This window comes from Planococcus citri, chromosome 2, assembly GCF_950023065.1.
Source record: "Planococcus citri chromosome 2, ihPlaCitr1.1, whole genome shotgun sequence".
NCBI classification, from domain to species: Eukaryota; Metazoa; Arthropoda; class Insecta; order Hemiptera; family Pseudococcidae; genus Planococcus; species Planococcus citri.
The window spans coordinates 11,414,810-11,556,821 of NC_088678.1; the positions used below are offsets into that span (position 1 = coordinate 11,414,810).

Sequence of the window (142,012 nt, forward strand, 5' to 3'; positions counted from 1 at the left end):
CGGGTGCGTGTCCACGGCTCCCACCCCCCCCCCCCCGATTGACTTCAAACACACATGCCATTCGTTTGTGCTATTTAAGCCCCGAGGGACACTTCTACTAATTTTCAGATTTTTTGGACAATTTTTTGAAATTTTGTACTTAGCCAAACATAGACTGAAATTTCTTCAAAACTCATGACTCGATTTTTTTGAAAATTTGAAAAAACCTAAATTTGATCTACGCTGTCTAGAGGGCTGAAATTTTGCACAGCTGTTCTTAAGGGTTTGAGCAGACGACTCGATTTTTTTCGACCTCAAAAATCAAATTCTACCCCTCCATCGTTTCATGCATACTTAGCCCCGTTCAATTTCAACCCCTAGCGGACCCCCTGAGGGGGTCTCCAAATTTTTGGTACCCTCGATGGAGGGGTAGAATTTGATTTTTGAGGTCGAAAAAAATCGAGTCGTCTGCTCAAACCCTCAAGAACAGCTGTGCAAAATTTCAGCCCTCTAGACAGCGTAGATCAAATTTAGGTTTTTTCAAATTTTCAAAAAAATCGAGTCTTGAGTTGAAGAAATTTCAGTCTATGTTTGGCTAAGTACAAAATTTCGAAAAATTGTCGACAAAATCTGAAAATTGGTAGAAGTGTCCCTCGGGGTTTAAATAGAATATTTCTTCAATATGGACCTGAGGAGCATTAGTAAGGTATTTGTAGGGGGTCCGAAACAATGAGGGGCTAAATTTGAATTTTGGGGTCGAAAAAAATCGAGTCGTCTACTCAGACCCTCAAGAACAGCTGTGCGAAATTTCAGCGCTGTAGAGGGCGTAGATCAAATCTCGTTTTTTTTTTTTTTTTAAATCTTGATAAATGGTGAAAATCCCTATTTCAGTGGGGGACAGGGGGTGAGGTTATAGGGTTACGGGTGGCAGCCCAAACCAGCACAAACGAAGCACAATAGATACATCCATTTTTCTCTTTCCAAACTTTCGTCTAACCCCCTTTTTTAAAATTCATGTCTAAGGCCCCCCACAAATAACCCCTCGATACCACAGGAAGGGGGGAAGCACAAACGAAAATCTTTTCAGCACAAACCAGCACAAACGTAGCACAAACCATTGACACCATTTTGGAACTCCTAACTAAATGTGGTGGGGGCTCCCGTGTCTACGCCCCCAAAGTTTTTTCAAATACCTCGGCAAGGGGTGCAGCACAAACCTGCACAAACGTAGCACAAATGAATGGCATGTGTTTGAAATCAATCGGTGGGGGTGGGGGGCCGTGGACATGCACCTAAGTAACTCGAGTGACTTGCAAAATAACCTACGAGTACGTTAGTCCGGCATATGACAATAGGTGTAATTGCACCCACCCCCCCGCCGATCCTCCGGGACAACTTTTTTCTTAAAGGGGACATCCTAAGGAACATTTTAAAGCAAACTTGCCAAAAAAAAAGTTGGCCTTACTTACAAAATGGCGGCCATTTTTATTGACAGGTCAGCCAAAATCGCAGATTTCGCGTTTTAACATAGGACTTACACGAACTTTTTCAAACTTTACAAAGATAGATCAAAAGATCATGCAAAAATTTATCACCTGTCAAAATTTCAAGTGCTAAAGTGGGTTTTTCGATTTTTGGTGAATTTTTGAAAATGGAATTTAGGCCAAAAATGAGGGAAAAAAATCAAAATTTTACCAAATTGACCAAGAAAGCTGAAATTTGGGATAAACCCTATTTTCGACATGCCAAATCGATTGGAAACGGTTTCATCCCGTTTTGAGCAGTCCTGGAGCCTCCAGCACATTTTTGAATCTCGAAATTCCCACAAAATTCCATAAAATTGGAGTTCTAAAGCTAAAATTTATTCTAAAAGCTAATTTCAATACGCTACGAAGTACTGCAGGTAAATTTTAAGTCGTTTTGAAGCCTCCAGCAACTTTTTGAAAATTCCTGAAGCCTCCAGCAGATTTTTGAAACTTTAAATTTTCACAAAATTTCATCAAATGGAGATGGAAAGCTGAAATTTACTCTACACTCCAATTTTAACACACTCTGAAAACGACTTCTGGTAAATTTCAAGTCATTTTAGAGCCTCCAATGATTTTTTGAAAATTACTGGAGCCTCCAGTAGATTTTTGAAACTTGAAATTTCTCCAAAATTTCATCAAACTAAGATGGAGAGTCGAAACTCATTCTGCAAACTAATTTCAATACGCTACGAAGTTGACTGCTGGTGAATTTCAAAAATATCAGCTTGCCAACTCTAAAATCTACTGGAGGCTCCAGTAATTTTCAAAAAAGTCTCTGGAGGCCCTAAAATGACTTGCACCTACCTAAAGTCGTCTTCAGAGGGTGTTAAAATTGGAGTGTAGAGTAAATTTTCAGCTTTTCATCTCCATTTGATGAAATTTTGTGAAAATTTAAAGATTCAAAAATCTGCTGGACTGGAGCCTCCAGTTATTTTCAAAAAAAGTCGCTGGAGGCCCTAAAATGACTAGAACCCACCAGCAGTCAACTACGTAGCGTACTGAAATTATAGTTTGCAGAATGAATTTGACTCTCCATCTTAGTTTGATGAAATTTTGGGGAAATTTCAAGTTTCAAAAATCTACTGGAGGCTCCAGTAATTTTCAAAAAATCATTGGAGGCTCTAAAATGACTTGAAATTTACGAGAAGTCGTTTTCAGAGGGTGTTAAAATTGGAGTGTAGAGTAAATTTCAGCTTTCCATCTCCATTTGATGAAATTTTGTGAAAATTCAAAGTTTCAAAACTCTGCTGGAGCTTTCAGGAATTTTCAAAAAGTTGCTGGAGGCTTCAAAACGACTTAAAATTTACCTGCAGTACTTCGTAGCGTATTGAAATTAGCTTTTAGAATAAATTTTAGCTTTACAACTCCAATTTGATGGAATTTTGTGGGAATTTCGAGATTCAAAAATGTGCTGGAGGCTCCAAAACTGCTCAAAACGGGTTGAAACCGTTTCCAATCGATTTGGCATGTCGAAAATAGGGTTTATCTTAAATTTCAGCTTTCTTGGTCAATTTGGTAAAATTTTGATTTTTTCCCTCATTTTTGGCCTAAATTCGATTTTCAAAAATTCATCAAAAATCGAAAAACCCACTTTAGCATTTGAAATTTTCACAGGTGATGAATTTTTGCATGATCTTTTGATCTACCTTTGTAAAGTTTGAAAAAGATCGTGTAAGTCCTATGTTAAAACGCAAAATCTGCGATTTTAGCTGACCTGTCAATCAAAATGGCTGTTATTTTGTAAGTAAGGCCAACTTTTTTTTTTGGCAAGTTTGCTTTAAAATGTTCCTTAGGATGTCCCCTTTAAGAAAAAAGTTGTCCCGGAAGATCGTCGGGGGGGGGGTGCAATCACTCCTATTATCATATACCGGACTACGTGCCCTGCAAAGAATAAACTTTCCATTTTTTGTCATCAAAATTTTTGATGAGTGAAGGCGGGTTTGTTTTTAAAAGGGGAACATGGGAAGGGGAATTCCGACAGCGAAACATCAAAATAAAGACTACCCTAATTTTCACAGTCATATTCACCTCCGGGAACTTGTTCCGTAAAGATTTTTAAAAACCCATCTACAGAAACAGATTTTTGATTGTACGATATTTCCATGCTTGGATCATTCCATGCGACATCATTGACATCCGCCAAAATTTGCACGACAGATCGCTGATTTTTTTTCACATTTTGCACGCCAGTAGAGGTCATAAAATGATGACATGACGTTTCAATAAATTTTAAATTTTCGACGATTGGTATTTATTCGGATACTAGATGAAAAGGTAAGAAAATACCAATGAAATTTATTAGAGTCGGTCACCCAAAAGTGACTCCAGAACTAAGGACTTACACCAAATCCCGTCAGCTAAAAAAAAAAAGTAAATACTTGATACCTTTTTACAGGAGCTGATTTGAATCCATAAACATTTTAGGTTGGTAATGATTTCATATAATAAGAAGAGAAGACGTTACTTGTGGTTCAAGCAATCAAATATTCGAATATCATTTTGCCCACCTCATACCTGCATGAAATGTATCTCGAATCTAATCAGCACCCTGTACCTATAAAATCCCGAGTAACCTACGATAATTATCATCAATATGATCATTTATTTTCTCGGATGAGATTTCATTCTTAATTTTTAAAAATCGATGATTTCCCGCAGTTGTCAAATCGTGGACGATTAACAGGTAAAGACTAATAGGCAAAAAACCACTTTTTTCGATGATTGTGTTGCTTGATGAAGGAGGTGTCTAGGTATGCGGTTTTCCAGAATGGGTAGGAATGCCACCTATATAATTAAATAACTTCAGCAATAAATATTCGGATTAACTTACAAAATGACTAATTCATCGCACAGGCCTACGTAGGCTCTAAAAGAGATATTACACAATCAGGTTCTAAATTTACGTATATGTTTTAATGAATTAAAGTAAGATTATCTTTTCGACGGGTCGGAATGATTTATTTAAAAAAAAGCAACGTCATTTTAATTTAATTACGTAGGTACCTATAATTTTGGTTACAGTATACGACATACGTACGTATTAAAGCCAGAGATAGATCATGGGTGCATACGACGGAAATAATCATTCGTTTTCGTTTTTCCCTGAATAATTCATATTTGATAAAGTTATCGACTCATGAAACCACAGTCTGACGTTATTGTTCTAATTTAAAAAACTTGATAATTTTTTTTCCCAATAATTGCTATAATGAATGGGACGTAAGACGACCAGCGAGTTTTGATAATGGTTTAATAATTTCTGAAAAATTTTACTCGATTTAAGATAGATGTACACGTAATCTTATTAGGCACACTTCTACACAAATGCAAAAAAAAACAGGAAAATGAACCATTCGTATAATTTGTAGATTTTGAAGAGGTTCGAGCTAATAAAATTGACTCATTTTTTTCATCCGAGAAATTCGGCCAGCTTTACGCACATTGAAATCCCGAATTGGAATTTGTCTACGAATTATTTTACAAATTGCATACCTTATACATTATCAACCCACGTGTCTCGAAAAAGTTTTCCAAGTAAGATAGGTGTATTAACAATGGAAATTGGCATTATTCATTCTGTGTGATCAATATGTTACAAATGTTGCGAAATCGAGATTCACAAAATGTGTAGATGACCAATGATTAATGACTCACGTGAAGAATAAGTAGATATTATCTAATGTGATATAAATTTGTCTAAAATTTAAATCATATAAAATAACTAGGGGGCTACGCCCCCTGAGCCGCTTCGCGGCTCCAACCCCCGGCTCGCGCCCTCGCTTCGCTCGGGCTGCTCGCATGGCCCTCGCTTCGCTCAGGCTTTACCTCTTCCTTTCACTCAACAGCTCGCGCCCTCGCTTCGCTCGGGCTGCTCGCCTGATCTTCACGTTGCTCAAGCCTCTTACTCTTGTTTTCATACAGTCATAAAAAATGTAACTAAGAAGCTCGAAAACAAATGAAAGAACCCTCAAGAAATAAGTTTTTTGGATTTTTGACCGAGGTCCACCACTTCAAAAAATTTGAAAAAAAATACCTATGTACTTTGGTTTGCACCACTTTTAGGTTTAAAGTAATAGCAGATTAAAATTATTTTCTTTTCGGCTTTTTGCCTGGCATACAGTCCATGAAATTTGTAAAAAATCTACGAATTCACCTTCCCTATTTCTATACACCACAGAAGTTTAAAATTCTATTTTTTTTTTTTTTTTTTTTTGGTTCCCCAAAAGATACTCTGCGATTTATTAATTTGATAACATATTCTTGAACATATGAATATTTTCAAAATTTGGGCTTTAAAAAACCTATTCACTCAGTGATGGGACATCAAAATTGTATTTTCCCCCTTATCTTCGATTTTAGAAGCGGGAAATTCCCCACTTTTTCCGACAAAAATTCATGATATTATTTCCCTTGGTTTTCCCATTTTTTTGAAATTAAAATTACGAAAAAAGTACCTACTAATAAAAAAACAAAAAAAGAAAAAAGTGAGGAAAAAATAAAAATCACAACTGCTAATTTTAAAACTTTGGTATAAAAAATGGTCCGATATTATTATAATTTTTTTAAGAGTAAAGCCACTCAAATCTCAAAATCTCTTCACTTTCTCACTTTTTTGGTCGAAATATCAAAATTTCATGCATTTTTTTCTCATTTTGAGAATCAATTTCTCATGTTTTTTCCTATTTTACAATTTCCCACGATATCTCATCACCGAATTATTCACTTATCACAACAGGGGCACCCTTTAATGATTTTTTTCTTGAGTGATAAGTAAAAATCTATTTCAATATGAATAAGATTTCAAACATTGTTTTTTCAAGTTCTTAAAATGCAGACGAAATATTCTAAAATCTGATGTATCTAATATCTCTATCTATCCTTTCTGTGTTTCCCAACTCACCCCCTCCCTCCCTTCCTTCCTTCGAAATGCAAATTCAGAGTTACTGGTGCATAATGTATACATGTATGTATGTAATGTATGTAAGCCTATGTGATCTGGTTTTCGTGGAAATTGTGTACAATAAGGCTTGGCTGTTAATTATTGTCTTATTCATATCATTGATGCATGTGTCTGGTGTTGTAGAGTGTTTGGAAACGGCAAAAAAAATATACATTGTATCGTGAAATGCTTTAAATCAAATGTAGGGTGAAGAGGAAGAGGCGATTTTTTGTATTGTTGTGAGATACCACAGTCAGGTATTCGCGAAAGAGCCACAGAATACTCGCCAACCAAACCGGTTTTAGTGCATGATGACATGTTGAACATCCCTAAACGTTCCAAAACGTCGTTTTACTGGATTCGGCTGTATAAGTTCTCAACTTTCAACTCGCTCTAGAAGCTTTCCTAATTAACTTTTCAAAGTTTTTAGATTTTTCCTGACAACCTGTTATCCACACCTTTCCACACCCCAAGTTTGAGCTTTCTAGCTATCATAGTTTCTCTAATAATTTCTATCACCCAGTAAGTAAGTAAGTAAGTAACATTCGGCGATATATATATTGATATTTAAACGAAGATGAGAAAAAATTTGCCATCTCGATCTGCGTCATAAAAAGGTACCTATCAGTGCCTAAGTTTGTGCGATATTTCATCACATACCCAAACAATGAATCACAATTTTAAACTAGATATCATCAACCTGTTAAGGTATGTACGATTGCCATTGGCATTAAAATGCTCAAATTTCGCTAATTTCCAACTTCAAAAAAAAATTGAAAGAAAAAACTCTTATAGATAATGAGTACGTTATTTCCAAACCCAGAAAAAAAAATTGCAATTCCCCACATCAGAAAGTTTATTTTTCGCCTCCAGTGATCCCTGACCTAAGGCACTGAAACGCCTAATTTTGGGTAGGTACCAGTTTAATGACCCCCTTAGGTGACATGTGGTTTCCCCACGTGCTACGTTGCTTGTGCTAATCATCCAATGGGAAATAAGCGTGATATCAACATAGGTAGTATTTCCGATTCAATTATAGGTATCTATGTAAAATCAGGTCCACTAGATTTGTGATGAGCTTGGAATTGCGGTTTTAAAACACGTTCGTATACGTAGCTTCGGTTATTGGATGATCCGTCAGTCAAGAAGTTGCTGCGAACTCGAGGTTCGAGTTTACTTACGTACGTTCTTCGGTGGTGTTGAGATCATAGTGGAAAATAAATTTTACGATCGAAGTTATATTTAAAGTGACTTCATTCATATTTCATAGTGAAGAAATTTTTAAAGTGCTTCGAATGTTCCAGTTTGGATTTGGGCGTAGTTTCAAAGAAAAGTATAGCTCGGTGAGTATACTTTTAAAAAATGTATTCTTACCTTCTCCTCGAGGTTTCTCGGAAGGTATCAATAAAAGTCTTCCTTATTGGGTGATTAGTCTTGTGCGTATTCTTGCACGTGGTTTATTTTCTTTATAAATATTTTTAATTAGATCTCAATAATTTATTGGAAAACGTGAATTTATCTCGAACAGTAAAATAATTTCAAAACTCAGTATACCTTGTTTAAAAAAATAGGTAAATTATACTCCGAAAAATCTGCAAAAACCAGAGTACCTTAGTTTATTTTAGGTACTGCTTTTGGAAATCTGTTCAAAGGAGAAAATGAAGTAAACCCAAATCGTTGTTCTGAAATAAAAAGAGGCAGGGAGGGTAGATCAAAATGGAATTTCAGCCAAATAACCAAACAAATCCATAGTTCTGACGTCAAAGCTGTTGCAAATTGTTTCCTTCGATGCAGCACATTGATTCTGGGAAATTTGAAAACACATTCCAGCAAAGATGAAAAATACGTTGATATTTTTTTCAACCTAAAATACGAGTATGGCTCTTTTTCCAATCCATACAATTCTATCGTAATCGAAAAGTTGTTTTTCACCATACCTCGATGCATCTCGTCGAGAAAAAAAAACAACTCGTATAATTAGTATGTGAGTTAGCCACCTATTAAGTTTTGAAAACAGTCGTTTTTTTGTACAATCAATTTTTCATTCTGATTCTAGTTTTTACAGAATGATCCAAAACGAAGGTAGGTACTTAATACCTACTAAACTACGTGTGATTTTTAAAAACTGCTCGGTCGAAATTAGTTTAAGGCAAATTGAAGTAAAATTTTAAACGTAGGTACTTAATTCATTACCATAGAGGAAAAGACCTTGATGTTCAAAACTGGATTCGTCGTAATACAAGAGAATATAGAACTGAAATTCGGAAATTTCGGTTTTCTTATAAATGAAATTATGGTACTGTGCAGCTACCTTATCTATATACTTTGTTATAATGTTCTATTTTACAGATCGCAATCAGAAATGTGGTTTCATTATTATTTATTTACGATACCGTTGTTTTTTAGCGATGCATTCGGTTATCCTCAAAGCAATCAAAGAACGATCAGACAAACTGGTAAAATTTTATTCAACTGTAAGATGAAACAAGGAGACCTTAAGTGGATTCATATTTGAATTTGACCTGTTTTTTCAAAAACGAAAATTCCACAGAATGGTTCACAAGTCAACATTTCAAAATTTTTCTAAAATCGTTCAAAATTTTTAAAATAGGGAGTCGAGAGAGTGTAAAAACGGGCCTTAAAACTACAGAAGGTAACTGAAGAAGACTGTCTGCCTGTATCATTATAAAGCTATAGCTTTTTCAATTTTTTGATTTTTTAAAAAAATTTTTGAACATTTGAAAATTTGTAGGGACATGAATTTGTTAATGACGAAGGAACTTCTCGAAGTGTCCTTAGGCTCTGATTTGAACGGGACCACAATTTTTGGAACCCTCTTAATCAAAATTTCAGCTAATCGAATTGATTTTTCAATTTATAGAAAATTTTTTAAAATTCAAAATCGACCACTTTCAGTAAATTTATGCTTAAAAAAATAAAATGCATCTATTTATTTTGTAAAAATGTTGGAATTGGAAACTGATCCTAAAACTCAGATCAACTTTTCCAAACTGAAATTTGCCATTTCAGATAATTATGGAGCTTCCAGTACAAAATTTAAAATTCCTCCAGAAGACGTAGAAATTAATTTGGGCAGCTCAAAATCGAGTTTTGGCATATTTTCGATCCACTAGCACGGTTATTAAGATTTGAGAAACTTTTCAGGAGGATATACCTCGAGGGTGCTTTTCTTACCAAAATTCTCCAGATATCATTATAAAAATATGCTGTTCAAAAATTCTATTTCTGCGGATAAATTTTAAAATTCTGGAGAAATCCGAAATCGTGCTGAAGGCTTCAAAATATCTCGAAATTATAAAATTTGTAAAGGGGGGGGGGGTGTGCAGATTTCAAATATCTCTACGAACAACAGAACTTTTAATTGTTTTGATTTTTTTTCTTTTTGTAGTTAGTTTATAAATATTCTTGTCAAAAAAAAAGAAACAAAAACGCACCTGAGGTGTCGTATTGTCTGGAAATTGACTCAAATTAAAGATGAGCCCTTTAAACAGGTTGACAATAAGCTACAACTCGACTTTTAGCTGCTCACAAATAAATTTCCATGCTATTCGAAAAAATTTTCAAATTCTTGTGGAATCAAAAATCACGCTGAAAGCTCCAGATTCGTTCAAAATAGCGAAATCTGGACTCGGGAGGGGGGAGGAAGGGTGGGGGGGGTGATGTTTTCAAACGAGATACAGCCAATCGTGCAAATTTAAAAAAATTCCAAACAAACAGAACACTTATGATTTTTTTTTTTTTTTTAATTTGCAATCCTAAATACTTACATATTCTGGTTAACAGGCCTCACTCAGGGTATCATGCCTGGAAATCGACTCAAATGTGGATAAAGCCCAGGTATGGAAAGAGCTAGCCAAAAGCTAAACGCTGAAAGCCGAAAGTCGATGATTTTTGGGATTTTTAAAAGCCAAAAGCTTTCCAAAAGCTTTATTTTTCAGCTTTATTATTTTGAGCCTTTTTTTTGCATATTCATCTGGCTTCAAATTTTTAGTTTTTAACGTTTCCCTTTTTTTTCGTATTTTTCGTTTTTTTTTTTTTTTGGTGTGGTTGGTTGTAAGTTTCCTCTCAATTCTTCTCATTCAAAAAAAATTAAAAAGCCAAAAGTCGAAAGCTGAATGCCAATATCCAAAAGCCAAGGAATTTTGGAAACTATACTAAAAGCTTGCTGTTAGAAAGCTTTATGATTTTTAAAAGCCCAAAGCTGAAGCTAAAGTATTATACGTTTTTTAGAAGCTAAAAGCTGAAACCAAAGGTTTCATTTTTCGGTTTTCTATCGCCAGTTGAAACCCTTGAAAGGTTTCAAACAGGTCGAGCATAAACCATAACTCGAATTTCAGCTGCTCAAATCAACTTCTACGCCCTCTGCAGAAATGTTCAAATTCTGGGGAAATCAAAAATCGTACTTGAGACTCCACAATTTCTTCATTTGTACCTACTGTAGGTATAAAAATATATTGTAGCAGGTATTTTTTTTTCTTTAAAAAAAAAAACAAAAACAAATCGTAAAAAATGGTCAATATTTCAAATTTTAAAAAACATCAAAAAAATTGAAAATCAATTTGGACTCAGAAAATTTTGATCATGAAGGTTTCAGACGATACAATTTCCACAACCGTTCAAATTAAAGACGAATACCTTGAGACAAGGCTCCCTTCATCTCTCGTGTATTCAGATACTCGTATCTGCAATTCTCAGCAAAGATCCAGTTCTTAGAAAGGATCATTCTTTGGAGTTCTTCAATATTCAATTATATAAATCCACTTAAGGCTCCTTTACAAACCTCAACAATGGCAAAATCACTGTTTCTGTCAATGACACGTTTCAGAATTTATTTCATGCTCAACGCCAAATTACCAGCTGGGAAATTGCGTGGGTCTTCGAAACTGTCCAAATCTACTCGAGTTGTTGAATACTCGTTCAAATGTATCAGAAGTTAGAACATTTCTACGAAAATCCCAATGCGGAAAAGAAGCCAACGGGTCACCGAAAGTTTGTTGCAGTATTTCAAATTCTAAAACACCACCAGTTATTTCATCTACGACGCCGATACTATTACTATCTGCCCCAGTCCCAGTCACAGTCCCCTCAGCCACGTTTCCGTTGACAACGCCAAAAGACGATGATCACGACATTAAACGAAAGATGTCCAAAAATCAGTACTCGATGTGTGGAAAAACGAGCAGAACCACTCAGAATCTTTATAGAGAGAATAATGCAACATTAGGTGGGTCCTTTTTTCCATTTTAATCAAGCATGTTCTAATTCTCATGATGAATGGGTAAGATTATGACGAATTAGAATAGGTTCCTAATTACATATATTTGATGATTTAGGCGATTGGCCTTGGCTTGTGGCTATTGGATATCGTACCAGCTCTGATCGAGGACCAATGTTCAAATGTGGAGGCAGCCTGATTTCTGACAGATGGGTCATCACAGCTGCTCATTGTGTTCAAGGTATAGGAAATCTAATTGTGTAAGGTTTGTTTTAAAATTTCAATAGGTTACAAATTTGGTTTGGAATTTTTTTTTTTGATTTTAACTCTCTAAATGCAATTTTTAGGAAAATAATTCGAGTTGGAGATTTCAATTTGAATCATGAAAATTACGATGGAGCTTCGCCTAAGGATATTCCGATAGAAGATATTGTTCTTCATCCTGAGTATTCCACTAATCCTACGATTAATGATATTGCATTATTGCGTTTAAGGCAGCATGTTACTTTCAATGGTACCTATCAACTGATTTTTATACCTATTATGATATTTTTGATAATCGAAATAAATAATAGCTGATGATGTTTTATGTACCTATATTATTGCAGAACTAATTCGTCCTATTTGCATACCAAGTGAACCTCAACATAAAGGTGACGTGTTCTATTACAATAAATCCCCATTTATAGCCGGATGGGGACGCACTACAGAAGGTATTGTATAGCCTAAGAATTCATTCACGAGATTCTAAATTTGAGCTATCTTGGTTAAATCATCCAATTTCAGGAGGAACCCCTTCAGATCACCTCAAAGAAACTCAACTAGTTATAATAGATCGAGAAACTTGCGACATGAAGTACAAACATGCTAAGCAGAATTCAGTGGTTGATCATAGAGTGCTGTGTGCTGGTAGTATGGCTCAAGATACCTGCCTGGTATGAACTTCCATTTTTTTTTCATTGCCAACAGAATAGCAGATGAAGTGTGTATTAAGTAGGTACTTATTTGTTGCTGTATTTTTTTTCCAACAGAGTGACTCTGGTGGGCCTTTGATGATGCATACTGCAGCTCATTATTATCTAGTAGGAATTGCATCTTATGGAATCGAATGTGAAGGCAATGTTTTTCCTGGAGTTTATACCAGAGTTGCATATTACTCTGATTGGATCAAATGTATTACGAAGAATGGGATAAATTTTAATTTGTAATAACTCGTGTGTCGTGTCTTGTAAAATTGCTTAGTACTCGTATTAGAGAATTACTTAGGTAGGTAGTTGATTTTTTCAAATAAGCATATGCCATAATATTTATTTTTTTGTGTAAGTAGGTAGATAATTAGGTAGGTAAGGTACTTATTTCTTAGTTGAACATTTTTTTTGGTGTTTTTTGTCTATTAATTAGTAGATCATGTTTAAGTATAAATATTGATATTTTTTTTACCAAGTAGTAATAGGTTTAGGTACTTACTGATGATTATTCAATTTTTTTTATTAACATTCATAGATAAAATAAAAGTAAATGTTATTGTGATTTATTCAGCGAAAAATATACCTTGCATTAATTTCTATTCTGTATATTGCTAAATAATCCCTAGACTTGGATTTTGTTACCTTTTTTTCTTTGAAATTCTCCATTTCAATTATTTTAAGCATTCGTGGCACAGTAAGTAATTCATTTTTTTTTAATTTAGGGATTTTCATTTTTGAATCTTAGCTTCTACATTGAAAACTGATGAGTAACAAATAATGAAAAAAATACATGAAAAAAAAACTCTCAGGGTTACATTTAGATTTTTTATTCGTAGGTACTTGAAAAATGTGTCCAAAACTATCGAAGCCAAATTTTAAGTGACTGTAATTTATTTTTCGATATTTTACGGTGTATTTTTGAGTTTTTCGAATTTTAAACAATAAACTACCTACTATTTTCACTTTCTTGAAACATACTTTTCGCAGAAATGTTCAATCAAATAAGTATATTCAAATTCTAAAATTGTCTAGTCAAAAAAATGAACTCATCATAAAAAACATCGTTTTTCACTTTTCAAGATACGAATTTTGGAAATTTTTTACCCTCCCTTCGCTTATGCCTCAGTGTTCTTTTTTAATATTGAGGTACCTACCTATTCAAATTTTAAGATATGTTTAAACCAAAAAAACACACTTTTCACCCGAAAAAACATTGTTTTTATAGGTACTTTTCTAAACTGCTTTTGCTCTCACTGCGCGAGAGTCTTAGCCCAGTCAAAATGCAATTTGACCCAAACATAATTGTGATCAAAAGTTTTTTTGGTGAATATTGTCTAGGGTGGTATGCTGAACAACATACTAAAAGTCTCCGCCCCTACCCCAGGAGCTAACTCCCCCCCCCGGTGGATCAAAGCCCCTCAAAATCAGTTTTTCGTCAAGAACTCCTGAAATATTGAATTTTGAGTAAAATGAGCTCAGTGGTCATTTCATCTCCTCTCCAATACCTATCAAATGAGCTATCGACCAACTCCCTAGCTTCAAGGGGGGGTGGCGCTACGACCCCTCAAAGTGATGTGATTTTAATATTTTTATATTTTATGACTTGGGACTTGTAACCTGTTCTAATTGATAAAATGAAGTCAAACTTGGGGAATGGGATTCTTTTAGGAGCTAGAGTTGACCTCTGGAGTGGGGGGGGGGGTCAAAGTTGAAAATTACAGAAAGGTCATTTTTTTGGAGGGGCATAACATGACCCCAAATAGATGAAAAGGGTCCAAAATCATACCATCGGACAGTACCCCATCTGTGATCAACATATCCAAATTTCAGCTTCCTAGGTCATCCCCATCTCATTTAAAGCGGAATTAAGCTAAAAATCCCCTTATTTTGCCCCTATTTTTGGTTTTTTCAATCTTAAAAGGAGTGGAGATGACCAAGGAAGTTGAAATTTGAATATGTTGATCACAATGGAAATATTGTCTGATGGTTTGATTTTGAACGCTTTTCGTCCATTTGGGGTCATGTTATGCCCCTCCAAAAAAATGACCTTTCTTTAATTTTCAACTTTGACCCCCCCCCCACTCCAGAGGTCAACTCTAGCTCCTAAAAGAATCCCATTCCCCAAGTTTGACTTCATTTTATCAATTAGAACAGGTTACAAGTCCCAAGTCATAAAATATAAAAATATTAAAATCACATCACTTTGAGGGGTCGTAGCGCCACCCCCCCTTGAAGCTAGGGAGTTGGTCGATAGCTCATTTGATAGGTATTGGAGAGGAGATGAAATGACCACTGAGCTCATTTTACTCAAAATTCAATATTTCAGGAGTTCTTGACGAAAAACTGATTTTGAGGGGCTTTGATCCACCGGGGGGGGGGGGGAGTTAGCTCCTGGGGTAGGGGCGGAGACTTTTAGTATGTTGTTCAGCATACCACCCTAGACAATATTCACCAAAAAAAACTTTGAATTGCAATAATGTTTGGGTCCACCTATTTTTTTCTGCTATTTGACTGGGCAATCTGTTTCCTTTTTATTTTCAAAATTGAATTCTTTAAAAACCCATCATTCAAATTTTAAAATTTTGAGCAAGAAAAAGAACAAAATTTTTGAAAACATTTTTTTAAAAATCTCTCAAAATACGAATTTTAGAAAGTTTTTGCCTTCGCTTTGCCTTTGCTCGGGTTCATTTTCATCTTTTTTTTTAAACCAAAAAAAAATCGGCTGTTCTACTTTAAAAACTCATAATTTTATTCGGCAAACTTGGTGTTTTTTTCTCATGGCAAATTTTTAGTCTACCACCCTCACCCCCCTCCCCCCCAAAATTTGCATTCAAGTACCCAAATATGAAAAAAAAAACTGTACGAGAAAGATTCTTAAGGAGGAGGGGATAAAATTTTGAGGGCCTATTCAATGCATCCGCCAGGGGTCCTTGGCCGACTCAGTCCATGCCAGATTTCGCTTCAAGTTTGAAAAAGGCTTGAAAACTGCACAAGATTAGAATTTTGAAAAGAAATAATTGCAATTTTACCCCTTTTTGGAGTTGTTATAGGGATGAGTGAGGTAATAATCTAAAAATTATATCAGAGGTTTAAACCTTTAAAACCAACTTTCACTAGTTAATTCCAACATACTCTCTCAGGTTTAAATCACCATTTTTGACCACGAAGTATGCTTTTATCGACTCTGACTATAAATACCTTAATTTTAATGCGTTTTTACCATTTTATGTGAAAAATAAGCACTTGGGGAAAAATTTATGAGAAGCGAATTTAAAGAAAATAAAATTTTAAATCTTTAATGGCCCATAAAATTTTTTATATGATCGACGAGTGACGAGATATCAGCAAAAAATTCCTTTTTTCATGCAATTTTTATACTTTTTTTTTTTTGTAATTTTACTTGAAAAATGGGAATTTTAGGGGGGAAAATTATGAGAAGCAAAGATGTGAAAAAAACAATTTTTGATCTCCATTTTCTAAGAAAATTTTCGATACGATCAACGAAGTAGGTGTGAGATAATCGAGATATCACATCAAAACATGATTTAATACAGAATGTTTTAATTACAAACTTCCGAAAAATCAAAAAAATTTCGTTTTAAAAAAAATCAAACATTAGGTACCTATTAAAACAGCTAAGATTTTTTTTTCATCTCGCTTATGTGTACATATTACTTACGTTAGTCGCTTCAAAATCAGAGTGTAAGTCTTCAGAAAGTTTCACTAGTTGATGAAGAAAATAACATCTCATTCTCACTTTTTAAAAATCAAAAATTTGTAACAAGATATCAAACAGTCGCAGTCGGTTCAAAAATAATATTCTAACTTGGACTCAAATGAAAAATTTTTACCAGCTGAAGGTTTCAATCAACATTGAAAGATACCTACGAACTAGAATCAGAAAAAATGCAGGTACATACTTATGGCGATTTGTTCTTAATTTGATTAACACCTAGTATGAATTATTGGCCTAAAGAGTGGAATTTCCGTCCAAGGTGCTACTGGTGTTCGGTGTTTCCCCGCGCTTACCTAAGAATGACTGAACGAGACAGGAAATAAAAAAACGGAGCTGACTAATTACCGAATAGAAAAATATAGGTACCTAGATAATTTTTTATTCGCGATGAAAATCTACGAAATCCAGTTTCCTCGTTCAGCTACGAGTACTGAAGTTCGTAATAAGTTGATGCGCGCGCGAAAAGTTTACTAAATACCTATACCAAGGTATTACGTACCTATAGGACAAGGGTGATAGGTGGATACTGAATATTTAACAAATCTGGATTTCGTACGGATCATGAGTGTTAGGTGATCGGGATTCCATGAACGAAGTGCTTTAATAAAGTAGTCGTTGGTATAGTAGATAAATTAAGAAGTGGATTTGTTTGTTTTTTTTTTCAAGTTGTACACCTACTGTTCCGTTATTTTTTTATGTGCCAGTGGTTCGGTGAGTATTAATGAGAGATTTTTTACATAAATATTAAGTGCCTAATCATTTTGTAATTTCTATTAATTTTCGTGAATGGAATGGAAACTTCATTTTTCAAATACGAAATATTTTATTTTATTAGGAAGAAATAACTCTTGCTTCTCAGTTTTTACTATTTATTAGTGCAAAGCTTTTCAAACACCAAATTTAAGCCTGATGATGAACACTTGGTGTTTGAAAAGCTTTGCACTAATAAATAGTAAAAACTGAGAAGCAAGAGTTATTTCTTCCTAATCTAACAAACTTCTCGCTAAAAGGTTCTTTTTACCTTTGACGAAATATTTTTTTTTTACATTCAAGATTTTTAATTGAAATAAAACCTTGAAATTCTCGAGTTTACTTTTTGTGATTATTTTGGAGAAAATTTTCGAAATTGGCAGTTCACTGCAACAAAAAATGAATTTCTTACTTTTTTGGCCAAGGTGTAAATATTTATTTTTTAAAGTGAAATTCGTCAAAATTATGATAATCATGAAATTTTAACGAAGTAGGTGCATATTTCAAAAGAAAATCAAATTTTCAAACTATTTATAGGCACTGAAGAAATCATGTGAATTTAATTCATGAAAACATTGAATTTTTCAAGAGTCCTCAACTCGAAAACTTCGAATTTCAATCACAGAAATTTGAAAATTAAAATTGTACAAAACACTGCAAAAATTTCAATTTCAAAAAATCTGAAACATTTTCTGGAAATTCTAGTACAGCAACTCAAAATGGTTCGCAACCGTTTCCAATCTATGGAAAGGGGAAAAATAGGGAATATTTATGACATTTCAGATTTCTAGATAAATTTGGTAAAATCTTGATTGTTTCGCTATTTTTGGACCTTCGATTTCCAAATTTCCCAAAGAAATTTTCAAATGACCTGCTTCAAAATTAAGTACATGGTTTTTTGAAAACAATTAAGTACCTTTCCCCTTCCTCATCATATTTCTCCATGAGTGAAATTCCGACCTCCTGGAGACGAATTTTCAGGAAAATAATATTTTAAAAAATCGTTTCTTCATCAAAAACATTGAAAAGTCGATTTCACTGTTTCATCTGTATATATATCTAACTGAATTTTTTTTTGAAAAAAATCACCCTTTTTTCATTAGGTAGTACCTATTTCAAACCAAATTTTCAAAAAGCTCGCCACTCGATCCCCCTCCCCATCCCTCTCACAAACATCAACAAAGTCAAATTTTGCATTGAAAAATTTTCAAAAAGATTGAAATTGGAAGAAAATTTGTTTACAAAGTATTTTTTAATTTCAATTAAAATTATTTTTAAAAAAATACAACTGAATGCGTTACATACTTTTTAAAAGACAGGGTGTCTAACCAGTCTAACAAAATTTCAAAATAAGAAAGCAGGAGTTTAGCAGGACATTTTGTAAACACTCGAGACTTTTTCGCTTTTTCAACTACCTGCACTTTGTAAAAAAACATTTTTATTCAACAACATGTAAATAACCCTCTTAGGTTAGAAACAAGAACAAATTAATGGTATGAAAACAAATTTTAAATATGTATACACAAAAATTTGATGAAAAATTTAAACGACATTTGGGGAAAAAATATACCAATTTTTAAAAATAAAACGAAGAGTTTTAAAGTAAAATAAGTAAGAGATAAAATAACAATTTTGCCATTCGAAAGGTATACCTAATCTGTCTGATATTCAATAACCTATGAAAATGTTGATTTCTCCTTCAAGTCTGGAATTTTTTAATTACAGAAAGGAGAAACGAACTGGCACTGGTGAAGTGCGGGAAAAACCTCTTGAAAATCAGTATTTCGAGAGGTATAAAAAACGATGTTTCTGATACTTTGGTACCTACCTAACCCAATCAATATCAAACTGGAAAATATATTTTTTTTTAAATTGAAAAAAAATTGATTGGTCCATTTAGAAAACTTTATGTTTTTTCAAAATTTAAAAACGCATGCAAAATTTTCTCAAACCCAACGACTTGGAAACTCAACAGAACGATGGATTTTTCGTTTGAACGATTCAGAACCAAGTAAAGGTGAGATTTTCTGCTGAAAATAAACTTCTATTTAAATTAGAGTTTGAAAACCTGGGAAGATCAAAATCTCGTTGAAATCTTTTTCGAAGTACTGAACATTGTAAAATTTAAATTCAAGAGGCTGATCCAAGTATGATTTTATTTTCTGAGAAACCTGTCATGATTTTAAAAAATTAATTCAGGTAACTGAAAAATTTGTCACCTGCATTTTGAGTTTTCTCTTTTCGAAGAAATATTTTCAGACTGGCTCGAGAGTCAAGGCCAGCAATGGGTAGATGAGATTTTAATTTTCTATCAGTTCTGGTTATTTGATTCCATCATTTTCTTCTTTCTGTTTCAGATTTTCAGGACCAATGTCAATTGTAAATTCAATCGTAGTGATTCTATTCGTTATCAGCCATGTTCATGGAGTGATCGAAGATTATGATGTTTTGACGAGACAAGATACCGAAGATGATGATGCTTTGACGAGACGAGATACCGAAGATGATGATGCTTTGACGAGACGAAGTACGATTTTTATATTCATACTTTTTTTTTATTTTGTGGTTAATCTTTGAATATTTATAAAGTGCTTGGATTTCTGATCAGCTGTAAAATGTCACCTCGTTAATCATAAATTTGCATATCTAACGTAAGCAATTTAAAGACTCACCATTCGTGGCTTTATCAATGTCACTTTTTTCAGGATACGAGACAACTACTAATTCATGCCAGACACCCGATTCCCTTCCGGGAAACTGCATCGTTTTAAAAAACTGTCCTCATTTGCACGAACTGCTGAAAAAACGTGGACTAGAGCCCAGAATAGTACAATTTCTACGAAGATCGAAATGCGGAACAGAGAACAATTCGCCGAAAGTATGTTGCAGCTTGACCAACTCCGTGCAACCATCAGTGACGTCAGCATCTGTCGATTCAACGCCATCATCGATATCAAGTTACGTCCATCAAAATCCATCTTCTTTCTGGTACCCGAGTCATTCTTCAACCACAACCACAGTCAAACCTTCGCCAACCACTGAACAACTGCAGACATCGACTCAACAAATTACATCACCCAAAACGTTAATTACTGATGCTTATGATCACGATCAGTTTTGGAATACATCACCTACAGGAAGTCCAGTGACGTCTTCGCCTGGGTTGATCACCTCATCTACAGTGACTCATGCAGACAGGACTAAACTGCATGCTAAAAATAAATATGCTACGTGTGGAAAGTCTTCGAGAAAAGGGTTGAATATAAGTGGAGGGAAGAATGCGACTTTAGGTAATTTATCATACACGTCAAAATAGTGCATACATTTTTATTAAAAGAAACAAAAAATGTGTTACATTGATACTAATATTGTTATTATTTGAATGTTCAGGTGATTGGCCTTGGATGGTGACCTTGGTCTATAGAACTGTTCGCGATCCAACTCCAATGTACAGATGTGGGGGTACTCTGATTTCCGATAGATGGGTTCTTACTGCTGGTCATTGTGTTCAGTATATTGGAAGTTTGATTTTGTAAGTTTTTTTTTCTGGATTTTGTATTATTTTACTTGCATTTCAATTATGCAAAAGGTACAGTAGATTCAGGAGGATATTTAAAATGATGCAAAACAGAAAAACTCATCCAGAAATTTTCACTTTACCCCCTCTTTCTTTTTCTTTACATTCCATTATAAGAACAGGACTGCAAATAAAAAGGAAGCAATTTTAAAATTTATTCCTACGTTTTCGTAAAGTCATTTATTGGCTATAATTTTTCGAAAGGGTCAATTTAAAAAAAATCCTAAATAAAAAATAGTCGTGTTTTGGAAATTTCGAATTTTCACAAAGGGCCATAAAAACCAACCAAATGGGACGAAAAAATCTGATATTCAGTTTAGGCTTGTACCATACTTTCAAGTTGGCGAGTCTAATGAGGATGGTTTTCGAGCTGTTTTGAGACGTAGAAAATATTGAAAACCATTTCCAAATAAACAATAGGTACTTTTTTAATCTACAATCTAGAAGGCAAAAAAAGCTTCAAGAAATTGAATTTGGCTGAAATTCTCGAAGGAACGAGGGCCAAAAAATTGAGTCGCTCTCCCCCCTTCCCCCTCTCCCCCAATTTTTAATAAAAATGGACTGTTCCAGAATGTGATCTTACAATTTATCAAAATGGCTCCAAATTTTGCAAAAAAGTCAAACGTTTCAACAAAAATGTTTTTTGAACATTTTTGAGGAATTTTGAGCTCAAAGTTGGACCATGATTTTTGGTATTTAGGTATATTTGAAAAAAGTATTATATAAAAAATCAAACTAGTCAAAATTTTTCAAAAAATCCAAATATTATAACGAAAGTGTTTTTGATCATTTTTGAAGAATTTTGAGCTCAAAATTGGATCATGATTTTTGGTATTTATTTGAAAAAAGTCTCTGCAAAATATAAAAATGGGCAACATTTTCTTTAAAAATTTAAATATTACTTATAACAAAAATGTTGTTTGAGCATTTTTTTTTTTATTTTGAGCCCAAAATTGGATCATATTTTTGGAGTTTTCGAAAATGTTTATGAAACTTATCGAAATATTTACAGGTTAAAAATATGCAAAAAATTCATATACCTCGACAAAACTTTTTTTTGAGTATTTTTGAAGAATTCTGCCCTCGAAAAATCATTATTATACAACGTCAATCATAATGGCTTTTAAAATTTTGCAAAAAATTGAAATGTTTTAACAAAATTTAGCTTTTGGAATTTTTGAAAAAAAAAGTGTCATGCGACCTATCAAAATAGGTTAAAAATCAAAATTTTGTGAATAATATTCTCAAAATCATAACATCGGTTGATGATTTTCGTAATTTTTGAAAAAATCGCTGCTCAATCCATTTAAATGAATGAAAATTTTGACAAAAAATCAAGAATTCCAAACCTTTTTAGCATTTTTAATAAATTTCAGCCTTGAGAAAAACACTATTTCAAAACTTCCCGGAAAATTGATTCAATTTTTGGCCAATCTTGTATTAGATTTTGATAGGTCGAATGCCACCAATGCCACCATTCTCAAAAGTTCCAAAAAATCATCACCCCTGTTTTTAGACTCAAAAAAAAGTTTTGATACAGTTTTTTGATTTCCTGCCAAAATCTTAATGTGTTTGAATTGATCACATGACACCATTTTTGAAACTTCTGAAAAATTTACCAAACTTTTGGTCAATTTTATTTTGAACTCGTGAATTCGATTTTTCGAAAAAAAAAACGCCACAACAGTAGGTACTTATTCGTGCCATTTGACCAAATTGCAAACATTTCAGGATTTCTGCTCTGTTTTTAACATATCGAGTCGACCGAAGATGGTTTCAGACCATTTTGGAAACTTTAAATTTTTTTGAAAATTTCAATTTCCCCAAAAAGTCATAAAATTAGTCAAAATGAACTTTGGTATAGATAAATAGTAGGTTCACTGCAGTTCATGACCTTTGACCTACCTAACCAATTAGCACACCAATTTTAAAAACTGTATTTTTGGACAAAATGGTTTGTAATTGGTGAAAGTGGGTCACTAAATAAGCCCCAATCACCTTTATGCTCGCTAGAAGTCAATTTGGACGGTTTTAATGGAAATTTCTGAAAACTTGGAGTTTCCAAAATACGACTGGAGGCTCCAGAATGGCTCGAAACCACTTTAAATTGACTCAGAATGTTGAATTTGAATTTATACATTATACATACTTAGTAAATTTCAACTTTCCAACTTCATTGGGAAAAATTTTGAGAGAGCTTGAACTTTCAAAAATCTTCTGGAGCCTCCAGAACTGCTCAAAACTGTTCGAAACCGAATCCAATCGATCTCAGGAGTCAAAAATGGAGTACTTACCAAATTTCAGCTTTCTATGTAAATTTGGTAAAATTTTGGGTTTTTTGCATTTTGAGCACAAAATTGAATTTTTCAGAAATTGCTAAAAATTGAAAAATGCTTTTCAGCATCTGAAATTTTGGCTGGTGACGTATTTTTGCATGCTTCATCAATTTACTTCTTTCCGACTTGAAAATTTGTTCCAGTATGGGATCCATGCTATCAGTACGATGAGCATGGTGTATGAATCTTTTCCATTTTTCCTTTCAGTGTACCTCCAAATAACATTCAAACGATGTGATTAGAAAGTATTTATGATCTGGAACTGATTTTAATAAATTTCTTTAAAAATTATAGACAATCAGTACGAGTTGGAGATCTGAATTTGGACGATAAACTCGACGATGGAGCTTCCCCGATTAACATTCCGGTTGAAAAAGTGATTCCTCACCATGGCTTTACATCGACTCCCGGAGTGACCAATGACATTGCCCTGCTGCGATTAAAATATCCGGTAAATTTCACAGGTAAGTACATACTTAAGCATAAAAAACGTATTTTCTGATCTCTGCCCTTTCAGTATTGAAAGTTCAATTTGTTTTTTAATTTAGCTAACGTAAGACCTATTTGTATCTCTGGAAAAGAAGAACACCGAAGTGACGACTTCTATTTGAATAGATCTGCTTACATCGCCGGATGGGGTGATATTAAATATGGTAGGTATTTGACTTATTTCTTAATCAGTTATACAGTACATACGTAATTTATTCAGTAATTTGAGTAGGTACTTATTATTATTTTTTTTAAATACGTAATTTCTCATTTCTAGGAGAGCGTAAGACGACTGATATGCTTATGGAAGCAACGGTCGATATAGTTGATCTAAAAACTTGTGCTAAAAATTACGCAGGACGATATGTTACAATTGATCAACGAGTGTTGTGTGCCTCCAGGCTGGGGATAGATGCTTGCCAAGTAAGTTTTTTGTGATTATTGTGAGTCCATACGAGAAAGAAAATTGAATGAAACTTACTTACTATATGAAAACTGAGATAAATGAGCACTTATTTATTACATGTATTGTTTTCAAACAGGGTGATTCTGGTGGGCCATTGATGATGCCGATTAAGAATTCGTATTACTTGGTTGGAATCATATCATTTGGTATTGGATGTGCAGATATAGACTACCCTGGAGTTTATACAAAAGTTGGCTATTTTTCTGATTGGATCAGGTCGACGACTGGTATTGAAATGTAATTTTTTGGGGAATAACTGAGTTTATTCGTTTGCTCAATTGTTATTTATATTTTTATATTTGCACAATTTTCAGTATATGTTCTGAAACATTTGTAGTACATTATATTGTTAACTAACCTTTATTTTATCATTCTTTACGAAAAGTAGGTACCTATGTACCTACTACCTACCTAGATCGAAATAAACTAACACTATAAGCCTTAAGGTTGCGGGTAAATGTTTTTGATTCATTGAACTCCTTCAAGAACAAACTACTTAATCATTGTAAACAAACGTAAATTATTAAATCCATTTGGGATGTTTTGAAAGAGTAATTTTATAGAATTTTGCCTAGAGGGCTAAATCCGTCGAGTACCCACAAACTTGAATACAACATGCAAATGGGAGGAAAATGAAAACGATACATATTTTGAAAAACAAAATCATTTGTATCAAGTACCTATTTAAAACTCGCTTCTACGTCTCACTGCTTCAAATTAGGAATTACGGTTTAACATGGAAGAAGCTAGGAAATCAAAATACGATTTTTTCGCATTTTTTAACCACCCGTGGATGGAATCTCGGTTTTAATTGAGTAAAGACTATTTCCCATTCGTGATTTGACCAGTATTGCCAGTTATAAAAGTGTCTTCATAACTCATCTTCCGAAAAGTGACGAAAAAAAACTAGTTATTGAATTGATACGAATCCACAACTATAGGTACCTAATCTGAATTACCTTGACATTGCTGTTTAGAGATTCGTTCACATTAATAGTGATCTGTCTGTTCTATCGATGATTTAATTCGCAAGTCGAAATTTTATAGACCTGTGGATGGGATGTGGATGGGATGTGAATGAGTAGGTCCCAGGTACCCATATTTTTCCATGGTTTAGATGCTATTGGTAGACATTAAAAATAATATGTGCAAATTATTATTGGTACTGATCGAAATTTTGAACGGCTTTGAAAGCAGATGAATATCAGTCAGTTTGAGTACCTACGTGTAGTCAGTTGATTATGTTGTTGTTATACTTATTTATCAAGGAGTTCCTGCAGCTCCTTAAATAGGTAAGTACAACTTATATAGATAACAGATTTTAATGCTAGTTTTTGTTTTCGTTTTGACCTACCTTAATATTAGGGTGTATCGCGAATAAAAACTGGTGGGTTTCGCCCAATTAATTCAGTGAAAATTTTCATTTTGTTGAAACTTGAAAGCCACCCAAAATTTTTTTAGCTTTTGGGTTGCCCCTCGAGGAGAGATACGAATAGATATGGGTTCTCAAAGAAAGGATATTTTTTGAAGAATTGTGTTTTGCTCGCTCTATTGGCCCTTAAAAATCTGTTTTGGAAAAAGTGGCAAGTTCCAGATAGTATTTAAGATTCTGCATCGACCTTATGCCGTTGCCATCAAAATCCAAGACCACTTTCAAGGCTCTACTGAGCGGTTAAAAAATTTTTAAATTGTTAATTTTTGAGGTACCTATGCTTAGTTATACGTGTTTTGAAAATTTTTTATTCTGAAATATTTCGCGTTAACCAAGCTGAAATATCAAAAGATCATTTTCTGAAACTGGGAAAACATTTTGGAACTCAGTGGTATCTACAAATTTTCTGGCTATTATTGTAAATTTTAAAAAACTAAAAAATTAAAACGTGAACATTCTAAATATCGTTAAGTAAATTGCATTGAATTTTAGAAAATGAAATACCTATAATGTACTTACATGGGTAAAATTTGTGGATTATTTTCTATACCACTAAGTAACATTTCTGAACATAATGTGACCAATGCGGGTGCATTTAAATAAAGACCAAGCGACTGGGAGATTTTTGAAAAAATGAAATTGTTGTGGGCAAGATGGCGAATTTTAAATTAGTAAAAATTTTGTTCAATTTTTACATATAAGGTGGTTCGAAGTTATATTCTGGATTTTAGATAAGCAATTGTAAGAAGTAGTTTTTGTTGCGTGTATATTTTATGTGTTTCTCACGTTATTTTCGTCATCTGGATACGTTTGCCATTTCCGATACCTCTTGGGGTTTTGGCTCGTGGTGCAATTAGTAGCTGTGTGTTTGCTACGCATTATTTTACGATACATACAGATACAAATATAGATTTTATGATGTGACAAATACGCATTAGTTATTGGCAGCTGCATTGAGTTGCGTTTTATTACTGAGGGGTTATCTTAGCGACCATGGGTGACAGGGATGGAGATGCGGAGATTCTCCCACCTATTTGGGTACAAATATATGAAATATACCAGCAAAGAGATGGGCTGAGCACAGAGATCTTAGTTGTAATAAGACTTGTTGAAGTAAAGTGTCTGTGCTGGCTGCTGCTATTTTTCCCTGGTCGCCAAGAGATACCTGCCTGTTAACATTGTATTGACGAGTATACGAATACAACACCGAAGTATTACGCAAATACGTAAGTGACATAAAGTTATCTTACTGAGTACTACGATACATGAATACTTATTAGAATATGTTTTGCTTTAGTTAATTGAATGATATTGAAGTGCACCGCACCATGCAGTGTAATTAGATATGATTCTAAATGAGACAGTGATTGTGATTAGTACAGTGATTGCCTTTGGTTACGTGCATTGTACATCTTGTCAGTGAGTCACGACCCTGCGGGGGACTCATAGAGGTACCACTACGCAGTATGAGTGACGAGCCATACAGGCGACAATGTGGCCTCTCAGATAAATCTGTGTCGGTGCCTATTTAAATTATTTATTATGGTTACGGTTAAGGGTTACGGTTATGACTCAAAAAAATAAAGGTTAAGGTTAAAAATAAAGGTTACGGTTTTCTTTCATTTATCAAAAATTAATTGCACTTCAATGTCAAAAAAGTGCACCTGCAGCCAAAAAAACGAAAAAAAATGCTATTTCACAGCCAATTTTTGAGTTTGAAGAAAATTTTAGACAAATTGAGCCCTTTTTTTCTAAAAAATCATGATAAATGTCATATTTTACACGAAAAAGTGAGATTTTTACTTTAAAAAAATAACCGTTATGTATTTAACCAAAACGAAAAAAGGATTCGGTTAAGGTTAAGGTTAAAAAATTTCAAATCAATAATTTCGGTTATGGTTACGGTTACGGTTACAGTTTTTTCCTCATTTTAGCGGTTAAAATTCATTTCGGTTAAAAATTTCGGTTACGGTTTCCATCCCTGCTTTTTAGTATTGATTGAGATTGAGTTATTTACAAGTATTGCATGGTCTATGAGTAGTATGTGTGTGTACTCAAAAGCGATTATTATTTTATTACAGATCGCTATTCATCCATCCAAGTCCAGTCAAGCCAGAACTCCGGACCTGACAAACTCAGTTGATTGATTTACGATATCGATTTAGTTAATTAGCGAATTGGCTTATTAACGTTTTATTTTACCTGACAATTAAGTTTGATAATTAATAAATAGTCGTGTGGTTTGTATTGGCTATTTCCTGACGCACTTTTGTAGCGACTTTTCCAAACATTCTTTTTACACAATGATAAATTTTTGGAAGGCAAGTTGACGAAGTTGGTGAATTAAAGCTTTTACACGTTCTGGAGCGTAGGTAAGCATAAGTTGATTTTGTGGGTAGGTATAGAGTAAAATCTTTGGCTTCATGAATATCCATTCAGTTGGTCAAAAAAAATTTTTTGCTGGAGAAGGCCAGATTGCAAAATTTATTTGAGCCCTAAAATTTTAATTTTCTTCAAAATTTGAAATTCGAATACCTATTTTTGAAGCCAAAGGGTTAATCTATACGTCAAGCTATCAACATATCCACGAAATCAACTTTCATTGGCTCTAGAACACATTATGAAGCCTTAATTCGCCAACTTGCCTCCCCCTCCTCTACACTGAGAGAACCAGATGAGTCAAAAAATTTCAAAAAATGAGTTAAGCATCGAATTAAATTTACTCTGAGAAATGCGAAAATGTACTCAATTTAGATTTTGATAAAATTTAATTTTTTGTAATAAAAGATGTAAGAAGTCATTTTTACGTACGAGTATATTTTTATTTTTTTCACACCTCATACGCTATGTTGTGTTACCTTGACGCGTTTTGCGTCTTTGACATCCGTAGGGTGTCGCATCGACAAGCTACAACACAGGTGGTTGCAATTCTATTTTGTCGTCAGTGCATTGATGATGCATTTATTGAGGGGTTATCTTTGCGACTGTGGGAGACAGGCCGAAGTTCTCACGTATCGTGAGTAAGAATCCACCAGCAAAGAGCTTGGCTGAGTATAGAGAAATCAGTCTGTTAAAGTCTGTGCTGTGGTGAAGTGCTTGTGCTCCTTGCTGTCTCCAACCCAGGTTGCCGAAGATATACCCGCTCCAGTGACGCTATACTGACAATTACGAGTCCGATTACGATTACGAATTCGATACCAATATATTGCACCGCCTAATTGCCGAGTAGCTGAATTATTACGTAAATACGTAAGTGATGTGTAAATGTTATCTTACTGAGTACAATGATACATGAATACTTATTAAATAGGCCTCGTAGCTACTGTTTGCATGGTATCTTGGTGCAGTATGTATGCAAAGCACCAAGATACGTTTTTGACTAGATCAGTGATTTATTTTAGTATGTGCACATATATTTATTGACGTCTCGCGAGTCGATAGGATTATTTTATCGAGCTGACACTGATGGACGAACCACAGGTCACTCGGCTCCGAAGCGTCCCCCCCAATGGGTGAACCACAGGTTGCTGAGGGTCTGAAGCGTCTCCACAGATGGTCCATAGCTTAGTTCGACACTGATGGGTTGACCACGGAGCCATAGGTCAACAAATATTGGTCATGGTCCGAAGAGTTTCCTCGGTAATTCAGTTATATTGTGGCTAAAACACGATAGCCTGAGACAGTGATCTGTTAGGATTTATTGAGGCTAATTACGAATTATTTACGAGCCTAGCATGATCGATGAGTAGTACGTGTGTGTACTCAAACACGATTATTTTAATTACAGATCGATTATCACTCCATCCAAGCTCCAGCCAAGGTAGAACTCCGGACCTGACAACCTCAATTGATTTATTATTTTATGTTTTACACTATTGAGTATCTATGATTATCGCATGTTTATATTTCCTGACAATATTTGAAGGGCGGTTTTCCAAAAAGCGATAAGTCAAAAATCACGATTTCGAGATAAATGACGTGTTTAGTGCCCATTTGAAGCCATGATGCACTTGGAGTCTGCAACCTGTCCTGCATGTTGCATTAGGTCTACCTCAACACGTATGTGTGGGTTTTGCGATGTAACTCGAGCTCGCAGCGCTTCTGCGGCAGAAAAAGTAAACTGACTTATCGCCTTTTGGAAAAACAATTTTTCAGTTTTTCAATTATATGATAAAACCAGTGGTGCAAATCGATGTAAGTCAACTGTAAATCACGATACAAAAGCAGAAGACCAAAAAAAATCGATTACAAAAAAATTAACCTGTATTTTTAACAAAAATGATCCATTTTGGCAATCAAATAAAAACAAAAAGTACCTATATTACGGTACTATCTAAGTATTGAAAAAAAAAACAATTTTCACAGCTCTACTTCAACAAACACGAAATATTACAGTAGGTACAAAAAATGTAACCCATATTTTTGACATCGAATTCAAAGGTTCACTGGATGAATTGTGACTTATCGCGTTTTGGAAAAACGATTGCGATCTGCAACCTACGGAAAAGCTGAATTGCGAGTAAATAAATAGGTATTTTGGGTAGGTTAAGCATTAAATAGGTGAGATACGACCTATAGAACACAATGGCGTGAAAAACTCAATTTTCAAAAAAATTGACTTATCCACTTTTGGAAAACCGCCCTTTATTTATATTAATTAATTAATTAATACATAGTCGTTTTCTCCGCTATTGGCTATTTCCTGACTCAGACTGCGATTAATATTTTTATGCTCGAACTTAGGCGATCTTTTAGAGTAGCATTTAGTCGTATCTTTTACAAAGATGGCCTTTAAAAAATAGAGAAGGAGAGAGAAATGAACCAAAACCAAAAAAATTTTCACAACAATACTTACGGTACCTAACAATTTTTAGAATGTGAAAATTTTTCAGTATACCTACCTATCATCTTAATAATCGATTTTCATCAAATTCAAGTTGTCGCAAACAGCAGTAACTTTTCGGTTTTTTTCTGAGCTATTTTTTTTTTTTTTTTTTTTGAAAGTGACTTTTGAACTTGTAACTTGCGTCTTTCTTGATTTTTTATGTAAGTATTAGGCCTCGAATTGTGTTTGTCGGGGCTAAAGCGAAAAAAACACGATATTTTCGAAAACATCTCCTGTTTGAGGACCTACAATAACTCCTCTCCAGCGGGCATCTTCAGAGTTGAAATTTTTCAGGACAAATTTTTAACTCAAAATGAGGTCAGCAGCGAATTTAGTCAAAGCCACCTGCACACCTACCCATTCCAAGAATCAATACCTAAACTCAAAAACGATCGTTCTTCACAAGCCATAATAAAGTAGGTACTTACTTTATTAATTAAACTCCTTCAACTCGCATACAAATCACACCTATACGTGACATTCTTCATATCTGCAAACTACATATTACGTAAATTTTTACTTTTAAGCCTTCCCCGAATTACATAGACGTTGATGATTGATTATTAATGATATTTTTTTCTGTTTACTTAAAACAAGAGAGTCATTTCCCCCACTTCTTTTATATAGAAAAATCATAAACAAGATTTCAAATTCTGGTTCAGTTCGCGTGTTTTTATTCAAATTATATCACTTGACAAGTTAACATAAAACATGAGAAATTCTCATTTTATCTGAGGCGTAATTGTTCAGTATTGTTGTTTTCCGTTCAGTTTAAAAAATTTAATTTAAGCTTGGATTAGAGTACCTAAGTGGAACTCAGATAAGCATAATTTAACATTTCAAAATTTCACTTCCCAAATTGCTGCAGATTAAACTGAAAAATGTCGTTTTGCTTTTCAATTTTCATACTGTCGTTGATTTATAGCTGTGGACACGTGTTGAGTTTTCCAGATGGTAAATATAGACCCACGTTTTTTCATCAAATAGTTATAGTAGGTACATATTATATAAATTTTCCTCGTTTGAAGATGCGCATAGAAACATGTACTCGTCTTGTGGAAAGTCGACCAAAATTGTTGCGAAAATAATTGGAGGAAAAATAACAACTCCAGGTATGTATGTTTTTAAATTTTCAAAAAATATGTTGTCTGCGGCATTTTTGAGACGACTGCGAGGATGTTGAAATTATATAGCTAACAGTGACTTTAAACATATGCATAGGTGATTGGCCTTGGATGGTAGCAATTGGTTTTCGCTATCCTTCAAAACCTACTCGTCCACGATTCGCATGTGGAGGTTCTCTGATTTCTGATACTTGGATTCTAACAGCTGGTCATTGTGTGAGAAGTGTTGGAAAATCAACCCAGTAAGTTTTGCAAAAGGACAATGTTCATGAAAAAATTCAGATTTCATGTTCTGATATTACTTAGGTACCTAAGTAAGTACATTATTTATGATTAAATTTCTTTACATTGGCTTTTTTTGTACAAATTCTAGAACTGTGGCTCGAGTTGGAGAAATAGATTTGACCAAAGATTCAGCAACAGATATGCTAGTTGAAGAAATTATCCTTCATCCACGATATACATACAGCAGTCCATTTCTTAATGATATTGCCTTGTTGAAATTAAAAAATCCTGTCATTTTTACAAGTATGTGACAAAAATTTTTAAAAAATAAAAAAATCATGTCAGGTAAGAATTTAAAAAAAGTTCTTCAGTACATTATAAAACTCACGAGAGAGCCTTTCAAAATGACACTCTCAAATGTCCTAAAACCCCCGTAAACAAAATTTCAAATCCTGAAATTGATTTTTGGATTTATGCAAATTTTAAAAATCTGATTTTTAGCCTTTTTTGCGGAAATATACGTACCTAGTATTTTGAAAAAAGTGAGCTCATGTAATGTATAATGCCCTTGAAAGTTTTTTTTTTAATTTTTAAAAATTTTCAATAATTCAAAAATAAAATTGGGCATTTGAAATTTTGGTCCTGGGTGTTTTTAGAACTAATTTCGTTTAAATCAAATCGTACAGTGACAGTTCAAAAGGTTTCCTTGATAAGTAAGGTATTCTCACATGCTCTGAATTGTTTTACAGCAAAAATACGTCCTATTTGTTTACCAAAGCTGAATGAACATAAAGATGACAAGTTCTATGCCAATAAGCCCGCATCCATTGCTGGCTGGGGAGATACCCGATCAGGTCGGTACTTAGTACTTACTTAATATTTTAATTCAAGAGGTATTTCGATGGCAACCTCGTGTAAAAATACTTATCTAAGGTTGTGCCTTCTGCTTTTGCATTACCACCATATTCCCAATCTAACATGCTGCTCGAAAATCAAGTCAACATGGTTGACCAAAAATCTTGCATTCCGAAATTCAAACTGTCTCTTTTAAAGTCATCATTGATTGAATTTCAACTTTCAATATTACTTTTAAAATTTAGAAGTAATGTTGAAAGTTGAAATTTAAAATTGGACGAACATTTTTGTTCCTTAGTATACCTACAACTCTGAAATGAAACCAACAAGAACCAATAATGCGTTGGAGTACATAGTGTAACAACAAAATTACGAAAAAAGGTTCATTGGGAGAGGCTGAGCGATTAGAAGTGTGTTTTTTTTTCGAAGACTTTTTAATGTGTAATAGATTTTTCATTTCTAGGAGAGTGTAAGATGACCAACATTCTTTTGGAAGCTCAGGTCGATATGGTCGATCGAAAAACTTGCGCTCAAAATTACACTCGTTATCCGTATACAATTGATCAACGAGTATTGTGTGCCTCCAGGTTGGGACAAGATACCTGTCAAGTAAGTTTTTGCGATTGCGAGTGCACACAAGTATAAGAAAATTGCATGCGTCCTGTACGTACGTATTATGAGGACTGGGATAATATTCAATTATTTATAAGTATTGTTTTCAAACAGGGTGATTCTGGTGGGCCATTGATGATGCCGATTGAGAATTCTTATTACTTGATCGGAATCACATCATGTGGCAATGGATGTGCGAAAATCGGCTATCCTGGAGTTTATACCAAAGTTGGGTATTTTTCTGATTGGATCAGGTTGACTACTGGTATTGAAACGTAATTTATTCTGAATAACTGAGTTAATTCATTTGCTCAATTTTTATCGATATTTTTATTTGCACAATTTTCAGTATATGCTTTGAAACATTCGTAGTATATCATGTTGACTAAACTTTATTCTATTATTCTGTAGGAAAAGTAGGACCCATGTACAGGGTGCCCAGAAATATCGAGCACCCCAAAGAAAGTTTTTCATTTAAAATATACGTTGGCAACGTGAAATAGATGCATATGATTGGTGGAATGTTATCTCTCCAGTCCAACAACCAATCATGTGCTATCATTATTATCATTCACTATGACCAACCAAAGTATTTTAGTAGAAAACTTTTTTAGGGGTGCTCGATATTTCTGGGCACCCTGTTCTTATTACATACCTAGATGAGAATAAAACAACACTAAGCCATAAGGTTGCGGGTAAATGTAAGTATCTAGGTATAAGAGTACCTAGTTTTCAATTCATTGAACTTCGTCAAAAACAAACTACTTTACCTAATCATTGTAAAATAACGAAAATTATTAAGTAAGTAAATCTATTTGGGATATTTTGAAAGAGGAACTTGATAGAATTTTACCCGGAGGGCTAAATCCATCGAGTATTTTGGATACAACATTCAAAATGAGAAGAACATGAAAACGATACACATTTTGAAAAACAAAATCGTTTGTATGTATTAAGTTGATTAGTATACCTATGTATTTAAAACTCGCTTGTACTGCATCTCACTGCTTCGAATTACGGTATATAATGGAATTTACTACCTACGTAGATATCTGAAGCTATAAGAAAACAAAATACAATATTTTCCGCATTTTTCAACCACCTGTAGATGGAATCTGGGTTTAAATTGCGTAAGACCATTTCCCATTCGTGAATTGACCAATATTGCCAGTTATAAAAGTGTCTTCATAACTCATCTTCCGAAAAGTGACGAAAAAAAACTAGTTATTGAATCGATACGAATCCACATTTATAGGTAAACTGAATTACCTTGACATTGCTGTTTAAAGATTCGTTCACATTGGTGATCTGTTCTGCGAGTGATTCAATTCGCAGGTCGAAATTTTATTGACGTGGAAGAGATGTGGATGAGTAGGTCCCGGGTATATACGTTTTTTGGTGGTTTAGATGCTATGGGTTGATAGTAAACACTAGACAGTCATTGTAAAATACCTACGTACGAATTATGAATGGCGAGTGGCACTGGTTGAAATTTTGTGCTACTTTGAAAGCAGATGAATATCAGTCAGTTGATTATGTCGTTGTTATAAAGGTATTTATCAAGGAGTGCCTACAGTTCCTTAAATAGGTAAGTACCTACTATTTATTATGTAGATAACTTATTCGAATGCTTGTTTTTGTTTTCGTTTTGGCCTACCTCAATATTAGGGTAGATCGCGAAAAAAAAAATTTCGCAAGGTTTCGATCAATTAATTTAATAGAGATGTTCATTTCGATCTGTTGAAAGTCCCACAAAAAAATGTAGCTTCGGAGTTGCCTTTCGAGCAGATATAGAAATGGGTCCTCAAAGAAAGGATATTTTTGAAAAATTGCGTTTTTCTCGTTTTAGCCCCTGCCTAACCTGATTTGGGAAAAATTGCAAGCCCCAGATAGTATTTGAGATTTTGAGTCGACCTACGCCGTTGTTATCAAAATCCAAGATCACTTTTAAGGCTCTATACTAAATGCTTGAAAATTTGAAAATCGCTTATTTTTGGGTAAATTGTGTTTTGAAAATTTTTTCTTATCGAATATTTCACATTAATCAAGCTAAAATATCGAAAGATCACTTTCTGAAACTGGGAAAACATCTTGGAACTCAGTGGTACTAATTTTCTGACTATTAATTATTGTGGGTCATTCCACGACCCACCTCAATTCCACTAAGAAGTGGTAAAGGAGGGGGGGGGAGTCGACGATTTTTTAAACATTTTTTCTATGGAAAGACTTTTTGAAGGGATGACCAATGGCGCAAATCGCAACCCTCTAGCCCTTTCCTAAAGGCTGCTAAGGGGTGTCAAGTTTTCAGTGAACTTGAAATATCATCCATTTCAGCAGTGGATTACTCGATAACCGCGATACTTTTTACCAAAATGGGACTTTTTCCCATAATTAGGGGTTTTGAAAGGCTTTTTGGTGATATCGTAAAAATCAGTGTTGCCACTTTTTTTCGTACGAAAAATTAGCTCAAAAAGTTTCAAAACGTAGTTTTCACATCTTCCGACTCTCAAAAATTCTGAAAAAAATATATTATAGACAACTTTTCATGCTGAACAACATATTAAAAAATTGGGATGGCATTATCTCGTAAAGTCGATTTAAAAAAATTGAAAGTTATCGAAAAATGCAATTTTTTGATTTAAAACAAGAAAAAAAGTTTTGATTGGTGAAGTTGACCCATTTGACCTCTATTTTTACGTATCTGTTGAAAAAGTTGAAAAAACCCTTTGACCCGATGAAATGAACTCATCACAAAAAAATCAAAAATCGAAAAAATTCAATTTTCAATTTCAAACGTCAAAAAAAGTTTAAATTTAATAAGTTGTCTTATTTTGACCTTTTTCTGACGTATTTCATGAAAAAGTTGATAAAAGTTACACTCACAACAAAAAAAATAATAATTCGTTTATTTTTGAATCTTTTCGAATTTTGATTTTTTTGGGAGGAGTTGATTTCATCGAGTGAAAGGGGTTTTTCAACATTTTCAACAGATACGTAGAAATAGGGGTCAAATGGGTCAACTTCACCAATCAAAACTTTTTTTCTTGTTTTAAATCAAAAAATTGCATTTTTCGATAACTTTCAATTTTTTTAAATCGACTTTACGAAATAGTGCCATCCCAATTTTTTAATATATTGTTCAGCATGACAAGTTCTCTATAATATATTTTTTTCAGAATTTTTGAGAGTAGGAACGATATGAAAACAACGTTTTGAAATTTTTCGAGCTAATTTTTCGTACGAAAAAAAGTGGCAACACTGATTTTTATGATATCACCAAGCAGCCTTTCAAAACCCCTAATTATGGGATAGAGTCCCATTTTGGTAGGTATCGCGGTTTTCGACTAATCCACTGCTGAAATGGATGATATTGTAGGTTCACTGAAAACTTTGACACCCCCTGGCTGTCTTTAAAAATGTGCTAGAGGGCTGCGATTTGCGCCATTGGTCATCCCTTCAGAAGGTTTTTCCCACAGGAAAATTTTCAAAAAAAATCGCCGGCCACCCTTTTACCACTTCGTGGTCGAGTTGACGTGGAATGAGCCTTGTGAATTTCAAAAAATTGAAAAAATTTTCCAAGTTTTAAAAAATTGGCAGCAATTCGTTCCAAAATATTATTTTTCCAGTTTAAAAAATATCCTTCGATGTTTTGGGGATAATTAAGGCAAAATATTCGAGAAGAAAATATTTTCAAAATACGAATTTACTCTGTAATAAGCGAAGAGTGGAGGGGAAGGCAAGTGAGTAAAATTCGTGGATTATTTTAATATACCATCCAGCAAAATTTCTGAACATAATGTGACCATTGCGGGGACATTTTAATAAAAACCAAGCGTCTGAGAATTTTTTGAAAAAATGAAATTGTTGTAGGCAAGATGGCGAATTTCAAAATTAATGAAAATTTTGTTCAATTTTTACACATAAAACAGTTTGAAGTTAAATTCTGGCTGGGATAATCTCAGTAAGGCGTATGTTTCTGACTTTAAATTGTGTCACTGAATTTTTATTTTAGATGAAAAATGATAAATTTTTGAGAGGCAAGTTGACAAAGTTGGCGAATAAAGTATTTTACATGTTCTGGAGCTAGTATAAGTTGACTTTGTGAGTATGTAAATAGCTTGGGACATAGAGTGAACCTTTGGCTTCAAGAATATCAATTCAGTTGGTCAAAAAATTGAAAATTTTCTGTAAAAAAAATTGCTAGTGAAGGCAAGATGGAAAAATCAATTTGAGCCCCAAAATTATGAATTTTCTTCAAAATTTGAAATTTTTTTGACAAGCTGTTCGAGCATTTTTGAAGCCAAAGGGTTACTCTATACGTCAAGCCATCAGTATATCCACGAAATCAACTTTTGTTGGCTCCAGGACATATTAAATCCTTACTTAGTTCGCCAACTTGCTTTCCCTTCCACATCACTGAAAGAACCAGATGAGTCAAAAATTTTAAAAAATGAGTTCAGGGTCGAATTAATTCAGATTTTGAAAAAAAAAAACGATTTTTTTGCAATAAAGACAGCCTTTAAAAAATAGAAAAGGGAGAGAAATGAGCCGAGACAAAATCTGAGGCAAAAGGAAGACAATTTCAACATTAATTATGTACAAGAATGAAAAAATTGTTCATCACAAAAAGAGTGACCTGATTTTTCAATTCGTTGATTTTTTTTATTATGCCTCGAATTGAGTTTACAGGATGTTGTGTGATATATTTCCAGTCATACTTTTGTGAAATTCAAATTCTTTACAAAATTGGAGCATTCTGATACTTTAAAATGCCACAACACAAAAGTTAAAAAAGTGACTTATCCGGTTCTTTTCGTGTACTTAATTTTCAAGTGGGTTACAAATTTTCAAACCGGTCAGTAGAACCCTAAAAGTAGTCTTGGATTTTGATGGCAATGACCAAGGTCACTGGTCAACGAAGAATCTCAAATCTATCTTCTGAAACTTGGCTGTTTTTCCAATACTGGTTGGTTCGTGGCTAAAGCGAAAAAAAAACATAATTTTTTTGAAAACACATTCTTTTTGAGGTTCAATATCTCCTTTCCAGGGGATACCTTCAGAGCTAAAAATTTTTCTGGCCAACTTTCAACTCGACAAAATGAGGTCAGCAGTGAATTTAGTCAACCCCCTCCCCGCTCACCTACCTACCCGCAGAGCCAATACCTAAATTCGAAAACGATTATTAGTCATAATAAAGTACTTTTTTCATCAATTAAACTCCTTCAACTCGCATACTAAGCACATTCATCATACGTGACATTCTCCATATCTTCAAAATTATAGGTACCTCTACCTACCTACACATTACAAATTACGTAAATTCCTACTTTTCAACCTTCCCGGAATTGTATAGACTTTGATGATTATTAGTGAAATTTTTTTCTGTTTACTTAAAACAAGAGAAGTCATTTCCCCCACTTGTTATTTATTTGTAGAGAAATCATAAACAAGATTTCAATTCTAGTTCAGTTCGTGTCGTTTTATTCAAATCATATCACTTAACATAAAACATGAAATTCTCATCTCATCTGAGGCGTAATTGTGACGAGTATTGTTGTTTTCACTTCGGTTTAAAAAAAATTATATGCAAGCTTGGATTAGAGTAAGTTGAACTATAAAATAAGAATAATTTTAAATTTCAAAATTTCATTTGTCAAATTGTTGCAGATCAGACTGAAAAAATGTCGTTTTGCTTTTCCATTTTCACACTATCGTTAATTTATAGCTGTGGCCACGTGTTGAGTTATCAAGATGGTAAATATACCCACGTCTTCGCAAATAGAATAAAATTATTAAGATGTTGAAAAATTATCAAATAAGCTAGAGTACTTTCATAAATTATTTTTCTCGTTTGATAGACAGAATTTCGTGTCAAACGCCGGACAATCATTTAGGAAGATGCATAGTTCTGGCAGAATGCCCATATTTACACGAATTAGTAATGTCAGATCCGCTAAATTCGCAGACCGCAGATTTTATACGAAAGTCACGTTGTGGAATGGAAAACAATTCGCCAAAAATTTGCTGTAGTCATTCTGATTTGAGAAAGCCCCATTCGTTTTATCCAACACGTGCATGGATAACCTCACCTTCGTGGATTACAAAGAGTAGCAGTAAACCTACCAGTGTAGAAAGTACGAATAGAAATGCTTACTCGTTTTGTGGAAAGTCGACCAAAATCATGGCGAAAATAATTGGAGGCAAAAGTACAACTCCAGGTATGTTTTTAAATCTTTAAAAAGATTGTTCGCATCATTTTTGAGATGAATGTAAGGATGCTGAAATAATAATAGGTAGGTAATAGTGACTGTACACATGCACAGGTGATTGGCCTTGGATGGCAGCTATTGGTTTTCGATATCCTTCAAAACCTCGTCCAGAATTCTTATGCGGAGGCACTCTGATTTCTGATACTTGGATTCTAACAGCTGGTCATTGTGTGAGAAGTGTTGGAAAATCAACCCAGTAAGTTTTGCAAAAGTACTTCGTTCGCGAAAAAAATTCAGATTTTATGTTCTGATAGGTACTGCATATTTTTACGATCAACGTTTCTTTACATTGGCTTTATTTGTGCAAATTCCAGAACTGTGGCTCGAGTTGGAGAAATCGATTTGACCAAAGATTCAGCAACAGATATGCCAGCTGAAGAAATTATCGTTCATCCACAATTTACCTTTAGTCCATTGCTTAATGATATTGCCTTGTTGAGATTAAGAAATCCTGTTACTTTTACAGGTATGTGACAAAAATAAAATTAAAATTAAAAAAAAAAAATTTTAAAATATGTCAAGACGTAAGGATTTTAAAAAAGTTCTTTGGTACATTTTAAAGCTCACGAGAGAACCTTTCAAATGACTCTCTCCGATTTGAACGAAACCAAACTACATTGAAAGAACATGTCCTAAGACCTTCGGAACCAAAATTTCAAATGCTGAAATTAATTTTTGGAATTTTGAAAATTTTTAAAATGTAAAAAAAACTGTTTCAAGAATGATTTTTAATTTTTTTCGAGAAAATATATATATATTTTTTTGTTTTTTGAGAAAACAAAACTAGTGTAAATTGAATGCCCTTAAAAAATTGTTCTTTTTCAAAATTCATTGAAATTTTCAAAAATTCAAAAATAAATCGTTTTCGACCTGATAGTTCAAAACGTTTCCTTGTAGGTAAGAACAGTAGGTACCTATTCTCACATGCTCTGAATTTTATTGTTTTACAGCAAAAATACGTCCTATTTGTTTACCAAAGCTGAATGAATATAAAAATGACAAGTTCTATGCCAATAAATCCGCATCTATTGCTGGCTGGGGATATACCCGATCAGGTCAGTGAATATAGTACGAGTATTTCAATTCAAGATGTGTTTTAATGGCAGCCTCGTGTAAATAAAATATCTAAGGTTGTGCCTTCTGTCTCTACAGTACCACCATCTAACCGATCTAACATTCTGCTCGAAGCTCAAGTTGACATGGTTGACCAAAAAACTTGCATTTCGAAATTCAAACTGTCTCCTTTGAAGTCATTATTGATTGATGATCGAGTTCTGTGTGCAGGTAGACGATACGTGGATTCTTGCCAGGTACCTATGTAATTTATTTTGAATAGATAATTATTTAGATTTCTTCAGTATAGATGAGTTATTAATGGATTTTTTTTCAATAGGGCGATTCAGGTGGACCTCTGGTCTTATCAGTGTCAGCTTCGTATTACTTGATTGGAATTGTTTCTTATGGAATTGGCTGTGCTAGTCCTTTCTATCCTGGAATATATACCAAAGTAGCTTACTTTCTTGACTGGATCAAGTACACGACAGGAATTGAATTTTAAAAGTTTTGGAGATTTTTACGATCATTTATGCAACTTTCCATCATCTTGGCATATCAAGTGAAAAAAATAATAGTTAGGTATATGGAAGTTCATTGTGACTGACCAACGGAAAAAGAGCACAGGGTGAGAGCTAATGAAGACAAAGTGGAAAGTGATGTCAACTGTGAAAAAAAAGGCGAATAAATGAACCATGGAAACTTATTCTCGCATTATTTTGTTATACATCTATTCAATCTTAAGAGAATTGTGATAAATTGTAGGTGAACGATTATAGCTCTGAAAAGGTGTTTTTTCAATTTTTTTCTATGTAATTAGTAATTTACTCGTATAATGTTTTAGGTAATACTTGATGTTGGTCTCCCAACTCTTTGATAGCATTTTTCGATGCCAAAATTGAAAAAAAAAATTATTCATCATGAACTTTCAACAAAAGGACTTGAAAATGATGACCGATCCCATCTACAGATGGCTCCAATCTGATCTACATTGATGGAATCAGTTTCTTCGATAATGATTTTTTTCTTCTTTTTTTTTTGAAGATTTGGCAGATTCAAGGAGCTCCTACACAATCGTTACCCTCCCCCCTCCAAATAAAAAATATCCGCTGCTATTTTCAGTAAATTTTTTGTCATGTAAGTACATACTTGTACTTGTATTTCTAGATATTTCTCATTTTCTTCCCTTAAAGACTGCATTTCACTATCAATAAAAAAATTTAAAGACCTGTCAAATTTGACAAAGAAAAAATTTTAGGTACCTACTTCAAATTGATGAAATTTTGGTAAAATTCACTAAAACTGCAAGAAAAAGTGTTGACCAAAAAAACGCTCCAAGTCTAAAAAGCCTTTGAAACGTGCTTTAAAATCAAAATAACTTAACGTCATCAAACTTTTTTCTTTTTTCATATATTTAATGCTTTTACTGTTGATGAAACTTTTGTAAAATTTACTAGGATTGAGCGAGAATTGCATGAAAAAAATTGTTGAAATTTTTTTCAGCACATGTTGAGAGTCAACATTTTGCTCAAGTAGGTGTATATCCTTCTTTCAATAATCCAAAGTTTTGCACAAATACGACTATAGAATTACATACTTATGCTATCTTTTAATAAACGAATGACCTCACTTCTAGTTTTTGAGCGATATAGCCAGAGGTGTGCTGAACGGTGAGAGGTCCAAACCCCCCCCCTCCGGTCCCTTGAAAATTTAGGTGACAAGTTGGGAAATTTGGGAGAGTTAAAAAAAGAAATTGTGCACCTAAGCAGGGGAAATTTAAGAATTACCAAAAAATGGATTCTTACTTCTTAAATAATAATTATGAATTTTCAAAAGTTTTCGCTCTCGCTTCACTCGGGCCAGGTCATTGACTTTTCAAAGGTCTCTCCATCAAATGCATTCCAGTCAAAATTACCAGAAAGTTCCAACTTCTGCTGAAAGAAATATCAAAAAAATGTCTTATTTCTCGCCGAAAATTCGGAGACATTAATTTCCTTTTTTTTTGCCATTTTCCCAAAATTGGTTGTTTTTCAAAATAAAAAAATTGCTTATGTCCAGGAAAAAATGAAGAATTATGAATTAGGTATGGAATGCTTTTCCCTGGCCTTGCTGGGGCCCCATTCATCATTTTAAAAATATTATAATTTCCTAAAAAAAAAAAACTGAAAATGCTACAGCCATCAAAACCAACTTTTTGCATCATCAAAAACTCAAGAATGATTTTGTTTTAAGTATCGAAATGATCAATTTTTTACAGCATTTGTCTTCGTTTTACTCGGGCTGATAATTTTCCTTTTTTTTCCTGACCAAAGTTGGAGGATTGAAAAATTGCCTTCTATCACATCGAACATAATGTTTGTTTTACTTTTGAAAAATTATCAATTTTTCAAACCTTTTGCCCTCGCTTTGTTCGGGTCTTTTGGTACCTATTTTTGTAAATATTTTATTTCTTGAAAACTATTTTTGAGATTCTTAAATGTTGAAGCAATGAAAATCAACTTTTTGTATCAGTTATTTTACTTTTCAAATTATCAATGTTTTCAAAGCTTTCGCTCTTGATTCACTGGAGCTGATTTGAATTCTACTGGGCAATTTTTCAAACAATTTCAATAATGAAAATATCAACTTCAGAAATAATTTAAGAAATATATAGGTATAACCAAATCAACACTTACAAAATAACGAAAAAAAAAAATGCAAAATTTCATTCAAAAACACCCACCAAAAAGCACGAAATTTTGGCTTTGAAAATTCATACATTAAAAATAATTGTTTTGTACCTCACAAATTGATTGTAAATTTTCTGAAGCTTTCGCCCTGATATTTTCGCTCGAGCAAAATCAATAATGTCTGTTCTCGTTTCCAAAAGGGGGGGGGGAATGAAGAGTCTGGAATAAAAAGTTGGGATAACCTGGCGAAAGAAACTTGGAAATCCCCCTCCCTCCACGACATATTACTTCGTCACGCCTCTGGATATAGCAATCGAAGTTGTGGCATTGAACCAATAACGTGAATGGATACGTTAAATAAATTTGTGCGGAAATTTGCGCTACAAGAAGTAGACACGTTTTAAACTTTATTAGTTGTAAGGTTGGTGTGTTTAAATGATCATCTTGCGTTTTTTGAACTGACTCAAATTGTCACAAAAAAAAAAGTTCTGTATCTTGAGTTGGGTAAGTACATACCTATTACCTTACCTACTCACATGAATATTCACCTGTTAGCTGTAAGCTACGTATTAATCAATGAAAACCTAATACCTATTTATAGTGTTTACATAGGAATTCCCCACGATATAGCTTACCAATTTTTAGTTACAATAAGTAATATTTTTCAAATTCAAGATTAAATTTCAGTGTTGTTTTTTTTAAATTACAAATTGTTTAATTTTTTCCAAGTTCTGTTAATTTTTTTTCACGCAGATAAATTCAAAAATGTCACGCCTGGCGTCATTGATTGTTCTCATACTTTACAGTACCACATTATGTAATACCTCTCATCAACAAATAGTAGGACAGAATGGTAAATTTTTTTTGCATATTTTGTTAACTTATACGATTAGTTCACTCAATTGCAAGATCGTTTTTCAAATGATCATTTAATAAAATGATGAATAAGTAGGTATAGAGAGAGGTATCCACCTTATTATGATACGTACGTATTATTCGAAAGAATCAAATTTTTAACTTCAGAACCATTTCTATTTTCCTTTTCAAAAGATACGCTCTGTAAAGCATCAGATGTTCAAGAGAGAAACTGTACAACTACTGGGACTCCTCCAGATACTCGATCAAGCAGCACTGATCACTCAAGAGGTCACTCTAACCATGTAGCAAAAAATTTCTCCAAATGTGGTCAATCATCTACAATGCTACCTCGAAAAATCTTAGGTGGATATCATGTCCAGTCAGGTAAGTTTTACAACTACCTATTTGAGTAAATATTGATTTAAAACGACGAAAAATTGATCTACCTACTTAGGTATAGATATGTACTTGATGCTGATTCTTTAACCAGGTGATTGGCCTTGGATTGTAGCCTTGGGATATCGTAGAGGTACAAATACAACTATATTATGGCAATGCGAAGGTACCCTGATTTCAGATACTTGGGTTATTACAGCTGCTCACTGCGTTCAAGGGATGGGAAGTCTCGTTTTGTAAGTTTTTAAGCATTCACCTATACCAATAGTATTATTTAAAAAACAAAAAATAGGATGGGAAGGTGTGCTTATACCTTAACGATTATTTTTAGAACAACTGTTCGTGCGGGAGATTTAGATTTGAATGATGAAGTTAAAGATGGAGCCTCGCCTGTAGATATCAAAGTGAGCCAAAGCATTGTTCATCCGGAATTCTTAACCAGACCACCCATAAATGACATAGCTTTATTACGTTTAAATAGTTCGATTAAGTTTAATGGTAAGATGACAATTTTTCCCTCAATTTTCTACGTATTATTTTGATTGCGATTTATTCAGGAAAAGAATTAGTCAACTCTCAAAAGAGCTGACTTGCGATTGTTAGCTGACATGAAACCTATCTGGATCCAAGTTCAAGTTTTTTTCTTCTATTTAGAAAACATCAGTGCAATTTGTCTGCTCAATAAAGAGGAATATAAAAGTGATAAGGTTTACGAACGAAAAATACCATATTATGTTGTTGGATGGACGCTCGCATACACACAGCAAGGTAAGTGAGATAATGGAAGAGAGTTATCCAAATATTTACCTAATACCTACTCATTATGGGACATTCAAGATGAAATGCAAACAATCTATCTAATGCTAAGAACAATTTAATTTTTAGAAAGCTCGAGATCAAAAATGATACAGGAATTTGAAGTGGAAATAGAAGATGTGAAAACTTGTTCTGAAAAATATAAGTCTGAAGGATATCATGACAAGACGCTGATTAATGAGAGAGTGCTGTGTGCAAATCATCATTATCACAATAAGGATTCTTGTTATGTGAGTATACATACTAAGTACACAATGTAACTTAACTTATATGTAGGTAGGTAAGTAGTACATACATAATTATGACTCTAGTGAAATTGACTACCTATTTTTGTTTGGCTTTGGCAGACTGATTCTAAAGGTCCAATGATGATACCGCACAATGGCAGCATTTATTTGGCTGGAATTTCATCGTATGGACTAAAATGTTCTCATTTACCTGCGGTCTATACCAGGGTAGCATACTTCACCGATTGGATCAGAAATACTACAGGAATTTAAATCCAGTGAATACAATAGTGATAATATTAGATCGAAAAGGGTGATGTGATGAAGAGGGAGTATAGGTATAGACGAAATTAGGTGGATAGATAAAAATATGGTTTCTGTTACATTTATATTTTTTCAAAAAATAAATTACGTTCTTATGCACTCATTTTTTAATCTATTGTTCTAATTCGGAATAATTACGCAGGCACTGAAAAAGTTTTAAAAATAGGTAGGTACTTACTTGAAATAATAAAAAAAACTAGACAGAGCTGTAATAGTGTGCGTAGCCTATTTATTTAGGTAACAACGTGGTTTTGAAAAAAAAAAACATAACAAAATTTCAAAAAAAGACGCAACTACGAAAAAAAAAACACAACGCGACTTTAAAATAATAAGCACATTGCGGTTTTGAAAAAAAATCACCACACAATTTTGAAAAAAAGCACAACGTAAAATTTCGAAAATAGAACGCGATTTTGAAAAAAAAGCACATCGCCATTTTCAAAAAAAAGCACAACGCAAATTTGAAAAAAAGCGATTGGGATTTTGAAAGCACAATGAAATTTAAAAAGAAAAAAGTAGTTTGGAAAAAAAGCACAACGAGATCTTTTTAAAAAAACACGCTACGCAATTTTAAAAAAGAATCACAACGCAATTTTGAATGTAAAACAACCTGATTTTGAAACAAAAAAATCAATTTTGGAAAAAAGCACAACACAATTCTGAAAAAACTGCGCAACACGATTATGAAAAAGAAGCACAACGCGATTTCAAAATAAAAGCACAACGCAATTTTTAAAAAAAGCACAACGCGACTACGCGATTTTGAGAAAATAAGCACAACGCAATTTTGAAAAAAAAAAAACAATGCAATTATGGAAAAAACGTGATTTTGAGAAAATGCACAACACGATCTTGGAAAACGTGATTATGAAAAAAAAGCACAACGCAATTTCGGAAAAAAACCGGACATTGAGAAAAATCACAATGCGCTCAACGCAATTTTGAAAGTTAAACAACCTGATTTTGAAAAAAAAACTCAATTTTGGAAAAAGCACAACACAATTATGAAAAAACCGCGCAAGTCGATTTTAAAAAAGAAGAACAATGCAATTTTGAAATAAAAACACAATGCAATTTTTAAAAAAAGCACAACACGATTTTGAGAAAATGCACCACCCGATTTTGGAAAACGCAATTTCGGAAAACGAGATTATGAAAGTGATTTTGAAAAGAAGAGCACAACGCGATTTCGGAAAAAAGCGCAATGCGATTTCAAAACAAAAACACAACACGATTTTAAAGAAAAAGCACTATGCAATTTTGGAAAAAAAACAACGCAATTTTGAAAAAAAATGCACAATGCAATTTTGGAAAGAGCACAACGTGCAGAAAAAAGCACAACGCGATTTCAAAAAAAAGCACAACGTGATTTCAAAAAAAAAGCACAACGCGATTTTAAAGAAAAAGCACTACACAATTTTGAAAAAAAAACAACGCGATTTTGAAAAAAATGCACAACGCGATTTTGAAAAAAATGCACAACGCGATTTTGGAAAGAAGAGCACAACGCGCAGAAAAACGCACAACATAATTTTAAAAAAAAACACCGAGATTTCGGGGAAAAAAGCACAACATGATTTTGAAAAGAAAGCACACCTCTATTAATGCGATTATGAAAAAAATGCACAACGTGATTTCTGAAAAGAAAGCTCAACCTGATTTCTGAAAAAAACTACAACGCGATTTCAAAAAAAAGCACCACCAGATTTTGGAAAGAAAGCACGCCATTTTGAAAAAAAAGCACAACGCATTTTTGGAAAGAAAGGCACAACACGATTATGAAAACAAAAGCACTATGCAATTTCAGAAAAAAAAGCACAACGCAATTTCAAAAAAAAAAAGCACAACGCGATTTTAATACAAAAACTAGAGATTTTGGAAAAAAAAGCACAACATGATTTTGAAAAGAAAGCTCAACGCGATTATGATGAAAAAGCATATCCAGATTCCAGAAAAAAAAGCACAACGCAATTTCAAAAAAAAGCACAGCGGGATTTAAAAAAAAAAACACCACACAATTTCGGAAAAAAAGCACAACGTGATTTCAAAAAAAAAGGCACAACAAAAAAGCACAACACAATTTTAAAAAAAAACACCACACAATTTCAGAAAAAAAGCACAACGCAATTTCAAAAAAAAGGCACACAACGCGTTTTCAAAAAAAAAAGGCACAACGGGATCATGAAAAAAAAACAAGGTGAAAACAAAACGCGATTTTGAAAAAAAAAAACACAACTGGATTTTGAAAAAAGCACAACACGATTTTGAAAAAAGCACAACGCAATTTTGAAAAAAGCACAACGCGATTTTGAAAAAAGCATAACGCGATTCAAATCGAGTAATCCTCTTATCTCAACATTTTGGATTTTTGACAATTTTTTGAAAAAAAAAAAAAACAAAAACAAAAAAGAGCTCCCTTAAAGATGGAACTTTCCAAGTGAACTCCTCCAAATTCCATTTTGTTATAAGTAAACATTAATTTTCAGAAACAAAAACGCAGGAAAATTCATCAAAATTCATTATACGTACGTACTTTATGTCATTCCCAATGGAAGAAGGTAAGAATTGCAATTGAATTATCCCTTCTCCAATTATGTAATATAGAATTTCTCTTCAAGAATATACGTTAGCTCACCCTCAGAGTAACTCTTTTGTAGGTATCCATTTGGATGGATTTTCCAAAAAAAAAAAATTATAAAACTGCAGGGCGATGGATGAAGTTTTCTCACGGTGTACTCGTGGAAAAGAGCTGTCGACGTACGCGGTCGTTTAGAAAATAAGTACCTACACGTTTTTGTTGGAACTTCATCTTTTTTGCTGCGCTCATTTTCAGACTTCGTGAAAAATATATTATGTTATACTCATCTAAGGATATCATCGAGTTCTGAAAAAAAATTCAGCCATGGCACCCCCCTCCCCCCCAACAAAAAATCCAACTTGCATACAAAAAAACTACGAGAAAATTTGAATGAAAAAATTCCAAAAAACCTCAAAAGCTACTGTATGTTCTCTCACATAATATATCTACAATCTGTGAAAATTTCAAACATTTTTCTTTCACCCCTCCCCTCACGAAGATGAATATAATTGAAAATTTGCTATTCTGAGGGCAATATATCACTAGAAGGAGCAAGTATGGGCAGTAAAAAATTTGTGCGGTAAGTTTTTACATCAGTTATAGGTATTTTGAAATTTCTGGAGAAAAATCACTGGAGAGAGTGCAGAATAGCCAAAATTAATTTTTGATGTGTGGGATTGAAGAAATTATTCATATTCAAATTGGTTCACTCCCCCCCCCCCCCAAAAAAAAAGTCCATGAAAAAGTTTAAAAAATTTTCCTTGAAATAGCTTTTTTAAATTTTTTTGAATTTTCATGAACTGTTCAAAAATCAAAAAATAAACCTTTTAGGATAATAATGCTTTCTCGATCATCCTATCTTGGTTTTTCGCTCAAATTGGGCAACGTCAGTCGGGTCAAAATGATCCCTTATTATTAAACCAACAATTTTTGGACTTCAGCAACAATCAATCAGATGGATACAATTTTAATTTCCCAGTTTCAAATACCAAAATTCATTCTTACCCACACTGTTGTCATTAGAAAATTTAAAAAATAACTTAATATCATTTTCATCCGAATAGCTTATAATTCCAACACCGATTGAATTTTAAAAAACAAATTTAAAACTGAAGTACGAAACGTTCTTCGCAAAAAGATAGTAACACATAGCACGTGTAATGAACCGTGAACACCTCAGGCTGATTGTCTGCAACCGGTTTCCCCACCTTTTAAATCGTGGCATCTCCGATGGAAACATATTCAGAAAATTAAATATTTCAGTAGCACACATCACACATTTTTCAAAGTAGAAAAAATTTACCTACGTACCTAGTACCATACATACGTCATTTCGTCGTATCGTAGACCGACTACGGGAATTCGGGGTATTCCACGATGAGAGAATTTCGTACGAAATGGTAGTATTATCTCAACAGTTGCAAATGTACGAGTAGTTGATAGTTGATTTTCCCCTTCAATAATTATACTGGTACCTAACTGATTGCCAGTCGCGCCGTATAGTTGATTACGTGTTCGATATCTCTCATTTCCCTCTCTCTCTTTTTCTTTTTAAAACTTCGGGAAATTTGACATTCGTTGAACATCGATTAATGATAAAATTTTTTTAAAATTAGGTATCCGGTACCTATACTAAATGATGCATTTGAAAGTACACGCCGAAATGTTTTGATAGAGTCGATGTGTTAGTGATTTTTCTTTTCGACGTCTTTTTCATCGCAAAATAATGTGAGTTTATAGTTTGATGGTGTTTAAAAAAATACAATTGATCGTTAAAAATGTATGATGTTAGCCATATGTTGAACCAGTATCAAAAACAAACGCCTCGAATGGTTACATTTGTCGTACTTTATTTCAATTTGGTGAGTAACTCTTTGAGCGAATTAATTATGGTATAGATGAGAAAAATTTGAAACTACCTATTCTTAGCTTTTAGAATTTTTGTACAGAGATGAACTGACAGAAAAATTATTCAAGACTCAATCGAGTACCTGAAATCTTGTGAGAGTATTTTTGAGTCATACTAGATGATTTTTCCAGAGCTTTGAGACCCATTCTCTTCAATAAGTCCCTACAAGAAGCAGCCAAAAAATAAAATAATTAATTTTGATTTTTTTTTTGAAAAAAAAATGGAGAAAAAAAGTTAAATGAGAACCTTATAAATCAGAAAAGGATTAATATCACTAGAATAAAAAATTCACAAACCCACTTATTTATTTATTGGTAGGTATATGTATGTAGTTCAAAAATTTTTTTTGTCATTTTTCCGAAAAAAATTGAAGCCAAAAATTATTGAATATTTTTATTGCGTGACATCCACTGAAAAAATACAAACAATTTTTAAAAAAGGAGGGGTATCGATAAGGCCATTTTTTGGCCCCAGACAGTTATCGACTGAACCACTCTTAAATTGTTGCAATAAATGCCCCAAATACGAATCCATGGTTAGTTGACCCAAAATGGCCATTTTTTGGGCTCCAGGGGTCCCCAAAGTTGCGAATAAAAACGATTTTAGGAACCACTGAGTATAATTTTCAAACATTTTTTTAGCGTAAAATATCTGTTTGAACCTGATAAACGTTATGCGGGGTGATTTTTCTATTTTCGACTCTAGTGGGCAGAAATGGGGGGGTTTTGATTTTTGGATAATTTTGAAACCACCATTTTGAACCTACCCCTTTGAGCCCCCCTAAAAAGCTTTTCACAGTTTATTAGTATCTAAAAGACCTTCATCCTACCAAATTTTCAGCTCAATAAAAATTTTCGCTGGTACTCAAAAATCCAATTTTCCAATTTTTCGTAATTTGGATTTTTTGGGAACCCCTGGATAGCTGGAAACCTGCGATTTGCGCCAAACGTAACGTTTTGAGGCATATATTCAATTACCTAGGTGAAAAAGTTTAATTAAGCTCCCTGTATATTCGTAATTTTGAACGCTTTTTTTAGAGCCCCTCACTTTGAGCACCCCTGAAAAAGGCGATTATGCATATTTTTTCAAATAAATTAAAGAATTTACATTTGGAACACACTAGCAAGAGCTCGGTAATTTTTCACTCGATTTTACCGATAACTTTCAAAATTGAGCTTTTTTGGGCCAAATTCTGAGATTTTACTCTTCGAAAACACGTTAAAATCACGTTTTCATGATTTCGACGAAGTGATATCTCAGAATTTGGCCCAAAAAAGCTCAATTTTGAAAGTTATCGGTAAAATCGAGTGAAAAATTACCGAGCTCTTGCTAGTGTGTTCCAAATGTAAATTCTTTAATTTATTTGAAAAAATATGCATAATCGCCTTTTTCAGGGGTGCTCAAAGTGAGGGGCTCTAAAAAAAGCGTTCAAAATTACGAATATACAGGGAGCTTAATTAAACTTTTTCACCTAGGTAATTGAATATATGCCTCAAAACGTTACGTTTGGCGCAAATCGCAGGTTTCCAGCTATCTAGGGGTTCCCAAAAAATCCAAATTACGAAAAATTGGAAAATTGGATTTTTGAGTACCAGCGAAAATTTTTATTGAGCTGAAAATTTGGTAGGATGAAGGTCTTTTAGATACTAATAAACTGTAAAAAGCTTTTTAGGGGGGCTCAAAGGGGTAGGTTCAAAATGGTGGTTTCAAAATTATCCAAAAATCAAAAGCCCCCCATTTCTGCCCACTAGAGTCGAAAATAGAAAAATCACCCCGCATAACGTTTATCAGGTTCAAACAGATATTTTACGCTAAAAAAATGTTTGAAAATTATACTCAGTGGTTCCTAAAATCGTTTTTATTCGCAACTTTGGGGACCCCTGGAGCCCAAAAAAATTGTCATTTTGGGTCAACTAACCACGGATTCGTATTTGGGGCATTTATTACAACAATTTAAGAGTGGTTCAGTCGATAACTGTCTGGGGCCAAAAAATGGCCTTATCGATACCCCTCCTTTGAATTCATAAAATTTAAAAATTGACGGAATCAAGCAGTCCGGTCGGACTGCCCCGCCAAGCAAGAAAAAAAAACGAACACAAAAAAAAACAAAACGATAATACCAAACGTGATGACAGTCCGGCCACTTACTGCTTATATTCCCTGAACAACTAAGCGTATTTTCGATGATGAATTTCTCGCGAATAAAAACACGCACGAATCTGATTTTTTGATATGTTGTTGGCATCAACGAGAGCTTTAATTTGGTATGCTTACAAACTTTCTACGGTAAAAAATGATGTAGATTGGAATACCCAAAGTTGGCATTTTGGGGTAATTTTTGAAATCACTAATCTTCGTGTTAAGAGAAAACTACTGAACCAATTCAAGTCAAATTTCGTACACTGGTGTAAATTAATGAGTTATTTTTAGATACAACGTCAGTTTTGAAAAAAAATTATTTTTGACCCCCTTTTTCTCAATTTTAAAATTTCTATCCCCCCTAAAACACCCCCAAAATGAAAATTTTTCGCGGTACCGTAGAAAAGGGTCATCTACATTATATTCGCCATCATTGTGCAAAATTTCAAGCAAATCGGTTCATTTGGAAAGGCTGTAGCCTTGTCAACGGAAATTTAAGCATGAAATTTCGTGATGAATATTTCCATTTTTCATCCTAAACCACCCAAAAAATGAAAATTGTTAGCTGTAACATAAAAAAGGGTCATCTACATCATATTCACTATCAATGTGCAAAATCTCAACCAAATCGGTTCATTAAAAGAGGCTGTAGCCTTGTCAACGGAAATTTCAGCATGAAAATTCATGAAAATTTCCGTTGACAAGGCTACAGCTTCTCCAAATGAACCGATTTGCTTGAAATTTTGCACAGTTGTATTAAATGTGATGCAGATGACCCTTTTTTATGGTACAGCAAACAATTTTTATTTTTAGGGTGATTGAGGGTGAAAAATGGAAATATTCATGAAATTTCATGCTTAAATTTCCGTTGACAAGGCTACAGCTTCTCCAAATGAACCGATTAGCTTGAAATTTTGCAAAATGATAGCGAATATAATGTAGATGACCCTTTTCTACGGTACAACGAGAAATTTTCATTTTTGGGGGGTTTTATGGGGGAAAGCAACTTTTAAATTGTGAAAAAGGGAGTCAAAAATGATTTTTTTAAATAACAAACGTTATATTTTGAAATAATACCCTAATTTAAATCACTGTACGAAATTTGACTCACATCAGTTCGGTAGTGTTCTTCTAGTGAGAAACTTTGTGATTTAATCAACAAATTATTCTAAAATTGTTGGTGTACCCGAATTCCCATTACTAATTTATAATAATCTACATTATTAAAAAAAAAAAAAAGTCGTGATATCAATCGAAAATACTTTTAAAAAGCAAAAATTCCGCCAACCAAAAAAAAAAAAACTTACCTATAAAAAAACAAAAAGAATTGTCAACAAAAATCTGATATTCTCAACTTCTTGGAGTATGTACCCAAATTCGCATTAACAATTTACAATATGTACACATTTAAAAAAAAAGTCGTGATATCCATCAAAAATACTTTTAAAAAGCAAAATTACCGCCAACCAAAAAAAAAAAAAAAAAAAAAAAAACTTGCAAAAAGAATTGTCAACAAAAATCTGTTCATTAAATAACTTTATTGAAAAAATTCATGATATCAAAACATCGCCAAGCAATTTTCATTCAGCAGTTGTGATCAGGAATTGATATGGAATTTCAAATTAATTTGGTACACACTGAAATAAAATATCCATAAGTTTGAGAACTGAATTGAAAAACTGGGCCAAGCGCCGGCGGAATTTATCGGTCCGGTTTTTCAATTCAGTTCTCAAACTTATGGATATTTTATTTCAGTGTGTACCAAATTAATTTGAAATTCCATATCAATTCCTGATCACAACTGCTGAATGAAAATTGCTTGGCGATGTTTTGATATCATGAATTTTTTCAATAAAGTTATTTAATGAACAGATTTTTGTTGACAATTCTTTTTGCAAGTTTTTTTTTTTTTTTTTTTTTTTTTTGGTTGGTAATGAAATTACCTATTCATTTTTCATTTCAGATTTTATACATTTTATATGGTGCCATATATGTGCTGCTTCATGAAAACTTATTTCCAGGTAAGGTTACTAATGAAATTATTCGACAAGAAATTAGTAATATTTACTCATCATTTTACTTAATTACCTGCTAACATTGATTGTTCCACTTTTCACAGATACATTGACTAATACTGTGATAAGTTTGGCATTTATCGAAACTGTGATACTCTTCTTCACAATCATTACTGCCCATGACGTAAGTATGAATTTTTTCAAGCAAAAAATACCTTCATTTCTACCACCATCATCAATATATTATTGCATATATGTATGTATTGGCATTATTCTAACCTGCATTATTTTACAGAAAAAATCTTTTATGCTGAGATGGAGTATTTTTATAATGCTTCTCAATTCGAGCTTAGTCGTCATCAGCATCCTATATTTTATGCATGAAAATAATTACTCGGTGATAAAACTGGATCAATGTATTTATAAGATGGCCCTGAACGAGATAGAAATGTTTTCCGGTGTTTTTCCAATAAAATTGGAGAAATTTTTGATAAATTATGCTGCTCCAATATTCGAAAGCGTCCTATTGATTACATTAAGTAAGTTGATTGATGTAAAGTAACTAGATACATGATAATTTTTTTGCACGATAATTAGGTAGGTATGTGGAGAAGGAAGAAGGAACAATGAAATTCGATCTTCAAGTAATTTTCAAAACAAAGCAAAATTTTAAGTTCCATAAATCTTCTCAGCTCCTGTTATCTTTTCCAATCCCAGCAATAATGACTGATGTGATTGGATCTGATCAGATCAGAATATTCCATGGACCAAGGATCTATTTGACTTCATCCAGATATGATTAGACCATGATCCAATGAGATCTGGTTAGATTAAAGTTTCGATCTAAGATCTGTTCAGACTTGATCAGATCCAATAGGGAAGGGATAAGCCTGATCGGATCTTATCAAAAGTGAATACCTACTTACATACATCTGATCAGATGATCAGAATAATTAGAACATTGTTTTACATTGACATAATGCCTAAACATAATTGACACATTATTTGTATAAAAATGATTAATGATTTCATCATGAGTGTACTCATATTTATTTATTTATTTGTTTTTTTTTGTTTTTTTTTTTTTTTTTAGTTTTCAAGTATTCCTCAGCATGGGCCATTTATAAACATGAATTCAGACGTAAAGTTAAGAAATCAGTTCTCGATTTGTTTTCCTACAGCAAATCCCACGATACGTGTCAAACTATATTAGTTTCTTCCGCATGAATTATCCATTGAAACTGATGCGCTCAAGCTCCATAGTTACTAATTATGTGAAGTGGATTCCATTACTATGAAACAAATGCATAGGTATACTTAAGTATACCTACTTACCTACTTTCCAGCCCCATGTGATTTTATTTAAACGGGAAAAGCTTTAATCTTATTGACTAATTGTGTAATTTGTATTTGAACAATGAAAAATGCAGAACGAGAGATACTACTGACTTCTAAACAAAATTGTAAAACATTGTGATAAACGATGCCCAATTAGTGATCAGTGTGATCACTTTTGTGGGTCTTCCTATACCTTTGTATATTTTTAGTTCCATTAAGTAGATTTATGTTGTAAGATTTTGTTTTTCACTTTTTTAAAAATTAGGTATGGTATCGTTTAATGAATACATCTTTTTTTACCATGTTCGATTTGACTTTATTATGCTTATGATTAGGCACTTGCTAGCAGGAGATTTAATTTTAGAATAATTCTTAAAAACTACCTACCCACAAAAAATTGAACCAATGAAATAAATAAGCAGACAACATGAAAAGTTGAATAACCTTTTTAACCTAAACTTTAAATTCATCAATCGTTTTTCCCACAGCAACCGTTTTTAAAGATGAAAATTTTTGCAAAATATCTATTTAATTAGTTTTTAATTCAAAAAAACAATCCTCGAATGGAAAAATCTAGACCACTTGAAAAGAAAAGAAATACTCATAAATAACCATATTAAGAATGCCGTACAAAAATCAGGCATAACGACGTATACCTACCAACAAAGACCCAAAACCTTCAAGTCAATTCTGCAGAAGGGTCATTCGATGCCAACTCAACCAAAAAAAGGCGATTTTGAAAGTCATGTCTTTCGATTTCGGTCACATTTTTTTTACAATATATACCCTTACCCACCCAGTAAGTAAGAACCCCGCAATTAGTTTGGTCCCAGCCCCTCGGGGGCGGGTGGGGGGGGCTTCCATTATTTTCACATTGTCTCGAGGTACTCAACTTCAGCAGCCCATTCCTCCAAAACTATGATGCTTTGATGAAAACTGATTTCACAGTTCGAAAGGGCATTGCATTTAAAACTTTTTTAGGCATTTTGAAATTTTCAAAAGTTGAAAGTTGAACTTTCAAATCGAAAGTTCAAATTTCAAATGGCGCTGTAAGTGGGAGCTACCATTTAAAATTTTGAAAAAATTTCCATAGACGTACCTTTTGATGTTTTTTTTTGAAATATTCAAGTTTCGAGATGGGATCTCTCAATAGAAGGGGAGCACCCCCACCCCCAATTTTGGGCGAAACTTTCGAAAGAAAATCTGGGGCATGTGATATATCGAATTCTATGTTTTTGGAGACGCTGAACACGAATATGACGTTAGATTTATGATAGGACCCCATCCACGGCCTCCAGCACCTCCCCAAAGGGGGTAAAAGTTCAAAAAAGCGTTTTGTTCGTGTGACACATGGAATAGTATGTTTTTGATGACGCTGAACACGAATATGACGTCAGATTTGTGATTGGACTGTATTCACGGCCTCCAGCACCTCCCTAAAGGGGGCGACCCCCCCCAAAAAATGATTACATTCGTGTGACACAATATGAAATAGTATGTTTTCGATATCGCTGAACACGAATATTGCCTTAGTTTTTCGAATCGATTTCACCCATGGCTCCCAGAATCTCGCCCAAAAGGTAAAAGTCCAAGGGTTGGTGAAAATTGAACGTTTCAAATTGCACGTGTGCGAAATTGCACGCATACAATTGAACGTGTGTGATAATTGCACGCATGTGAAAATAGAACGTTTAATAGCGTTCAATTATTATGTTCAACAATCTGTATTGTTTTGAAAAGGCTAAAAATGAAGTTCAGCTCCTATAATTTTGGTCAGTGCACATTGAGCACCCTCTCGACCGTTTTAGGGAGTTGTCACGAAATTCCACGAGTTCGATTTCAAAAGTAAATTTTTTATCTGCTCGTAAATTCCAGAAAAAATGAAAAAAATTCAAGCAATACCGTAAATTTAACATGCGGTCGATTTCAGACGGTTTCAACCTGTTCAGGAGCCGGTAGCCATATTTCGAACGTTCAAAAGTTGATTCAGACGGTTTTTATGGAACTTTGTGAAAATTTGAAATTTCCAAAATACAACCGGAGGTTCCAGTTCCAGAACGCCTTGAAACCGTCTCCAATTGACTCAGCACGTTGAAATTGAGGTTTGAAGTAAATTTTAGCTTTCCACCTTCTTTGAGTAACATTTTGCGAAAATTTCAACTTTCAAAAATCCGCTGGAGGCTCCAGAACTGCTCAGAACGTTTCGAAACTGTATTTTGGGTTGGTGAAAATCTCACATTAAATCATTTTCAGACGTTAAATTTGCAGACGTTCTATTTTCATATGCGTGCAATTATCACACACGTTAAATTGTATACGTGCAATTTCATACGTGCAATTTGCCAGTCCCCAAAGTCCAAAAAAAATAGTTGGGGGCAGTGGATGGGGTCCAATCACAAATCTGACGTCATATTCGTGTTCAGCGTCACCAAAAACATACTATTCCATGTGTCACACGAACAAAACGCTTTTTTGAACTTTTACCCCCTCTGGGGAGGTGCTGGGGGCCGTGGATGGGGTCCTATCATAAATCTAACGTCATATTCGTATTCAGCGTTACCAAAAACATAGAATTCGATAAATCACATGCCCCAGATTTTCTTTCGAAAGTTTCGCCCAAAATTGAGGGTGGGGGTGCTCCCCTTCCATTGAGAGATCCCATCTCGAAACTTGAATATTTCAAAAAAGCATCAAAAGGTACGTCTATGGAAATTTTTTCAAAATTTTAAATGGTAGCTCCCACTGACAGCGTCATTCTGAAATTTGAACTTTCAACTTTTGAAAATTTCAAAATGCCTAAAAAAGTTCTAAATGCAATGTCCTTTTGAACTGTGAAATCAGTTTTGATCAAAGTATCATAGTTTTGGAGGAATGGGCTGCTGAAGTTGAGTACCTCAACACAATGTGAAAATAATGGAGCCCCCCCACCCCTCACTCCCCCTGAGGGGACTGGGACCAAACTAATTGCGGGGTTCTTACTTACTGGGTGGGTATATATTGTAAAAAAAAGTTGAGCGAAATCAAAAGACATGACTCAAAAACCTTGGTTGAGTTGACATGGAATGACCCAGAAACAAACCCACGTCCATCCAACTAACAATCCATTATTTATTCAACATTCAACTGTCCTCATCACTCAGAAACAAAACAGATTTTCACTACAAATACGTAAACAAAACTTGTAATTTTATAAACACCCTTTTAAAAAAAATCTAATTCAATGATCGAGTCAGAATGATGATCCGTATTTGAAACAAAATATTTTATTTTTTAATATTCTGCAAAATTCATGGAATTTGATACCTAGGTACTAAAGTTGTTAATACATAGTAGGAAATGCAACTAAAAAAAGAAAGCCTAATTTGAATCATTTCATATTTCATTTCTTACTCGTATTAGTCGTATTAAGAGCAGAATGAAGAAAAGAACCAGGGACCGTTCGATGTTTACAGTTTTGGAATTCTTTGGAACCACTACATGAATTTATTTCGCTTCGATTGTACGAAATACTTGAGGATTATCATCTTCTAGCCATTTAATGCAAACACAAGGCAGCAATAAAATGCAAATTTCAAGTAAATGAAATTTTTAAAAATATTTTATCAAAACATTATTGACTACCCACCACCTGATACCTAAAATAGCACACGAATTTCGCCAACTACGCTATATTCACACCTGGTCATCAAATTAATCGTAAAATTCTCCCACATTTGCCTGAAAAAAAAAGTAGGTATGGCTAATTTACATAAATCTAAATCACTTGAATTGTGGTAGAAATCCTTACAATTAGACTATAGGTATGCCTTTTTTGGACTTTGATTTCTTGATCGACTGAAAAATCCTCAGTGAGCAAGATTTCACAAGTTCCCAAAATCTCAAAAAAATTGTGGGTAAAATTTAATTTCTTCAGTACCAAATCAACCAACCAAAAATTGATGATAATCACTCACCGACAGTTTGTAAGGTGGCATATAGAATCCCTCCGTATAGTAGTAAAAAAAAAAAATTGTGATGACCAAAGAAAAAAAATGCAAGTAAATTGAATTTTTACGTATCTGACACCATCCGGTGGCACTTACCTGCTTCGAAGTTCGAAATTGAAAATTTGACAGCAATCATGATCCATGGTATTAAATTTACGTCATTTTACGTCTTCCAATCACATGAATTTTTCTTACATTTACCCAACACATGGAATAAAACCAACATAAAAACAATTTCACCAGCGATTCAATTTACCGAATTCTAATTATTAATGTACATATTTACTAAATAATCGCGATTTCGTCACACAGGAACATTAAGGATAACTGAACAAAAGACTCAAGATGCCATTATTCTCCACCACCTGCCTCAGCACCTTCATCGAACGAGCCGGCAGATAAGATGCAGCCATCAACTGGCGCCAACGGCAACAGCTGCGCTGCAATACTGAGAATCGTTCGACATCGTGAGTTCGAGTTTTCGAGTAGAAAAAGAATTCCTATCATTCTGCGAAATAATTCAAAGGTACCAAAATTCAGTGCTTCCGTCGAAGAAATGAAAAAATGACATTTCCTAAATACAAGTATCTTATTCTTTGTAAAAAAATTTTGAAAACTTTTTCTGGATTTCCAAATTTTTCTCTAATGGATGTGGATGGCCCCCGATGGGATAGATGAATGAGCAGAAACAAATCTGAGGAGCACGGGGAATGAAATTCGAAAGGATTCACCTATATTATATTTTTTTTTGGCAGGAAAAAAAATCAGAAGTCGAGACCGTGAAACATCTAAAGGAACTATCGTACTTAAGGTGAGCAAATTTTTGAAATTTCCAAACAGTTAAATGGTAAAACAACGTAATTCATAAATCGTAAGTAAATAATGTTATAAGCCTTTGAGAATTCATTTCAAATATTCATTTGAACCAAAAATGAAAACGTCTTTGAAAGAGAACGAAAAATCTAAATAAAAATTTCGAAGTTCCAGAGCTGAATGTTATTTGCTATGAGTCACTCGTGACTCGACTTTAGAATTAATTTTCAATAAATGCAAAAAAAAAAAATAATTGAAAACATCAGCTTAAAATAATAAAACAGTGATTCTCATTACATATCAAGCATCAAAAACTCACAGGGTCCGTAAGTTATTTTCTGAGCCTCAATTTTCAAAAAATTGTCCAAAAATAAGATTGGGCATCTACAGCTCTGGAAATCAGCTTGCTATAAATTCTGCGGTGCCCTAAAGTGGTCCAAATTTAAATAAAAATTTTGATTTTTGTTCCGGCGTAAAAAATTGAAAATTGCTCTACTTCACACATAGTAAAATTCGCAATTATTATCACGTGTTACTTCAATTTTTATTAATATCGGAGGGAAAACAGTAAAATTGAATACACGTAAAAATTCAAAACAATCTTATGGTAACCCTGACCACAAAATCAGTCAATTAGGGTAAGGTATAGATTAAAAATTAAAAAAAAAAAAACTTGGATCAACATAAATGCACAGTGCTTAGAATTGACTTAATACTTAATAGAATGATAGTAAACAAACACATAGTAAAAAAAAAACTTGAATTGAGACGGTGCTTTAGATGGTAGGTATGCATAAAGAAAAAAATCAAGTACCTAAAAACGTCTTCGATTTTCAAATAAAAAAACAAACAAACCGAAGTTTCAAAATTTTATCACCTCGAATATTTTTCTTGCTGATGATAAGAATAAAATGGTAGTTTTTATCTCCTGTACTTCGTGTTTTATGAACATACGTGTAAGTACATACCTAATTCATTATTAATTATTAATAATATCATTCGAATGTTGAATCGTCAATATTCTCGTGATGAGTGTGATGATTACCGAGTATCTCAAACAAATCATTCTATATTAATCATTAAAATTGGCGATTTTAAAACATTCAACATTCGAAGCACCCTTTTAAATCGAATTTTAAAATAAAACTAAATAAAATCTCCTACCACAAAATTGCTTCCATAGTTTCAATTTAAAAAAAAAAAAAATAGAAAAGTGTTTAAAAGAAAAAATGCTACCGTAAACTTCAGTTTTTATCACATTCTTAAAAATGTAAAAGCGAATAAAAAAATTGAAAATTGCATTAAAGAAAACAACAATACAAATCAACAGGTAGGTTTCCCTTAGGTGGTTTCTACGAAATACAAAAAATCGATAGATTTAAAAATAAAATTATATGTAAATATAAGTTAAACCACAGCCTGTTATCTAGACTTAATAAGAACACTTTATTGATTCAAGCACTGACAGATACAGGCGGTTTGAAGTCGATCCAATAACTGTACAAGATCCAAGCAGCGTAACATTTGAAAGCTGTAATAAAACATCGATATCGGTTATTAAAAAATGTGATAATGCACCATAGTAGAACAACACCTACTCTAACACAGGTAAGTATAATGAAACAAATGCATAGGTACTTAAAATCAGCTAGAAAATACATAATGTTCTTCAACTTACCGAGATAAATAAGAATGAAAATCAAAGCTATGAATAAGGATAATATGTGCGTGAAAATCGATGTAATTATACCCAAAACGGTGAACGCGATATCGACACACAGCACAATGAGAGCGATTTGTAGCATAGAAGATTCATCCTGAAAAACACAGAAAAAAATGTAAAAATCTTTGACGAAAGGTATGTACCTAAGTATGTAAAATTTAATATTTGCCAAATACTTAAATAGGTATACTAGGTAAGCTAGGTATTGTGATTTTACCTTGAGCAGGGTGTAGAGGGTATAAATGAACACTGCTGTCACCGGAGTTTGGTAAAGGAAAGCCAGTATCTTCGTAAAAAGTGCTGCGCATAATATAAAATTCAACATCGTTTTACAATCGATAATCATACAGGTATAAGTATATAATTATTCTAACAAGGAAACTTCCAAGTCACTCAAGTCATCGCGTTGACTCATTTTTTTCACCAGGGGGGCAAGGAATAAGTAGGGTTGCTCCACAAAAAACATTTCAGCTTCCTAAACAGAAAATAAATGGCCCTGTGGGAGTTTGAATTTTCCAAAATGATCAAAAAATTGAAGAAATTAACGAAAAAAATTAAATGTCCAGATATTATTTGGGGAAACCATATTATTCCTTGGTTATATTTGATTCAACCCCACTTGAGGCACAATTTTTATATAATTAGGGAAAGCTAGTGGTTTTCAAGGGCTTAATTTTTTCAAAAAAAAAAAAAAATCAAAATGAGGGATTAGGCTGATATAGTTTTAGGAATCTTCTTCCTAGGTCATATTCAAACTAAATCATAAGCTCGCTTTAAGCCCAATTTTCAAATCAATATAAATGGGGGAAAGTGTATTTTTGAGACATTTTCATAAAAAAAAGTACAAGTCCCTCTGAAAATTTGTGACTATGAGCAGCTCCAACTGTGGGAATTTTTTTGCAAAAGTAGGTAATACTTCAGCTACAAATATGACTATTTTGAAGACACTTTTGACGTAAGTAAAGTGAGGAAAAGTGCATTTTTTGAGGTTAAACTTTTTCCAAAAAAATCCCCTGAAACTTCAAAACATACAATTGGGTCGATGAACTGAAAATGTTTCCAAGTCATACTCGTATCAAGTCGGGGAGCCCACTCAAGGATCTATTGCACCCCCTCCCCCCGTCGATCCTCAGGGACAACTTTTTTCTTAAAGAGAGAGTCCTAAGGAACATTTCTAGCCCTTGTACTGAAAAAAGTGGCCTTACTTACAAAATGGCGGCCATTTTGATTAACAGGTCTGCCGAAATAGCAGATTTTGCGATCCAACATAGGACTTGCACAAAATTTTTCAAACCGTACAAAAGTAGATCGAAAGATCAGGCAAAAACTTATCACCTGTCAAAATTTCAAGTGCTGAAGTGCGTTTTTCAATTTTTGGTGAATTTTTAAAAATCAAATTTTTGCCAAAAATGAGAGAAAAAATCAAAATTTTATCAAATTGACCAGGAAAGCTGAAATTTGGAATATACCCTATTTTCAACATGGCAAATCGATTGGAAACTGTTTCAAACCGTTTTGAGCAGTTCTGGAGCCTCCAGCAGATTTTTGGAACTCGAAATTCCCACAAAATTTCATCAAATGGAGTTGGATAGCCGAAATTTACTCTGCAAACTAATTTCAATACGCTACGAAGTCAACTGCAGGTGGATTTCAAATCGTTTTGGAGCCTCCAGCAACTTTTTGAAAAATACCGGAGCCTCCAGTAGATTTTTGAAATTTGTAATTTCCTAAAATTTCATCAAATGGAGATGGAAAGCCGAAATTCATTCTGCAAACCAGGGATGGAAGAGCCTTCAATTCAGGGCTCCCGCTCTTGGCTCTGGCTCAGCTCCCCACAAGTTTTAGCTCTGGCTCGCTCTTCGCTCTTGGCTCTGGCTCTAGCTCCTCAAAAAATCCGGCTCTTTCAGACTCTGGCTCCAGCTCGCTCCCGGCTCTTCCATCCCTGCTGCAAACTAATTTTAATGCGCTACGAAATCGACTGCTGGTGGATTTCAAGTCGTTTTGGAGCCTCCAGCGACTATTTAAAAGGTTGTATAGCGTTTCTTGGAAAATTGAAATTTCCAAAAAGTAGCTGGAAGCTTCAAAACCATTTGAAACCACCATGCAGTCGACTTCATATTGTATTGAAATTAGTTTGCGAAGTAAATTTCAGCTTGCCAACTCTATTTGATAAAATGTTGTGGGAATTTCAAGTTTCAAAAATCTGATGAAGACTCCAGTAATTTTCAAAAAGTCCCTGGAGGCTCCAAAACGACTTGAACTCCACCAGCAGTCGACTTCTTAGCGTAGGGAAATTAGTTTGCAGAATGAATTTCGGATTTTCATCTCCATTTGATGAAATTTTGGCTGGAGGCTCCAGTAATTTTCAAAAATTTGCTGGAGGCTCCAAAACGACTTGAATCCATCTGAAGTCGTCTTCAGAGGGTGTTAAAATTAGAGTGTAGAGTAACTATCAGCTTTCTATCGCCATTTGATGAAATTTTATGAAAATTTTAAGTTTCAGAAATCTGCTGGAGGCTCCAGTAATTTTCGAAAAGTCGCTGGAGGCTTCAAAACGACTTGAAATTTACCTGCAGTACTTCTTAGCGTATTGAAATTAGTTTGCAGAATGAATTTCGGATTTTCATCTCCATTTGATGAAATTTTGGAAAATTTAATGTTTAAAAAATTTACTGGAGGCTCCAGTAATTTTCAAAAAGTTGCTGGAGGCTTCAAAACGACTTGAAATTTACCTGCAGTACTTCGTAGCGTATTGAAATTAGTTTTCAGAATAAATTTCAGCTTTCCAACTCCATTTTGAAGAAATTTTGTGAAAATTTCGAGTTCCAAAAATCTGCTGGAGGCTCTAGATCTGCTCAAAACGGTCTGAAATAGTTTCCAATCGATTTGCTATGTCGAAAATAGAGTATATCCCAAATTTCAGCTTTCTTGGTAAATTTGGAAATACCTACTGATTTTTTCCCTCATTTTTGGCCTAAATTTGATTTTCAAAAATTCACCAAAAATCGAAAAACGCACTTTAGCACTTGAAATTTTGACAGGTGATAAATTTTTGCCTGATCTTTCGATCTACCTGTGTACGGTTTATAAAATTTCGTGCAAGTCTTATGTTGGAATTCAAAATCTGCGATTTCGGCTGACCTGTCAATCAAAATGGCCGCCATTTTGTAAGTAGGGCCACTTTTTTTTTGAGTACAAGGGCTGGAAATGTTCCTTAGGACTCCACCTTTGAGACAAAAGGTGTACCGGAGGATCGACGTGGAGTGCAATAGGTCGTTAAGGGGGCTCCCCGAGATGTGCAGTTTGAAAAGTGAAAAGTGAAAAGTACTTTTCTTTCAATGAAAAGTTGAAAAGAAAAGTTCCTACTTTTCATTTCACTTTTCAGTTTTCACTAAAAAAAAAAGCGAGTGACCAATCAATTTACTCATTAGAGATCACTGACCTCATTGATGAAGTCAAATATCAAGTTTCACTCTTTCCACTCCTTCACCTTCGCAATTCAGCACCCATTTTTGATATTTTTCACAACACTTTTTTCAAAACTGAAAAACCCAAAAATGTTAGAGGCTCTAGAAAGGCTCAAAACTACCACCATTCGATTAAGTAGGTGGAAAAAAAATGATTTTGTTTTTTTGTGTGTTTTGGATAGGCAAAAAATACATCAATTTGAAGCTCTTAACAGAGAGCTTTAATATATCAGACTCACACGATTTAATTTTCACACTTTTCACAACTTTTCACACTTTTCACAACTTTTCACACTTTTCACAACTTTTCACACTTTTTACAACTATTCACACTTTTCAATGAACTTTTCACTTTTCATTTCAGCAAAATTACTCTTCTGAAAAGTGCACATCTCTATCCCCGACTAATTCCAGCGATAGAAACATTCTAAGGAGGCCATTTTTCCTGCTCCTTAACTACATATTTTCGAGAAAAAAAAATAATAAAATGCCCCAAAATTTTGAAATCTATACTTAACTAGGCAATTGCAACTACTCTGAGACTTCCATTTTTTGATCATATTTCAGCAACTAACATGTTTTGAGGACCACTTTCCCACATATGAGAGAAAAAAATGCATTCAAGAGGACAAATTTTTTCAAATAAAATTCCCTCAAATTTTAGGTCGTGCAATTAAACAACTAAAGCCTGCAAATCTTCTTTCTACTTCACATTCCAACCATCAACACATTTCGAAAACTATTCATATTTCGACATAATTTTCGATTTTTTCATGTTCCATTTTTTTTTTTTTAAATATCAAATTTTCATATTACCTACCTACATTGTGACTAAGGTCACTAAGAAATTAGGTTTTACAGCACAACAATCTTTCTCATCAATTTACATCATTTTTGGACAATTTTGAAAATTATTGAAACTTCGCGAGTGCCCAAATTTTTTGATTGAGAAAGCTGTTTGTTCGGGAGAAAAGGGGAATAAAAATCAGTGACTGAGTGACCGAAAGATTCTCTTATGAAGGTAGATTCCTTGCGAACATTATGAATAAAATGTACATAACTATAGAACATGAAGTTTTTCAGGTCGAATTCATCTCGACGAATTTGGAAATGATTGATGATTCTTAATTTCTCATCAGATAAAATTATGAATTTTAATACGAAATTTGAGTACTTGAGTTAATAGAGCTATTAATTTTAAATTTAGCACTAAAGTTATTATTTTTCAATTAAATTAATTTCAGATTCTGAAATCTCTTATCCTAAAGAGGGATATCCCAACTCGCAAAAAAGCCAGATTGAAAGAGCTTACAAAAATATAGGTGAGCTCCGCATGGCTCCATGCGGCGGAGCTCGCGATCCTGTCTTGTCTCATTAGTCATTCTCGCTCCTTCTTAAACAACAGCCTTTTTTCCACGAATCTCATCATCTTAGATACCTCCATACTCACTTAGGTACCTGTCGCGTCTGCCTTCTTTCTTTCCTGTGCATTGTTCTACCCTGGTTTCACCTTCTCTGACTAGCAAAATGCAAATAACTGCTAGCTTGTGTATATTTTAAGATGTCAATCAGTAAATAAACGTACAAAAAGATCTCGTTTCCTTTTCTCTCGCTAATAGTGGAGACACGAAGCCAAGGTGCTTCAAGTAGGTTTTTGGGCCCATTTTGCCTTCATTTTCATAAAATCGTAACATATCACGAGAGGTTTTTATAGAAAATTACTTCTAATTTCAATTTTTTTTATGTCTAAAAAGTAAAAATCTGATTCAGACCGCTCCTTTAGAAAATCCTGACTGCGCCACTGAGAAATCCAACTACGTTTTCGCCTTAAAAATTTCACGTATAAAGTACTCAATCAAATGGATTTTATTCCCGCCAAAAAAAAATGCGATGTCAGCTATACGTATGAGAAACTCATCGTCAGCAAACAGGAAATATTATTTTGACATGATATTAAACCAATGTAGACAAGTAGGTATAGGTAATAGGTATCTACATTACTTACTCGTTTCAAAGCCATAACCGAGGAATATTCCTAGGATTGAGAGAACACCAATAACCTGCAGAACAAAATAACATGATCAGTACATTGTTTCAGCTATACTTATATTAAAGTAAGTAAGGTATAAGTAGGTGTGTAAAAGTATATTTGTGGGGTAAGAATACTCGTAGTAAAGTGCAATTTACTGTCCAAGCTCCTACCTGAGAAACCGTATGAAATTATAACTGCCATTTTGAGCACACGTAGGTGTGATATTTTCATTATAATATAGGCAGGTATGTATATTGTTTAAATGATACGTTATTAGAATGAAATACATTGCAAGGTATACTTACTGAAATCACAGCCAAACATATTAAAGTGGACGTACGCAACGAACAATTACCAAATCCTTTCTCCAAAGTACGCATTTCTTCGGTTTTTAATTAAAATTACGACTATTTTAACGAACCATAAACAAAGTATTACGATGCTTCTTTTCACGATAATAACGTTGTAAACTGCATGAACAATACTACAACCAGCAACTAAAACTTCGTTAACACTCAGTCAAGGATAAACTGGACGTGTTGGGTGTTGCTTCGACGTTGCCGGTCGGCATCTACTACCTCTACCAGTATACCATGGCAACCCCCTCAGCCCCCTGTCCCATACTCTGCAAGAAAACAACAACGCAGCTGTGACCGGTATCAACAGGCTACAATACCAACGTCGTGTACGAGTACATACAGTACATTAAACATACCCACACTTACATTTTTTACTCCCAAGCTGCGGTTGATAAAATGACAAGTGTGCACATTTCATGAATAAAGAACTAAAACTATTAGATTGAAATACTTGATTACAAAATTAGAAAATAGAATGCACTACTTAATACGCTTTGCTTGCTAGTTTGCTACCGGTGAGGCGAATTCAGACTCGAATACGTAGGAAATGAGTCATGAATTTGCGAAATTTATTTCAAGTTCGTCGACTCGACATTTCTACTCTCGTATCTTCTCGTACGTCGTTGCTTGTTGCTGTCTGAGAAGTGAGATAAAATGATAAGTCATCATAATTATTACGAGTATCATGACAGTTCACGTGATGTGATATCAGTTTCGAAACATAGGACAAGGAGGGAGTATATTTTTTCTGGCAAAATAGATGGGAATTGTTTCCTTCACTTTCACTGATGCTGACCATCTGAAGTCTCAGTTCTCATCAGACATACGAGTATACTAAACCTAAACCTACCTACATTTTCCAGCTACCTAATCTTAACTCTAAAGTTTTTCTCAAAAATTGCATGTTGGCCATAAATTTTTGAAATATCATATCAAAGACGTGAAAGCACTGGCTGATCACGTATCCTAACAAGGGAAGCCTCCACATGAGAATCTCCGATTTGAATGAAACTTGGACTGTTGGAAAGAGGACTTCAAAAAACACCCATCCCCCAATTTTCAGCTGCTCAAGTTGATTTTTCGATTTTTGGCGAATTTTTGAAGTTTTGTGTACGTACACAGGAAAAGCTGTTCAACTCACATAATGGGAAAAAACTACAAATATCCATCTCTCCCGCGTATCAACTTCCGGAGCTCAAATTTGGGCCAAAGGTAGTCTTTTAGATACCTGATCGACTCATACCACCACTGGCCGGATTCGGCCTTCCGGTCAGAAAACAGAATTTTTTACTTTTTTTCTCATATTTTCGGCGAATTTGAAAAATGACCGTTTCTCCCCACCACATGAATTTGAGCAGCTGAAATTTTTGAAGAAGGGTTTAATGCTTGATACCTAATCGATTGATACTACTGTCGGCCAGACTGGAATTTACATCAGAAAGCATATTTTTTGTCCACCTAGTTTTTTAAAATATGATTTCTGATGATAATTCCAGATCCGGCCGACGGTAGTATTAATCGATTAGGTATCAATCATAAACCCTTCGGCCAAAATTTCAGCTACTCAAATTCATGTGGTGGGGGAGAAACGGTCATTTTTCAAATTCGCCGATAATGTGAGAAAAAAAGTAAAAAATTCTGTTTTCTGACCGGTAGGCCGGATCCGGCCAGTGGTGGTATGTGTCGATCAGGTATCTAAAAGACTACCTTTGGCCCTTTGAGCTCCGTAAGTAGATACGCGCGAGAGAGATGGATATTTGTAGTTTTTTCCCAATATGTGAGTTGAACAGCTTCTCCTGTGTACACAAAACTTCAAAAATTCGCCAAAAATCGAAAAATCAACTTGAGCAGCTGAAAATTGGGGGATACCAGTCCAAGTTTCATTCAAATTGGAGATTCTCATGTGGGGGGCTTCCCTTTTAAGCATTCAAAGATTAGGAATTGAAATTATTTTCTCATAAATCATTTATGTATGGAATCAACCAAATCTAACTACTTGATACATAGGTAATCGCTTTAGATTATTTTTATAATGGGGTCATTCCACGTCAATTAGACCAAGAGAAGTAGTAGGTGGTTCGGCGATTTTTATGAAATTTTTCCTGTGGAAAGACCTTTTGAAGGAATGACCAATAATGGCGCAAATCGCAGCCCTCTAGCCCATTTTTAAAGGTAGCCAGGGGGTGTCAAAGTTTCCAGTGAACCTAAAATATCATCCATTTCAGCAGTGGATCACTCGATAACCGCGATACGTACCAAAATGGAACTTTTCCCCATAGTTAGGGGGTTTGAAAGGCTTTTTGGTGATATCATAAGAATCAGTGTTGCCACTTTTTTCGTACAAAAAATTAGCTCAAAAAGTTTCGAAACGTAGTTTTCAATCGTCCTGACTCTCAAAAATTCCGAAAAAAATATATCATGAACAACTTTTCAAGCTGAACAACATATTAAAAAATTGGGATGGTAACATGTTGCAAAGTCGATTTAAAAAAATTTCAAGTTTGCAAAAAAATGTGATTTTTTGATTTAAAACATGAAAAAAATTTTTGATTGGTGAAGTTGACCGATTTAACCTCTATTTTTACGTATCTGTTGAAAAAGTTCTCCTTCTAAAAAAATCAAAATTCGAAAAGATGCAAAAAAATGAACGAATTTTTATTTTTTTGTAGTGAGTCTAATTTTTATCAATTTTTTCATGAAATACGTCAGAATGTGGTCAAATAAGACAACTGAATAAATTTAAACTTTTTTTGATGTTTGAAATTGAAAATAGATTTTTTTTGAATTTTGATTTTTTTGTGAGGAGTTCATTTCATCGAGTGAAAGGTTTTTTTTCAACTTTTTCAACAGATACGTAAAAATAGAGGTCAAATGGGTCAACTTTACCTATCAAAACTTTTTTTCAAGTTTTAAATCAAAAAATCGCATTTTTTCGCAAACTTTCAATTTTTTAAAATCAACTTTGCAACATGATATGTACCATCCTAATTTTTTGATATGTTGTTCAGCATGAAAAGTTGTCCATAACATATTTTTTCAAGAATTTTTGAGAGTCGGAACGATGTGAAAACTACGTTTCAAAACTTTTTGAGCTAATTTTTTGTAAGAAAAAAAGTGGCAACACCGATTTTGATGATATCACCAAAAAGCCTTTCAAAGCCCCTAACTATGGGGAAAAGTTCCATTTTGGTACGTATCGCGGTTATCGAGTGATCCACTGCTGAAATGGATGATATTTTAGGTTCACTGAAAACTTTGACACCCCCTGGCTGCTTTTAAAAATGGGATAGTGCGAGAGGGCTGCGATTTAGTCGAACCTCGGAAAAATGGGGGAAAGCTGAATTTCACATCATTTGTTCAGATTGGTCTCTAAAACAACCCATCAAAAGTTGCACCCCGCAACTTGACCGCTACCCCCGCAAGAGGTCAATAACCTTTGCCGATACAGGTTTTTCGGCTGTATTGCCGAAATGAAGGGTCCGAGAGGAAAAATGTTCGAACAAAAATTGTTCTACGCAAAATTTCCTATCAGCATGACCAGTTCAGTTTTTCTCAAAATGGTGATTTCACCCTTACTAAGGAGGCAGCAAAGTTGTAAATTTTATGAAAATTATTTAAAAAAGTGAAAATCGACAATTTAAAACGTGAATTCGATTCACAGTCGACTCGAAAATATTTTGACCAAAGTTGCATTTCGCAACTTGTCTACAACCCCCGAAATAGGTCATTAACCTTTGTAAATCTACGTTATTCGGCTATATCGCTGAAATGAAGGGTCGGAGGGAAAAACGTGATTGAATTCTACGCCAAATTTCCCATAAGCATGACCAATTCAGTTGAAATATATTTTTCAAATTTTGGTAAATTTAAAAAAATCAAATTTACTTAGGTCAAAAATGAGAAAAAAAATCAAAATTTTACCAAATTGAGCAATAAAGCTGAAATTTGGATATACTCTATTTTCGACTTGTCAAATCGATTGATAACGATTTCAACCCGTTTTGAGCACTTCTGGCGCCTCCAGCACATTTTTGAAACTTGCAATAATTCTCACCAAATTTCATCAAATGAAGTTGGAAAGCGGAAATTCATTCTGTAAACTAATTTTAATACGCTCTGAAGTCGACTGTAAATAGATTTCAAGTCGTTCTGTAGCCTTCAGCGAGTTTTTGGAAATTACTGGAACCTCCAGTAAATTTTTTAAGCTTGCAGTTTCTACAAAATTTCATCAAATGGAGTTGAAAAGCCGAAAGTTCACTCTGATAGATTTTGTGGCATTTCTTGAAAAACAGAAGTTTCTAAAAATCTGCTGGAGGCTCCAAAACGGATTGAAACTGCCTACCATCCACCTCAGAGTAATATCAAAAATGGGGTGTCTCTGTTTGGTAAAATTTTATGGAAATTTTGAGCATCGAAAAATCTGCTGGAGGCTCCGGTAATTTCCAAAAAGTCGCTGGAGTCTCCAAAACGAGTTGAAATCTGCGAGTAGTCGACTTCATAGCTTATTGAAGTCAGATTACACAGTAAATTTTAGCTTTGCAACTGTTTTTTATGAAATTTTAAAATTCTAAAATCTGTTGGAGGCTCTAGGAATTTTCAAAAAGGTGCTGGAGGCTCCAAAATGACTTGAACCAACCTGCAGTCGACTTGATAGCGCATTGAAATTGAAGTAAAGGGTGAATTTTGGATTTCCAAATCTGTTTGGTAAATTTTTATGAAAATTTCGAGCATTGAATTATCTCCTGGAGGCTCCAGCAATTTCCAAAAGGTCTCTGGAGGATCCAAAACGACTTGAAATCTACTTCGAGTCGACTCCCTATCGTATTGAAATTAGTTTACAAAATGAATTTCAACTTTCCAACTGCTTTTGATAAAATATTGTGGGAATTTCAAGTTTCAAAAATCTGCTGGAGGCTCCAGAACTGCTTAAAATGGTTTGAAATAGTTACTAATCGATTTGACAGGTCGAAAATAGGATATATTTCAAATTTAATCCTTCTAAATCAATTTGTTCAAATTTTGATTTTTTTCTCATGTTTGGCCTAAATTTGATTTTCAAAAATTTACCAATAATAAAAAAATACACTTTTGCACTTGAAATTTTGACTGCTGATGAATTTTTGCACGCTCTTTCGATCTACGAGTAGCTTTGTCTTTTTCTAAAAATTTCGTTCGAGTTTTATGTTGGAAAGCAAAATCTGCGATTTCGGCGGATTTATTATAAATTAAAATATCTAGCCGCCATTAGTCGAACAACGTAGATTGGCAAAGGTTAATGACCTCTTGCGGGGGTTGCAGACAAGTTGCGGTGTGCAACTTCGGTCAAAATATTTTCGAGTCTACTGTGAATCGAGTCACGTTTTAAATTGTCGATTTTCATTTTTAAAAATAATTTTCATAAAATTTACAACTTTCCTCCCTCTTTATAGTAAGGGTGAAATCACCACATTGGGTCGAGTGAAACGAAAAAAGTTGGTCCAGAAAAAAAATGCTGGCGTCCAAGTTTTTGGATTAAATTTCCCTGTACTTTGTGTTTTATGAACATAGAGTACATTACATACCTAATTCATTATAACATCATGTGAATGTTGAATCGTCAATATTCTCGTGATGAGTGTGATTTTTACCGAGTATCTCAAACAAATCATTCCATAATCATTAAAATTGGCGATTTTATAAAATTCAACATTCAAAGCACCTTCTTTAGTCTTTAATCGAATTTCAAAATAAAACGAAATAAAATCTACCAATACAAAATTGCTACCGTCGTTTCAATTAAAAAAAAAAAAAAAAATAGAAAAGTGAAATCTAAACAAAACTGCCACCGTATAACTTCAGTATATCTATCACATTCTTAGAAATGTAAAAGCAAATAAAAAAATTGAAAATTACATTTCAAAAAAAAACAATCATACGATCGACAGGTAGGTTTCCCTTATGGTTTCTACGAAATACAAACAATCTATAGATTTAAAAATAAAATTATAGGTACATAGTACATAAGTTAAACCACAGCCTGTTAGACTTAATAAGAACACTTTATTGATTCAAGCACTGACAGATACAGGCGGTTTTGATTGCCGATGAAGGATACTGAGAAATTTCAGTATTCAGAAGTAAATTTTTGACCAATTCGTAAATTTCAAAGATTTTTTTGAAAAATCACATTTTTTAAAAATGGCGCACAAAGGACGTTTCATTGTTGTGATTTTAAAATCTGTAAAATTTGAGAAACGATAAAACACAATTTTTATTTTCTAAAAATCACACTGCTATGGGTCTTACTTAGATGATGGACAGCATTGGACATTCTTACAAACTAGTCGAAAATATTTTATAGATACCACCTCCAGAATAAAATAAACGTACTTAGGTATAAAACATTTTGTTAAAATTAAAAAATTAATTTAACATTAAGTATTATATGTATCTACACATAGGTACATTTACAATATGATAGTAGATATATTTTTTTCATAATTTTCTTATATTCAAACAGGAACAATTTTCAATAATTTCACATTCTTTTGTAAAATTTCAATGACAAAGAAAATGAAACACAGATATAAACTACGGTATAGGTAGGTACTTATCCAGAGGATTATACAGATATGTACTCGATACTTGACAGTGCTCACTGCCCAACTGTGTAATACGAGTAGGTATAAGGTACATTTTTCTTAAATCAATAATAATATTACACAATAAAAATGAAAAAAAAAACAGTCCATTGAAATAGAAAATGAATTGTGCATGGAAATTATAGAAGTACTTATTCCTTTTTCAAAAATGCACACATTTCCTGTCAAAATTCATTTCATATGTTAACCGGAACAGGTTTTCTGAATTGCACTTTGTAACTGTACAATATCCATATGGAATATAGGTTAAAAACTGGAATAAAATTCAGTAATTATTATAAATTCAATATTTTGTCAACTACCTAATACGAGAGTTTTTCTAACTCACACTTTCCGCATAGGCAATTTTCAAACTTTTTTTTATGAAACATGATTTTTTCAGCAAAGTTGACCAATGTAAATAATTCATCAATGTTAACTTCCAGACATCTACCTACTAATTTTGGGTCATAACCTCAATCCACCAGTGATTTCACAATTTCTTTAGAAATCACGAGTCTCCGAAACGAAATTAAGCCAGGTGTACCATGTGTTCCTTAAAAGTCTTTTTACATATTTCCTTGTTTTTATATTGAGCTGACCTTTGAGTGTTCATTAAATGCATGATTAATTTATTACCGCGTAAAATTGACGATTTTGTCAAAATATCGAACCAAGTCTGTTTCCCATCTTATCTCCTTTTTTTACGTATCAAATTAATAATATGATATTGATAAAAATCTTGAGCTTAATTATTGATCTCAAAAAGATTCGAAAAAGGAAACAAAACCAAAAATACCAAAGTTAACTCAAATACTCAAAAAATTAAAAAAAAAAAATTATTGAAGTTTGATAAATTTTTATTAGGTAAATAATTATACCAAGGTAAGTATTTGGGTTCTTTTTCCTTTTATTCAAGAATTTTGAGTTTGTTTTTAATGTAATATGTATTAGAAAGGTACCCACAGCAGCAAACTAAAGTCACTCAGTCAGCCTGATTCAAAACCTTCAATGAAAGTCTAAAATAGGAAAGTATTATGAATTGAAAATCAAACTCACCAGCGCGAAATATTAACACTAAAAGATACAAAATCACGTCCCAGAAATTTGCAACTTTGATCACCATGATCATTGTGAAAAGTGTAGAGAATGCAAAGAACCATAATAAAAAGATAGAAACGGTTAGCATTAAACATCTGTGCTGAAATCAGGTACATAGATCATCAACGTACGATTATGAATAAATTATTAGATAAGTATAAATTAACTAAAAAGTGATGCTATAGTTATAGGAATTACATTCAAATGCAGTTCGCCAGTCTACTTACTCGAAGTACGTTAAAAAACGAATAAAAAAATGCGCCTGAGAATGCAGCAGCCACCAAAAATTCTAAAAATCTCCAGAAGAAATCTATAAACATAACGAGTGATCGAGTTTCACGATTATTTCAGAACATTGTGATATCGGCGAGAACTTGGAGTAATCGATAATTACGGAAATAACGAGTCGACACGGAGAATATTAATTAATCAATTAATATATTATTCAAACAATAATAACTTCATCAAACAAAACAATACTCGGAATAATACGGAGAACACATCTAACACGTAGTATAACAAAACAGCAAGTGCGAATAGTTACACGAGCGTACGTAGCTCGTAGCGCGGCAGGGCCGCGTTACACGGGCGGAGTATCTCTGTGTTGAGGAGCGCAGCCTGGCGGCTAACACTCCCTCCCTGCGCGACTCATCTTTCGCAAAAACATATTTACAGCTTATAATTAACAGGAACAAATAAATCACAAAATTCAAATAAACAGGAACACAGATTCAACACATGAATATTCGGAACAATTCAACGACAAATTACAAATAAAAAATTTTTCTCTGTTTTTCTCTCTGTTTATCCCATTGGTTGATCGTCGTTATCGTGTTGATTTCTCCGTTGATAGGCTTCATCAAGTAAACGTTCGCCTAGTAATTGAAAATTCGGCGCAGCATCGCCTGGACCACGATCTTCAGAATCGGAAAAATAATCGACGTCAATACCGTCGTCTACGTTATCGGCGTTTCGGCGATGCACTCGATTGCGGTGTCTCCGTTCGCGATTTCTCTGACGTCTACGTTCATCAATAGTCAGGTTCTCTGTTCGCAGCATCATTAATACGCGTTGCGGGTGTTCATCCAGCGCAAAGTGGTAAATACGCGACATCTCGATTAATTGATGCAGACCTTCAATCGCGTCTTCAATTGAACCAGGATCTAAAACAATTAATAAACACATACGCATATCTGTATTAGTCTGTACTACTCTGTTTACTCTGAATTCATGGCGGGACGGGCTCGGGGATGAAAACTCTACTTAATTTCACTCAGTAATCTGTCTCTCTGCTCTATAAACGTCTCTTTCGGTAAGGCTTTCGTCAAAATGTCAGCGTCTTGGTCAGCTGATCTAACCCACTCTAAAGTGACTTGATTCTCGATTACAGCATTCAAAATATAATGCATCTTGATCTCTGTAACGTGTTTCAACGTTGGTGCTCCAGGTTTGTTTGCACACGTAAGGGCTGGAATGTTATCTCCGTGAATGACGTATGGTCGGTAATCTTCTCCGGTGGCTCTCGTCAGGGATGCGTTACCTACTAATTTTGGGTCATAACCTCAATCCACCAGTGATTTCACAATTTCTTTAGAAATCACGAGTCTCCGAAACGAAATTAAGCCAGGTGTACCATGTGTTCCTTAAAAGTCTTTTTACATATTTCCTTGTTTTTATATTGAGCTGACCTTTGAGTGTTCATTAAATGCATGATTAATTTATTACCGCGTAAAATTGACGATTTTGTCAAAATATCGAACCAAGTCTGTTTCCCATCTTATCTCCTTTTTTTACGTATCAAATTAATAATATGATATTGATAAAAATCTTGAGCTTAATTATTGATCTCAAAAAGATTCGAAAAAGGAAACAAAACCAAAAATACCAAAGTTAACTCAAATACTCAAAAAATTAAAAAAAAAAAATTATTGAAGTTTGATAAATTTTTATTAGGTAAATAATTATACCAAGGTAAGTATTTGGGTTCTTTTTCCTTTTATTCAAGAATTTTGAGTTTGTTTTTAATGTAATATGTATTAGAAAGGTACCCACAGCAGCAAACTAAAGTCACTCAGTCAGCCTGATTCAAAACCTTCAATGAAAGTCTAAAATAGGAAAGTATTATGAATTGAAAATCAAACTCACCAGCGCGAAATATTAACACTAAAAGATACAAAATCACGTCCCAGAAATTTGCAACTTTGATCACCATGATCATTGTGAAAAGTGTAGAGAATGCAAAGAACCATAATAAAAAGATAGAAACGGTTAGCATTAAACATCTGTGCTGAAATCAGGTACATAGATCATCAACGTACGATTATGAATAAATTATTAGATAAGTATAAATTAACTAAAAAGTGATGCTATAGTTATAGGAATTACATTCAAATGCAGTTCGCCAGTCTACTTACTCGAAGTACGTTAAAAAACGAATAAAAAAATGCGCCTGAGAATGCAGCAGCCACCAAAAATTCTAAAAATCTCCAGAAGAAATCTATAAACATAACGAGTGATCGAGTTTCACGATTATTTCAGAACATTGTGATATCGGCGAGAACTTGGAGTAATCGATAATTACGGAAATAACGAGTCGACACGGAGAATATTAATTAATCAATTAATATATTATTCAAACAATAATAACTTCATCAAACAAAACAATACTCGGAATAATACGGAGAACACATCTAACACGTAGTATAACAAAACAGCAAGTGCGAATAGTTACACGAGCGTACGTAGCTCGTAGCGCGGCAGGGCCGCGTTACACGGGCGGAGTATCTCTGTGTTGAGGAGCGCAGCCTGGCGGCTAACACTCCCTCCCTGCGCGACTCATCTTTCGCAAAAACATATTTACAGCTTATAATTAACAGGAACAAATAAATCACAAAATTCAAATAAACAGGAACACAGATTCAACACATGAATATTCGGAACAATTCAACGACAAATTACAAATAAAAAATTTTTCTCTGTTTTTCTCTCTGTTTATCCCATTGGTTGATCGTCGTTATCGTGTTGATTTCTCCGTTGATAGGCTTCATCAAGTAAACGTTCGCCTAGTAATTGAAAATTCGGCGCAGCATCGCCTGGACCACGATCTTCAGAATCGGAAAAATAATCGACGTCAATACCGTCGTCTACGTTATCGGCGTTTCGGCGATGCACTCGATTGCGGTGTCTCCGTTCGCGATTTCTCTGACGTCTACGTTCATCAATAGTCAGGTTCTCTGTTCGCAGCATCATTAATACGCGTTGCGGGTGTTCATCCAGCGCAAAGTGGTAAATACGCGACATCTCGATTAATTGATGCAGACCTTCAATCGCGTCTTCAATTGAACCAGGATCTAAAACAATTAATAAACACATACGCATATCTGTATTAGTCTGTACTACTCTGTTTACTCTGAATTCATGGCGGGACGGGCTCGGGGATGAAAACTCTACTTAATTTCACTCAGTAATCTGTCTCTCTGCTCTATAAACGTCTCTTTCGGTAAGGCTTTCGTCAAAATGTCAGCGTCTTGGTCAGCTGATCTAACCCACTCTAAAGTGACTTGATTCTCGATTACAGCATTCAAAATATAATGCATCTTGATCTCTGTAACGTGTTTCAACGTTGGTGCTCCAGGTTTGTTTGCACACGTAAGGGCTGGAATGTTATCTCCGTGAATGACGTATGGTCGGTAATCTTCTCCGGTGGCTCTCGTCAGGGATGCGTTTACACCTACGCAATCAACTAAACATGAATTAATCGCGATATATTCGGCTTCACACGTCGAATTGGCTACTAAGCCCTGTCGTTTACTGGACCATTTGACCAGATCTCCGTTGAGTCGAATTACAATTCCGGCAGAAGATTTCTTCGTGTCGTCGCAATCTCCAAAACTTGCATCACAATAAGCATCGATTCCTTTTCTGGTTCCAGTATACACTAACCCTAGGTTTCGGGTACCTCGTAGATATCGAAAAACCTGCTTAACTTCCTGCCAATCCTGTTGTGTTGGATTTCCTTGCTTTCTGCTTAGCCAATTTACTGCAAACGCAATATCCGGTCTCGTAGCGTTGCTCAGGTACAATAAACTGCCAATCGCTTCTCTGTATGGAAAAGGTGCTCCGTCAAACTTCGCTTTTGGTTTCGGATTTTGTTGACGTCGTCTCTCTCGCTTATTCGGTTTATTCTTTTTCGGTTTCTCTGTCTTATTCTTTTGGCTTTTCGGCTGCATTGGAATCTCTGTCGAATACGCATTCTCCATGTTGAATCTCTTCAAGATTTCATCACAATACTCGGCTTGGTCTAACGTTAAAGTATTCTGTTCTTTGTCTCTCTGTATTCGTAATCCAAGGAATTTCTTAGGCTCTCCCATATCTGTCATCTTGAAAATACTTTTCAGTTTTTCTACGTACTTCTCTAAAATCTTTGCATCGTTCCCAGCAAATATCATATCGTCCACGTAGATAATCAGTATGCCTTGAAACTTGCCTTTCCGAATCCAAAATAGGCAAGGGTCATTGACATCGGCTTCGAACCCTAGTTCTCTCAGTTTCTCCGCAAACTTTCGGTTCCAACATTTGGGGCTCTGTTTCAAGCCATATAACGATTTTTCCAGCTTAAATACGAACTCCTTTTTCTCTTCGTCTGACATGTCAACACAGTCAGGGATTTCCATGTAGGTTTCCTCTTCCAAATCTCCGTTAAGAAAAGCTGTCGTTACGTCGAGTTGTCTGGCGTGAAGTTTCAATCTGTTTACTACTGAAAATACTACTCGTACAGTGGTCAATCTGGATACTGGCGCGTATATCTTCGAAATCGCCATACTCCGTTTGTCTTTAAATCCTCTGGCTACTAACCTGGCTTTATATCTCACGTTTCCTTTGGTATCGATCTTCCTCTTGAATACCATTGTGGAGTCAACAATCGTATGTCTCTTATCTCTGGTGTCTCTGGGTCTCGGTACAACTTTCCATACTCCGTTGTCTTCCATCGATTTCAACTCAGCATCAACTGCTTCCTGCCAATAATGTCTCTCTGTTGATTTCATCGCTTGCTTATACGTCGTTGGGTCAGAAATGATGTTCGTAATAAGCGCGAAAGCGTTTAAATCCTTCGTATCTTCGGTAAGTTTATGGTACTTTTTCAATTTCTCAATCTCAGCGTCGAAGTGTTCCTTTATCGAAAAATCTGTCTCAATTTCCTTCGCGGTGAGAGCTCCTAGATCAATTTCCTCTTCAATCCACTCTGTGTCGGAATCACTCTCTGTCTTATCATCTGGGTCACACAGGATCGATAACTTTATATCCGTTTGAGTTTCTATTGATTTCATCTCCGGTTTCGCTCCGAGATCTATTGGATCAGTTTGTGTAGAGACAGATTGTGATGCATTTTCAGTCGCGTATGCGAGAGAAATTCGTTCTGCCTCTAGCCAACATTAAAGATAGTTTCGTAATACGACACCTAGCGGATTAGTTCACTCTATACTTCGTAACGAGAGAACATACGCTAGAGAAACCAGTCATTTGGCGACTCCCGATGATAAAACATCGGATATCAATGTTCCGGAGATGGTATAGGACCACCTATACCATGCTATTTGCGTAAATCTAATGGACTAAATTAGTAGCACAAGTCCAGTCATATACGAAATATGAACTGGTGAAGCAAGTGATCTATTTCGAATATGTTCTGTGTTCCAGTTACGTTGATAGAGTCGTTCAGATGCACTCGGGTCCAGGAGTTATTACGTAAAACATCCGAGGATCCTTATTGTAAATCTCATCTAAATGAGTAACATATATGGACCTTCCCACATCCGTGTACTGTTCCCTATTCCCTGTGGTGATGTGCATTGCACTTTCTTAGGCATGAATATGCTATCTCTCCTTTTCGTAATACTGTACAGGCCAGTATAAATAATATAGCTTGAGTAAGTTGTTATTATGTACTTGAATAAACAATACATGGAATGACAACTGAAGATGTGTTTCTTATTTCGTAAGGTATATATTATTAGATAATTGTCTGTGTGGTATACGTAAATACACTCAGTGTCCGAAAAGTAGGTAACGAGGCGGTAAGTCGCCAGGTACCTACAAAGCTCTCAGAAGCTAGGTACTGCTAGACCTCAAGTAGGCAGCTAGCACATGTGAGACCTATACATGGAGATGTGCTTGTAACAGCATCATCGTAATGTGCAGCATATATCTCCACATTTGGCGCCCCCGGGTGGGCGCGAAGTGTTGAAACACTGTTCCAGAATAATTCCAGTGAATATTTCGTAATTTCAACACTCCTGAAAATATCAACTTCAGGCAGAAGCGCCTACCTACTCATCTGCTCATACCTATTTTTGCATGGGACACATTTTTATTCAATGTATGTGTTCGTGTTTATTTATAAGAAGAAATAGTTATAAGAAGATTAAATTTAAGGAATTATCCGGAGATATTCCAGAAGAAAAGATTTCGTAAGAACCTACTACAGAGGTAATTTCGCAATTCAATTCAGATGGATTATTGAAGGCCATTCGCGTAATATGATACACGTTGCATGTTCAAAACGTGTTGAAATGTTACCTATTTATTTCATGTGTAATCAGCAACGTGAGGTAGGTAATACCTACTCGTCAGCGATATATTACGTAAAACAGCCAATTCGTAATGAAACTTGCTCAGATAACACTCTCAAACAATAAGAGTATTGGAGCAGGTTTTTGGCTGAAAATAAAATACGCTGTACAATGTAAAATCTATCGAACGGGTATGTACGATGTATTATTACGAGGCTAGATCATCTGAGCACACTATTTCGAAGTGCAAAGAGGAAGGGAAGGTTATCTACTCCCACTATACCTATTTTTCATCGATGGTACTTGCTAGCAGACCAAGCAACGATACGGAGTTCATATGTTTATTTTCTCTGCTATGAGAAGGTGTTCCATTTCTGTTATCATTAAGCGTTGCTTAGGCAATTTTCATCAAGTGAATATTTAGAAATATTCTCTCGTTCCTGTGTGAATAATTTTAATTATTCAAGCAGTTAATTTATTACGTAAATACAGACGTTAGCCAAACGTGTTATTTCGTAATAATTCCATCATCTAGTTTATCGTAAAACAGGCGTTAGCCAAACGTAAATTTTACGCAATAAACTTGGTATCCTGCTTATCGGAAGACATCAACGTTAGTCAATTGCAGTGTCTTGTTAGATTCTATTTTTGAAAATATGAATCCTCATTCTACTCAGCAAGGTGGACCTACCAACGGGCAAGCGAGTATCTTTCAAAGTACTCCTTTCGTGAATCAAACTGGTACTACTCCTGCTTCAACAGGACAAATGCTCGTTCCGAATCCAGTCCCGACTGCACCTCAGGCAAATGCACCGCCGAACAATTATCATTTATTTCATCCGATCCCTTCGATTTGGGGCACAACCCCACCAGTTCATAATGGACAAAATCCAAATTTGAATCATACTGTTCCGGTACAAGGAAACTTGACGGATTCTAACCCACCTCAGCAAGATCTGAATAGATCACTGAATGTTCAAGCAATGTCACAAGCAAATCAGAACAATCCTCCTTCGGATTTCTTTACGGCAATGATTCAAACGAACCCCTTGTTACTTAGTCAACAACCTGTCGTAAACCAAAATGGTGTTCCGAATAATGGCAATCTGCAGCAAAACACTGCTGGGCAATCGAACCCAACTGCTACAACCCACAAAGGTAAGAATACCGGTCCTGTGGAACCACGTTTTCATCAAAGCACAAGGGCTTACGCTCGACAAATGGCAAAACTTGCAGCAATTAATACCACGGAAAGTCCCCAGATGAGACATCTCAAAAATATTGCTACAAATTTACGTACGAAAAAACTACCGAAAACTACTCCCCAAGGCCATCAGCTTATCTATCCAACTAATCAAGTAGGTCGTAATGAACAAATTATGAACAACCTGCAAAATGATTTGCAACAATCGGTAGCTACTTCCACTCAAAGAATGTCAGGCCTTTTTGGAGGTCCTAATGTTTCACCTATACGTACCATGCCTCAGATCAATGAGCAAGAAAACGTAGACGATTCTTCATTTAACTTGCAAATAGACGATGACCCGAACGTTGGCAACATGATAGGGAGTGAGATTACGAAGCAAGTAAACGTCCATCAAATTTTATCAGTGGCTACTCAGAGCCAACGTCACGTACGTATATACGATTTTGCACCTATCAATCATGAAAAAGAATTCGTTAAGGACGCGGAAAATGCAATTCCGGAAGATCCCGAAGCAGTTGCGCATAAAGACCATATTAAATGGGCAATCGAAAACGAAACTGCACGCCGTGAAGCGATAACTGATCTTCAAAATCGCATAAAAAACCTTGAAATCCAATTAACAAAATCTCGTGATGACATGAATGACTATGTAGTGAACCAACCAGCTCAAATGGATAAATGTTATAAAAACATGCAAGCCTCTATGGCTACTGAGTGTCGACACATTCGGGAACAATTTCTATCGTTTCATCAAAAGCAAATCCAAATCAGAGATGCCCTGTTTACTTGCATGAATACATGTATACAAGGGGTTGAAGGAGTCACAAAGTTGAAAGACTGTGTCGGAGAAACATGGACTGCACTCGAAAAATTGGATGAAAAAGTCAACCCGATGTATGAGAAATTTTGTGAAGCCCAACATTTTAATCAACAGATGTCGGATCAAAGGAATGTACAATCACACCATGTACAACAACCGACTAATAATCAACAAATGGGGCAAGCAACCCCACACGTCCAATTCAATGTAGGCTCTACCAATGTACCACAATCTAATTCTCATTCCGTAAACCAAACTTCGGATCATCCTCAGCCAAATTTTACACAATATCCACCACCAAATTACACTGCTATGAACACAAACATGACGGGGATGGTAACCGGACAAACCATGTTAACATGTGATCCTACTAATGCCGTTGACGATCAATTAGAGGATTTTCCCCCTCGTGACGAGAAAGGAAATGAAATTGTGGTACCTTTCCAATTAGGTAATCGACACCAATATATACCCATCAATGTACCACGTAGACAACGGATACTCAGATATGACTTATATTTTTCCAAAGAACCCAATAATTACATCAAGACAAAACAACTTTCTGATCAAGGCATCAAACATATTAATTCAAACCTTTATCATGTCATGCAATTTATTTATGAGTTCGAAGGAGCCATGTCTACTAAAGGAGCTTCCGAAGCTCAATACGTTGAATTTTTCAAGGCATTAGTACTAAGCGATGCAGGAAAAAATTGGAAGGAAAGCTTAATGGGCCTTAACGGTGAAATCAAGACTTATTACAATTTAAGAACATCATTCATTCAAACATTATGGAATACTACTCAACAAGAGAATGCCAAGATGTACTTCATCATGACACAACTTACGAAAGTAAATTCAATTAAATGGGCTTTTGAACTACAAAAATGGTTCAAAACATTATGTGATGCAGAATTTCCCGATTGTACTATAATTTCTACTATTCAATTGAAAATTGACGACGATATGAAACATCATTTTGATTTGGGCATAACTAAAAACATTCAAAATTTAGGTGCACGAATTAAGGAGCTCACGAAACGCTCTGTACCGATGAATAGTACCCCAAGGCCCAACGCCACACCTTTTCAATCTACCCCAGCTGGCCGGTACCAAAATAATGGTCGCAACAACCCGAGAGGTAGAAATTTAAACCAGAGTCTAGAAAATAGTGGGAAAGGAAAACAAAATAATGGAACGTCAACACAGGATACGAATGCTGGGGCAGGCACTTCATCTGGCCAACGTGGAAATTATCAGAAACAACAACCACTTTTGAATTCTTTAACTCAAGAACAATTACAAGCATTATATGCAGGAGCATTGAACAACATCCTAGTGGATTTCACGCAACAACAAGATGAGGATTCAAAAAACGAGGATGGTCTAGAGATTTCAATACCTCCAGACGAAGACGAGGAGGAGGCGGAACCGTTGTTGAATATTTAAACTCCGTCGAAGTATATAGGTCAAAGTTCCCGATTACTGAATACCAAATGATAGGTGACACTTTGGCCTCTTATCTGTTCGACATAGCAAACTGCGAAACTGACCGACTATGTCTAATTGATAATGTATCTGCATATAGCTTACTCCAAGCATTACGTAAAACACGATTCAAACACCGTTATCACGCCGTTATATCTTTCGGTCAAAAAGAACTTAACAGTAACTACGTTGACTACCAACAATTCATTAAATATGCTGATGCAATTATCTTAGAATTGATTGAAAAAGGATTCGAGGACATAATCTTAGCTTTCCCGCTAGTATTACCTACGAAAGATCAACGTAACCATGTTCCAGTCACTCGATGGTATGCTTTTCAAAGAATCTTCTATGCTTTATCAAAAAAACACAACCTCCGCTTAGTGATTGAACCATCGCTGATATTCACCTGTTTAAAACCTCATCCTAAAATTAAGTCTCAGTATGTAATAAAGGAAGACCGCCATCATAATGTAGTACCTGATTTTAAGAAATTTTATGCAAATAATGCTGGCAACTATTTACCAAATAATGCAATGAAAGAAAGATTCATCGAAACGTTCGTAAACATTGTGTTAGACAGTCACCCAAAAAGTGCTAAATCTCCTCCGTTGGATAACCGTAAAATCAAAATACCAGAGGAAATACCGCCTCCCCCAACACTAGATGAAACGGAAGAAGCTGCCCAACACAAGCTAAACAACATTAAAAATGTTATCGCTAATGAGTTGGAGAAGTCCGACATTTTACGTAATACAGTATTCGATGAAACTGATCTACTTGACCGTACGGAAAACACCTCGATGATGGTACCTGAAAAAATAATCACCACGGATCAAACAAATTCAGAAAAATCAGTATCACCTAGTGATACACACCTTGATTCCATTGTAATCGATTTCCGACCACCAAAAATTGAAGCCATTTCGAAAGAGGAAATTGCGTACAACGCTGCGAAGGAACAGCTTGCAATCTGGTACCACACCTATATGTCGATTCATCATAGAACTAAGGCTATCCATACGAAACTGTTAAACACATCAGAAGATGATATTGAAAAAATATTAGATTACAATAACAATGAAATTGGAATTTACGATGTTCCATCAGGAATATTTACCTACTTGCCAAAAGATGCAGTTCCCGATCACAAGTATGCACATGATGGAAACAAATTGATTCCAACTTCTGAGGTGGAAGATGCCTCGAATTTGTCTTCAGATATGCTTATTGTCACCAAAGATACCAAAATATTAAGTGATCTGGATTTGTACCTACAATGCAAAAACATCTCATTCAATGATTTCGTAATGCCATCAACCAAAATGGTCCAAGGTGTGGCTGGATGTGGAAAAACCACATACTTACTCAAACACGTAAACACTGATGGATCAGATCTGGTACTATTTCCAACGAAAGAAGGATGTAAAGATTTTCGTACTCGTTTATGTGAATTACGCAATCTAGACATAGAAAATCAAGACGTAGTTAAAAATTACCGCACCATCGATTCGTACTTAATGCATAGTAGTGATCAACAATATAAACGACTTATCATCGACGAAGCCATGTTGGTACATTTTGGTGAAATTATTTTAGCTATTGCAAAATCAAAAGTAAAAGAAGTGATTCTCATCGGAGATGGACATCAAATCCAGTACATAAACAGATCGCCATTACGTGATACGTTATATCAAAACGTACATCAACAATTAATTGATAAAATTGAATACTTAACTGTATCACATCGCTGCACGTTAACCACCTGTGCAGTATTATCCGATATGTATGACAGAGGGATGACTACCACGTCAAAAGTACATTCTGAAATGTCACTGCACGATTTCGTAGACCTCGATCAACTACCGCGAGTAGCAGGAGCTCAGTACTTAGTGTACACACAGCAGGAGAAAGCCGCGCTGGAGAAAGAAAAGTTTTGCGTGAACACAATACATGAGTTTCAAGGCAAACAAAATGATCATATAATAGTAGTAAGACTGCAGAAAGAACACTTGTCGATCTATGATAGCTTGCCCCACGCAATAGTAGCACTCAGTAGACATACAACCAAATTTGATTATTACACCGTGAACAAGAAAGATTTACTATCTTCATTCGTCTATCGAGCCTATCAACTATTTTTACGAGATTACTTGAGTGCAAGAGAATACCCCGGGGCAAATGGGTTAGAGAAAGTTATCAATCAGATGGAAGATTATGCTACCTGCACAATCAACCAAATATTTACGAACAGTCCTTATTACGAACCTGATTTAATAAAAAATTCAACTCTGAGCAACGATGAAACTCCTTCGGTAGTTTCCCAATTAATACAGCGACGGATGATGCCACAAACGTGCGTAGTCAATCTTCAAATTGGTGAAACGGACTTCCCAACCCAACTTGACACTGGGGCAGTCCTTAACGTTATATCTGAAGAAACAGCGCTAAAACTGATACGAGAACATTCAAGCGAGCTTGACTTTTTAGAATTACACGAACCAGTTCAATGCATGATGGCGAACAAACAAGTGGTAACCACCTCGGAATATATAATCGTACCTAAAATGAAATTTGGAAAACATCATTTAAAAATACCATTTTATATAATCAAGGAATGTAACCAAGTATGTTTAATTGGGTCACAAACCATGATACAACTTGGAATAGTAGCCAAAATGAGGGATCAGATAGCCGAGTGTCAACCTACCCCCGAACACGACATCGAAAATATCCCAATTCTACAATTCCACGAATATGCAGACAAACTTGCAATTAATAACGTTACAATGGGATCGCAATATGTTGACGAAATGTATGCCATTTTGAACCGAGCCGACACCGCTCGCAGATTCTACTCTTTACCCGATGGCGTTAAAGACACTGGACCTGAAACATTTATTAAGAAATTAAAAGCCGACCTAGACGAAGCAGTATCAGAACAACGATTAACTCAACAACAAGCTGATCACGCATACAATATCCTATCAACTTACAAAGACATTTTTAGCAAATTTCCAGGTCGTTATAAAGGAAAGAAATCTAAATTGGTGTTCAATATTCCGCAAAACAAGATAGTTTATCGAAGTGGTAAATACAATCCATCTAAAAAGATGATGGAAGCCATCAAGAAAGAAATCCAAATCATGCTTGCAACAAACGTAATTGAACCATCCAATTCTAAATTTATTAATCCTATCGTAATCAATATCAAGAAAAATGGTGACATGCGTATATGTCTAAATCCTGTGGACCTAAACCCAATTCTAGAAGAAGATTACAACGAAGCCGGATTACTAGATAGGATACTGACAGAATACCCAGAAGCCAAGTTTTTCAGTTCGTTAGATTTCGTTGCGGGTTTCTGGCAAATCGTTCTCGAAGAATCTTTTCGTAAATATTGCGCTTTCCAAATCGATGGGCGTGTCTACCAATTCATACGTTTACCGTATGGACTTAAAATATCTTCAGCGTATTTCGTAAAACTCATTAACCACGTAATACCAGACAAAGATGGACTAACCAAGTACGTCGACGATATTTTACTCCGATGTAAAACTTTCGAAGAAATGCTATCGTTATTAGAAGACACATTCAAGAAATTAAGAGCGAATGGACTGAAGTTGAACGCAACTAAGTCAACATTTTTCCGTAAACAAATCGACCATCTAGGTTTTGATTTAGAAGCTGGCATTATCAAGAAACAATCGAAGAAAATTGCCAAATTCATGGAGTATATCGAAAAGCATACTAATAAGAAAACTGGCAAGTTTGAATTAAAGAATGCTACAGAAGTGCTTGAATTAATAGGGTTAACCGGACTCTATAGGCGGTTTATCCCCTGCTATCAGCAGATACTACGTAATTTGTACAAGTTGACGGAAAAAGGCGTAACATTTCACTGGGGCAAGGAGCAGGAAGAAGCTTTTGAATTACTTAAAGAAAAATACACGGAAAATTTTGCTCTAAAATCCCCCCGAAACGGAATTGATCTATGGCTTGATACCTATACTTCACCTGATGCTATGAATGCAGTTTTATACCAAACGTTCGAAGGTCAAGACGAAATAGTAATGTTTTCTAGTTTTTCATTCAAAGAACACCAAAAGTCATACACTCTCATAGAACGAGAAATGTACAATCTTGCGAAAACCATCAAGAAGTTGCAGCTTTGGCTACATGGAAGGACCATCCATGTTAGAAGTGATTTGAAATCAATTGTTTCACAATTTGAGGTCATAGCCGAAGTACACCGGAAAGCTGCTATTTGGATCACTCAACTCAATTGTTACAACTTGATATATGATTTGCGAAAAAAGCATAAACGGTGGTTTGGAATTCAAGCTCCTGAATTGACTTTGAACAGCATCAACGTTATCAATTTCGTAACACAAGTAGACACACATCAAGAAAAAATCGTTGACAAACTGCTCAGCAGTTTAGACAAAATCGATGTTATGCAGAAGAGAGATCCGAATTGCATGAAAATTACACGTAAGTTAAGAACACCCGATTCAGAACTCACAAAAAGAGAACGTCTTGCAAAAGAACAATTAGCCAAAAGATACGAGATACACGAAATCAATGGTAGAGAATTCCTAATGTTCAGATATAAGGATGATTCAATCGTACCAGTCCTTCCCGATGAACTATTCGCAGACACGATGATGTATATACATGATGTTTTTGGACATGTTGGTGCCAACAAGTTGACCCAAATTTTCCGAAGATTTTATTATTCATCAAATTCAAAACATTATGCTCGATACCTGACCAGTGCCTGCCTAGCATGTAAATCAAACAAATCCTATGGAATAAAGAAACCGGTAGAATTTTCATTTGTAGAAGCACATTGCCTAGCTGACGTATTATCTGTAGATATCCTAGGACCGATTGCAAACAGTTCAAATGAACCTAAATACCTCTTAGTAGCAAAAGATATTTTCTCCGGAAAAATTTGGTTACAGCTTATGTTAGACATAAAACAAGAAACAGTCGCAGACTGCATGTTAAACATAATCAATAACATCAAGGATTTAGGGTACAAAATCAGAAAAATCAATACAGACAATGCTGTTCAATTTCGTAATTCACTTTGGAATCAAACCCTTACAAAACAAAAAATCACCGTAGGAAATTCAACACCCTATATCCCACAGTCCAACCCAGTTGAACGATCAATGAGAATGATCGGAGAACGCTTACGACTAAAAATCAATTTTGACTGTAGAGGAGCATATTCCCATGAAGGATGGCATCACTACACTAAAGAAGTCGAAGACGAAATCAACAATTGCCCTAACGAAGTCGGCATTCTACCTAATGACCTTTGGGAAATTAATGATTTTGTTTTGAACCTACCTATCGACCGAGTCCCGATTAATGCTCACTATGAGCTAAAGGAATTACGTAAAACTGCTAGAAACAAACAAGTACCATCTATCACGATAGAAGAACTTAGATCTACGAAATTAGATATGTTAAACGACGTCTATACAGCATCCGATGGTCACGTATGGGTTTGGGTAGATGGAGCTTGTGCAAACAACGGTGACGAAGATGCAATTGCTGGTATCGGAATCTGTTGGCATCCGGAAGGATCGAAGAACATTTCTGAAAGAATCAACCACCCAAATTACACGAATACTAACAATTTAGCAGAGATCATGGCACTTAAAATTGCTATGGAAACTATGATTACCCATGGAGTTACGAAACTAATGATTTTCACGGATTCTCAATATGTCACGTTAGCAATCAACTCTGAATGTGATCGATGGGTAGAAAACAAATGGAAAAATAATTCCGGAAAACCTGTACATCACAAAGAGATCTTCGAAGAAGTAATTAAATTGAAACAACAGTTTGATGAATTCCATTTATGTCATACCTACGCTCGAAAAACTGATTACGGAAACTTCACTGCGGATCAACTTGCAAGAAAGGCTGTATATACGGAAGAAGTTGACACGGCTCGAATAGACCTAATGTCATACCACCAGGCATTAATCCATCTGAATAAAGAAAAAAGAGCGATTAAACATCAAAACGATGAACAGAAGTTCAATGAGAAAAGAGGTGATCTACGTTTACACAAACCTGGTGAACTGGTGATGATTACGAATCATCGTCAATCATCAGCAGATAAACTTGCTTCCGCTAAACTTTATGTCAAACAGAATGGGCCATATGCGATTGTGAAGAGGGCAGGCAGAAATTGTTACGAAATACAAAATCTGAAAGAAAAGAAAGACAGAACACTCATTAGCGTAAGACAAATAGTTACTTACCTCACGTTACATCAACTTGAGGCATTTAGAAAGGAGCCTAAACTCCGATCGAAATTTGATAAACGCTCTCTACATCAAAAAATTCTTGCATTCTGGAAACATAAAGATTTACTCGAAAATTTCGTAAATGAATAATCGTACTGATGACGACGGAGAAATGCTTGAGATGAATTTTACCCCTTCATATGAATGCATGTCTGATGAAGATAAAAAATCAACGAACTCGAAGATAGCAAAAGAAGACATCCAAGAATTATCACCTATAAAACAAAGAACAAAAGATAAATCTCCAATTACTAAAAAAGCGAACAGTACTATAATTAAAATAAGACAAAGCAGTAATGATCGTAAACAGTTGTCACCGAAGAAAAAATCACCAGAACGCAAAAAATTAATAACACCGCCACGTAGCAAATCTCCAACTAAATCAACAATCACACGTATTCGCCCTACGTCTCCGGTGTACAAACGACCATACGTAAAACCAAATTATTCTAGCTATCGATATTCAACACGCATACCGAGAACACCATTAGGATATAACAGAAGACATGAATTAAGAAAACAAGATTACGAAAGACGCAACTCGAAACGCTATGAATCTCTGATGATTTATCCATCTTCTAAATGTTACCCTAAACCTGGACAATTTGCGGCGATTAAGACAATCAAACATTTACGTAACTCGATAACAATAGATACCTATGCAGAAAAAAGAGCTCAAACAGTATATTTACCGATTAACTACACTTTATTTCGAAAAGAGCTGGAAAATTTCAGTTACCCGCTAATGAACAGAGCACCAAAAGAAGTATACAATAACATACGCCCGATCAAAGATCATCTATTTCTCAGAAGTTTTTCAATGACAGTTGGAAATGGTGGTTCTGAAACAATCTTCTTGATTCAAAATCATTTCATGATTGGAGATGGAGCAATCCAACAAATTGTCCACACAGCCGTAAAAGCAGATCCCAGTTATGTAGATGCGATGAAATTTAATGACTTCATACAGCCAAACATCTCCGTTGACCAACTCGAACGCAATATTGACAAACACCTTCTAAAATCAACGCGAGGTATAATAATGTCGGTAGGCCACAAAGACCTCATGGATGGGACCTGTGAAGAAAAGTTAAAATCTCAGTATTTACGATTAATAAATACTTTGGAACGCAAAGGAGCTGAAACAATAGTGATATTACCTCCAATCCTGTTAAAAGAGTTTAAGGATCAAGGTTCTAAATTACGAGATTGGCTACAAAGAACAGCACATGAAAAACAGGAAACAGTAACATACGTAAGACAAGCGGAATCCATACTTGACCGATCCACTCCAATTGAAAAAGGTGAAAACGAAGCGCCGACAATGATACAACATATCATTCTAGAACTGATCCTGGGTCTTATTCCATTCCTCACCGAATAAAAATTCACACATTGAACCACTTCGAAAATCTTCTGATCCTATGAAACAATTTGACACAAAGTATTCAAACATTTCACATTGCGTAACACAAGAGAAATATACTTCCCGTAATGATTGTTCACAAATGGTTTCAACTGAAATGAAGATTAATCCAAGATATTATCCACCATCAAGATAGAAACCTGAAACAGAAAAACAGAAACACATTATTAGTTGCAAATAATTCAAAAATTTCGTAAAACACATACTTGTACTATTTATTATTTTATCTTTTAAGCAAGAAGCATTGTAAAATTTTTTTTCTTCTCTCTTATCAGTAAGCAGTGTTATCTATTTTTTTTTATTTTTTTTATTTTACAAATTATGTATTTTAATATGTTTTTACCTAGTACAGTTTCCATTTTATCCATTCATTCATTTCTCGGAAGGTCCATGTTCAAGCGTAATAACCAAATGTTGACATAATTCGGGGCAGAAGAAGAGGAGATCGCAATCATCTCTTAATTTGAGAATTTATGTAAACACTATGCCATTACACAAACTCGGGGCATATGTAGAGACAGATTGTGATGCATTTTCAGTCGCGTATGCGAGAGAAATTCGTTCTGCCTCTAGCCAACATTAAAGATAGTTTCGTAATACGACACCTAGCGGATTAGTTCACTCTATACTTCGTAACGAGAGAACATACGCTAGAGAAACCAGTCATTTGGCGACTCCCGATGATAAAACATCGGATATCAATGTTCCGGAGATGGTATAGGACCACCTATACCATGCTATTTGCGTAAATCTAATGGACTAAATTAGTAGCACAAGTCCAGTCATATACGAAATATGAACTGGTGAAGCAAGTGATCTATTTCGAATATGTTCTGTGTTCCAGTTACGTTGATAGAGTCGTTCAGATGCACTCGGGTCCAGGAGTTATTACGTAAAACATCCGAGGATCCTTATTGTAAATCTCATCTAAATGAGTAACATATATGGACCTTCCCACATCCGTGTACTGTTCCCTATTCCCTGTGGTGATGTGCATTGCACTTTCTTAGGCATGAATATGCTATCTCTCCTTTTCGTAATACTGTACAGGCCAGTATAAATAATATAGCTTGAGTAAGTTGTTATTATGTACTTGAATAAACAATACATGGAATGACAACTGAAGATGTGTTTCTTATTTCGTAAGGTATATATTATTAGATAATTGTCTGTGTGGTATACGTAAATACACTCAGTGTCCGAAAAGTAGGTAACGAGGCGGTAAGTCGCCAGGTACCTACGAAGCTCTCAGAAGCTAGGTACTGCTAGACCTCAAGTAGGTAGCTAGCACATGTGAGACCTATACATGGAGATGTGCTTGTTACAGCATCATCGTAATGTGCAGCATATATCTCCACATTTGGACTTCTCTGGAGGCTGTACGTAGCCATTTATCAACGATCGTCGGTAACGGTCCTCTGCGGGGTTCATTTTCAGGTTTCCGGTAGATCTCTTCGAATTCTTTCAACCACTCTCTTTCAGGTATCTCTGGTACGTATTTCTCTGTCAATCCATTTATGTCTCTGTAGTTCTTAAATTCAACACATTTCACATGCGTGGCTCGGATTATCTTATTGGACTGCGGTAGTAGGACTTTATAACCTGTAGCGGTAAAACCAACAAGAACTCCAAGAACGGCGCGCTGGTCAACTTTCTGTAGTGTTGGATCATTTCGGTGTACATACGCAATACATCCGTACCTTCTCATATACTCTGTTCGTAAAGTCACGTCCGGAAAAATCTGTTTTATTGGAATTCTGTAACCAATACTGGAATGAGGTGCTCGGTTGTAGATTTGGACTGCCGTTGCTAAAGCTGTATCCCAATGATATTGAGGAACTCCGGAGTCCAAAAGCATTACTCTGACTTTCGACATAATCGTCTGATTGAATCGTTCGGCGGTTCCATTGTGTTGCGGTGCTTTTGGCTCGGAGTATTCAATTGTAATTCCTCTGTGATCGCATAACTGTTTGAACGCAGCTCCGGTGTACTCTCCTCCGTTGTCACATCTCAGTGTAGATACTCTCGAACGTCCTCTGGTATATTTCTCAACTAAGTTGAGAAACATTAGAAAACATTCAAGAACATCTGACTTATATTGCATCGTGTATGCAATAGCGAATCTACTCGCATCATCAACGAACGTTACTATCCATCTGTGTCGTTTGTAGAGCGTCGGTGTTTTCAAGGGTCCCATAACGTCTGAGTGGATTCGATCGAAGATAAACTTCGATTTGTCGCGAACTTCCTTGAACGGTTTCAATTTCATGTTCGCTAGAATGCAAACTTCACACGAACGAATCTGCTCACGACTTATTTTCACCTTCGCTAACGCTGGACTCGTCTTCTTTAACTTCATCATACAGTCGTAACTCAAGTGTCCCAATCTGTAGTGCCATCTCATGGCTGGACTGTTTTTAAAATCGACGTAGTTCATGGGTTTCTTCACCGTCGATAATCTCTCTACGTTGATTGGTTGTCCCAGTTCTTCGTCTGAGATCTCTCTGTTCAATTTGATGTCATCAATTGATTCCGGGCATAGGTAAACAGGTGAAATAATCTCACGATTTTGCTCCCTCCGTTCTTGAGATCGCTCCCTCCTACCTGGAGAGCTCTCCCTCCGAACTTCTGAGTCTCCTCCTGTCTCCTTCGATTTCTTTTTCGCCTTCCTCTTCGATTTCGTTCTCTGTTTCACTTCCTTTGGTTCATTCATCTCTTGTGTATTTTCAGTTTCAGCTGTCGACGTTGATGGTAAATTCTCTGTTTGAACCTTTCTCCTCTTTATACTCTTCGACGTATTGGCACTGCTGCAACTTGGTCTCGTCGGCGAATGAGGTCTCTTTTTGGGTTTCTCCTTTGTCGTCGTATTCATCGCGATTTCACGATCTCTGGTTCGAATACGGAATTCCCAATATGGTCTCTTGTATTCTCCGGCTAAAATAACCTTCGTCGAAACTGGATCAATGATGGACGCGTGTTTATTGGTGAGTAAGATCTCATACCCAAGATCTACAAACTTCCTTAGCGAAAGTAAATTCTCTGTCAACCTTGGTACAGCTAAAACGTCTGTCAAATGAACTTGCGAATTACACACTTCACTCATTCCTAAAATCATACCTCTCTTATTCGAACTCAGTAACGCACTCGGATCTCCGTTCGCACCTTGAATAGGGTGTACATACTCTGTGGACTGGGTCAAATACTCTGGGTTGTTTATAAAATGGGAGGTAGCTCCCGTATCACCTAAGAAAGTGACATGCTTACCTTCCAATACGCGCGTGATCGCCATCGCTGCGTCGTTTAACTCCTCCTGTTGCCTGGTTAACAGGGCCCTCTCGGCTTCCGGCATCGGCCTTCCCTCGTCTGCTTCATCAGGAACCTGCTCTCGGTGAAGGCGCGTTTCGATCTCGGTGAGCCTCTCGTTGACCTTCGTGAAGTTCAATTCCATGATCTGCTTCACGTACATGAAATTAACGGAACGATAATTCGCTCTCCGTCGATCAATCACTTCTCCGTCGCCAATTTCCCATTCTTCTTCGCACGGAATGTCTGGCCGAATTAGTAGGTTTTGCCGGATGATTTCGGGCGTGCGTGGCCGCGGCGCATTCATATCTTGGCCTAACGAATTTAAATGCGGCTTCTCTGTTGCATTACTCTGTGCTGAACTCGGGCCTGGCTTGTTCCACTCGTCGTCGGTTTTCGCCTCGGATTGAGCCGTCGTATCCATTTCGGCTTCGGCAACCGCTTTCGTCGACTTAACTTCCCACAACGGTTTTTCCGGCATCGGTGGCGGGGTTGGGGGTTTCGGTGCCGCAATTGTACGATCGAGTTTAATCGGCTTCGTCGGTTTACGATGTTCCGGGCCTTCTCTGTTCGTATCCGTTTTCTTCGGTGTCCTCGCGTCCCTGCGTGGATTATACACCTTTCCAAGATTCAAAGGCGATTTACCGGCGTTCGGATTCTGTTCACGAAACTTTTTGAAAATTTCGTCCGTTGAAGTGCCTTCTTTCTTCGCGGCTTTCGTTTGCGGTTTATTTGGGCTTGATCCTTTCTCTGTTTTATTCTCCGGCGCCTTAATACACCCAATCGGGTTCATTTCAACCGGTTTCTCTGTTTTCGACGTCAAAGCGCTGGTTCCTGGCTGCGGTGTGTTGGTAAACGGCAGCATCGTCTGTTCTTTCGTATGTTCCAGGTAGACCGGCTTCGGAACTGGTGGTATTGGCGGAAAACCAGGCGGCGGTTGAACCATCGGTTGGCCAATAATGGCTGGTCCGACGGTGTCCAAAAACGACGAATACTCGACGCCGCCTATATCGAATACAGGCTCGATCTCTGTCGGTTTTCTCGCTTCGACGTTAATCGCGTGAATTCTCAGTTCCACTCGCGTTCTAAACCAAGCCAACATCTGTTCCCACTTGGCGATGTGGTTGTAAATCAATCCAGCCTGGGTTCCGTTGAGCGAATTAACGTCGATGTCCGGTAGCTCCATCAGTAGGAAAGACGTGTACGGCAATTCCTCTTCGATGTGCGGATCTACAAGCATCGCAGGAAAATTACGTAGACGTCGCGCTCCCTCTGGTCTCGCCATAGAGCGACCGTGTCCGGGCGGCGGTGATGGACCGCTGGCTGACGAATGCGTTGATGAGCTCTGTCGGCGATTCTCGGTTTGGGTTGCATCTCTGTCTGTTGCGCTCCGGCTACTCTTATCGGTTTCCCTCGGCGGGGATGAGCGGCTGCGATGTTGTTCGTCGCGGTTTGGTGACCGGTAACGGCTCGACGATTGATGTCTTCGACGATTTTCTTCGATATCGTTTCTCGCGTCTCGGTCGAATCTCGGTATACCCATAAAATCCTCCGGTTGCCGTTCACCGCTAATTAATTGGGCTGCTCCGTTAACTGTATCTCTGATCCGGTTGTCTCGGGAACTATCTCGGTACTTTGCGAATTCTGTAAAATAAATACAACTCTGGTTAGTGTCTCAACATTACACAGAAACTACTTCTTCGGCTCTGGTTTGGGTGGGGGTTTGTTAGTAACGATTTTCTTCTTGGGCGGAGTCTTTTGACGATCGCGATTCGAACGAGGCGTATACGGCTTCTTATTGTTCTTCCAATTACTCTGATAACGAGGTTTCCCTCGGTACGGTTGCCGGTTCCTCTTGGGAGTGTAATTCTGGCCCCTGGGGCGGCGCGAATTATTCCCCCAGTTGGAACGGCTGCGATAAGAATTTCGATTTTTATGGTAATTGAACCTCGGTTTACGATTATTACTTCTGTGTTTTGATTTACCGTGTTTGTAGAATACGCGGGGATTGTTGCACGTCGTTCCAAAATGACCCCACTCCGAACATCTGAAACACCTCGGTCCATCTTCCCACTTCGGACATTCGTAATCGTAATGATCCGGGTTGGAGCAGTTGTAACAATTGTGATCGGGCGGTCTCGGTAGGGTATCGGCGTTGTAAGGCGGTCTCGGTTGGGGCTTTCCGTCGCTCCGTCGGATAACTGGTCGGTGACTAGCATAGTTGGCCTGCTGCGGCCCACCTCTCCGTTCAGACTCCAGCTGTAACAACAACAACTTAAGGTCAGCGAGACTCGTATGAGGATATTCGCCCTTAGACTTAAGAATAACCCTAAGCTCTGTATAGATAGACTCTGTCGCCTCTACTATCCTATCAAAGATCTCTGGCTCGGGAATCTCTTCCCCTTTCGTTTGCATCTTAAAGTCGTAGGTGAGTTCGTCCATACGCCCAAAGAAAGCGTCGAGAGTTTCCCCTCTACCTAGCATTAACTTGTTGAACTCGGACTTGATCGTACCCCTACTCACGTTCCTCTCTACTCTCCGTAAGTCAAAAATGGCGTCGATCATCTTCTGTACAGGCGTAATATGCCCTACTCTCGCAAAATAATATTCGTCTAGTCTGTGTAGAACGAGATTACGAAGCTGCTTCTCCTCAGCTTTCCTCTTGGTCCGCTTCGTGAGGTTAATATTGTAGATCTCAGCATCCAACTGTAGCATCTGATGCCACGTCTCGATTCTCACCTCCTTCGTCAGTACCTTACGCGTTTCATGATTGCTTCGCATCATATTCTCTGTCAGACGGTTTTTCCTACTGGAACGCGTTTTCTTCTCTTTCGACTTCTTAGACGATTTCTTCGGTTTCGTCTCAGTCGCTGGCTCACTCTGTGTACTCTTACTATTTCCAGATGGTGGAGGAGGAGGCGGAGGATTTTGGGTACTGTTCGACGTAGCACCTCCTCCAGTTCCAGAATCATCTCCGTTCTCCTCTTCTTCCTCTTCGGAGCTGGAATCAGACGAATCATCATCCGACTCTTCCGAGTCCGATTCGGAGTCCGAAGAACTACGTTCATTTTCCGAAGCGTCGGACATCGTTGGTTTTGGCGTCGGGGCGCGGGGTCGTTCAACTTGACGTTGCTGTTCAGGCGCGGGTCGCGGTACTGTCTCAGTTTGAACGGTGTTCTCGGTAGCTGGCACAGCATCCGGCATTCTTCTCACTAAGATCGGTTTCTCAGTCTCTGTCTCTTTCTTTGACCGCTTTCGTTTCTTCTTCAATGCTTTCTCAACCATCTCATCTTCGGCTCTCAGTGCAAGCAATTTACTCATCGCTTGGTCCATCGCTGCTCTCCGCTTCGCACCTCAAAAACGACAATTGAATTTCACCTTCACTCTGTACGTGCGAACTCGTAAACTGGTCCTGATTCGTGCTCGGATGCTGTACGGAACTCTGAGATGACGTTGAAGGCTGTGATAACGTTGCAACCGTACGACAATCATTCTTAGGTGGTAGCGGAATTGCTACTGGCACAACATCTCGATTAAATGATAACGGACTCTGTTTCTCCGGTGACTTAGACTTTTTCTTTTTCTTCTTCTTTTTCCTTTCTACCTCTCTCGTCGTATTCTCATTACTCACTACGTTCTCTGTGCGTGTCTCAGTGCTGGTTGTCTTCGGAGCCTGATTGCTATTGTTTCAAATAATTTTGTACTGAGTGACAATATCACCTTCATTGTACTTAGTCGTCTGTCTACTCGAATCTACATTACTCTGTGTACTTACATCTCGATTTGATCTCGACGACTCAGACTTATGGGCTTTTCTTCGGTTACTTTCTTCCCTTTCCTAGTTACCCATTGTTTATATCAATACTAATTACTCTAATTAAATATGCAAAAATTACTCTGAACTTGGTTCGTGTGCTTACTCTGTCTCTCTGGCGTTGACGTTCAATGTTGGCTTGAATCTCGTTCATTCGTCGTGTTTCAGCTTCTATATCTATCTCGCGTTCCTCACTGGAACGATGACGTCGGTGGCGGCTTCGGGAGTCTGACCTGGACCGTTTCTGGGCTTTAGACCGGTGATACCTGTCTTCATCTCGTCTGCTCTTACGGTCATCATCATCTCTACGATGTCTATCAGCCTGCACGAACAATTGACTCAAATTAGCGATACTAGGAAGGGCTCAGGTACTTCGTGACGTAAGAAAAATAGCACGCAAAAACAGCATCAGCGAAGCAAATTTTGAATTAATTAGTCACACTCCTAATTAATTCCAATTCAACACAGAGTCGTTCGGTCCAGTCGGATCACACTTCTCGTCTGAATTTCACTTCTCTGTGTCGCCTGATTTCTCTGTATGATAGGTTAGCGTTCAGCCTGAACTTACTAGCTAACAACGACAACGATTCTGAAGCCCAAGATTTTCAAAAATTTCCAAAATTTCGAAAAATTCTCTAAGTTTTCTCTGACCAAAGAAAAATCGGGCATGACCTTAGGGCGCTCTAACCGTTACGATCACCGAATTAACGTAAACGTACGTACACAAGCACAAACATAAACTACACTTCTCTGTGATGCTGCCCGTTACTCAAATTGGTCCAAATACGTAGAGAATCGTCGTTTTCTATCATACTAGAGGTGTGCACATCGTAACGAAAAATGGCAAAAATTTCTCTGTTAGGCAGCCGAAAACTACACAGCATCTCTGTACACGCTATGGCTATTTCAACACACACAATTTAAACTTTGTTTTGAATCTCTGAACTAATTTGGCTCGAATTTCATCTCTAATAACGGCGTATAACTACCCGCGAACACGTGTGTGGATCTTGGACTCACAGATCTCATTTCTACGTAATATTTTCATAAATCATAATTCACATCTCCGGAACTCTTTTATACGTATTATAAACGTCTCATCTTATTAAAATTCTCGGAAAAATTCACCACTGGAACTCTTTTTAATACTCTGACGCCGGTTTCACACGTGTTGCGTCATCTTTCCATCTCTGTAGCCAAAATCTCTGTGTGTGTGAAAATCGCCATTTCGAGTACTTTGATACTCAGAACGCATAATTAAGCCACTTTTAAAAGCATAATAAGCATAATTACTAATAAATAGAAATAAATACTGAGATTTCGAGGCATCCAGCAACATGGCGAACATGTGCTGGCCGCTCTCGTCACCATCAGCTCTGCATACCATGATATCGGCGAGAACTTGGAGTAATCGATAATTACGGAAATAACGAGTCGACACGGAGAATATTAATTAATCAATTAATATATTATTCAAACAATAATAACTTCATCAAACAAAACAATACTCGGAATAATACGGAGAACACATCTAACACGTAGTATAACAAAACAGCAAGTGCGAATAGTTACACGAGCGTACGTAGCTCGTAGCGCGGCAGGGCCGCGTTACACGGGCGGAGTATCTCTGTGTTGAGGAGCGCAGCCTGGCGGCTAACACATTGAGTGATAATAAAAGATCAGAAATTGAAAATATAGATAATACGTAACCGGTACCTACTTGATTTATACAATTCGGGAAACTGATTTGAAATAGATTGGATATTGATGTTGAATAAATATACAATTGCAGAGAAGAAGAAACTCTGTGAGAAAACAAAAAATAATCACTGAGGAAACCTCCGGGTGCTGACTTCACTGAGGAAACCTCCGGGTCCATGTCAGCACCCGGAGGTTTCCTCAGTGATGTCAGTATTTTAATTTTACTTGTTAACTTAACATAACCCGGAGGTTTCCTCAGCGATGTCAGCATAAAAATAAGTCATCGCTTAAGGGATATGTACATACTTATTTGAAAAAAAAAGTAGAGGTACCTCTCATTTTACATAATTTCAAATAGAATGTTCCTACCATCGAATCGACCCGAGTTCAATTAAATAATTATACTATATTACAGAAAGTAAAATTCACATACCATTGCATAGACAAGAAGTACCACCAAGGTAGCTATTCGAAGTGAGCAGCAACCGAAACCTTTCTCCAATAAACGCATTTTCTGTGCTTAAAACACCGATGACCAAAATACAAAAGCAAACGAATCTCCAAAAATGAAAATTAATCCGACTTCCAAACTACTTAATTACGTTAACTAAGAACAAAAAATACAATAATCATCCAAATTTTACTCGTAAATCTGTTAATCGAAATACATACTTACAAAAGATATCTCACCATTCTACCCTACTCGAAGTGTACGTACTCGAGTCTCGAACGTAACAAGTCTGAACATGACTTACGTTTAGACGATATTCTTGAGAAAAGCAGTGCTGCCACTCGTAACTCTCCAAATATTGCATAAGGAGGTGTTTCGTAGGTTGTTCCTGGTAGTGATGGCAAACTATCGATAGTTTTTCAATAGTATCGATAGTTTTTTTTAACTATCGATAGTTTGGCCGATAGTTTTTTTTAAAAGTATTGAAAAAACTATCGATAGTTTTCGGATGCTATCGAACTATCGAAAATCCAATGTTTTATTGAATTTTTAACCAAATTTTTGTAAAAAAAGATCGCTATTGTTCATTTTTTCAATAAAAAAAAGTATTGTTTCTTTTTTTCTCTCTCAAAATGATGTCCCTTGATTTTTTCAGATAAAAAACGTAATAATGAACCTCCTCCAAAAGTCCAAACTCGTGGAATCACATCCATTATCAGTTTTTAATGAAAATTGAAAACTATCGAAAAAACTATCGATAGGTAGTATCAATAGTTTTTGTTACTACCGAAAAAACTATCGATAGTAAAAACTATTGAAATTTTCACTCGAAAACACTATCGATAGTGAAAACTATCGATCGTTGCCATCACTAGTTCCTGGGATCATCTGCCACAATAGGGTACTTAGATCACCTCAAGCAGACGAACAAAAAACGTTACTGTGACTGGTTGCTTGCCTATCTTGTGAATTGGCGGAGTCACGTGTGAGTTGCAAAACTCGAAATTAACTACTTAGGTAATTTTGAAAAAAATCATTAGGAATAAGAAAATGTTTGAATCATTTTAATGATGCCCATGCGAGTGGAAAAACAAAAAATATTTGTTGTAGTCCGGCATAAATGACAATAGGAATAATTGCACCCCCCCTCCACCGATCATCCGGGACAACTTTTTTCTTAAAGGGGACATCCTAAGGAACATTTTAAAGTAGACTTGCCCAAAAAAAAGTTGGCCTTACTTACAAAATGGCGGCCATTTTGATTGACAGGTCAGCCGAAATCGCAGATTTTGGGATTCAACATAGAGCTTGGACGAAATTTTTCAAACCTCACAAAGGTAGATCGAAAGATCATGCAAAAATGTATCAAATGTCGAAATTTCAAGTGCTAAAATGCGTTTTTCGATTTTTGGTGAATTTTTGAAAATCCCATTCAGGCCAAAAATGAGGGAAAAAATCAAAATTTTACCAAATTGACCAAGAAAGCTGAAATTTGAGATATACCCTATTTTTGACATGCCAAATCGATTGGAAACGGTTTCAATCCGTTTTGAGCAGTTCTGGAGCCTCCAGCAGATTTTTAAAACTCGAAATTCTCATAAAATTCCATCAAATTGGAGTTATGAAGCTGAAATTTATTCTAAAAACTTGATTCAATATGCTACGACGTACATGCAGGCGAATTTCAAGTCGTTTTGAAGCCTCCAGCGACTTTTTGAAAATTCCTGAAGCCTCCAGAAAATTTTTGAAACTTTAAATTTTCACAAAATTTCATCAAAATGGAGATGGAAAGCTGAAATTTACTCTACACTCAAATTTTAACACCCTCTGAAGACGACTTCAGGTGGGTTCAAGTCATTTTAGAGCCTCCGGCTACTTTTTTGAAAATTACTGGAGCTTCCAGTAGATTTTTGAAACTTGAAATTACCCCACAATTTCATCAAACTGACGGTGAGATGGAGAGTCGAAATTCATTCTGCAAACTAACGCCATACAACTTCTCAAAAAATCGCTAGAGGCTCCAAAACGACTTGAAATTCACCAGCAGTCAACTTCGTAGCGTATTGAAATTAGTTTGCAGAATGAATTTCGACTCTCCATCTCAGTTTGACGAAATTGTGGGGTAATTTCAAATTTCAAAAATCTACTGGAGGCTCCAGTAATTTTCAAAAAAGTCGCCGGTGGCTCTAAAATGACTTGAACCCACCTGTAGTCGTCTTCAGAGGGTGTTAAAATCGGAGTGTAGAGTAAATTTCAGCTTTCCATCTCCATTTGATAAAATTTTGTGAAAATTTAAAGTTTCTGTTGGCAAAATTGGTCTCGTAACGATAACTGTAACGTGTTAATTCATTACCCACTACAGTGGGTAATGGTTAATTCGATAAAGGCTCATTTATAATGGTAATAGAAATTCACAAAAAAAATAAATGAAAAAGTTGAATCTGTGGTTTTCAATAGAACCATTTATAATTGTAATAGAAATTCTCCTATTAAAAACCATAGATTCAACTTTTTCATTTATTTTTTTTTGTGAATTTCTATTACCATTATAAATGAGCCTTAACTTTTTAGTTTTTATTTTTAAATAAAAATAAAATTCGTTTCGCGAGTTTGAAATATCGTTGGTTGCGTGTTATGTGAATTTTATTCACTTTCGTAAAATCGCGTAATTGTTGGCTGTTAAATTTATCGTCGTATTTTTGTTGTAATCGTTATGTATATAAGTTCGTCTCGGTAATATTGATTTTGTCATCAAGTAAGATAGTTGTCGAGCGTTTGCTCAATTCTGTTTTTGTTTTTGGTTCGTTGATCGTTAGGTCAATGACCGAGTAAAATAAATATTGCTTTTATTTTATGTCATTAGTTTTTGTATGTCGATTTGTTCGATGAAATTAATATTCAATTGAGTAGTCAGATATTTCCCAGTTCGTAGGGAATTTATCGTACAGTTTCAAAAATTTGCTGGAGGCTTCAGGAATTTTCAAAAAGTCGCTGGAGGCTCCAAAACGACTTGAAATTCACCTGCAGTACGTCGTAGCGTATTGAATCAAGTTTTTAGAATAAATTTCAGCTTCACAACTCCAATTTGATGGAATTTTGTGAGAATTTCGAGTTTTAAAAATCTGCTGGAGGCTCCAGAACTGCTCAAAACGGGTTGAAACAGTTTCCAATCGATTAGGCATGTCGAAAATAGGGTACATCCCAAATTTCAGCTTTCTTGGTCAATTTTGTTAAATTTTGATTTTTTCCCTCATTTTTGGCCTACCTAAATGGGATTTTCAAAAATTCACCAAAAATCGAAAAACGCACTTTATCACTTGAAATTTTGACAGGTGATAAATTTTTGCATGATCTTTCGATCTACCTTTGTAAGGTTTGAAAAATTTCGTGCAAGCTCTATGTTGAAACGCAAAATCTGCGATTTTGGCTGACCTGTCAATCAAAATGGCGGCCGTTTTGTAAGTAAGACCAACTTTTTTTTGGGCAAGTTTGCTTTAAAATGTTCCTTGGGATGTCCCCTTTAAGAAAAAAGTGGTCCCGGTGGATTGGCGGGGGGGGGGGGTGCAATTACTCCTGTTGGCAGATGCCGGACTATTAAGTATGGCAAATTGACCATTTTCAGAATTGAAGGAGCAAACTTGATTGAAAATTTCCAAATTTGTCATGCACTAGATTTTGAAAAACAAAAAATGAGTACCAACTTACAACTACATTCCAAAGTATTTCTCCAATCTCAAAAATGATATCTTTTGATGTTTTGCCACATTAAGTATGGTATAATTAATGCGAAATTTACATTAAGATTATTTCTTTTGATAGAAAGAAACAAGCAACAAGCGAGATGAATTGCCAAACAATCTAACTTCCTCCTTGAAGATGGGCAACTTCATCTTCACGGTATCACAGGGGGCAGAATCCCATAAAAATTGATTCGATTTAGTTGTGTATATTTTTCGATTCTCAAGTCGCTCGTTTCCAATCACGAATTGCAAATCGCAATTTCTTTTAAAAATTGCTGATTTTTTTCCTCTGGTGTTTTGTTTTGTCATCGTTTCCGGAAACAGATTTTATTGAATTGTAAACGAGGATTTGCCTGTAAGAGGTGGAGGAAAGCTTCCCACAGGCTGGCCGGACCATGTTTTCTTACATGAAACGCAATCAAATGAAAATCTCTTTTTGTAATGTAAAATAAAGAACGTTGGGGGGGGGGGGCAGCATACGGATCACTTGCACTGCACCCCCTGCCGATCCTTCGAGGCAACTTTTTTCTTAAAGGGGGAGTCCTGAGGAATATTTCTATCCCCTGTCCTCAAAAAAAAAGTGGCCCTACTTACAAAATGGCAACCATTTTGATTGACAGGTCAGCCGAAATCGCAGATTTTGCTTATATCAACTTGAATACAATAAGAATAAACTGGTAGTTTTCATCTTGTGTACCTACTTCGTGTTTTTTGAACATACGAGTACATACCTACTTACCAAATTCATTATTAATAACATGATGTGAATGTTGAATCGTCGATATTCTCGTGATGAGTGTGAAGATTAAGTACTGAGTATCTCGCAAACAAATCATTCTATAATCACTAAAATTGGCGATTTTAAAAAATTCAACATTCAAAGCACCTTCTTTAGTCTTTAATCGAATTTCAAAATACTTAAAACGAAATAAAATCTACCAACACAAAATTGCTACCATCGTTTCAATTAAAAAAAAAAAAAAATAGGAAAGTGAAATCTAAACAAAACTGCCACCGTATAACTTCAGTTTCTATCACATTCTTAAAAATGTAAAAGAAAATAAAAAAATTGAAAATTTCATTCAAAAAAAAAACAATCATAAAAATCGACAAGTAGGTTTTCCTTATGGTTTCTACGAAATACAAAAAATCTACAGGTTTAAAAATAAAATTATACGTACATACATAAGTTAAACCACAGCCTGTTAGACTTAATAAGAACACTTTATTGATTCAAGCATTGACAGATACAGGCGGTTTCAAGTCGATCCAATAACTGTACAAGATCCAAGCAGCGTAACATTTGAAAGCTGTAAGTAATAAAAAAAAAAATCAATATTGGTTATTAAATATGTAGGTACATTGAAAATGCATCAAAGTACAATAACACCTACTATACCACAGTCATGAAAAATATGCATAATTATTCAAACTCAACTATACTAGAAAATACTTCAACTTACCCTGATAAATAAGAATGAAAATCAAAAATATGAATAAAGTGAAAACCGATGTAATTAAACCCAAAACAGTGATACCGATATCAACACACAGTACAAAGAAGGCGACCTTTAGTTGTAGCATAGAAGATTCATCCTGAAAAATAAAGAAAAAAATGTAAAAATCTTTGACGTAACATACCTTTGTAAAATTTAATATTTGCTAAATACTCAGATAGGTATACTAAGTAGGTAGGTACACTAGGTATTGTGATTTTACCTTGAGCAGGGTGCAGAAGGTATAAATGAACACTGCTGTCACCGAAGTTTCGAAAAGGAAATTCAGTATCCTTGTGAAAAGTGCTGCGCATAATATAAAATTCAACATCGTTTAACAATCAATAAGCATACTTAATATAGGTACCTATAATTAGCTATTCTAACAAGGAAACTTCTCAGCCACTCAAGTCATTGAGTTGGCTCATTTTTTTCACAAGGGCATGAATACGCGTATTATAAATGTAGGGTTACTCTCCAAAAAACATTTCAAATTCCCAAACAAAAAATTAAGTACCTCTGGAGGTTTTGAATTTTCCAAAATAAGTATTTCAAAAATTGAAGGAAATTGATAAAAAAAAAATTAAACGACCCGATATTATCAGAGGAAACCATATCCCTGGCTGTATTTAATTCAACCACAGTTGAGGTACAATTGAAGGGCGGTTTTCCAAAAAGCAATAAGTCAAAAAATTACAATTTTGAGATAAATTACGTTTTTAGTGCCCATTCCAAGGTGTGATGCACTTGGAGTATGCCACCTATCCTGCATGTTATATTGGAATGGATCTACCTCAACACATTCACATACCTATGCGTTGGTTTTGTTTGTGGTGTAACTCAAGTTTGCAGCGCTTCTGCGGCAGAAAAAGTGAACTGACTTATCACCGTTTGGAAAACACGATTTGCAAATTGATGTAAGTCAACTCTAATTCACAATAAAAATCAATTACAAAAAATTTTACCTGTATTTTCAACAAAAATTATGTATTACAATATTATCAATTGAAAAAAAAAGATTTTTGATTAAAAAAAAATCGTACCACTATTTCGGTAATAAAATTACCAAAAAAAAATTTGATTTAAAAAAATTTTCTACCTCCTTTTTAGCGATAAAATTGACAATAATTATTAATTAAGCATTACAGTACTATTGTTTGCAAAAAAATAGGTAGATTTTCAATTAAAAGATAAAATCTTACCGCTATGTTGGCAACAAAATTACCAAAAAAAAAGTTGATTGAAAAAAATTATTTACCTTCATTTCAGCGATAAAATTGACAAAAATGAAGTATTTATCTACAGCACTATCATTAAAAAAAATTTTATCTGCATTTTGGCAATAAAATAAAAATGAAAATTAAGTATGAGTACATATCACAGTACCTACTATCTATTAAAAAAACAATGTTCGCAGCTCTACTTTGGCTATAAAGTAACGAAAACAAAATAAGCATGACTTATTGCGTTTTGGAAAAACAATTGCAATCTGCAACTTACAGAAAAGCTGGATTTTGCGTAAATGAATAAGTATTTTGGGTAGGTTAGGTATTAAATAGGTGAGATACAACCTGTAGAACACCATGGCATGAAAATCTCAATTTTCAAAAAAATAGACTTAGGTATTCCCTTTTGGAAAACCGCCCTTCAATTTGTATGCATATAATTTGGGAGAGGTAGTAGTTTATTAGGGCCCAATTTTTCAAAAAAAAAAAACAAGCCGCTGATTACAAGAGAGTTTTTGCAGTTTTTAAATTGATTTACAAAGTACAGAAACCTTCCTTTTTTTAATAATACCTACTTTATATATGTATAGTTTTGTCAACTCAACTCAACTCAACTGCCCCATCTTACAACTAAGGGTTTGAATTTATTGGGATATGTTAATGCTAATCGTAATTTTTTTTTGTAACTTAGGTACCCTACTAAAAAAAAAAACAATAAAAATTCTTATGAACAAAATTGTAAAGAATGAAATTTTTATTCATTGAAATGCCATCGACTTTCTCTAAAAGAAATGGTTTACTACAAAACCATAGTAGAAAGAAAGCATTTGTTATGTAATTCAATGTTGACAAATACAAAACAAATGGTAGGTTTTTCAAAATCAAATAGAATTTGTGAAAATTATTACTGTCTTAGGTGGTTCTGATCAATAAAAAATTTGTTCTCCATTAAATGAAAGGTCGCTTGTATTTATTTTCTGAGTAGATATTAGAAATGCTAAGCAATATGCAAAAATCAATTTAAACAAGCCATCAATCAGCGATTAGCTACTGTCTTTCAGCATATTGCTTAGCATTTCTAATACTTATCTACTTGCTGATTGGATTATAGCTGAAATACTAATCACTGATTGGATAAATATGTATTGACGATGATGATGATGATGATAAAGTGATTACTTACATTAGAGTTTTTTGTGCTACGCACAAACACTCTAAAAATGAAATGCCAAAATGAGGGATTAGGTTGATAAAATTCTAGGAATCTTGTTTTTAGGTCATATTCAAACTACATTAACAGCTTGTTTTGAGCACAATTTTCAATATAAATCGAGAAAAGTGTATTTTTGAGCCAATATTATCAAAAACAAGACCATTCCATCTAAAAATTTTGTGACCATGGGCAGCTCCAACAATGAGAATTTTTTTGCAAGTACATATGTAATACTTAGGTACCTACTTCAGGGCCATATCACAGAACGTTACTTATGCTTACTCTCGGACTTACATGGCTGCTTAAGCAAATTTTTGTATCATAGATGGATTTTTTCCAACTTGAAAACTGTTTTCTAAACAAAAAACTTGAGAGGTCAAATTTGACGTCTTAAGCTCAGCTTGAGCAAAATGTTTACAATAAAAATACGTTTTGTAGTTACTTTATTATTTTTCAGGGGTGTTTCTTTTTTTTATTTATAATAAATTAACTGTATATGTGACGCAACGCGACAAAATCGACCTTCGAGCCGAAAACAAGTTTTTGAGTTATGGGGGGTTAAAGTTTTCAGTCCAGTTCTGCTCGTTTAGCGGAAGTGCTTGCGTTCTAATCAGGTTCTCCGGCTAAACTGAGCTAAACATAGTCTTGGATAACGTTTCTTGCCAGTTTTGTGTGAATATCACTGGGTAAAATGGTTATTTACATTGATACAGGGGGCTCAGTCGTGATTGCGCTCATTTTTTCAATTTTTCATTTTATTTTTTCATTATTTCAATTTTGAAATCGATCTGGAGGCGAAACAAAGCGTTCTACGAGAAAAATACATCGAGCAAAGTTGTAGAGAATTAAATTTCCAAAAACCTACAAGAGGTTTATTTTTCTCCTAAATGCATAGTTTTTCTGTTTTTCTCAAAAAACAGAAATTTTATGGTAATCATCATGAGGTTTTTGTTTTTTGAGAAAAACAGAAAAACTATGCATTTAGGAGAAAAATAAACCTCTTATAGGTTTTTGGAAATTTAATTCTCTACAACTTTGATCGATGTATTTTTCTCGTAGAACGCTTTGTTTCGCCTCCAGATCGATTTAAAAGTTGAAATAATGAAAAAATCAAAAAAAAAATCAAAAAAATCAAAAAAATGAGCACACTTTTGACTGGATTACCATGTATTTGGAGCTATACAAATCATAGGGACTTCTGGGTGGTTTTAAATGATTTTTGAATGTCCGAGTACCAAAAATCCGTCAAAAAGTGAAAAATAATTTTTTAGGTCCGAAGGTCGATTTTGTCCCGTTGCATCACATATAGTGAATTTATGAGGTGAAATGTTATGCTGAATTGTTTTCTATGCATTGTTATTTGTTTGAAAAATTTTTCACTACAATTTTCATCGTATATCTGAACTGAACTAAACAATTTGAAGATAATAATAGATGATACAATCGTACGGTAGGAATATATATCGCAATAATCCGTGTACATACAAAACAAATACATTATTTGGCATTTATTTTTATTTTTTGAGTATTCTTAACTCATTTTTGTTTGCCCATTTTTCGTGATTCGTAATTTCATTATCATTCATCAGCTTATCACAACAACATTTCTGAATTATTTTTCATTCTTTCATATTCTCTCGTTAATATCAAACAAGTAACAACGTTTTCACATAAATTTGAAATTTGATCTCGTAAAATCAGAGAAGGAAAAGAAGAAAACATTGTCGAAAACGCTTATGTATATGTACGTGAGCTACGAGTTGATTACTCGTGTAAACAAAAACAAACGATTTTATTTTTTTGGAATTATCCACAGATTATACGAAAAATTTTCATTTATTAGCAATTTGATTGGTTCTTACAGGATCTTGCAGCTTTATTGTTATTGGCAACATAGCATGATATAGAAAGCTTACATTTGTTTTATGATACCAGTAAAAGAAAAACTTCAACTTAACTTTTGTTTACTTTTGTTCTATGATAGCGAATTTTACTTATGACTTGGGAAAATCTCATAGTTGAGTCAAGCATAAGTTGTGTTCTGTGACATGGCCCTCAGTCACAAATAATATTGCAATGGCCAAAATTGTGATTCCAAACTTATCCGATAAATTTTCCAATTTTTCGAGGCATTTGTGAACTTTTTCAATAATATTTGGCCGCGCTCGGTTTTTTGATTTTTGTTTATGTACTCACTAAAATTTCGTCTTTTTTTCCATTCCTTTTTTATTCATTGTACCTCAATGTTCTTTAATTTTTTTCTTATAATTTTCATGTACATGAATCCGCGAAATTTATAAATGTCTATTTTTTCATGTATTTTTCATATTTTCTTTATAAATGATTTTGTTTAATGACGATTTTTACTTTTTGTATCGTCATGTTGGTTACATAAATGGGGGCCCATCCGGGATAGAAACGAAACGGTTCCTAATTTCGTTTTACATATTTTGTTTTTAACTGTTTAAAAAAAAAAATGTTCGATCAAAAAAGTCATTTGGTTGAAATTCTAAACCAAGATCCAAACATCTGTATATCGTCTGTACGTATCTACGACTACGTTTTCTCTGCGGAGTTTGAGTATGCCGAGAGTGTTTATTTTGTTCAGCTCATCACCACTCACGTCATCACATCATTGTTTTCGTTTGGTATTCAAGTATACATGGTATTTATGTTTCGAAAAAAATACGTTTTTGTAATTTTTATGTATTCGTGATGATTTATTTGATAAATCACTAATTTATTTTCGCATATTTAAAACCCACAATATTTTGTAATTAATTACCTATCTTATGCTATTTTTTTTGAAAATTGATTGATCAAAGAAAGACATGGAGGAATTCTCAAATAATCCAAAATTGTTCAATTGTCTCCTTACATTAACTAAAACTCTGGTTAGACTCCATAATCACCTAGATTTATTAGAAGGTAAAAAGACCTCTTTTTCGTCTAATTTATTATCTCAAAATAATGAAAAAAGTTATGGTGAGCCTTACTCTCAATGTTTACCTCAAATACCAGTATTGAATTTTATCGAAACATTTAGAGGTAATTATTATTTGTCTTCAAATAATGCAACCGATAATTACGTTTCTACGAACTCAACTCAAATTTATGAACAGAGTTACAGAAATTATCTCGATTTTAGCGATACAAAACAGTGTCCTTCTGAAAATAGGGAATTTAATAATTTTATTGAGCCTAAATTTGTATCTTTTTCTCAAGTTTATGAACAAACTTATGGAAATTATCTTGATTTAAGCGATTTAGGTCCAAGAGTTGCTGAATTTAACAAAAATAGAATTTCTGATGAAAATTTGGGATTTTCTAATTTTCACAAAAAACTAGATCACGTAATTATCGATATGTCTTTTATGGATGATTTTTGAGAGGCAAAAGTTTCGAGCGAATCTTTGGAACTTTCAAATGAAAATACAAATAATTTCCAACGAGAAATTTTAAACTCAGACAAAAATCATGTACGTGATTTTACTCATAATTCTTTGAAAACTGCTTTTGAGATTGTTGTTAATTTTCCTATAACTGAAAGCTCAAATAATTTTTATTCTACATCTCCGCCAAAGTTTGAAACTTGTGAAACTGAAATAATTGAGAAAGTTCACTCAGTCGGGAATTTTTCGGAGGTTGTGAATATTAATGTAGTCGAGGTATCTGAACCCTCAATTTTATCTCAAGTTGGTTATCATATTTCTGGTTCAAGTCTTTCTGAGTTTGGTTTGTTAAAACTAGAAAATGAAATATTTTTTGAGCCAATCATGTGTGAGTCGTCTTCAAATAGCGTTGGTAAATCACAAATTTCAAAAGTTTATGATAAACGACTCTCAACTGTAACTATAAATGAGAATGTTCACGAATCCAACATTTCTGAAGGTCTTGAGGTTGAAATCAAACCTATAAATCCTTTTTTCGAACTGGTCAATAATTTTGATACAAAATTTATAATCATCAGTACTTATAAAAAAACGTTATTTAAAAATGAATTTTGACAAAACTGATCTCTCTTATTTTACTGCATTTTCTCATGCAGGGGGCAAGTCTGTATCTTTTGTAAAACCTTTGCAGGATGATAATTTTTGTGGATATAATAAAATGTTCAATGATCAATCTATTTTGAAATTTATTTTGATTTCCCTAAAACACAAAAGGAAAAAATGTTTTTTAGATCTTTATGGTTCGCTTTCCTCCGCAAATTTATTTGCTCGAAGTTATTGATTTTCTGATCAATTAATTTTTATTCTTGAAATGAAAATGAATTATTTTTTCTGATTTAGTGACATTTCTATGCACATCTTTCTGATCCAATTTTCCAACTTTCCTGTTTTTCTTCCTAGTTTTTCCTATTAATCTTTTTGTTTTTCCTTTGTTTTCCTTTCCAACTCTCTGAGATGGGGTGAGGGACTTTTGTCCAAACCTTACATTCCAGAGAAGGTGGCAGACCATGGTGTAGGCTCGCTGTTTTCCATCTACGCGAGTCTCACGTTGGTGTCACTCTCTTTTCCCTTACCTTTTTCCAATTTTCCTCATAATGTCTTTGTTTCTGTTATTTTTTCTCTTTACTTTATCTTATCTATTACCCAGTTTTGTCAAATGTTTATCCCGTTTTCATTTTCATAATATTGTTTTATATTTTTTCTCTATTCATAATTTGTGTAATTCAAACATGATTTAATGATTAATTAATTTTTGATTGTTATTGTTATTTTCATCTATGGCCAATTCAATTTTCTCTAAGCTTGCTTTGAGAAATTTGAATCAGCCAGGGGGCATATGCAATGGCCAAAATTGTGATTCCAAACTTATCCGATAAATTTTCCAATTTTTCGAGGCATTTGTGAACTTTTTCAATAATATTTGGCCGCGCTCGGTTTTTTGATTTTTGTTTATGTACTCGCTAAAATTTCGTCTTTTTTTCCATTCCTTTTTTATTCATTGTACCTCAATGTTCTTTAATTTTTTTCTTATAATTTTCATGTACGCGAATCCGCGAAATTTATAAATGTCTATTTTTTCATGTATTTTTCATATTTTCTTTATAAATGATTTTGTTTAATGACGATTTTTACTTTTTGTATCGTCATGTTGGTTACAATATGTTTTGAAAAGTGCATTTTTTTAGGTTGGATAAACATACGTTTGGGCGGATGCATTGAAAATTTTATCAGGCCATATTCCAGCAATAGAAACATTTTAAGGGGGCCATTCTCAAGTAGCATGAGGAAATTTGTGGAAAGAAGGCTGCAGTTGTTTAAGAAAGGAGCGATAATGAGACAAGACAGGATCGCGAGCTCCGCACGTTTTTTCGTTTTTTGGGCCCATTTTGCCTTCATTTTCATAAAATCATACCATATCACGAGAGGTTTTTAGAAAATTACTTCTAATTTCAATTTTTTTTTATGCCTAAAAAGTAAAAATCTGATTCAGACCGCTCCTTGAGAAAATCCTGACTGCGCCACTGAGAAATCCAACGACGTTTTCACCATAAAAAATAATTCATGTATTAAGTACTCAATCAAATGGATTTCATCCCCCCCCCCCTAAATGCGGTGTCAGCTACGTACGAGAAACTCATCGTCAGCAAACAGGAAATATTATTTTGACATATTAAACAAATGTAGACAAGTAGGTAGGTAAGGTTCTACATTACTTACTCGTTTCATAGCCATAACCAAAGACTACTCCTAGGATTGAGAGAACACCAAAACCCTGCAGAAAAAAAAAACATGATCAGTACATTGTTTCAGCTATACTTATATTAAAGTAAGTAACTTTAAGTAGGTGTGTAAAAATTTATTTGTGGGATAAGAATACTCATAGTACATGTCACATGACGGGACAAAATCGACCTTCGGACCTAAAAAATTATTTTTCACTTTTTGACGGATTTTTGGTACTCGGACATTCAAAAATCATTTAAAACCACCCAGAAGTCCCTATGATTTGCATAGCTCCATATACATGGTAATCCAGTCAGAAGTGTGCTCATTTTTTTGATTTTTTTTTTGATTTTTTTCATTATTTTAACTTTTGAATCGACCTGGAGGCGAAACAAAGCGTTCTACGAGAAAAATACATCGAGCAAAGTTGTAGAGAATTAAATTTCCAAAAACCTATAAGAGGTTTATTTTTCTCCTAAATGCATAGTTTTTCTGTTTTTCTCAAAAAACAAAAACCTCATGATGATTACCATAAAATTTCTGTTTTTTGAGAAAAACAGAAAAACTATGCATTTAGGAGAAAAATAAACCTCTTGTAGGTTTTTGGAAATTTAATTCTCTACAACTTTGCTCGATGTATTTTTCTCGTAGAACGCTTTGTTTCGCCTCCAGATCGATTTCAAAATTGAAATAATGAAAAAATAAAATAAAAAATTGAAAAAATGAGCGCAATCACGACTGAGCCCCCTGTATCAATGTATAATAACCATTTTACCCAGTGATATTCACACAAGACAGGCAAGAAACATTATCCAAGACTATGTTTAGCTCAGTTTAGCCGGAGAACCTGATTAGAACGCAAGCGCTTCCGCTAAACGAGCAGAACTGGACTGAAAACGTTAACCCCCCATAACTCAAAAACTTATTTTCGGCTCGAAGGTCGATTTTGTCGCGTCGCGTCACACATAGGTAATTAAAGTGCAATTTACTGTTCAAGCTCCTATTTGAGAAACAGTGTATGAAATTAGAACTGCATTTTTGGCACATGTAGGTACTTAGGTGTGATATTTTCATTATGTTATGTAGGGAAGTAGGTAATATGCACATTGTTTAAACGATATACTTAGGTACTTACATTACATACGTTATAGAATGAAATACATTGTAAGGTATACTTACTGAAATCACAGCCAAACATATCAAAGCGGACGTACGCAACGAACAATTGCCAAATCCTTTTTCCAAAGTACGCATTCGCATTTCTTCGGTTTTTAATTAAAATTATGATGTTTGTAACGAACCATTAACAAAGTATTATGATGATTCTTTTCAAGATAATAATAACGCTGTAAACAGCATGAACAATACTACAACCAGCAACTAAAACTTCGTTAGCACTCACTCGAGGATAAACTGGGCGTTGATTCCTGAAATTTTTTCATCAGTGCTATGAGTGATATGAGCATTATCTAGCGTTATCAAAATCAAAACAAAAATCCGCTTTTAAAAATGTAATTGCTGAACGTTGGCGTTATTGGCGTTAAATTTTGAAATGTTGTTGAAAGACAACAAAATACAACTTTTTTCATCATTTTCCTTTGTTTTTAGTGTTTTGCACTGACAATGAGGAATATGATAGAAATTTCATTATAATTTTGATTTAGTAAGTAGGTAGTTTTTTGTTATTTCATACTTGATATTTTCATTTCATTTTTTATTACTGGACAGAATGGCGAGTCAGTCTCAGTAAGTACATTTTCAATTGATCTAATAATAGGTACATGTGATGGAAAGTAATTCCACTCAATTTTCAACTTGTCATAATACCTATGTATTGTATCTTTGTTTGTTATAGTTATAGAAATGACTAAAAACAAAGGAGTCTGAAAGTTACTGGGATACAGCAGGATTATATCCACCAATTGTCACCAAAAAATTTGAAGGGCACAGCAAATTCACGTTATTCCTACTAGGACGTAATGCAGCTTTTATTATCAAATTTTTAAAATTTCTATTCAAAAATTTACCAAAAAATCCAAAAATGAACATTTTTTTGTACCTGAAATCTTGGTTAGGGGAGGTTTAATACGTTCTTTTTTCAATTCAGTTAATTTGTTTAGTTCAAGTGTCAGTTCAAAAGAATTACCTTGTTGTGTACTTGGGCACGTCTTGACTCATATGTTTAAATTATTAATAATCACCTGTCCCCTATAAACCATATTAACATCCATGATGACATTTAGCATTTACTCATCAGTTATCAACATCAATTTTTTTAAAATCTCATTTATTTTAATGACGTAGGTATTTCGAGACCGGAAATTTCAACAGATAGGACAGAAATTCATCAGATAAAAATTTTATTTTTCAAAATGCTGCAATTTTACAGGCACACCATATTATAACGTTTTTGAAATACGAGTATATTATTGCTATAAACATATCAATTGTGGCGCGTATTTTGCAATAGGTACACTTATGGTGAAAATGGTTCAGATGTGGAAGCAGTTTTTCAATGGACAGATCATTCTTCGATACGGTACGACGTTCTTGCTGTGGATTATTTGGGTAATTTATATTTCGCTACATACCTACACCTACAATCCTACATATCTACTTATTTGTAATTTTTAAATACTTAAATAATGATTTTTGTTTCAATCACCAAGTAAATTTTATCTACCTGCTTATGTGTAGGTATCTTATATATATGCGCATTTTACTTGTATTTAGGTGTTAGACACAGCTGCCTCTCTACTCTTTGCCTTAGCATTATGGTGTTTTATCAAAAATGATTCAGATCGAGAAATACAGCTAACAGAAGGTATGGCAAATTATGATAATTAATGAGAAATAAATAAACACTATAAGCACTTAATTCATTTACAAAACAAATAACATATTATGCAATTTGAAATTTGATTTTTGTTCAACAGATGATACATTGGTGCAGTTTCTGTATTTTTACTATATTTCATGGAGCTTAATTCTGGTGCTAATTTCAGTGATAGGCGTAAAAGCTAGTCATTCGGTAAGTCAAACTTTAAAATCAAATAACTATCAGGCAAGTGCATTCTACATGTACATAGATTTTAGTTTTATCTTTTTTTACAGAAAGAAACGCAAGTATTCGATGTAGATTTTAGTTTTATCTTTTTTTACAGAAAGAAACGCAGGTATTCGACGAAATATTCTATCACTTTTGCCTACACGCTTTCAAGGAGACCTTTTGTTTACTTTTGATGTTCTTCTTTACATCGCCATTCAGGGATATCCAGCCCTACTTAATTTACTCAGCTTTACTAAAAATAGGTTCGAGATTACTACACGTAAAACACCCCCCCCCCCACTCCACCACTTCTATCAAGTGTTGAAACGAGTATTTATACCTAAAAACTAATTTTTATTTTCCAGGAGTCCTGATTTTCATCGCAACACGAGCCAATAATTTTAGGAATTTATCGAAGAATGAGCCAGAAAAAAAATGTGCACCAGATATTCCACTTCCAGAATCATCATCTTACTCTGCTGTCGATCTACTTCGTACAGATTTGATTTCGACCAGATTGTGGAAACCAACTATCTACGTGATATGATATGCTAGATTGATAGATGGACCCTTTTTTACTGTTTGGTAAAAATTCAAGACGTGATTGCTCAAGTACCTATTGTTCTTTGCTCATGTACCTAATTTTGTAAACCTCTTGATAGCATTGGCCTTTTTTCTTTGTAGGCATGCAACCATTTCAGCTTTAAAGCATGCAAAATTGCAACAATCTGATTCAAAAATTAAATCTAAGGAGTAAAATAACTGTAATCCATCTGAAAATCGTTTTTTTTTTAAATTTTTTATGCACCCAGTACTCGGAAATTCCGGCTTTAGTAGAGTAAAACGCTTACACTAGCTTCAACTCGAAAGATAAGTGAAAAAACGTGGACATTTTTTCAATATTCCGCAATTTCCCTCACAAAAAACAGAATCCTTAAAATAAATACCTACCTAGAGAGAATACAACCGAAATTGTATATTTCAGCATACTGATGAATAATTCAGTTCTTTTAATTTAATTTTAAAAATGAAATTTCCAGAGTAATTTTGAATTAATGAACAATTCAACGAAACCGTTTCAATATGCAATAAATGTTTTCGAGAATAATTCCTAAGGTATTTTTTTTTTTTTTTTTTTTTTGTTACGAACATTAGCATATTATTAAGAAAAACACTTTCAGCCGGCTCCTAATTATGCCCATACAAAATTTAACGTTGTATAGCTAGTACCTATACCTCCTTATCACGTATTAATTTTGTTATTGATTTATTGATTTATTTATTTTTAAGAAATGGTTTAAATGTAGGGGTCTGGAATCAATCAAAACGAAATCGGCATATTTTGGATTCAAGGCAATGCTGGAAACAGATTGGTTCATAAAAATGATGAAACTAGATAATAATTTTCATTAAACTTTTTTGAACAGAGTTGGTCATTTTCACTTTTAAAAAACAAAAAAAAATGCGTTTAAAAATAATTTGAGGTGTTCTTAAAACATTAGGTACCTGAGTGATATCTAGACTTTATCGATTAGAACAGAACGCGATTTTTGGAAATAGCATGGCCTGAAACCTTCATAGATAACAAAATTTCAGCAGCCCAAATTGATTTTTCAGTCACAGCAATTTTTTTGAAAATCAAAAATTGTCCATTTATTTATTCAATAAAATATGTATCACCATTTCAGATCATTCTGAAGCTCCAAGTGCTTGATTCAATGTTTAATAGAATTTTTTCAATACTTCAGAAAGTGAGGAAATTAATTTAGGCAGATAAAAATCGAGTTAAGACTTATTTTCACACACTCCAGAGTCAGTCTGGAAATCGGGTAAAATATGAATTGATCAGTTAATCAGATCGAGAATAAATCAACACTCGATTTTTAGTTGCACAAGAGCTGAAATTAATATTTTTCATACCTTGTGAAGAAAAATTCTACATGATAAGTCGAAAATCACACTGGAGACTGAGCAATTTTGGATTTTCGAAAATTCCTTACAAATTAATTCGGGCAGCTGAAAGTTTGATTACGAGGGTTTCAGAAAAGGCTCATTCTTTTCCAATGATCGCTGTTTCCCTCAAATCGGAGGAGGATACCACGAGTTCGAATGGTTTCCTTGAAAGTTAGTCCATTTAAAAAACAATAGTAGGTACCCCCCCTCCCGCCCGGTAGGTCATCAACGGAAATCAATGTTGCATTATACAAGCAGAGAATATTCGTAGGTATTTCAGTAAAAGCTGTAAGTAAGTACATAGATTATATTGGGAAATATTTAATCGAACGACAAAAAAGGTGGTTTGAACGACAGGCAAGTCTTACGACAATAAGAGGGAAATTAACGACAAATTAGGTGCTAAAAACAGAAGCTTTTAAACGACTAAACAGGTAGTCATCACGACTATTTTTGTTTATGAATCACGACTACTTCTCCCGACAGATATGAGCGTTAGAACGACAAAGTATGATTTTCAGCGACAACTACATCTGTACTTGGGTATAGTGTTTGAACTGCACAATGCACATAATTGGTTCAATGGAATATGATATAGTTGTAATTCAAAACTGTCTACATTTTGCCACTTCTACAGATGTGTCTTTAAAGGAGTGGATGTCTGGGTATAAATGGGCTGCTCAAAACAAAAAAGTGATTCAAATTCCAGGCGATTCCAGCGCTGCTTCCTTTTTTTCACCATCTCCAGCACAGCCAAACACTCAATTACTCCCAAATTGATCAAAACCTTCAAATCTGCAGACAAACATTGGAAAACTTTTGACAAATTCTTCAAACTCACACATGGAATTTGGAAAATCAGCATTGTATCAAACAATTTGAAATTATCAACTTGCTCATGCCCTTATTTCATGAAAAAAACAACATGTAAACATGTACTTGGAATGAAAAGTTGTCAGAAATGGGTTCGGGACCCCCCCCCCCAGGCGAAATCCATTTCCTTCGGCCAAAAACGCAAACGTAGGAGGCCAGCTAAATCCAAAAGGGCACTATTGGTGCAATGAAAATTTTTTTTTCTATCAATTTGCAAATGTGTAGTCTGTGTAGTCTCTTTTTAATTGTATAAATTGCCGCTTTTCAATCATAAAATTAGTCGTTCCTAGATACTATTGTGTCGTGAATTTCGCTTATTCGGTTGTCGTGTAAAATAATTATTTGTCGTTGAATGCATTTTTTTACCGTGCAATATAAAATGCCTGTCGTTGAAGTAATTTTTTTGTCGTGTTTTTTGTGGGCTGTGGTATTTATTTTTTCTGTCGCTTAAACCCCTTATTTTTGTCGTGCATTTCCCCTTTTTTGTCGTAACGATAAATCATACCCGATTATATTTATATCTCGTATGATTGGGTGCTGAATCACCATTCACGATTAAATTGTTCGTGGAAATGGATTTATTAAATTAGCACGAAACGACACCTCATAATATGGTAGTGTGAAAAATAGGTACATACCTACTTCGTCGAACTTTCAACGATAAAATTATCGATTTTCTTCATTATAAATAGGTTATCTTCTCATGTGATTCGGCATTCGTCTTATTAGCTCAGTTAGATCTGAAAACCGTAGGTACCTACGTTTTTTTGTTTTATACAAAGTATTATTTGACGGTACGCTTAAAATGGTTAAAGTGAAGGAGTTCTGTTGCGGATGTTCACTTCGAACTGGAACGCTTATAATAGCTTGGATTTCATTAGTAAGCTCTACATTACCTATATTCTGTGTACCTATATGTACGAGTATTTATTGATATAATAAGCAAAACCAATGAGTGTCAACCTGTATCTATTTTCTAGGTGTATAATTGCGCATTGTTGGCATTTGTTTCAAGATCATCTCTCACCCTGTACCGTCGCTGGAGCCAATTTGAGCCATACAGCCGTTCCAAGTATTTTAGTGCTTCCGGTTCGTTTTGAAGAAACATCATCAACATCAACTTGTCCACTTAAAAACGATGAAGTATATAAACGTAAATTATTATTTTTGTTTTGTTTAGAACTTCCACAACCTCCATCAGTGCTTATTCTGGTATATTTCTTGTTCACCATCATTCCTGGAATATTAGCTTCCCTTGTAACAATTTGGGCCATTCAAAAGGTAAGTACCCATTTATGTAGAGGAGACTGGGGAGGATTCCTTAGTCAAATTTTTTTCACTGATTTTTACCAGTTCAAATGGACTTGGGTAACAATTTTTTCTACAAGCAAATATTTCCCAATTTGTTTTTTTTTTTAATTTTATGAAAGAACACTTCAACATTACTGAATATGGTGGAATTGATTTAAAAAAAAATTAAATACTTACATTCAGAATTGTAAAAATCAGAAAAACAAAAAAATTAACCAACGCCCCTTTTTTTACGGAACCCCTCGTCGCTGTCAACTTTTAAAAATATTCAGATTCAAGTCTTCAAGTACCAGAATAAAAATAAAATCATTTTTGAGGTGCAGGTATTACGTATTGTCTGAATGCTCACCAACACCAACCCCCCCCCCTCATCAGGATTCGGACAGAAAAAACAGTTTTTTTGACAATTCATTCACAGTGGGACCTGAGCAAAATTTAGGAGAAAATAAGTCAAATTGACTGATGCACCTGAAACCACTGTTTTCTACTTGAAAATACTTCAGAGTAACACGTACAATCATTAAAAACTCGCCCCACCCACTTTTCCTGGAATTACAGATAGGAGATCTTCAATGTTGTATAGGTAGGAATGTGAAAAATGGTGAAGGTAATGTTGATAAGTGCGCGGTGTTGTACATTTCAAGTTTGCCTGTGTTAAATAGTAGGTAGGAAAATTCTGAAACATGGAAATGAAAGCTGAAGGGATGTAGATTCTATTAATGTACTTAATTTTGAATTTACAATTATTTATAATGTGATTATACGGCTGTTGAAGTTGGAGAAAAAATTTGTAATTTTGAAATTTTCAAAAAAATGGTAAACTTGGCTTTCAGAAATTGGGGTGTAAGTTGAAAAAATTTCAAATGCAAGAAAATGTGACACTAAGTATAGGCTTTTGAAAGAATTGAAAATTTTTTGCAACTGAGCTTTAGTTGGTTTGCAATTTTTGGTTTTAGCACCCAAAAACGTTGAAATATTGCAACAAAAAAAATAGTTATATTTAGTAAGTATTTTTTTCTATCTAAAAATTTTTTTTCAGGAAAATAGCTTTGGGCTCAAAAGACGCAAAATTTCATGCTATTTCCAAATCACTTCTTGTATACTTAATTTTTCCCATAATAAGTGTTTAAAAATCGTTTTTTTTTCTAGAGATTACATCAAAATTAGTGATTTTTCAAGCACCTGAATTTTCTAATTTCAAATTTTTTAGGGTGAATTCCAGCTGGGCTGAAATGATTTTGGTTTTGAAAGATGCTAAATTTGATACCTTCTCAAAATTTGTTTCAACCAATGAGATAAGTTTGCAACTCCCCCCTCCCTATGGTGGAATCAGAATGAAATGGAGGGGGTGTATTAGGAAACCGGTTTCTACAGTAATCCAGCTTTTGAGGGGTACAAATTGTTTTTTTTTGGTGCTGAATGCAAATTTCATGTCCGATTTGGAACATCGTACCCCTAAGGTGGTGAACCGCCACCCCCCGCCCTTTTATGATCCAAAATCGAAAAAAAAATATAGTACCATGTGACTGACGTATCGTTTGTTATGATTTTGGGGACGCTGAGTCCGAATATCGACTTGATTTTTCGATCTGCCCTTTTCTACTCTTCCCACCCCCTCCCCCAACCTTTATGATCCAAAATCGAAAAAAAAAATATAATACCATGTGACATATCGTTTGTTATGTTTTTGGGGATGCTGAGTCCAAATACTGACTTAGTTTTTCGATCTGCCCTTCTCTACTCTTCCCACCCTCTCTCCCAACCCTTTATGATCCAAAATCGAAAAAAATAATACCATGTGACGTATCATTTGTTATGTTTTTGGGGACGCTGAATCCGAATATTGACTTAGTTTTTCGATCTGGCCTTCTCTACCCTTTCCACCCCCTCCCCCACCCTTTATGATCCAAAATTGAAAAAAAATAATACCATGTGACATATCGTTTGTTATGCTTTTGGGGACGCTGAATCCGAATATTGACTTAGTTTTTCGATCTGGCTTTCTCTATCCGCTCCACCTCCTCCTCCGCCCCCTCTTCAGCCAGAATTCAAAAAAAAATAATAATTCCATGGGACATCCGATTACCATGGACAAAACCTAATATCGATCTCGGATTCAGCGCCTCAAAAAACATATATGAGGATACCCATATTACCCATATTGGTTTTTAAGCCTATTTTCAAGATTTTACCCCCTCCCCATCCCCCCTAATGCCCGTAGTCAAAAATTGATATCATATTCAGATTCAGAGCTAAAAAATATTTGTAGTCAAGACATATTTCAAAATTACTACATTCAAAGGGACTTTTTTTCTCCTAAATTCTGCTCACGTCCCACTCTGTGTAGGTATCCCATTTCATCCTAATGTATCTACTAACTTTTTTTGTGTTTTCAGAACAAAGCTAAATACCTAAATTTTCTTTTTTGGTATCTTTGCTATATGGTAATAGTTTCCGCAATTATTGGGATTTCAATAATGATAAAACCCACCTGGAAACAAAAATTCGATGACCTGGTTCCATGGAGTTTGAGGTTCCATAACAGGAGTATCGATGAAATAACGTTTTACTTCATTACGAGTCTATTTGATATAGGTAGGTACAGTATGATTGATCCTATCGGTACTAATATTGTATCATCACTATCATCAGCAATCAGCATAATACATTTATATCGGTTGAGTACCTAACAATTCTGTGATTATTTTTCAGCTCTACTGTCGTATTTCGCGTTGGTTGTAAAAAGCTGCCGAGATTACGCGTTACGAAATGAAGCTCAAGATGTTAGATTTGTCGGTCCTGATGTGACAACTATTGGATACGTTGCGGCATAGGTACCTAGTCATTTCCATGTAGGTGCAGTTAAGTACCTGCCTCCTTTTAAGGACCATGTGTATCAAAGAATAGTAGATGATTTTCATGGGAAAGAAGTGAAAGAAGTCCGAAGACTTTGACCAATCATCGTTTTCAACCCATCTCTCCTGTACACAGTTCTAAAACAGTCTCTTGAATTCTGTCAGCGATGGAATTTGCTGCTTGGGTCAACAAAGAATCTCAAAAATGCTACTCTTTAGACATGGGTTCTATCTTGAAGCAAAAAGAGTAAGAATGAAACGTACTATAAAAGACCACGATTTTTTTTTTAAATGTCCTTTTCTTGAATGTCTACGTACTCTAGAAACACCGTCAAAACTAAAAATTGTTTCTCAACATTTTTTACTCAAAATGAAAATTTTTATGAAATTTTATCAATTTTTCCCGACTTTAGCCACAATTTAATCTCTATTAATGTAGTTATCATTAAAATATTGTACCCATAGCATGAATCATTCATCTTTTAATAATACTTTTGAATGTTATTGAAATGTTTGTAGGTAAACGTTTATTTCCATGAAATTACACATTCGCAATTACTCATCTGTCCATTTATTGTAAAAATGTATTTCTCTTAATCACAAAAACGTATTCGACCTGGATTTTGACGGAAATTGGCGAGGAAGTTAATTTTTGAGAGACCATACCTACCAAAAAACATATATATATTGAGCCTCTTACTGAATCACTTTGCAACTTTAATTGGAACTGGTTATCAGTATTTGATAAATATACGAGCTCTCTCTCGGACCTTGTTTTTCGATTTTTTCAACTTCCTTTTCACATGAAAAAAGCAAGATAGGTAATCCATGTGATGAAAAATTCGACGAATTATTCATAAGCTATAATAAAGGAAGTGTATCACGGGATTCCCCAATTTTTTTCACAAAAAAAAAATTAAATAAAATTAGAGGAAGCTTGCAATGAATCAGACACCTGGTTCCTAAATCTACTTACTTATACATATACGCTTTAGCGCTGATACGATCGATTTCACTTGGAATCTTCAATCGCAAAGAACCCGAATCACTCGAAGAATACAGATGGTACACAGCCTCATCGTGATATGAAGGTATGTTGCAATCAATTATAAAATGACACATTCTTGGGCCATTACTCACTCAAAAGTAGGCTAAAAATTAAACAAGAGTCGTCAATTTTTCAAATGAGACGATTCTATTTTTAAAAATAGGTTGGTATTAAGTTACAAATTTCAACTCAATGACACAGGTTGTAAAAGTTCCCCTGTAAGATGTTGACATAGTGCAGATTGGCCCCACTGCCGAAAGTAGTGCTTATTTTACTGACCCCTTATATTGAAAATATTGGGAAAGTGTGTAAATTATTAAGAAGTAGAAAAATCTCGCATTCTTCTGTACTTTACGTACATGACGTCAGGTCGTTGTCCGAACCCCCTTTATTAAAGAGTTCGCAACAAGGACGATAGAATGATAGATTTATGATGTCTTTATTTTAGCTACGTATGTGGCGGCATTCCACCCCCTGTGACAGGTCAATTAATCAATGATCTCGCGGTTCGCGTCGTGATGACATTTATGATCGAAGATAGGGTTTAAGATAATTATTTATGAGCTCTGTACTTGTACATAGCAATTCTTGCGCATTGCGCATATACCTCCACCCTTTAGGGGTTGGGATTTTGCTGCTATGATCGTCTTTTATATTAGAGATTTCTTGAGAAAAATCCTCAGTCGTATTTCTTCAATGGTATCTGAAAGTCGCATTGTAAAGTTGTATTTATCATACACTTGGTTTCGGTAAAATCGCGATTGTTGGTTCCTTGTGACTTGTTAATATAATGGATCGTGGATGCACCCCCAGGGGAGTCCACGATGGAGCGATGGTTATTTGTACCCTCTTCTAGCGAGGTAATTCAATTTGTTTTATTATATTGATCGATCCCGTGATCGATAAATAGTGTCTTTTTTGGTAGTTCGTTATGTTCCGCGGCATATTCGGATTATGCAAAGTGCTACGTGCAGTCTCGTTTAGTTAAGTTCCATCGATGCCTATTGCCTTTAGTATTGGGGAGGCCACTGATAGAGATGGAAAAAAGCGTACAGTGTTCTGTAAGTAGTAATATGTGTATACTATTTAATTTTAAGTTTTTTGTCATAGTACGTCTGACTAAAATGTCTAGTGCTATGACCTTAATTAGATGAATACCTCGTAATTTAATCAGGTGCCTAATAGGTTTATTTTTCGCACGTCCTATTCTACCTGCGAGTGGCATGGACAAAGTAGTAATGCTCGTAAGATTACAGATCTCTCTGCAGGATTTCTCACTATAGGTAGAGTTAAGTCATTTACGTCTCCAAATATCATTCATTCAAATGCTATGTGAAAACATAATTGCACACAATGTATGTTTATGACGATTTGTAAATAGTGTAAATATATAGTATAAGTAAAACAGCGTTTTTATTTATGACTATAAACATTGAATGTGTATGGTTGAATAGATAGGTTACAGCCTTCTGAGCTAGCTGGCAATAGGCAATTATTCCCCACGTAAGGAATAATTCCAATCCTCACTGAGTACGAAATCAAACATTTCCTTCTCTCCCTTAAGTAATCTATCCGTTTCCGACTATATCAATGTTTTTAAAAATTTATGATGAAAAAATTAACCTCGTACTTACCAACAAATGAATTGTTTTTCACATTATAGGTACCTATCTAATATTTATCGATATTACTTATTAGGTAAGGTGCACTGGGGGAAGTTGGAATTCGGGGTAAGTTAGAAAACTTGCTCTAGCACCTAGAGGTTTATATCTGGCGATGTGCCACTAAAGGTGACTTGAGGGTACTACCCCTACTTCATCACGGCATAAAAATTTTTGCGATTCAGTTTCATTTTAGATGTCTTTGGTTCAATTGTATTTTGTTGTTGTTTTGAACTTGTTTTGAATTTGTTCTAAAATACAGACTTTCTATTTCTTAGTTTTTTGCATATAGCGGACGAACCGTGCGTCCTAGTGAAAATCTGATGAGAGTGATCTCAAAGAGAATTAAATTCTCTACAATTTTGTATTTACGCAATTTTTCTAGGACGCTCCGTTTGTGATCTACGCCTTTGCAAAGTTTAGCCTGTTCTGACTTCCCCCAATTGGAGGAAGTCAGAACAGTTTATACAGTGGAATCGCGATAACTCGAACTCCGTTAACTCGAAAACCTCTGTAACTCGAAGGTCTGTGTCTTCAACTTCCCATAAGACTCAATGCAAAATTCACCTCGTTATCTCGAAAACTCTGATAACTCGAAGTCAACTCCTTTCCCTTCAGCTTCGAGTTATCGAGGTTCCACTGTATTTTATTCCACTGAACGAAAGCTACTGTGTCAATCGCGCTCAAATTTTCACCATAGGTTAAAAACCCTTATGGGAACCTACATAATAAATTTGATCCGTATTGGTTCATTAGAAGGGGAGTAACAGCTGGTCAAAGTTGAAATTGCGAAAAATCATTCTGACTTGCCCCAGTGCACCTTACATACCTACGATAAAAATCTATCTAAGGTACTGTGCCTTATTAACGCCATGCAGTCGAAAAATTGGAATTACTCAGTCACAATTAAACGTATTCCCATTCTGATTCGTGTTGGTGATTAATGATACATGAAGGTATATTTTGAGTGAATGTTTGAATTTTTATATTTTTTTTCTTCCGAGCAATAACCGTTCAAAGTGAGGTCACCGTTTTGGAATCGGAACCGGTTTTAGCCCCCTAAAAAAGTTAGCTCCAGGGGTAGAAGGTGCGGTTTTTTTTGGTATTTTTAAAAACTACGTAACATTATTTTAGTTTATCATTCTGAACACAAAATCACATCAGGTGTAGGCAACACCAGACGCCAGTATCATTAAAATAACAACTGGCACAAATTCAAGAAATTTTATTCGCATCATATAAGAATGTATTATCTTTGTATGAAAAATGATCTACTTTTTCTCCTCTACAAGCTGGTTTTTAATTCAAATCTGTGGCATTAACCATTCAAAAATTATTCAAGAAAAACTAAGAAATTGGGCAATCTCCCATATAAGACAATGAAGCCGTAATCGCCTCCTTCTGTGACGTCACGTAGACTTTTAGTTTTTAAAATCAAACATTTTAATTTTTGGAAAATTGGAAACGAAAAACAAACAGACCTATTGAGTAAGGTACTTAGGAACTGAATTGATCATTCAAGTTAATGATAGGTAGCCTAAGAAGATCAAGATCATTGGCGAGAAACTTGTCACGAATTGTCCTACGTAGCTAAGTAATAATGGTAACAGCCTAGCTATACTATTTTTTGCTTATAAGAAGTGAAATTATGCACGTGATTACAAAATTCCACATCGCTGTTTACGATTGAATTTTTCGTGGAAATGCACTTATCAATTAGTACGAAATGACACCACATAGGTATCTATGGTATAGTACTTGTACATAATATGCAACTTCCGGCGTGCATATACAGATCATTGGTGGGGGTATTTCAACACTAATACACGTTGTGTTTTACCCCTCCAATGTGTCTAGAAACCGATTTTCTGGATAGTTTGTCTTCAGCTGCGAAAACATTTTTTTAGCCTAATGCGCGCGTTTTTTTTGATTTTCTGGCCCACTGTGAGACGCTTATCACTGCAATTAATTAGGATTTTTTAAATTTTAAAATTCAACGGGCAGTGAAATTTAAAAGGATGAATAATGTAGAATGATATTGTTGTTAGATTGGGTTTTTCATGTACGCTGATATGGTTGCAAAAAATTGAATATAAAAAATCTCATAGTGCAACAGTTCGTTGGTAAAGTTACAGTTGGTGAAATTTACGCGAGAACTGGTCGTTTGTAACGTTAATTCAACATTTCAGATAGAAAAATATATTCCTGTTTAATTTTGTTCGAAGTTTACGATATACCTAGTGGATTACCTGTATTCAGAAAATGAAAACCGTACTTTTGGTAGGATTCCTCTTCGTAGGATGCATCGTTGTGCTCAACGCTTGCCGTGGGAGACCTTATTCGGTACCTCGTCCAGCACCTCGTCCGGTACCGCCTCCGATAAATCTACCCAGTAAGTTGAAATTTCTGATTAATATTAGGTACCTTCAATAAAGTAGTACTTACCTAAGCAGGCAGATGAGTACAAATATTTTGAGTTTTTATCTAATCAGCAAATCGTTGAAGAAACTAACCAAATAAGTATACCTACTTTTAAAAATTCTTATTTGTCAATTTGCGAATCGAAATTTAAAACTCAACTCTTCAGAATTTGTAGAGCTCAATCACGAAATCGAAAAGTAATTTCAAACTTTTTCGTTCATTGAAATGCAAATGACGAATGAAGACTTATGTGTTCGTTTTCCTGTCTAGAAATTTTACAAGAAATACATTACGATGTCATGTTTCAGAAAACCTCGAATTTTATAAACCAGTCGAATTTAAAAATTTCGAATTTAAAAATGGCGAATTTAAACCTGTCGAATTTAAACCTCCTAGAGATCCCAGCAACCACTACAAGAATGAATTACCAAAAGACTCCGCTCCGGATAAACCCATCGATGTTCCTAAAAGTGTCCATGTCGTCCACACGGGTCATTCGTCTGGAGCCTCGGATTCGAATATGGGCCATTATTCAGGACGTATCAACTTATGCCACGCAGTGCACTTCCTTTGGTTTTTAGTGCGTCCGATTATTCAATATTTAACGTTCTTAAACTAGACAGTGCTCTGAAACGAGTTTACAACCTTACACCTCAATCATACAGTCAAATTTAAAAAATTGACACCAAAAAACGCAGGCTTGTGTCCTATTTTCCAGATAACATTTGAAGCAACGAAGATATATGTATAGTTAAGTACCTTAGTAGATCCTGCTACTAGTTTTTCAGCTATACATATTTTTTTTAAATCGACAATCGACGCTTTTTGAAATGTCTTCATTATTCAGGCCATCGAAGTAGGTACCTATCTTTAATTAAAAAAAAAAAAAAAGGAATAATGCGTCGAATGAATTCAATAAATCATTTTGAACTCTATGTACCTAGTACCTACCTAGTACCTGCTTTTTAAATTCATTATAATTTTCTCTTTTCTGCTTAATAAACGCTTAAGTATTTCAATAGCTCTCTCGACTATTTATTTAGCCAACTTCCTAAAGCTTCTATTATCACAAGTGAGTAGGTACCTATTCTCATCTAATACCCCAGGTATACTGTCACAGCTTTCTAGTAGGATTTGGTTATTCGGTAATCACCGTTCTTTTACAACTCGTAATTGTATGGAATTAAAATAAAAAAAATAAAAAAAACACGTGATCTGACTTCACCCTGCTTCTCAATTCTAGCTGATTACGTTCCTTGAAAACAGATCTTCCAAATCTACCTGAATATTCGCATTGAAAGGTCTTCAATAGAACGTGACATTTTGTGGTGCTGGTTGGAATTGCCTTGAATTTTTTTTCTCGAACTTTCTAAGGCCTTTCATCTTTCAAGTTCATAATAATTTAAGGTTCATTTTCGCCAAGAAATTAATAGGTATTTGAAAGTGTGTAATTTTTCCAAGTTTTTCCTTCGAGAAAAAAATCCTCTCTTTATATTTTTGACCAGATTTTAATTTTTTAGAAATTCCAAAAAATTGTCAATTGAGATGATGTAAATAATTTACGTTCAAAACTGTCGAATAATTTTCATTTTTTTTTCATTTCTTTTTTTGATTTTTATCTTACCTAAGTAAATAAGTACATAAAACTACAAGCAAAAAAAAAAAAACAACAACTGGAGTTTCAATTCATATTATCACAGCTAACATAAGAAGCTATTTTTTTCAACTTTCGGAGGAGGTAGCGCCAAAAATGGGTACATTTCCCCGTATCACCCCCCATTTTGGGAGGGGTGGTAAAAATCACCTAGAAGGGTAGTCCTAAGTTAGTGCTGGATAGTGCACGTATCCCCAACGTTGGTGCACACTCTCTTCACCCCCTTTTTTGATTTACGGGAAATTTCATTGTGAGAACGAGAAGGTAGGTAGGTAATAGGTATTCAATGATTTAGGTTCATCCCCCCTTCAGGGGTGAGAAATATGAAGGATGTTTATTTTATGGCAAATTACATGAATTAGAACATAACAATTGCAGAATTTTTCCAATTTGATCCATATTGAAGAAGATGGATAGGAAAAAGTTTCGGGGGGATTGGGGTCCACAAAGGGGGAGAATTCATTACTCTACATTAAAATGGGTGTTTGAAACTAGTATTAACATTCCATTCAACATTTTTACAATTTTTCGTACATTTCAATTCACTTCACATACGTTATATGGGCAAATAACTATGTAAATGGTGAGGGGCAGGTGGGAGAGATGACACTGTAGCCCGCTCTGTACCACAAAAAAACAAAGTGAACCACCACCATGCCATTTTTGAATTATCAAAGATATTACGATCAGTATTAACTATCAACGTTATGAAGCTATTCCAAACCCCCTTATGTTCGAAGCCCGGTAGGTCCACCCACCTTGGGACTGAAAAATTGATAAATTGCTCATCTGATGGGAAATTTGACGTTACAAGAGTAGAACAACATTTTTTAAAACCATTTTTGCGCTGGAGTCAACATGTATTATTCGAGATTTTGGTCAAACCCCGATTTGGGGGGGGGAGCTAAGATCCACAATTTGGGGAGAAGCTCACCCGGTACAGTAGAGGACTCCTCCGATTTGTTTTCAGGACATCAAAATGGTCCAATATAATGAAGCGAAGAATACGCAATATTTTTGGAAAATTTTCAGTTTAGGATATCGAAAGAAGCGCTTTCATCATTCTTTCAAACGCTCCCCTCCCTCATCTATCCAAGAAAAAGGCATTCTTGCTTTTTTTAAAACGACAATTAATGGGGAAGAGAAAGCAAATAAATCTTGTTTCTACCCAAATGAAGCGAGCTCGGAAAATTTTCTGAAAAGGAGGAGGGGTGATAAGGCCATTCTTGGCACCAGATATAGTTATCGACAATTCACCACTCTTAAAATGTTTAAATAAATGTTCCAAATCCGAATCTGTGGTTAGTTAACCAGAAATGATCATTTTTTTGGGCTCCAGGCTCCAGGGGTTTCCAAAGTTGCGTATAAAAAAATAATTTTAGGACCCACTGACAGTATTTTTGAATTTTTTTTTTTAGTGTAGGCCTAAAATATTGTTGTTTAAACCCAATAAACGTTATTCGAGGTGATCTTTCTATTTTCGACCCTCGGGAGCACAAATGGGGAGCGGGGTGTGATTTTTGAAAAATTTTGGTACCACCATTTAGAACCTACCTGTTCGAACCCCCCACCACAAAGCTTTTTACGGTTCATTAGTATCTGAAAGACCTCCATCCATGCAAATGAGCTCAATAAAATTTTCCGCTGGTACTCAAAAATCCAATTTTCCAATTTTTCGAAATTTCGATGTTTTGGAAACCCCTGGAAAACGAGAAATCTGCGATTTGCGCCAAACGTAATGTTTTGAGGCATATGCATATTCATTTATTCAATTATCTAGGTGCAAAAAGTTCAATCAAGCTCTCTGTATACCTATTCGTAATTTTGAATCCCTTTTTTAGAGTCCCCACATTGGGCACCCCTAAAAAAGGCGTTGACACATATTCTTTCAAACAAATCGAAGAATTTACATAAAATGCATTAGCAAATGCAGAATGATTTTTCATTTGATTTGTTAACTTTCACAATTGAGCTTTTTTGGCGCAAATTCTGTGATTTTTTTACTTCGTTGAAATCGTGAAAACGTGATTTTAACGTTTTTTCGAAGAGTAAAATCTCAGAATTTGACCCAAAATGGCTCAAATATGAAAAATTACAGGAAAAATCGAATGAAAGATCACCTCGCATAATGTTTATCTGGTTCAAAAGAATATTTTACAGTAAAAAAATTTGAAAATAATACTTAGTGGTTCTTAAAATTTTTTTTATTCGCCACTTTGGGAACCCCTGGAGACCGAAAAATTATAATTTTGGGTTAACTAACCAGTAACCACGGATTCGTATTTGAAACATTTATTTACATTTTAAGAATGGTCGAGTTGATAACTATCTGGTGCCAAAAAATGACCTTATAAGGTCAATGAAAAAATTTTCCAGTGTTAGAAGATGGTGATGGTGAGTACCCATTTGAGGTTCTGCGTCGACTTAGGCCATTGCCATCAAAATCCAAGACCCCTTTTAGAGCTCTGCTGCTGTTGAAAACTTGCAAATCACTTATTTTGAGAGGAATTTCGGTTTTGAACATTTTTTCTTCGCAATATTTTCGTATTAATCGAGCCAAAACCTGGAAAAATGTCATTTTATGAAATTGGAGAAACATTTTGGAAAGCAATGGTGCTAATTTCGAAAAAACGAGAATAACAGCTGAAAACTGACCTCGATTTCTGATTCAGAAATGGCATTACATTGATGTTTCGACGTACCAAAATTAATTATAACGCGATTAATGTGATTCAGACATTTGCAGAATAGTGAATAGTACTCCTCCTAGATCAAAATTAGAGACCAAAATAAAAATACATTAAAAATAATGTACGAAGGTATAAGTCTACTCAGCTATACATTTTTTTGAGATATGAACTCCGGATACGCGATACGTACTATCTTCAAACCCCACACAATATTATAAAATGAGAAAGATCACGACGTCGATGGAGCATATTTACACAGTCATTCTTTTTAAAAGACTGAATTCAGTTCACACAAAGTTGAATTACCTATTGAAGCATTTTTGTTTTTCTGTTACTGATTATCATTAATATATTTTCGAAATGGTAAAAGTAAGAGAATTCTGTTGCGGATGTTCACTTCGAAGTGGAACCTTTATTATTGCATGGGGCTCACTTGTAAGTTACCTATACCTAACTCTAATTATTTACCTACTTATAATATAGGTATATTAAAAAAATTGGTATTATTTCAATTATCCAGGCAGCACAAGTTTTCTCAACATTTTATTTATTCAGTATTGATTTTTAGATGAACAGTTGCTTGTTTTTCATTTTGTGCATTGTTAATTACTTGAACCTTCTTCGTCGAAGTAAATTGAATTCCAGTTACCAATCCTCATATTCATCATATACCAGTAAGTTTTAGACATTTAAAAAGTTTAACATCAATTTCATCGCAAAGCATAATCATATAGGTTACTTTACAGCTACCACTAATAAAATTTAATTTTTTGTTTAGTTTCAACACCTTCTCCTTATATTTTTATGTATAATATAATAAGGATTGCTGTCGGAATAGCGGTTTCTATCCTAGCAATATGGGCAATTCAAAAGGTAAGTTCTGGATTGCAATCGAAGTAGTGTTTTGATTAACTTTTGGTACCTATCCAATTTCACCTTCTAACAGTTGTGTTTAATTTTTAGAATAAAGTTAAATTTTTGGATGGTCTATTTTGGTACCTGTGTTACACCGCAGGAGCTCTCGCATTCAGCTCAATATTAGTGCTCTTTTTACCTTCTTGGGAGCTAGCTCTGAGCGGAGAAAATCCCATTGTCCAGGGTCAAATTAAATACAGCTCAGAACTGGAGAACAGAATGTTTCTTTTCTTCTTATATCTGTTTGGAATTGGTAAGTATATAAGAACACTTATACCCCACCTGTTCTATGTTAATTTTAATACGAGGCACGACATTCCGCCAAGAAAGCCTAGGTCCAGTTTTCAAACTTTTCCAGTTGAGTGGGGGGGGGGGGGGGGTGTAATGAAAAAGTCTGGCACATGCGTTTACTAAATAATAGGTACCAGTGAGATAGCCTATCACTAAAATACATTTTCGACGATTGATTTTGTGTTTCATTGGCAACATATTGACCAATTTTGGAGTAGGTACCGTACCTATTGTGGGCCACATGACACGAGAGGTTAAAAAATGTGTTAGAAAAAAGAAGTCCTGAAGGCCATTTTGGAATAGGTATCCCGTGCCTCATATTTGTATTTTGTACAAAGTTAATATGTATTTCAAACATTTATTTTGTTACTTTCTTGTTTGTTCAGGGATGTTATCCTACTTCGCTCTTGTAGTAAAAAGTTTCCGAGATTACAGCCTGAGAAATAGTGCTCAGAATGGTCAATTTGTTGGCCCAGATCCGACAGCAGTGGGATTTTTAGCTGCCTAAGGTGATTACCTGTTTAATCCGTATAGCTTGTATGTTTTATGTACGCAATGTTCATGAATAAGTAAATTAGGTATAGCCTGAAGCACGTTTTTGACAACGATACTTAATACTCAAATTTTAAATATTCCATTTGAGTGAATAAATATTTAAAAAAATTATATTTTATTGTATTAGAAATATTATATGCTTGTTTAATTACCTACGTTTTATTGAAAATTATTTATTTATGATTTCTCAAGGTTCGGTATGATTGGGTAACATACTCACTTACTCAGGCATTTATATATTTTTATTTTAAATTATTGCCACTTCATCATCCCTTCCATGCTGAGATCTTCTATGGAGTAATGTAATTGAAAAAACTGATTTTGATCAAAAAATTTGAAAAATAATTTAGGTATGTCGAAAATTAAAAAAGCTCTGTTTAAATATCTCTGACTCGCAAAATTCGTTGTTTTAGTGTTTTTTTTTTCTAAATGTGGCAACGTTTCCATCGAGATTTCTTATTTTCTGTAATAGTGATCCAAATCGAATTTTATGGACAAAAAATTATTTTGGTATTTTTGATTTGCCAACGATAAATTTTTCGTTACCTAGCTAAATTTATTAAATAACTTATGAAAAAAACAACAACAACAACAACAAAATAACAAAACAGAACTAATAAATAAAATATATTTTTTTCTGGGTGGTTTAAGTATCATCGTGAGCATCCTTTATTGATATGTAATCAGCATCCGAAGCGCGGAAATTTTGCAAAAAAAGAAAGCTGATAAACTATTTTTATCAAATTATAGTACATATTTTCATGCGCTATCGTGATATCCCACGCAACATTAAAAATTGAAGGAGATAATTCCGATGTTGTTTATTTTTTATTTCTTAGGCACAGGCATTCCTTCTCAAACGAGTTTAAAAATTTTTTAAAGCGAATGTTGCATAGTGATGTTAAAATGCGCGCATATTCATTTGCCTGCGCGCAAGGTGAGCATTTGCGCGCATATGCGCGCATTTGCCCGAAAATTCCGCAAACGGATCTTATTAGCTTCTATTTGTGATCTTCAACAAGAAAAGTTGTCCAAAAAACGGAAAAGCATGAATAAACAGGGCAAAAGCAGGACAATTTCTCATATTTTATTTAAAAGGAAGGGAGAGTGGTTCAATATTATTGCAATCGATTTTTTTCACTACTTTAGAAAATATTTTGATTTCTTTTTCAATTCAAAATTTTCAAATGTTTGGATCTTTTCTTCCGAATTTATCATCCTTTCAGTGAAAATGTTTATAAATTATAATTTCCAAAATAAGGGAAGAGTAAAATGGAAATTCAAAAATGATTGATTCAAAATACATATAAAAAAACAACCCATTTTTCCAAAAATACCCACCTCAATATTTTCAGAAAGAGATGCCCTCAAATTTTTGTTCCATGGTCAAAAAATAGTAAGTAAAAAAGGCAATAGCAAGATAATTTCTTAAATTTTATATTTTGAATGAAAGGGGGAGGGGAGGGGTTCGATATTATTTTTTCACTACTTCAGAAAGCATATAACGAAGAGTGATATTCCAAAACTCGCTTTGTCCATTTTTATCGAAGTGCGTTTTTCAGCAGTACCTGGTAGGTGAAGTATTAACTCACATTCCTACATCATCAACTTACCAAAATGAAGTGTTAAACTCACCTAAATAGCCAATTCACTAAAATTTAAAAAAAAAATAATGTTCCAAAACGCGCTTTGTCCATTTTTATTGAAATTTTTTTCAGCAGTATCTAGTGGATGAAGTGTATACTTAAACTCCTACCTCATAAATCCACCCAAATAAAGTGTTAAACTCGCCTAAAAAGCCAATTTACCCGTTTAAAGGGAAACTGTTTTTCCTCTTTCCTGAAAAGTTGTAAAAATGGACAAAGCGAGTTTTGGAATATCACTCTTCATTTCGATTTTTTTTTCAATTCAAAATTTTCATATGTTTAGATGTTTCCCTCCTTCCCTCAAATTTATCATCACTTTGCAGACAATTTTTAGAAATTCATTTTTTCAAAAATAAAATAAAATACGAAAGAATAAGATAAGATATAGGAATTACAAAAATTTGTATATGGTTTCTCCACTAATGGGGGAACCCTATTAAAATCACCTGGAATCATCGTTTAAGGTTTACCATTTCTTCCAAAAATACTTGAATATTTTTCAGAAGGGAGAGTCTCAAATTTTGTTTCATTATTAAAAAATAGAAGAAATGATCTAGTAAAGCTACAAAGAGTCAAACAAGCAGGACGCAGGACATCATGAAAAAAAGGAGAAAAGGTCGAACTTTCTGAAGGACACATTTTTTAAATATTTTAAACATTGGGAATCAAATTGAACAAGAATTTATCACTCTTTACCGAGAAATTGTTATGAAATAAAGTAAAAATGGCTAAAATCATGTCATTTTCTGACTTTGGGGGAGGTGAGTTGAGTTAATAGCGTTTTTATTAGTTTATTCATCAATAGCGACCTCTGGCGTGTATTTTGATATGTCACATGATTTTTTTCATCACGCATATTTTGCGCATTTGCTCAAAATTTTTGGACGCAAATGCGCGCATTTGCTCGGCGAGCATATGCTCATAACATCACTAAATTGTTGCAAAAAAATGTTGAAAAATATTGAAAACTGACTGATAAAATTTTATCAATGCAAATTATATCTATAAAGTGAATGTAGAACTGTGGATGGTAAAATTTTTTTTTTTTAACGTTACAATTTGTAATAGTGAAAGTGATAGAGACTGAGATAAGTGATCGGGGTCATAAGAATTACCATAGAGAAAATGACAGGAAAATATCTCCTAAGGGGTGAGAATTAGCCTGTGCCTAGTTGCACATTACTATGCAACTCATAAATCACAATCCACTATTCATACTAATTTTTCTAAGCACGTAATCTATAAATAAATCACGAGACAAAAATTTATACTCCTTTTATTGACGATGTAATTTTCAATAAAATACATTAAATTATTGTGCAGATAATAAAGTATTAATTATCGTAAGGCTAATTAATACAGTAGGGGAGGTACACTAGTTTGCGACAAGTTAAGGAAAAACCTGACTTCAATTGGCCGTTACTTTTGATAGAGTGAACCTATCTTAATTACTGAAGTTGAATTAGATAGAGTATTCTATCTAGTTTTACAATTAACCATTGAAAGATCTAATTTCTTTTTCGTTTTTTTAATAATTTCAATTATTTTGAAAAAAGTGCAAATGCACTAGTTCGTGACACCAAATCACTAGTTTTTCGACATTCTGTACCTACTAGTTTGTGACATTCACTTGGACTAATTATTTCGACAATTTGTACTAGTTTGTGACATCAACTATTGATAAGAAATGGGATAATTTTTACATTTTATGATTATATTTATCATGTGTTATTCTGTTTTAAATCAAATCAAATTCAATTGTGAAGCAGTTGATAAGTAAAATAGTAGGTAAAAATGCCTATTTTCAAATTAATTTTTATACCTAGGTAGTAATTATCAACAATTACTGCACTTATGTAATGCTCAAATGATTATCAGCATTGAAATTTCTGAAAAGGGGGGTTCCCCAAAAAGGGGAGGTGGTGTGGATCTGAAATTTTTCACCTGGTAGTTTCTTGATAGTACCCACCTTCCATGCTAGTATCAACCCAAACGCTCTCGGCGGTCATTTAACCCCTCATATGCACCGATAGCATTTTGAAGTTTTTTAGAAAACCCCTCACATTTGAATGGTTCAAGCTCCACCCCCCTTAGGGGCAGAAAGACAGTTGATATATCAATATGTGAGAGGGATATATGCCGTTCCTGTAAGGGATATTAGGGACAGATTACCACCCTTGTGGTGGTAACACTGAACAGCGTCGCGAGCTGGACGTCGAGTCCGGTGATCGGCGCTGCGGCCGTTATTCGTCATGTACTACTGTGTAGTGTCGGGTCAGTTAATTTGAGTTTATTGGGCACGTTCGCGTGAATGGTTAATTTGAACTTATTATTTCTTTGTAATGTCAATTTGAGTTTATATGGTTAATTTGAGTTTATCAGTGTATTAATTGTGTTAAACGGTTTCGCCGAAGAAGGCAATTATTATATTATTGTTTCATTGTGTAATTGTGTTTAAATCGACATGTATCGTAATTGAATACATAATTCTACCAACACCGCGTGTCGTGTATTATTCTGTGTAATATTATTTACCAATCTAGCCGGGGTAAGTCTCTTCTTAATCCATTATAGGAAGTCAGCATAAAGTAATATTTCACATTGGCGCCTAACTGCAATCTGAAATTAAATTTAGTGCATTTTTCCTGCTTATACACGCATCCGCGTGAGCTTAATTTGGGCTCCCTGGCCCAATTTGCATGATAAATACTGCGCTAAATTTATCTAGATAATATTAGGAGCTTTTTTCGCTTTTGTTCGTGTGAATTTTCCGGAGAATAAGCGCCCACAAAAGGC

The 142,012-nt window shown here is 34.8% G+C and overlaps 12 protein-coding genes and 4 long non-coding RNA genes across 22 annotated transcripts; 11 read left to right on the forward strand and 5 right to left on the reverse strand.

Annotated features, from left to right (window-relative positions):
- Window positions 1–7,531: 7,531 nt before the first annotated feature.
- Window positions 7,532–13,250, forward strand: LOC135834618 (venom protease-like). Its single transcript, XM_065348552.1, has 8 exons — window positions 7,532–7,790; window positions 8,797–8,903; window positions 11,294–11,692; window positions 11,802–11,943; window positions 12,031–12,197; window positions 12,292–12,396; window positions 12,470–12,618; window positions 12,715–13,250. Exons 2-8 carry the CDS (start codon window positions 8,810–8,812, stop codon window positions 12,889–12,891), a joined length of 1,233 nt encoding a protein of 410 aa, XP_065204624.1. The 5' UTR covers window positions 7,532–7,790; window positions 8,797–8,809; the 3' UTR covers window positions 12,892–13,250.
- A 3,560-nt stretch (window positions 13,251–16,810) lies between these two features.
- Window positions 16,811–24,368, forward strand: LOC135834617 (proclotting enzyme-like). Its single transcript, XM_065348551.1, has 8 exons — window positions 16,811–17,098; window positions 19,495–19,664; window positions 19,843–20,427; window positions 20,528–20,669; window positions 23,345–23,514; window positions 23,599–23,703; window positions 23,817–23,962; window positions 24,082–24,368. Exons 2-8 carry the CDS (start codon window positions 19,508–19,510, stop codon window positions 24,244–24,246), a joined length of 1,470 nt encoding a protein of 489 aa, XP_065204623.1. The 5' UTR covers window positions 16,811–17,098; window positions 19,495–19,507; the 3' UTR covers window positions 24,247–24,368.
- Window positions 24,369–26,491: 2,123 nt separating this feature from the next.
- LOC135834635 (uncharacterized) lies at window positions 26,492–28,237 on the forward strand. Its single transcript, XR_010556724.1, has 2 exons — window positions 26,492–26,663; window positions 27,519–28,237. It is a non-coding gene; the product is annotated as an uncharacterized LOC135834635 (long non-coding RNA).
- Window positions 28,238–30,894: 2,657 nt separating this feature from the next.
- Window positions 30,895–33,496, forward strand: LOC135834622 (venom protease-like). The gene is made up of 7 exons (XM_065348559.1): window positions 30,895–31,276; window positions 31,351–31,434; window positions 31,544–31,688; window positions 31,820–31,974; window positions 32,421–32,525; window positions 32,990–33,135; window positions 33,253–33,496. The coding sequence occupies exons 1-7, from the start codon at window positions 31,204–31,206 to the stop codon at window positions 33,415–33,417; spliced, it is 873 nt and encodes a 290-aa protein (XP_065204631.1). The 5' UTR covers window positions 30,895–31,203; the 3' UTR covers window positions 33,418–33,496.
- Window positions 33,497–34,484: 988 nt separating this feature from the next.
- On the forward strand, window positions 34,485–41,252 carry LOC135834619 (venom protease-like). Of its 4 annotated transcripts, none has more exons than XM_065348553.1 (9): window positions 34,485–34,726; window positions 38,574–38,740; window positions 38,806–38,892; window positions 38,997–39,356; window positions 39,462–39,603; window positions 39,722–39,873; window positions 40,358–40,462; window positions 40,560–40,717; window positions 40,801–41,252. In XM_065348553.1, exons 3-9 carry the CDS (start codon window positions 38,820–38,822, stop codon window positions 40,963–40,965), a joined length of 1,155 nt encoding a protein of 384 aa, XP_065204625.1. In that variant the 5' UTR covers window positions 34,485–34,726; window positions 38,574–38,740; window positions 38,806–38,819; the 3' UTR covers window positions 40,966–41,252. The 4 variants fall into 4 exon arrangements, with proteins under 4 accessions (XP_065204625.1, XP_065204626.1, XP_065204627.1 ...); XM_065348554.1 differs by having other exon boundaries at window positions 38,603–38,740; XM_065348555.1 differs by lacking the exon at window positions 38,574–38,740.
- Window positions 41,253–43,441: 2,189 nt separating this feature from the next.
- LOC135834642 (venom protease-like) lies at window positions 43,442–45,849 on the forward strand. Of its 2 annotated transcripts, none has more exons than XM_065348573.1 (8): window positions 43,442–43,633; window positions 43,859–43,982; window positions 44,180–44,371; window positions 44,478–44,619; window positions 44,715–44,881; window positions 45,038–45,151; window positions 45,269–45,429; window positions 45,547–45,849. In XM_065348573.1, exons 2-8 carry the CDS (start codon window positions 43,895–43,897, stop codon window positions 45,697–45,699), a joined length of 1,017 nt encoding a protein of 338 aa, XP_065204645.1. In that variant the 5' UTR covers window positions 43,442–43,633; window positions 43,859–43,894; the 3' UTR covers window positions 45,700–45,849. The 2 variants fall into 2 exon arrangements, with proteins under 2 accessions (XP_065204645.1, XP_065204644.1); XM_065348572.1 differs by having other exon boundaries at window positions 43,443–43,633; window positions 43,883–43,982.
- A 3,884-nt stretch (window positions 45,850–49,733) lies between these two features.
- On the forward strand, window positions 49,734–56,035 carry LOC135834643 (uncharacterized). Its single transcript, XM_065348574.1, has 5 exons — window positions 49,734–50,190; window positions 54,340–54,397; window positions 54,496–54,575; window positions 54,687–54,930; window positions 55,485–56,035. The coding sequence occupies exons 1-5, from the start codon at window positions 50,107–50,109 to the stop codon at window positions 55,616–55,618; spliced, it is 600 nt and encodes a 199-aa protein (XP_065204646.1). The 5' UTR covers window positions 49,734–50,106; the 3' UTR covers window positions 55,619–56,035.
- A 5,012-nt stretch (window positions 56,036–61,047) lies between these two features.
- On the reverse strand, window positions 61,048–68,328 carry LOC135834644 (uncharacterized). Its single transcript, XM_065348575.1, has 5 exons — window positions 68,056–68,328; window positions 67,724–67,778; window positions 62,469–62,551; window positions 62,207–62,345; window positions 61,048–62,059 (listed from the first exon to the last, which is right to left on the reverse strand). The coding sequence occupies exons 1-5, from the start codon at window positions 68,128–68,130 to the stop codon at window positions 61,983–61,985; spliced, it is 429 nt and encodes a 142-aa protein (XP_065204647.1). The 5' UTR covers window positions 68,131–68,328; the 3' UTR covers window positions 61,048–61,982.
- A 6,013-nt stretch (window positions 68,329–74,341) lies between these two features.
- On the reverse strand, window positions 74,342–77,362 carry LOC135834645 (uncharacterized). Its single transcript, XR_010556730.1, has 3 exons — window positions 76,058–77,362; window positions 75,789–75,930; window positions 74,342–75,003 (listed from the first exon to the last, which is right to left on the reverse strand). It is a non-coding gene; the product is annotated as an uncharacterized LOC135834645 (long non-coding RNA).
- Window positions 77,363–91,017: 13,655 nt separating this feature from the next.
- Window positions 91,018–92,187, reverse strand: LOC135834646 (uncharacterized). Of its 2 annotated transcripts, none has more exons than XR_010556732.1 (4): window positions 92,014–92,187; window positions 91,809–91,928; window positions 91,616–91,728; window positions 91,018–91,527 (listed from the first exon to the last, which is right to left on the reverse strand). It is a non-coding gene; the product is annotated as an uncharacterized LOC135834646 (long non-coding RNA). The 2 variants fall into 2 exon arrangements; XR_010556731.1 differs by having other exon boundaries at window positions 91,805–91,928.
- A 2,809-nt stretch (window positions 92,188–94,996) lies between these two features.
- On the reverse strand, window positions 94,997–100,989 carry LOC135833659 (uncharacterized). The gene is made up of 2 exons (XM_065347426.1): window positions 98,964–100,989; window positions 94,997–98,622 (listed from the first exon to the last, which is right to left on the reverse strand). Exons 1-2 carry the CDS (start codon window positions 100,309–100,311, stop codon window positions 94,997–94,999), a joined length of 4,974 nt encoding a protein of 1,657 aa, XP_065203498.1. The 5' UTR covers window positions 100,312–100,989.
- A 6,630-nt stretch (window positions 100,990–107,619) lies between these two features.
- On the reverse strand, window positions 107,620–117,707 carry LOC135838256 (uncharacterized). Its single transcript, XM_065353874.1, has 5 exons — window positions 117,474–117,707; window positions 116,289–116,343; window positions 108,404–108,486; window positions 108,148–108,280; window positions 107,620–107,994 (listed from the first exon to the last, which is right to left on the reverse strand). The coding sequence occupies exons 1-5, from the start codon at window positions 117,552–117,554 to the stop codon at window positions 107,918–107,920; spliced, it is 429 nt and encodes a 142-aa protein (XP_065209946.1). The 5' UTR covers window positions 117,555–117,707; the 3' UTR covers window positions 107,620–107,917.
- Window positions 117,708–118,700: 993 nt separating this feature from the next.
- On the forward strand, window positions 118,701–121,047 carry LOC135834647 (uncharacterized). Of its 2 annotated transcripts, XM_065348577.1 has the most exons (6): window positions 118,701–118,862; window positions 119,028–119,118; window positions 119,231–119,325; window positions 119,459–119,606; window positions 119,709–119,928; window positions 120,028–121,047. In XM_065348577.1, exons 1-5 carry the CDS (start codon window positions 118,773–118,775, stop codon window positions 119,888–119,890), a joined length of 606 nt encoding a protein of 201 aa, XP_065204649.1. In that variant the 5' UTR covers window positions 118,701–118,772; the 3' UTR covers window positions 119,891–119,928; window positions 120,028–121,047. The 2 variants fall into 2 exon arrangements, with proteins under 2 accessions (XP_065204649.1, XP_065204648.1); XM_065348576.1 differs by having other exon boundaries at window positions 119,709–121,046.
- Window positions 121,048–122,333: 1,286 nt separating this feature from the next.
- On the forward strand, window positions 122,334–126,893 carry LOC135834649 (uncharacterized). The gene is made up of 5 exons (XM_065348578.1): window positions 122,334–123,049; window positions 123,150–123,258; window positions 123,350–123,450; window positions 125,877–126,075; window positions 126,193–126,893. The coding sequence occupies exons 1-5, from the start codon at window positions 122,975–122,977 to the stop codon at window positions 126,312–126,314; spliced, it is 606 nt and encodes a 201-aa protein (XP_065204650.1). The 5' UTR covers window positions 122,334–122,974; the 3' UTR covers window positions 126,315–126,893.
- A 3,999-nt stretch (window positions 126,894–130,892) lies between these two features.
- On the forward strand, window positions 130,893–132,486 carry LOC135834650 (uncharacterized). The gene is made up of 2 exons (XR_010556734.1): window positions 130,893–131,436; window positions 131,774–132,486. It is a non-coding gene; the product is annotated as an uncharacterized LOC135834650 (long non-coding RNA).
- Window positions 132,487–136,053: 3,567 nt separating this feature from the next.
- On the forward strand, window positions 136,054–137,721 carry LOC135834651 (uncharacterized). Its single transcript, XM_065348579.1, has 5 exons — window positions 136,054–136,244; window positions 136,378–136,483; window positions 136,588–136,682; window positions 136,773–136,977; window positions 137,402–137,721. Exons 1-5 carry the CDS (start codon window positions 136,170–136,172, stop codon window positions 137,521–137,523), a joined length of 603 nt encoding a protein of 200 aa, XP_065204651.1. The 5' UTR covers window positions 136,054–136,169; the 3' UTR covers window positions 137,524–137,721.
- Window positions 137,722–142,012: the final 4,291 nt, after the last annotated feature.

Excerpts from the sequence above, each read along its gene's own strand:
- LOC135834619 (XM_065348553.1), top strand. The coding sequence starts at position 38,820 with ATGTCGTTTTGCTTTTCCATTTTCACACTATCGTTAATTTATAGCTGT. Across the intron at positions 39,874-40,357 it reads AAATCCTGTTACTTTTACAG|CAAAAATACGTCCTATTTGT; the intron begins GTATGTGACAAA and ends ATTGTTTTACAG. Across the intron at positions 40,463-40,559 it reads CTGGGGATATACCCGATCAG|TACCACCATCTAACCGATCT; the intron begins GTCAGTGAATAT and ends CTGTCTCTACAG.
- LOC135838256 (XM_065353874.1), bottom strand. The coding sequence starts at position 117,554 with ATGCGAATGCGTACTTTGGAAAAAGGATTTGGCAATTGTTCGTTGCGT. Across the intron at positions 108,487-116,288 it reads TGGTTATGGCTATGAAACGA|CACTTTTCACAAGGATACTG; the intron begins GTAAGTAATGTA and ends TATTATGCGCAG. Across the intron at positions 108,281-108,403 it reads CCTTCTGCACCCTGCTCAAG|GATGAATCTTCTATGCTACA; the intron begins GTAAAATCACAA and ends TTTATTTTTCAG.
- LOC135834647 (XM_065348577.1), top strand. The coding sequence starts at position 118,773 with ATGGTGAAAATGGTTCAGATGTGGAAGCAGTTTTTCAATGGACAGATC. Across the intron at positions 118,863-119,027 it reads TCTTGCTGTGGATTATTTGG|GTGTTAGACACAGCTGCCTC; the intron begins GTAATTTATATT and ends ACTTGTATTTAG. Across the intron at positions 119,119-119,230 it reads AGAAATACAGCTAACAGAAG|ATGATACATTGGTGCAGTTT; the intron begins GTATGGCAAATT and ends TTTGTTCAACAG.
- LOC135834618 (XM_065348552.1), top strand. The coding sequence starts at position 8,810 with ATGTGGTTTCATTATTATTTATTTACGATACCGTTGTTTTTTAGCGAT. Across the intron at positions 8,904-11,293 it reads AAGAACGATCAGACAAACTG|AATTTATTTCATGCTCAACG; the intron begins GTAAAATTTTAT and ends GACACGTTTCAG. Across the intron at positions 12,198-12,291 it reads GCAGCATGTTACTTTCAATG|AACTAATTCGTCCTATTTGC; the intron begins GTACCTATCAAC and ends ATATTATTGCAG.
- LOC135834642 (XM_065348573.1), top strand. The coding sequence starts at position 43,895 with ATGTCACGCCTGGCGTCATTGATTGTTCTCATACTTTACAGTACCACA. Across the intron at positions 44,882-45,037 it reads TAGTTCGATTAAGTTTAATG|AAAACATCAGTGCAATTTGT; the intron begins GTAAGATGACAA and ends TCTTCTATTTAG. Across the intron at positions 45,430-45,546 it reads ACAATAAGGATTCTTGTTAT|ACTGATTCTAAAGGTCCAAT; the intron begins GTGAGTATACAT and ends TGGCTTTGGCAG.
- LOC135834644 (XM_065348575.1), bottom strand. The coding sequence starts at position 68,130 with ATGCGTACTTTGGAGAAAGGATTTGGTAATTGTTCGTTGCGTACGTCC. Across the intron at positions 62,552-67,723 it reads CGGTTATGGCTTTGAAACGA|CACTTTTTACGAAGATACTG; the intron begins GTAAGTAATGTA and ends TATTATGCGCAG. Across the intron at positions 62,346-62,468 it reads CCCTCTACACCCTGCTCAAG|GATGAATCTTCTATGCTACA; the intron begins GTAAAATCACAA and ends TGTGTTTTTCAG.
- LOC135834643 (XM_065348574.1), top strand. The coding sequence starts at position 50,107 with ATGTATGATGTTAGCCATATGTTGAACCAGTATCAAAAACAAACGCCT. Across the intron at positions 50,191-54,339 it reads TCGTACTTTATTTCAATTTG|ATTTTATACATTTTATATGG; the intron begins GTGAGTAACTCT and ends TTTTCATTTCAG. Across the intron at positions 54,398-54,495 it reads TCATGAAAACTTATTTCCAG|ATACATTGACTAATACTGTG; the intron begins GTAAGGTTACTA and ends CACTTTTCACAG.
- LOC135833659 (XM_065347426.1), bottom strand. The coding sequence starts at position 100,311 with ATGGACCAAGCGATGAGTAAATTGCTTGCACTGAGAGCCGAAGATGAG. Across the intron at positions 98,623-98,963 it reads CCGCGTATTCTACAAACACG|AATTCGCAAAGTACCGAGAT; the intron begins GTAAATCAAAAC and ends TTTATTTTACAG.
- LOC135834622 (XM_065348559.1), top strand. The coding sequence starts at position 31,204 with ATGTCGTTTTGCTTTTCAATTTTCATACTGTCGTTGATTTATAGCTGT. Across the intron at positions 31,277-31,350 it reads CGTGTTGAGTTTTCCAGATG|ATGCGCATAGAAACATGTAC; the intron begins GTAAATATAGAC and ends CCTCGTTTGAAG. Across the intron at positions 32,526-32,989 it reads CTGGGGAGATACCCGATCAG|GAGAGTGTAAGATGACCAAC; the intron begins GTCGGTACTTAG and ends TTTCATTTCTAG.
- LOC135834617 (XM_065348551.1), top strand. The coding sequence starts at position 19,508 with ATGTCAATTGTAAATTCAATCGTAGTGATTCTATTCGTTATCAGCCAT. Across the intron at positions 19,665-19,842 it reads TGATGCTTTGACGAGACGAA|GATACGAGACAACTACTAAT; the intron begins GTACGATTTTTA and ends CACTTTTTTCAG. Across the intron at positions 20,428-20,527 it reads AGGGAAGAATGCGACTTTAG|GTGATTGGCCTTGGATGGTG; the intron begins GTAATTTATCAT and ends TTGAATGTTCAG.
- LOC135834649 (XM_065348578.1), top strand. The coding sequence starts at position 122,975 with ATGGTTAAAGTGAAGGAGTTCTGTTGCGGATGTTCACTTCGAACTGGA. Across the intron at positions 123,259-123,349 it reads CAAGTATTTTAGTGCTTCCG|AACTTCCACAACCTCCATCA; the intron begins GTTCGTTTTGAA and ends TGTTTTGTTTAG. Across the intron at positions 126,076-126,192 it reads TACGAGTCTATTTGATATAG|CTCTACTGTCGTATTTCGCG; the intron begins GTAGGTACAGTA and ends ATTATTTTTCAG.
- LOC135834651 (XM_065348579.1), top strand. The coding sequence starts at position 136,170 with ATGGTAAAAGTAAGAGAATTCTGTTGCGGATGTTCACTTCGAAGTGGA. Across the intron at positions 136,245-136,377 it reads TTATTGCATGGGGCTCACTT|ATGAACAGTTGCTTGTTTTT; the intron begins GTAAGTTACCTA and ends ATTGATTTTTAG. Across the intron at positions 136,683-136,772 it reads CAATATGGGCAATTCAAAAG|AATAAAGTTAAATTTTTGGA; the intron begins GTAAGTTCTGGA and ends TTTAATTTTTAG.